The sequence below is a fragment of the Trachurus trachurus genome (assembly GCF_905171665.1).
Source record: "Trachurus trachurus genome assembly, chromosome: 10".
NCBI classification, from domain to species: domain Eukaryota; kingdom Metazoa; phylum Chordata; class Actinopteri; order Carangiformes; family Carangidae; genus Trachurus; species Trachurus trachurus.
Window position 1 is genome coordinate 12,271,255 of NC_139894.1, and position 123,856 is coordinate 12,395,110.

The 123,856-nt window shown below is 40.4% G+C and overlaps 6 protein-coding genes across 6 annotated transcripts; 4 read left to right on the top strand and 2 right to left on the bottom strand.

Annotated features, from left to right (window-relative positions):
• Window positions 1-28,746: 28,746 nt before the first annotated feature.
• Window positions 28,747-31,311, top strand: hs3st1 (heparan sulfate (glucosamine) 3-O-sulfotransferase 1). Its single transcript, XM_083980629.1, has 2 exons — window positions 28,747-28,985; window positions 29,748-31,311. The coding sequence occupies exon 2, from the start codon at window positions 29,887-29,889 to the stop codon at window positions 30,802-30,804; it is 918 nt and encodes a 305-aa protein (XP_083836755.1). The 5' UTR covers window positions 28,747-28,985; window positions 29,748-29,886; the 3' UTR covers window positions 30,805-31,311.
• Window positions 31,312-68,693: 37,382 nt separating this feature from the next.
• On the top strand, window positions 68,694-82,580 carry clnk (cytokine dependent hematopoietic cell linker). Its single transcript, XM_083980608.1, has 17 exons — window positions 68,694-68,823; window positions 72,455-72,495; window positions 76,704-76,857; window positions 78,062-78,114; window positions 78,580-78,628; window positions 80,150-80,200; window positions 80,282-80,316; window positions 80,410-80,420; window positions 80,500-80,583; window positions 80,874-80,898; window positions 81,022-81,046; window positions 81,358-81,439; window positions 81,527-81,543; window positions 81,625-81,719; window positions 81,823-81,900; window positions 82,096-82,251; window positions 82,341-82,580. Exons 2-17 carry the CDS (start codon window positions 72,493-72,495, stop codon window positions 82,491-82,493), a joined length of 1,071 nt encoding a protein of 356 aa, XP_083836734.1. The 5' UTR covers window positions 68,694-68,823; window positions 72,455-72,492; the 3' UTR covers window positions 82,494-82,580.
• A 2,196-nt stretch (window positions 82,581-84,776) lies between these two features.
• On the bottom strand, window positions 84,777-89,438 carry znf518b (zinc finger protein 518B). Its single transcript, XM_083980654.1, has one exon. It carries the CDS (start codon window positions 89,317-89,319, stop codon window positions 87,103-87,105), a length of 2,217 nt encoding a protein of 738 aa, XP_083836780.1. The 5' UTR covers window positions 89,320-89,438; the 3' UTR covers window positions 84,777-87,102.
• A 1,372-nt stretch (window positions 89,439-90,810) lies between these two features.
• Window positions 90,811-100,113, top strand: gsr (glutathione reductase). The gene is made up of 13 exons (XM_083981041.1): window positions 90,811-91,108; window positions 91,594-91,762; window positions 92,716-92,742; window positions 92,854-92,942; window positions 94,488-94,557; window positions 94,715-94,862; window positions 95,006-95,060; window positions 95,146-95,245; window positions 95,346-95,600; window positions 97,457-97,568; window positions 98,283-98,414; window positions 98,570-98,703; window positions 99,250-100,113. The coding sequence occupies exons 1-13, from the start codon at window positions 91,044-91,046 to the stop codon at window positions 99,397-99,399; spliced, it is 1,506 nt and encodes a 501-aa protein (XP_083837167.1). The 5' UTR covers window positions 90,811-91,043; the 3' UTR covers window positions 99,400-100,113.
• Window positions 100,114-101,511: 1,398 nt separating this feature from the next.
• On the top strand, window positions 101,512-112,714 carry slc30a9 (solute carrier family 30 member 9). The gene is made up of 17 exons (XM_083980092.1): window positions 101,512-101,640; window positions 102,526-102,717; window positions 103,233-103,280; window positions 103,652-103,751; window positions 103,995-104,087; window positions 104,233-104,315; window positions 104,999-105,057; window positions 105,547-105,614; window positions 106,771-106,929; window positions 107,906-108,041; window positions 108,482-108,521; window positions 108,618-108,689; window positions 109,074-109,181; window positions 109,434-109,599; window positions 110,261-110,390; window positions 110,873-110,986; window positions 111,097-112,714. The coding sequence occupies exons 1-17, from the start codon at window positions 101,529-101,531 to the stop codon at window positions 111,139-111,141; spliced, it is 1,725 nt and encodes a 574-aa protein (XP_083836218.1). The 5' UTR covers window positions 101,512-101,528; the 3' UTR covers window positions 111,142-112,714.
• A 2,769-nt stretch (window positions 112,715-115,483) lies between these two features.
• Window positions 115,484-121,190, bottom strand: grxcr1a (glutaredoxin and cysteine rich domain containing 1 a; the record flags this gene model as incomplete). Its single annotated transcript, XM_083981068.1, has 4 exons — window positions 115,484-115,663; window positions 119,016-119,081; window positions 119,176-119,415; window positions 120,783-121,190. 4 exons carry the CDS (start codon window positions 121,188-121,190, stop codon window positions 115,484-115,486), a joined length of 894 nt encoding a protein of 297 aa, XP_083837194.1.
• Window positions 121,191-123,856: the final 2,666 nt, after the last annotated feature.

The following is a 123,856-nucleotide window of genomic DNA, read 5'->3' on the forward strand; positions in this document are numbered from 1 at the left end:
CAAATATTTAGTTTTGAATTTGGCAATTGTTTCTATGTTCATCACACAAGCAACTGAAACACAGTCCAAACATAGACCAGACAGAGAAACATTTCAGTCAGTGGTTTGAAACTGAATAATGAGGAAACATGTAAGAGTTGCTAAATTAAACAAGTGCAGGGGATTTTGAGGATTACGTGCAATTTGTAAAGACTGCTTTCCTTTCATCATGATCAGAAGAGTTGTGACTCTTGACAAAGTTGTGACAAACGACAGTCATACCTTTACCAGCATTAGGCAGGAACTTTGACAGCACAGTAAAAATGGAGAGGGACCAGTTTGATAACAGTCAACTAATTGCAATTATTTTGAAAATGTCATAATTAATAAGCGCTATCTGATGCCCTGTGAAATACACAGCATGTCGTTAATTCCTACTTTACTGAAGTTTTCAAATGCTGTGTGATGTCTCTCTGTATTTTTGCTGCAAACAATCACAAATCTTTGAGCCATGACTGTTTTCATTTCACATTTATTGTCTGGCTCAGTTTAGTCTTTAGATCCCTTTGAGAGATGTCATATTCCTAAAAAAAAAAAAAGGTAATATAAAAAAAAATAAAAACAGCCAGCAATTATTCCTGCGCTGTAAAAGTTTATAGCCCAACACGTCCTTAATCACAGACACAAGCGGTGCAGCTCGTAAAAGCACAGTGTGCCCTCCTGTGCATGAAAGGAGGCATTTTTATATCAGCGTAGTGCAGTAAACAGACATAATCGCACTGCCACAATATTTATAAAAGACCTGATTTAAGGCCCCGACTGTTCGTCCGTGACATGCTCCAATGTAAACGCAAACGACGGTCCAGCACAGACATACATCAGCTAATGAAGACACGGGGGCATCAGGGTTATTATTCACAGGGTTACTGCTGCTCTCTCTGCAGCGAGAGCCCGTTCCCACTGAGGAGAAAATGACTCCCTCCTGTTTGTGCAGCCACATAACCGCATCCATCTAAAACACTGCCATATCAAATGATCTATCATCCCTTTATCTTCCGTGTGAGGGAATGGCTACCTCGGCTACAGGGAGCACTGAATTGCTCCGCAGTTACCTGGCTGCTCTTTGGCCCATTTCCACCTCTCATGGGGGCTTTTGTGATGTCATGAGTCGTCGTTGTATACGACAGATGTGATACAGAGGCGGCTCACTCTGTGTATTTATGTTTTTCATCTTGCTCATTCACATAAACAAACTGTAATGATAACTCCTGTAAGATGGTGGATACATTCCCCAGTCCTTGGAATAGAATCAATACATTTGATTAATTGTGTTCACTAAGAATTTTTCCCTCTACAGCCATTAAAGGTCTGTGTCTGTTTCTAGAGCTGGTGAAATGGGCTCGACTATGTACTGTGCACTTCACTAGAACTAATGCAGAGATTGAACTAAAAGTGAACTTTATAACCTTCAAGTTTATTACAGGGCAATAAAGTGCATTTTAATACATTGGATATTTCTTTATACAATAGTGTCAAAAAGTGTCTTTTAAATCATTTAATGATTAACTTTACTGTAGTTAACCATAAAGCATACAGGAATGTCATCATCTTCATCCACTGTTGAAAACTGTGAGACAGGGTTGAAAGCTTTAGCTAAGCTAAGTATTGGTATGCAAAGGTTTGGGCATCCCTGCTCAAAATTTCTGTTAATGTGAACAGTTGAAGGGATAGTTTAACATTTTGGCAAATTGGCCCATTGCCATAATCCCTATAGTTTAAGGAATAGGTTTGTTACTTTTATTTGTTGGTGCAAGCTATTTTTAGAACGGTGGAGCAGAGCCGCAAGCTGCTCAGAGCTACGCTACGGAGGCTAATGGGATTTCTTGGTTTCCTTCATCAAACTCATCAAATACACAATCCAACAACTCCAAAACGCTCTGGTGGACAAGTTGTGACCTGCACATTCACCACGCTATGAGATAATAACAGAACGTTACGAGACAGAGTTGTTTTACAGGTAAATTCATGCTGATGCGCGATCCCGTCTGGGGCAGTTTTTCGGCAAGCAGGCTCTGCATTTACCTAACCGGTGGTCAAAGTTATCTGAGAGCTCAAGTCTCCTGGGTTTCCCATTCTTTTGCAGGCTGCTGATTTGTTTTTTCACTCTAAAATTGTAGAAATCAAAAACAATACTAATATTGCTTAAAATATTGTAAAAGAGTGTTTCATGTTTAACTTTATGCCTTTTGGAGATCATTTCATCCTCCACTTGCTTAACTGTTCACATTAAGAGAAATTTTGAGCAGGGGTGCCCAAACATTTGCATGTAACTGTAAACCTTGAGCTGGAACTATTTTGTCATCATACTTCGGTTATCAAAATAGCTATCAGACGTTTGTTTCTTTTTCAATATATTTGAAACTTGATCTCTTCTGGTTTTGGAGACTTAGTAGATAGAACGAGTACGAGCCGAGGCAGACTAATTGACAATCATATTAAGTGTTAGTTGCAGCTATAGCTGTGACTCTTGGCATTTTGCACTTCTCCAAGTTATAAATCAGCAGCGAACAGCACTATGTCACTATGTGGATCTGACAGGACTGTCTCAGATCTGCTCCTCTCTTTGGTAATAAACACTCCCCACTGTGCAATTATGCTCCATTTCAGCTTGCAGCCTCGGTCTTAAATTAGCACCTAATGTCTTGAAGTTTGCTCTTCACGCTGGGGCTGTGATGGGAGCCAACGTTTTTGTGGTAATTGAAATGGGAGAAAAAGCTAAGACAACAATAGATGGATAATTTGTTAATTGCTGCTCTCTACCCTCAGAGTGCAGCACTAGGCAAGGCCAGATGCCATTTTATCCCAACTGCCAAATATTTTCACCTCTAGTCATCAGCGGCGCTGGTTTGAAAGCTGTAAACAGGCTTCACAGGTGCAGCACATGTTAGAGTTAGAGTAGTGACGGTGGTTGCCCAGACATGCTAAAACTGCTATTTGCACACAACCCAATATTTGGTTGTTTTTTTTGCACGGGAGTGGTGATTAGGAATCTGAAAACACGTTTCTCCGTCCTGTGTCTCTCTGTGCAGTTCAACTCAGAATCAGTCTGTAACACTCTGAAAAAAGAAGACTGTGCACTGATTTGCCAAATGTTTTGGAAAAACGACAGATTGTGTGGTCAAAAGAGGAATAATGATGATGATGATAATAACAGTGAGGGCGATGATGAGAGTAATTACTGAACGTGGCAGCAGATGAGAAGGGAAGCAACTGTTGACAGTTCAGAGTGAGCCGTCAGCAAAATTGAGCAAAGCTGATTTGATGCCCGTGGACGCGACCTCAGCAGGAGGATCTGAACTGAAAGCCCCACGCCGCTGCCTCTTGCGCAGAAAAACGGGAGCGAGAACAAAGGGACAAAAGCTCAGATGAAAAAAAAAAAAGAAAAGTGGATTGAGGAGGAGATCACAAAGACTAAGAGTTTGAAGAAGAAATAAGAAAAACTATGACAAAACCATTGAAAAAAAAGCCACTCAGCCGCACACCACTGTGAGAACCACCGCTTGGCCAAAAATCCTCCCATTTGATCCCATTCCACATTTATCATCTGTCTATGGAACGATGCTCGTCAGATGCCCCCCCCCTTCCTCCCTCCCTCAAGACAACTTTTCCCCAAATCCCTGGATGCTGGGGTGAAGGCTTGCACACCCCCCCTCTGTCTGAGCTCTGATTATTTGGCTGGGGCTCTGCCACATCAAACCTCGGCCTGCCAAAGATTTCCCCGGAGTAGAAAGCAGAGAAAGAGAAAGCGAGCGCTGCGCTACCACCCACCTGTGCAGGGCAAAGATAGGGGGGAAGAAACGAATGGCACCCCACCGGATACAATCTGCTGGTGGACACCCCTCAAAAGACGCCATCACAGGTTTTTGCTTTTTCTTTTTTTTCCCTCAAACTGCAGTGAGTCAACCTCAGACTGAGAAAAGACGGTCCTTTTCTCCAGTCCAATTCTACCTCTGCAGCCTGCTCTAATCTCTGAGACGAGGTGACCGGCCTCACCTTATAGGGGACATACGGGCCGTTTGAAGAAGAGCAGTTGTCGTGCCCTGTGTGCGTCCGGCCTGATGAGGTATGAACAAAGTCCTGCAGGACTGCAAGATCAGGAGTTTTTTAACAGAATCGGCTTAAAAGTGTCGAGTTGCTCTCAGGTTTACCTGCTATCTCTCCTGCTTTTACACTCTCTCTGCACGCTCTCTTCAAGACTTCAAGGTGGTCCGGGGTATAATTGTAGACTGAGAGCCAATGCATTTCACTAAATATTTACTGTCACAAATAAAACTAAATCTATTCGCTGATAAATTATGAATCACTTGAACATTTTTTCATGCAACATATTTGCTTGTTCCAATTATCTTTTTCAGATATGCAGCGTCGACCTGTTAATTAATTATCGTGAAGTTTTGGACTAAAACAAGATGTCACCTTTGGCTCTGGGAAGTTGTATTCTTTTTTTCCCCTGACATTTTAGAGACAAAACAACTTATCAATTAATCCAGGAAATAACTGGCATGCTATTCAAAAACATTTACATTGGTTTACATTGTGACCTTGATGACATGAGGTGAATCCTTTTATCAGCTACACTAAGACTGTACTTTGTTATGAGCTAATACATATAAAAATAAAATATTATTTTCCCTAATGTCTGAAGTTGGAAGTTGGGTGACATTTTATAGTTTTCTTCCCAATGCAGTTTCACCTCATTTAGAACAAGCAACAATGCTCTACGATAATGAGGCACGGTACGCCCGTCTCTGCTGCCACATAAAGTCATATGACTCAAAAAAAAACCTGGAAAAACATTGGGTTTCATGGAGAGTAAAAGTGAAATTAAAGGATCTCACCCTGTCTTCACAGATTTTGTCACTTGTGAACAAAGGTGTTGTTTAAAGGCCGAAATAAGCAGCTTGTTATTTTTAGCAAAATAAAAAATAATAAAAAAGAAGAGGAAACTTGTAAACCATGGGATCAACATGCAACTTGATGAATATCATTATGTGAGAAGCTGTTGGTCTAGACCAAGGGGGCAGTTGTCGGTCTGAGAAGTGAAGCTCACTTCCGCGTTCAAAAAACTGCAATCCCCTCGGCTTCCTCTGGGGGCTGGTGTCAGAAGGGAGCATTCCCCATAGACCCCCATGTTAAAATCGCCGATTTTACATCCTCAATAAACATGTTAAAAGCCTGGTGTCAGAACGTTTTTTTGTCTCAATCGATAGTTTCTACCCCCGCACACAGTCTGAGGGGGGGGGGGATTTTTTTAACTCTACCGTTTTACTGTTATTAGGTTAAAACTCTGGCCAATTAGGGCGCGGAAACGTTGAGTGACAGGTCCAAGCAGCTCCGTGGACAGCTGCTTCGAGGCCAGTGGGCGGGTTCTCGGCCGGCCAATCCAACATGGCGCTGTTCAGGCCGCCATATTTGAGTCACAAAAACGACTCCCCAAAACCAATGGGTGACGTCACGGGTGCTACATCCATTCTTTTTACAGTCTATGGTCTAGACCCGTCATGTCTGAACTGGACTTTTCTTACACCTGCCAGTAGAACAGAACGTTTTTTGGAAAACAGAAAAATAAAAATAAGTCCCACGAGCTGCTGTATCTTTCTATTCAGGCACATCACATAAATATCTATTTTGCTGTGTCTTGACAAATCACAGCATCTCAACAGTGAGATTTTTGTGTTTCTGTGAGTCACTTGGAAACATAAAAATAGATAAATTTTGACATGGGGGGGGGGACCTGACAGCATTTCTAATGGAGCAGCAGCATATTGGCACAAGTGGGTAGTCGTTGATTCAGCCAATGATCACACCGTTATCTCATTCCTGCCAGTCATTCCTAACGTTGTCCAAGGCAATTCACTCTGTGGTAACAGTCTGTGTTTAACCTCGCCGGGTGATCGAACGCTTCTCATTCAGAGCACTTAAAACGGCCCTCTGGTGCAGGGGGGGGATCAATACGGAGAGCATTACATCTAATCAAGCGCTGATTACTTTCTCAACGTTGACTGCAATTGGCTGACATGTCATTTCGTTTTGTAAAGCGTGTTTGGCTTCCATAGATTTAAATGTTCAGCCGACAGAAACTGACCTTTATTTTCTGAAAACTCAATCACTTTCACTCAGACAAATGTCACAGCCCACAGCTACCTCCTTTTGAGGAAATTAGCATGATTAGTTGAGGGCTTTGGTTGGCCGCTTATTGTTCAGATTGTTTGAGGTGTAACAAACACCTGTGTGCTCATGATGCCGAATCTTGCTCACAACTTACTGTTGCGTCATTGTATTTCCACCGGGAACATTTTCTAGGGATTTGCTGCTTTGTGCATAAAGGTGTAACTATCATTCTTTTTTCCTGTGTTGTTTTCTTTTCATTTATTGACTGAGGACAGGAGAGGTGAACAGTGTCTCAGTACATTCCTGTGTGTTGTAGTAATCACACACTCTGACTTTGGAGAGAGATCAATGTGACCTGCTCCGACTTATAGTTACATGACACAACCATTCATCATTTATAAGACGTCACACACACACACATACTCGGGGCCAGTCAGATGTTACTCACACATGTGCGCACATTGACATGACAAACCAACATACATCATGCAGGCGTGTATTATGCGGTGTTACATCATACAGTGTCGGCAAAGAGCAACGAACAACACAGAGATTCTCGCTGTTTCCTCACAACAGCCCTGCTTTCAGCTGGATACGAGACGAAGTTCACAACGGGAAACAAAAACAAACAGTCCTAACATTATCCAAGCTTCTGATTATCTGTGTGGTCTCTGTCTCGTAAAACCTCCCAGACAGCCACTGTGTTGTTTTTGGACTGCCTGAGTTACCTCACCAGTTGAGAATGAGTGGTTCCTCGCTGCCTGCACACTGTTGTATTGACTGCGCTGGGCAAGCCCCGGTTTCTACAGCACATCACATACCAAGAATTAAAGACAGCATACAGTAGTTTATCCTCAGCATTCCTGGTGCCAGATCCACTTTCAAAAGCTAATTGTTACTCTTGTTTATCGCCTCACACTCATCTGCGGAGTTCTCAGAAACTTGATCAAAAGTATTACTACTCTTAAAACCAGTTTAAACATACAAATAATATAAATGTTGCTGGATAAACAAATTAGTAGTAGTTGTTTTTAGTCAATGACAAGAAAATAATCTGTCACAAAACTGACTTAAATGATTAACTTTGCAAAACATTCCCTGGTTTAACTCTTTAGTTGTGGAGATGCAAATTCCCTGTGAGACTGAGCTGCTTCTCTTTGTCATATGTGATAGGTAACTGCACATTTTTAGGTTTTTACCATAAGACGAACTAAACAAGTAACCTTCTGGTGTCATTTTTGTGATTCTTTGACATTTTAGAAAACAGTTGATTCATAATTATAACAGTAAACTGTGTTCCAACAGACTAAGAGTTACAGGCCTTTTAATTTAATTCATTATCTCCTAATGCGTTGCAACATTTGTTGATGGTTGAACTGTAAATTATACTGCAATACAGAAATGACCAAACCCAAGTAAGTGCTTTGGAAAGTTTGGGATTCATTTTGAAAGAAGATCAACAACTCATCAACGCCTCCTCTTCCAGTGTTTGTGCCAAGTGTGGCTAAGCACATCTGGTGACAGTAAATTTCCTTCATTGCCGGAATATGTCTTTCCTTATTAACTGCTGTGCATGTACAAGACAACTTGCGTGTCTCGGCCTCAGCTGTTTGCTCACTTATAACGCCTCGTCGGTGGAAGTAATTTGAGTAAATGACACATTTTTTGACCCGACACCTTCATCTTACAGAGAACGCTCCCTCTAATGCAGTTTTCCACTATATAGCCTACACTTCTTTTTGTAAAGACTGTCTTATAGATACACATTACATAACGTATCACATGATGCTTGTGAGTCTAGATGGCGAGCGAAAAACACAAGACTGGAGAACATAAATGTGAAAGAAAAATGGAGGAAAGGATATAAAAGGGAAAAAATAAGATGTTACAGCTGTGTATTTCATTTTTATCAAAATTAACTTGGCTGTTCTAAGAGAAGTTATTTATTAATCACTTAAGTTTGCTACACCCTGTGCTGCTGTGAATCTTAATTGAATAGCCCTTTTCTAAGGCATTTATACCAATTCATCATGTTCTTTTCAGCTCAAGGTGTAAATTAAACCTCAAGGATTTTGAAAGAAATATGGCGTGGAGGCATAAACAAGCCATTCTGAATTAACCTTGAGAAAATCCAATAAAGCAAACATCGCCATAAAAACTGCAATAACGTGTGAAAAGTTTGCTCTGTGGTCCTCCCTCTCCTGTGTGTGTGTCAACCTTTCACAGTAACCTTTTCATCGCGTTTCCTGCAAATATTTTCTTTCCGACTAAATCCATGCGATAAACCGCTGGTCCCGTGTTGTGAAGTAGTTGTTGGCAGCGGAGAGAGTTTGTTCTCGCTGCATCAGACTGAGACACTGAGGATAATTTAAGGAAACAACTGTTTCCTGGCATGCTCCGACCCCAAATGGGCAGAGGGGTCCACTGATTTATTATAGCGCTGAGTTGACATGGGGAGGAACATGTGGCCTCAATAGGATTAAGTATTTGTCAAAGCCCGTGTTTCCCCAATCATCTTCAACCTGGGTGCGATGAAAAGGCAAGTTTCACTGATATCCTGAATATTTATTCAACACTCGACTAAGGTATTTTGTTTTTTCCGAGCCGAACTGAAACTCAAATCAACTTTCTTCAAAGAAATCAGTTTCCTCAGTGAGTGTTCTTGACTTATGTACTTTCTGTCAAACCTGCAATTAGCATTAAAACATTTAAATGTTATATTTTTCCTGCAGTGATAGTGCCCCGCTGCATCGCTTTTCTCCAGGGGGTGAATTTCTGGCTCTGCAGCGGTGTAATTTCATTGGTGTGTGGGCAGCTGGCTTTAACCTTTGATTTGTTCCATCAGTGATTTGAGCGCTCCCTATGTTTCTCCTCGCCATGATTGGAACCACAGGGTAATGTGTGTGGAGCACTGTGGTTACAGGACCACCAGCGGCTTTGCCTTTTAACAGTCTGGTCACAACACATCTGGAGTCATGCAAAGGACATGTCCTGAAGACACAAAGGACCTAACCCCTGTTTTCTACAGAGACCTGAGACCTTGACGTCATGTCCTGAAGGAAACTTCCTGTTCACTATAGTGTCTGCAAAAATTCACAGCACTGTATGCTCTTACTGTGCGTTCACACCAAAAGCTTCCAAAGCGTCAAAAACGCTGGAAGTCAATTCATTTTCAATGAGAGCCCGGCGACACTGAAGCTGGAAGCTTTTGGTGTGAACCCACAGTTAAAAGTATACTCACTCTCAGTATACCTCAAGACAAATAAAGAAAAGCAGGTGTACTATTAGATGTGAGACGTGATTTTAACAATTTATAATTTATAAAAGAAAGGTAAATTCAAAAAGGATTGCGTTTTGTGAAAGAAACATAGTGTCAATATTGGTAGAGTATGCCAGGAGTTGACAGCACATCTTCAAGTAATGTTATTCCTTAAAATCAGAGGACACCAACTGAGAGGCCTGACTGATATAAAAGGGCAGGAAAAAAACCAAAAAGAAAACTCTTCATAGTACCCTGGATAATAAAAAATATCTGTTATTGTGGTCAGCACAACAGTCCTGAATATTCTATATCTTTATAAATGAGACAATTAATGAATTATAGTTGCAGATTGATTTTCTATGGATCACCCTATAAATTATTCAACAAATTATTTCAATTCTAGGTGAATCTAAGTGATTTCAGTTTAACGGGAAATAATGTCATAAGTATTTATGCTCAACCAGAAGGTGAGATGAAGCTTCAGGCTCTTTTCCTCAGTAAAATCCCCTGATGAGGATTCTACCTTCATCAGCTAAACCCAAAAGCCAGCAGCCATTTCATTTACATCGGTCCTGTTTAGGAGTCAGGCGTGAGCGTGAGTGTAGAGAAGAATGATATCACCGGGCTAGCAGCATGCCTTAATTGAAACCATCGGATCCCCGAGCTATCCCATTACACCAGCCAGGTTGGGGCTGCCAGGTCAGAGTATAAGAAAGCTCCCATGCGTAATTTATGGCACTCTTACCTCAGATAATCCATACATATAAGCTGTGAGGTTATGAAGCCGCAGACCCCCTACCCATCTGCAGCCAATTTGGCCCTTGCACAATCCACCTTAAATCACACAAAGCTCCCAGCCCTTGCTGACTGGACTGTAGAGGAGGCAGAGGAGTCCGTTTTCATTTGAATTCCCTTCACAGACCCCTCCTGGAAGATTTAAAAGGGGAAAAAAAAGAAACCATGGGCATTAACTACCTGAACTAGTGATCCTCCTTAAAAGCCCACACCCTCTGCTTTTCCTCCCGCAGCAGTAAATTGCGAAGGAATGTGGCCCCAGCACCAGATCAATAAAGCTTCTTTGCAATTTAACAAGAACAGATGTTAGCAATCCTACCAGGTATGCCCTGCTACATTTTAAGTAAGCTGACCGTGAATGTTTGCATGTGTGTGTATGTGCAGGTTTCGAGAAAATAAAAAACCGCGGGGCTTCCTCTGCGCCGAGCCCGTTATCTCAGCCATCAAACATGTGATCCCCCTCTTTCTGTGAGATTATAGGAGCTTAATCACTGTGAAGATTAGCCCTATCAGAAATCACATTTCTTCACACCGTTTCAATTATAAGGACAAGCTCGGCGTTGAGGACGGGGAGTGTGAGTCTAGGGTAGCGCTGAAGATAGAAACAGATGATTGGTCTGGGTGAGCCGAGATGCCTGCTAGCTGTTTTCCAGCTGTGTTAACATCTTTATCTGAAAACCATCTTTAAAAGAGAAACACTGCTCAGATTGAGGATTGGGGAACACTTTCATCTCCATGTCTTTGTATTGATTTTGTTGTGCTGCTGATCAAGGTCGTTCATTCTTTAAGAAACACAGTTTTGCACGGTGGTTACCCACGGTGGCTCTTTCCATGCAGCAATTTATGTGTTGATGTTATAACTCTACACTCTAGTTGTGTTTGTTGACACGTATAGGCTTCTGCATTGCTCTGTTACTTTTTGCCCACTGATGCTTGCAGCATTGCCACGCGCATGATAATCAGTACATGTGCACAACAGTTCAGCTGTTGGGCCTGACAAGTCATCCAAAATTAACACAAAAAAAAATACAACACCATCTTCCGATCTGAAGCCACCATCTGATACTAAACTGTTTGGTTTACACACAAAAATGCAAAAAGTCCTATTTTGCTGTGTTTCTGCTAGATTCAATCGGCCGCCTGTCACCAAGAAAAAAATTCTAAAAAGGAAAAGCTGTTTTGGGTTCATATGATTTCTTTCTATGAGACCCCCTCAGGAAGTGTTTTTGAGCAGAAACCTATTGTAAATTTTCCCCACAAGAAAAGATATTCAAAGTGCAAGTACACCATGCAGCAAGGTTCATTCAACGATCAGGTGAAAAACTTTTGGCTACAATAACCATGACAAAATAATCAAAAGTGTTAAAAATATGTCTCAAATACTGTAAATGTAAAGCTCCACCAGTCTTTCCAGTTGAGAAACAGGTTGTGACTGCAGCTTCTTATGGCTGTTGAGCTCTGCCTGCCAGTTTTCCAGTTGCAGGCCGGTCACATCCATCCATCCAACCCAACCTCCGCCGCAACGGCCACAGAGCGCCATTCTACTTCTGCACTGATGGAAAAGTTTTTAATTTGCCATTCGTCATTTTTCTTTGGAAGACCCTCCCTTTACAGCATTCCTGTGATGTCAGTTATTTTATAGCTCTCCAACGAACTGCATATGTTTCTGTTGACAAGACTGTCCCTCAGCTGTAGCTCATGCATGTTAGATAAAAAATACACTCATATGGATAATATTACCCCTCTCACACGGACACAAAGTCTGTCTGTCTGTCTGTCTGTCTGTCTGTCTGTCTCTCTGTCTCTCTCTCGAACAACTGAACCTCATTTACTTTAGTGAAATTTAAATGAGTAAAATAAATAAATAAAATAATGCAAAGTATTTGCATCAGTTCTAGAGTCTTCTATTTTTGTATCAATAAGTAATGCACCTTATTTAAAGAGATCATTTATCAAATAGTTTTGTTTGATAACTTTTAGCAAATGTTTGAAAGGCTTGTTAATAGAATATCTTCATTTAAAGAGTCAAAACTGTTTTTGGTTTTGTTTATAGTATTGATGTCATGATATATGTTAGGTCCTCACTAGTCTTTCTTATCTCCAGGTATGTTATCGGTTATCGGTTTCGGTTTCAAAAAAACGTTATCGTGCATCCCTAATTGCAACAATGACAGCTTTGTATGCACCTCACCTTCCATGAGAGGACTTGTATCATTAAGTGATCTGCTTTGGTCAAGTTTATGTACAAATCCCCAGCTATTTATTAAATCACATGTGATGTTTACTATTAACACCACAGATCTAAAATCACAGGCTGCTTATGTAAAACATGGGGCCAGCTCTGAGATATCTGAAGAGGTTCCAAGTGGTAGACCAGTAATTCAATTAGGCCCAATGAAAAGCACACTGCATCCCTCATAGGGGCTGCTGGACCCCCTCCAGCGATTCTTCTACACTTTATTAGATCCAGTTGCTGTAAATTAGATTTTGAAATTCTTTCTCGGTGGATTTAAAACATCCACACTGGGAATGCTGAAATCTTCTATCGAGGGTCAAGCATGCATCCCTCCACCAATGACCTCACAGATTGGCAGGTTTTTCGGTATACGACATGGATCGGAAAAGGCATGCGAGTACTGCAGAGCACATTTTAAAGTTGGTGTGTAAACATTATCAAGTGAGGTGAGACAGAGGAATGGGCTCTCTAAGCCTTGTCTGACAGCATTATCATGGCCATTGGTAACAGCGGAGGGCACTATGTAAACAGCTTTCTCCCAGATGGCGATAAATCCAGAGCCATTACAGGCAGGACTGAGGTGTCAGCTTGCATTGGAACAGCAGGAGCACACGCACGCCAACACACACACATACACACTTATGTATGCATACACACACGCATGCTCTCATTATAGAAACACATACGCACTCCACACTCTCTCACACACCATATATACATAAACACACACACACACACACACACACACACGTATTGTGTGACAGAACAAACAAAGTGCAGATATCTGCTTCTGTTGCTAGGATACCAGCTCTTCTGGCTCCTAAGTAAATCAGTGTGACTGGTGGCACAGACGGCTGTGAAAAATTAACACAAGCTGTGGTAACAAAGTAAAAGTAACTTTCAACGTAATGAAAAAAGAAACCACATTCAGTTTGGTTCCAGTTTAAAGGATCGGTCCACAGTTTTTCAATGTCGGCCTTAAAACAGTCTGGTGTCCCTCTGAATGTTTTCAAAGCAGGTTCTGCTTGTTGTAACCACTCCTTTACTGGCTATAAGTGACCCCTTCCAGATGGGCACAAGCAATGGAGGACAAAACTTCTCCTTTAGTGTGAATTAGCCTACCATAAATGTCAGAAAATAGTGAAATCTGCCCGGTGCAACTTCTTGCAACCCAATATCCATCTCCAGATATCTTTCCTTCGTCTGACAAACAGTCCAAAGCAGGCGCGTAGGCAGGAGTGGGCCTGGCCGGGCCAGTGCCGCCCACACGAATCACTGGCCCGCCCGTCCACGTTTCATAAGAAGAAAAATTTAATTGATTAAATTAAATTCACTGCAGTTAATCGATCGTTTTCAATGGGATTTGTTCTGTGAAATGTAAACAAACAAAGCCGACAGATGTAGCGGATCTCTGTTTAAAACGTTGGTGCAGCCAGCAAGGGAGAGAGGAGGTGAAAAGAGACATGTTACCTGTTGTATAATACTGGACTCAGCCATGTAGCACGATCGCTAAAACACCGAGACCAGTGAGTAACGAGTCAAAAAGCTGCAGACACAACTGATCACTGCCTGAAGAGTCTGAAAGCAGCCTCTAACTTCATGAACGCAGCTCAAACAGACCCGGTGCTTCAGCACGGTGACGCTTTGATAAATACAGCGGATCCGCGCTGGTTTACAGTATCCTCTCGTATCTATTAGCCGGTCGCTACCGGAGCTTAATTAAAGCAGAAGTGAGTGGTCCGGTCGTTTTCGCTAATGCTGCGTTCCAGGCAGGCTTTTGAAATCGTAAATTACAGCTTCAAGTCACAACTTACGACTTTGTAGCGTTTCAGGCAACCCACTCGTGTTTTTCCGACCTGTTTTACCGGTGAAAGTCACTATAACGGCCACTCGTAACTTCCGACCGGTGAACTCGTACCAGATCGAACTGGTACGACTTCACGGTCGGAAAAATACGAGTTTCCTTGAACGCACCATAACAGTCCTCGTCCCTACGTCACCACATTCACGGCGTTCCTTGGCTGCACACACAGCCCTGCATGCCGTTCTCTCTCCTCATTGGATAAAAACTGTAGGATACGATAAATGTTTTCTCTTCGGCTCAGAGCAGAGCAGAGGGACTGAGAGACCCGTGTTTCAGTCCAAACACTCTATGTAAGTGATTGCTGTCGGAAGATATAACTATTTAAGACTTATATTAACACAAATATATCACTCACTTCTGCTTTAAAAATTAAAAATTAAAATAAAAAGCGCTCCTCGTGGTGGAGCGGAGTTTCCTCTACTGCAGCTGATCAGCTGACATGTGGTCAAGACGTAGCTACAGACCTGTCACTGTCACAGGTGCATTTGGTTTTTATAGGACTTCAACCTCAAAGCTCTCTGTCCTCAGACTGTCCTGACCTGTCCCTGAACATCACACAGGGACAACATGGAGCTGCCTGTGTGATTGGTTACCTACTGAGTTTTATTGTTTACGTAGGTTAAGTACAGTTAAATACAGTTTATCATCGTAGTGGCAGGAAATTCTGCCTACGCCACTGGTCCAAAGCCCAGAAAGATTCAGATTAGGCCTATACTGACATAAGGCAAGTATCAAATCCTCACACTTGAGAAGTTGAAAACTGAGGATCTATTGCTCATTTCACTTGTTGGCCTGGAAAATGACAAACATTGAACTGCCTGCCAGTATAAATGCCAGTTATCTTTCTCTCAATGGTCTAATTGTTGCAGCTCTACATTGGAAATGCATGGCTGGTAATAAACAGAAGGAGGGATTACAGCTAGCAAAGCCTGTCTGAAAATTCAAGTCAGCACACGTCAACTGCCTCAGACAAACATGAAGAACTTGAGGCAGCGACGGCAGCTTTCTGTGGGGGGGTAAAAACTCACACTGCCCTGATACACTGTGAACAAACACATGTCTGCTACAGTATGACCCTGTCCCCTCTATCCACACCTCCATCATCGGACTGTTATTGAGCAATTATGGCCATTGATTTTCTCTGTTCTCAGCAAACCTCGTATGACAGCTGGCCTTTGTAAGTGGCCTCACTGGACTTCTAACTGACACCCTCTGTGGCCATGCTATTTGCTTGAAGATTTGGCCAATTTAGCACACTATTCTTGCCTCATCCCCTCAAGGTGTACAGTAAGACTCATTGAGCAGGCATAACAGGTACGGTACTGCATGAGTTTGTATATCTATTTTATTGAATATTTCCTCTTCTCTTCCTTTTCCTTTATTATTGCATGATGGACTGATTAATTTTGAGGATATTGGTGGTGCTGCATCATTAGCAGTCAATCATTATGGGCCAATTTCAGAAAAAAAAAAGAACATGTGTTTGGTAGCTTACTGGTCACTGATCACCATGTGGTTAACACTATCTGCTGCTGAGGAAGCTCTTTGTGATGTGTAGTGTGTAGTTGCCTCCTAATACTGTATCTTGTTCAATGCAGTAGCGCGCAACAGGCCACCAAAACAACCCATGGCGAACGTATCCAACTTGCACTAAGAATGCGAGACTGATATAACAAAAGCCGTCCGAAATGCACGCCAAAAATGATCAGTCTCTGCCATGGATTGGCCGATCTCACTCAGAAATGATCCAAAAAAAAAACCCATCATCAGGGCATCCCTAGACAACACATGTCGAAACATAAATTATTCAGAGCAGCTTCACCTTCGGCTGTTCACAGGCACCTTCAATCAAAATGCCATACTGACAGATACGTTTGTCGATCCAAGGCTAAAAATTCATCTCAACACAATCTGCAGTTCTGCACAGGAACAGCTTTTTGTTTCATTCAAACCATTTCTTCTGAAACTGACAGCAAGCCAGGGAAGTGGAGTCTTTTCTCACTGCTTCTGCCACTTTATTGTTTTCCAGATGGTTCTCTCGGCATGTTTCACAGCCTGCCCTATATCTCTGCATGCAGATGCATTTTTGCACAAGCTGCACCACCTTGAACTGAACCACCTCTCACCATAGATGTTCCTACAGTAACAAGTGAGCTGGAGAGAAAAATAAACAACAAAAAGCACCTTGCAATTAACTGAGATTCAAACTGTTAGTACAAAGCAGCATTAAACAGCAGGATGCCATTAACATAAAAAGGAGGAGTTTCAACAAAGCAAACCCATAAAACGCTTCTTTCTTACATGTTTGAGTTCTCTTGATCAGTAGAGGGGAGCACTTGATTTAATTTCTTTGTAAGCATCACTTGTTGACTGTGACAACTAAGCCATGACATCGATAATCATTTAATCACCAAGAATGACATAAAAAATAAAAGAACGGATGCAAATGACAAATTAAACATTCAAAATCGACTTGAAGAACTCATCTAAACCCAACAATCCACCCACTATGCAGTGGCAGGCAGAGACATGTCAGCAATCCAGCAGCCTACTATTGAGTCACAAATCTTTTTTCTTTTTCTTTTTTTAATTCACAAAGAAATTCAGTAGCAGGCAATCTTCCCCTGAGAAATGTTATGTAGCTTTGATAAGCATCAAATGACCATCAGCACATGAATATAAACATAAGGCTGGCAGTGAGTGTGTGGCCGACTGTAGCAAAACCACAGAGCAGGAACTCAGCCGTTAAGATGTAATAATGATATGGAGAATAGTACAGCAAGCTGTCACATAAACACTTTAATAGAAATGTTTCTACAATGCTTAACTGAAAATCAACTGTGCAGAGCCAATGAGTATGCTTCTTATGTGTGTCAAAAAGTAAGTTCAACAAACTCAATCTTAATGTTGATTTGAAATAAATATATTTCTGAATATGATTCAGTGTGAGAGCAAATGATGTTGTCAGGTTAGGGGGGGTTTAAAACAATCCAATCATGCAAAAAGTTTTGCGTAAACTCAAAAATTATGACTGCAGAACTTGCCTGCAAATTTCAGGTTTTGCAAGCCCGACAAATATGTAGCTGGCTCACAGAACAATGCAACAGCCAAGACAACATTTGTAACTAAAGAATTCGGATATGACCACTATGCATATCAGAATGCAAACAGCAAATGACCATAACCAGATGAAATGACGGGTAAAAAACAAGGCTAACAACCAGGAGCAGGGAAGCAGACATTAGCACACCACATTAGCATCTAGCAATAACCGGAAGCAGGTGAGTGCCAAAGTAGAGGCCATTAAACAGCGCGACAGGAGCAGTAGAAAAGTTTCCTACCTGTATGAAGTGTGTATTCTTCAGTGATACAGTATCCAGTCGGACAACGAAGAGTCGGCGTGTTTCCAAAACCCAGGCTTATTCCATCCATGAAGGAACAACAACATGCCAGCAGGTGAGTTGCAGATCCTCATTAGGCCATAGCTGCACCTGTAGCAACGACGACGCCATTATGTCTGTGTTTACTTTTCCAACTTGAGGCCTTTAAGTACGAAACAGCAGTTGAGTTTAACGTGTAACTTAATGTTTTAACTCCGGAGTTTCAGTTATCTGACCGTAACCAAGGTAACCATTGTTATGCTACTAGCCTGTAGTAGCAGGTTAACTCCAGAGAACGTATGAAAACGCACGTGTGTAAGTGTGTGTGACGTCGTGTTTTACGTCCTCCCTCTCTACCTACATGGATGGGTTCTGGTATGGGCGGTATAAAAATAAACTTTATAATAATAATATGATACGAATAATACAAATACGTTTTATTTGTATAGCACCTTTCAAAACACAAAGTGCTTTACAGAACAAGTTAAAATAACACAGTCACAACAAAAAAATATTAAAATCAAAGATCTGCTTTACAAAGTGAGATAAAAACAGTCAGATAAAAGCATAATAAACGAGGAACAATTAGTCCTGAAAACAAGGATGATAGAACAAATAGAATAGCATTTATAGTGAAATAAAATCAGATGAAGGGCAATAAAAATGGCAAACAACAGAGTTACTGTAAAAAAAAAAAAAAAAAGAAAAGCCTTCCTATAAAAGTATAGGTAGGCCTATAGGTATAGAAGCATAGGACACAAATGTATGGGATAGGAGATCAAAACAGCATCATAATTTATATGATTCTGATTAAATGGGTTGAATGAATAAGAATATTTCTATTACAGATGATTTTGTTTGAGGCGCGAATTGAGTTTATCACACTAGGTAATGACTATAATAGGTTCATTTTTCATTTTAACTGAACAAATATCCCAATTTCCCATAATTACAAATGAACAGTCAGTTTGACCTCATCAAAAAGTACTAACCATTTCTCTCCTCTTGTCTCCTCTGTACTTTGGCAGGAGCCTGACATTATTTGGACTTTTCTTTTATCTGCAGCACATATTCATAATAATTGGTTAAGCATCAGACCCATCAATCCCTGTAGTTATTTACAGAATATCTTCAGACTGACTTCAGTTCTGCAAATCTTTTCTTCTTTTCTATTCCAGTTAGTTTACATACAGTATCACCTTGGTTGACACTATAGCTGAATAAACCTGCTTTTATTACTGTTTCTTTAGATTATATCTAAATACCTTGTTCATTGCTCTGATGATGTTGGACCCCTACTTGTTAACAGGTTATACAGGACAGCCAATATTTGGCTGAAGCCAGGTGAAGAGAGATGTTGAAGTTCGTCAGATCTTTAGATTAACAGAGAAGGCTTGAAGACGTGTTAAAACTAATTTTAAGATTTGTGACACTTTACTTGTATTTGTTCAATCACAAAAACGGGGGAATTCTGGTTGTGCAGTTTTTAAGACGGACCCAATAAACTGTTGTGTGGATAGGGAATTTGCAGTGAATTCATAATTGTTTTGCTTTTAAAGCAAATGTTCCCTGAAAGTATGTGGGTCTTAAACAAAGGTAAGGCTTGAACTACTGTAGGGTTGTCTCAAGATGTATGTATTTATTGATTATATTTAGTCTTTTTGATCATGGCAAAGTCAATCTTCCTAATACTGCCATGTGTAGGAGATATCTCCCGTCACTTTCATGATGGATACACATAATAACACATTTTTCTAATTTTTGTCTAAATACCATTTTCAGAAAAGACATTTGAGATGGTTCAGATGGTTAAACACAGATGTAAATATTAACCTTGATTAATGATGGTTTGGTTTCAGGGTCCTGTTGTTCTTCATGCTGGTTAACTTTCACGCCACCATGCTCCACTGGGCGCACTTAAACGTTGTAGAAGGGAGCCGTGGTTCATGTTATCACCTGTGTTTTTGTTACATCAAAAAAAGAAGGAGAGAAAAAAGTTTGCAGTGAAAAAACCCGTTCTGTTTTTTTCACATGTTCTCGGATGACCTTCATATTTCTCCTCAGAAGATGTGTTTTTGTGTAGAGGCTGATGGGCATCAGTAAAGTTGTGTCAAATTGTGAGAAAGTGAAGGAGACTAGGCGCTGAGGCCACATATGAAGAGTGTTTGCAGCAGCTTTCCCTGTGTAATGTCTGTTTGCTTCTCCTTTCACAAAGTAAAGAATGGACCTCTATTTCTGTTTACATTGTTTTATTTAAGTTTAAGACAGGTGTTTAAGTTTTATTAAAGAAAAGTTTCCTTTTAGCAAATAGTGAGGAAAAGACTGTAGACATGAAGGTACATTAATACTGATTATTTGAGTTTATTGGCTCTGGGTAAAACTTCCTGCTGCCGACTCCGTCCTCTGTCTCAACAGGAGCTGAACTTCACACCATGTTCCAACCCACTGAACATAAAGTATTACATTTACAGTATTACAAGGGACTTTTCTCTCGATATCAAACAAATCAAGTATATATGAAACTAATATCTGTCCGTGTTCCCTGAATTCTCCCGGTGCCTTTTTCAATTTTAAAGGAAGGTAGTTTGAAATGTTAATCCTCACATCACATGATGTTGTTTATGGATTTGAGAGTGGCTGTGTTGTAACTTTTGATCTTGGTGGAAGTCATTTATATAAATAGTAAAGATTTAAAAGGAGACAATGACATAATGAGATAAAGAAAGAATCCCCTAATCATATAGTGTTGGCTTTTTTCCACAGAGACGGGTTTTTACAACCGACCATCTTCAACCTGAACGTCCTACTTTTGCATCTGCTCTGGTCTCAACCTGACAGGTCAGTTCATGTTTCCAGGTATTTACACTAAAGCAGAAACATCTGTAAACATGTTTCCAGATGTGTATCTACCCTTTACATATCCAAGAGCACCTGCAGTCCCTTTGTGCAGATTGTCACAGTAAGTTCTATAGCAAAACACTTCAGATACTGTATTGTGTTGCCTAAAAACAAAACATATGGTGACAGTGTTTTATTGCAGCAGGTGCAAAACTAAACTTCATCCCAGCACCTTTAATTATGATATTACACTCTTGCAGGTCAGAGACTTTTATTTTTAATGAGCACATAACATGTGTTCAATGAAGATAGCGTGATATAAAATAGAAAATGTTTTCACCGCTTGCAGGGTCACCAAATTGCCACATGCTAGATCTGCTACTTAATTTTCTTTTTTCATGATTGGGGAGAGTTTTAAAATGCGTTCAAGTGGAGTTTCCAAAACATTTTTCACGCCAAATAGCCACTAATCCCTCTTTTCATACGTTTTGAAAACTTACTTTTAAATAGAAAAAGCTGTCTGATTCAGACCTCGTAGTAAACCTTGGCCTGTCTTTGAGCAGAGGGTGGGGAAGCATAAGCACCAGCAAAAAATGAGAGAAGATGAAAAACATTTTTTTTTCTATAAAAGCCACAAACACAAGCACCACTCACATTCACACACATAAACACATCAGAGCATCCCGTTCCCTTTCTGAGCGGGAGATAAAGGTAACGGCTGGTTGCAGTGTGGTAAAATATTTCAACTGCAGCTGTGTCAGAAGTTTTTCCACTAATCTCCTGAGTTGAGGTTCTTTGAGTGGGAAACTAAATATCTGTGTCTGAGGCCTGTCACACAGCGCCGCATCACAGGATGATCAAAACCCCCTTCGGCAAGCTTTTGCATTGTCTGAGAGAAGGGCTTCTTTTTGAGAAACGAGGGATGAGGAGAAAAGGGGGTTGGCTGGTGGCGGCTGTAGAGGAAGAGGAGTGAAGAGAGTTGGAAGCGAGGTTAATCCCACATTGTCATTATCCTCACTTCTTAGCCACAGTCTGCGAGCTTCCCCCGTAATGAAGGCCATTTCTAAGGATTTGCACCTGGTACAGACGCCAAATTCTGCAGTAATTACCGATACAGACAGATTCCTCTTACCTTTAGCCTTTCCTCTGCGTTATAAATAATAATCCCTCGTCTCTCTGCACAACTGTAAACCTGCAGGAATTGCAGCACATACAGCACCTCAGCATCTGACTGATAATGATACTGTCACAGCACGGCCCGTCGCAGTGCATAAATGTCAACAAATAAAGAGGCTTATTTGTTTCAACCCATTTCACAATCTATTTGTTTAATTGGTAATGATTTGCCAGCGGAGATAAAAAAAAAAAAAAACAATAATGCAAATAGTGTATTTTCCAATGAATAAACTTGAATAAAGACATTAAGGTAAACCTGCTCTACCAAAGCATTTATGTCGGCTCCTATTTCGTTTAAAAGCAACACAACGACAGGCGGAGTGAAGAGAGAAAAGCCCTGTTTATACAAAACGCTTGTTAAAGCAGAAGTAAGTGATATATTTGTGTTAATATAAGTCTTAAATAGTTATATCTTCCGACAGCAATCACTTACATAGAGTGTTTGGACCGAAACATGGGTCTCTCAGTCCCTCTGCTCTGCTCTGAGTCGAGGAGAAAACATTTATCGTATCCTACAGTTTTTATCCAATGAGGAGAGAGAACGGCATGCAGGGCTGTGTGTGCAGCCAAGGGACGCCGTGAATGTGGTGACGTAGGGACGAGGACTGTTATGGTGCGTTCAATGAAACTCGTTTTTTTCCGACCTGTGAAGTCGTACCAGTTCGATCTGGTACACTGTACAAAAAGACGTACTGGTACGATTTCACGGGTCGGAAGTTACGAGTGGCCGTTATAGTGACTTTCACCGGTAAAACAGGTCGGAAAAACACGAGTGGGTTGCCTGGAACGCTACAAAGTCGTAAGTTGTGACTTGAAGCTGTAATTTATGATTTCAAAAGCCTGCCTGGAACGCAGCATTAGCGAAAACGACCGGATCACTCACTTCTGCTTTAAGGATAAAAAAAATAAACGTATTGTTATTTTTTAGGTCAATATTATGAAGAAAATCTCCTATATCTACAGTAATCTAAGAAGATTATGATTATGTAACTGTAAAGTTAGCTATTTTAAAACCTAGACCAATTTGTCTTTTTAATCATAGTAACAATCCGTTTCATTTGATCATCTGTCAGTGTTGGAGAAACACAGAATTTTAACAGGAAACGGCTATACTTTGTGTTTATTTCAGATTTAATCATCAGATCTGTTTATTTTTTGAGTGAAGTCGACCTCATCTGATAATTTGGCCCCTGAATGACACTGAGTTACAAAGAAACCCCTGGTGGTAGGAAAATTAAATATCATGCATTTTAACATGATAACAAATCATTATGAAATAGTGTCATTAAGAAAAGCAACTGTGTTACTGAATTAATACATGAATAAGGCAAAACATAAATAATATAAACAAGAATGAGGACGAGAAGAAGGATTTTGTTGTAGCTTCCCAACACTGTCAGTCTGGCCTGGGCTCCTGGTGCCACATCCCCACTTTTCTGCCAGGGCTGGTTGGTCATGCTGCGTCCCACCCCCCCAAACCTAGATCTAACTGTATCCCTAATGCTGAGCCCCTCTTAGCGGTTGTGTCAGACAGTGAGGAACAGCCAGATTGTCCTCACTTTTTCTGAAGTGTACACAAACACACACACAGCAAATATCACTTTGCTGCCTCGTTTCCTACTAGACTCATTGTTCTGTCTTGTAGCTATTTACTGTTTTCTTTTCCCGAAATGTTGTTCTGTCAATGTTTTGTCTTCTGTCTTGCGATAAAATAAAAAAGGAAAATAAGAAAATTCAGCAGAACTTTTGTTTCCTGGAAAAGGCGTAGAAGGAAACTGGAGGTAACAGCACATTAGCTGCACCCTGCAGTCGCTTGCATGCACGGTGTGGGAAACTCGGATGAGTCATTATGAAACACTCCTGCTTCTCATGTAGCACCACTGTTAGTTTCTCATGACTTCAGCGTCACTGAGCACGTCAGGGCACAATGTTCAAGTCCAAACCTCCTCCCACTGCCCCCCTCTTAGCTGGGATTTTACACATGGTGATGCGCAGGCTGATGCATGTTGAGAAAAGCAGGAGAAATTCACCCGAACAATGAGAGACTAACTTTCTTTGTTTTGTAACTCTAGCCAGGTGATGTTATCTGATAATTGCGTAAATATATTTACCATATAAATATTACAGAAGGTGCGCCAGTTCTTCAGTTCGCATGCCTCCGGTTTGGCAGCGTACTGGAAACTGATAATGTGATATTAATTACTTCATCCTGCTCACCTGCCGAACTACTTCTGTGTAAATATTATTCCTGTCAACACCTCCCAACCTGCCAGATATACAGCCAGACTATTTTTCATTCACTTTTGTAAATAGTTCTGTCTCATTCTGCGCAGCTGAGATGAAGCTACATCCATCATTGTCATGTCCTGAGGCAACCTTTACTCATGAGAATTGTATACAGTATATTCAACAAGAAAGTAGCATTTAGTATTTCTCAGCCGAACTATGATGTGCATATTGAATGTATCTGCAAAATATAAATGCCAACGCATTTATAGAGATTCATATTGAACATCATATGAAAATATTAATCGTGAACATTAATGCTCGAAACGTTACCAGTGGATATAAGATGTTACCCAACATCTGCACAAATGAAATGTCCTTCAGCTGAACAACGAGACCAGGACACATACACTTATACTGTACCAATAATTATTTGAAAAATAAGTGTATTATACAATATGTGAACAGTTACTTGAGCCTTGAATCATTCTAGTTTGTTACCAGTTTCCAAACTCCTGCACCTCATTCATGACGTCTAAGACGGTCATACAGAGAACATCTGCTGTGCCCCCCCCCCCTCGTTCGTTTCCTGAATGGGACCTGAATACGTATTGATGACTCCCAAACATCTCCAGCAAACAACAGTGCAGTCACTTGAGTCAAAAGGAAGAAGGCTTTGTGGTAATGTGTCTGTTGAGACAGAAACAATAAATCATCTGTTTTCCAGCCGCCTCCGGTGATGAATTCCTTCAGTTTATTCTCTGCCAGGTTAATTCACAGGTCAAGTCACACGATATGTTTCTGCTGCACGACAGCCAGCACCAGACATTCACAGCTCTGGTCTTGACAGTCAGTTCAAGCATTAATTAACTTAATAAGACAGTCCCTCTTACTTGCTTCTGCAGGTGTCTTCTGTCTCACTGTTTCATGTGGCCAGTTGTCATGGAGATGCATTTGAGGTTCAGGAGCAGTAGTTTGTCTGAACTCCAGGTTCACTTACCAGCCCTTAAGATGCTTTTGGCAGTAGTATATGATTGTCGTCACCAAACTGACTTTGTTAAGTTGTCATGAGCACAAATCTGTGGACATGTAGCTTCAGTACTGACGGAGTTTTAGACAGGAAGTGTAAACAACGCAACCTTGAATTCAGCTTCTTTTCTTAGTAAATCTGCCAATCAGAGAGAGAGAGTACAGTAGGACCTCAAGCTTACAGATGTTCTTCTCAGAAAATCTTTTGACAGATTCCAGTTTATGACAGCTTTCACTGTTTGTTTTTCTAGATCATCTATCTACACTTCTGTCGGTGAAGTACGCCAAACCTGGAGGATTGCACCTGGACGCTGGACCTGACTTGTCAATTTGTCAACACAACACAATCACAACTCTTCATGTAAAAACGGTTGGTCAAACTGGTGAGAAGACCTTTTTAACTGGTTTCTATCATAATAGCTGAAGCTGTGTATCTCAGAAAAAGAGAATTGCTTAATTTGCCAGTGTATTTCTATAGGAGCCAGCAACATGTAATCAGCTTCATTTGCAGTTATTATAATTTTCATTCACCATCGTCTTATATTTCCTCCGTAAACGATTGCAGCAGTGATCCACACAGTGAACCCACTTGAACAAAGTACTGTTTCATTAAATAGCTGAAGCTATAGAACAAGCTCAATGACCTGCAGTGTGCCACGGGTGGGTGGTGTGGCGGGTGATGATTCACAGCGCATATAATTAAACTGTAGCATTAGGTGATAGAAAATAATAGGCTGTTGTTCCTCCTCAGGTGTTTTACAATGACAAAGAACAATGATGTATTGAATAAATTTCCACGTACACAACTGGACTGGCATTACGAGAAATTCTCATTTTGGCTCAATATGAGGAATACTCCTCTGGAGAATAAAAACCAAACAACATTACTGTTTGCCTGAGGGTGTAGCTGGGTGTTGTATCAAAACTAATAATAAGGAAATGGTTTAGTTGGAAATGGAGATGAAAACAATAATATCAAGTGTAAAACAGTTTACGGTTACACTAGTCACAGAGCCTGCAGGTACAGTATCGCTCCACCTGAGTCCATGGAAAAGATGAAGAGAATTGTTTGATCCATGTGTGGCTTTTGCTGCTGTATAATAATGTGTATAATAATACATACCTTTAGATTAATTCTAATGTGACTGCAGTCTTATGTTAATTTAAGGATATGTATTCCTCTTTTTAAGATTTTCTTTTTCTAGGAGCTTGCATGCACACAATAAAGCTGTTTACAGTATCCTCTGAAAAACATATGATGCTGTTGGCATTGTTTTCACCACAGATTGGTATCAGAGCTGAGACACACACACAGAGCATGCATTTCACATGTTTACCCATAATAGTCTGTGTGCCCATTTGGAATCTGTTAAGTCTGCCAGAGCCAGATAAAACAAAACACATGCACACACACACACAAAAAAAAGCTGTGCACAGTTGGCACAAGTGCTAAAAGAGAATGTTTTCAAGCTCGCTGATCCTGAAACGACACGGCAAGATCTGTCTGACTTACATCAGACATGAAAGTGATTAATTTAATTTGTCTTTAACTCTCTTTAAACCTATTTAGGGAGAAATATTTGATAAGAAAGTGGTTTAGTTTAAAGATGAAACATGCAGCAGAAGTGACTCCAGCAAAGCAGAGAGAGATGACTGTTGTTCTTACTTAGATTTTAAGATACTGTATGTGTATACTTGTACTGCATTACATTTAAAGGGGAAATATACTTTTTCTCCAAGTCTTATATCATCTAATAGCTGGGGCCACTAGTAGTTACCTTGAATATTAGGACTTTATATACAAAAATAAGAACAGTTCATTAAAACAAATCATTGTTGTATAGTAAATGACTCAAGAGAATATATAGTTAAAATGTCTCTATGTAACCAGCTGAAAATTTCAAAAAGAACACCTAAGTACCGTAAATAAGTAATATTAATAAATCAAATATATAATGCTTTTAAACTGTGTCTCTTTGCTGCAAATACGTTTGTGTAGTGAAATGTAATCATATATGCACTAATGAAGAATTAATATGGTGTCTTATTGCTACTATAACTGAAGGGTCTCTGTGCATCCTCCACTGCCGTTACGTTGTTATTTCATCCTGTTCCTCTGAGCTGAGGATGAAGGAAGTCACTGAGGTTGCACTGAGTGTATTTATGGTTTCTGAATATGTACCATTGTCACGTTAATGTGGTCGAACGCTTCCGATGATCCTCAAAGCGGGATTATAGAGCATTGTACAAGCCAGCCCCGCGACTTCGCTGAATTCACACTTCTCTGGGAGAGATGAGGGCAGAATCTGAGGATTACCAAACTGCATCTAAAAATCAATGTGGAGGAAAAAGTCTTTGCCGTATCAGCACTTATACTTTTCTACCCTGAATAAATGAAGCACATGTGTGTGCAGTCTCTCTAGAGGAAAAGATGTACTTAAGAAGTGGGGTTGACCCTTTGCTGTGGCATTAAACCTCCCGCTCGTAGCCCTCTGGTATACGTAGAGTGATGCTTTAATGTCCGTAATGGCCTTCCCTTAAATAACCTACACAGCAGAAATTTTCGCAAACAAGGGTAAAATCAGATACATCCATATTCAATTGCAAAACCCTCAAGCTTCCCATGCTTTTGGGGCATAATATCAGCATAGGGAACAGGCAATAGTTTGCTCAGCCATCCAATTACAGCTGACAAAGATTTGATCAAAGACAAGCTGAAATCAAGAGTTTTCTTTAGATGGACTTTATAACATTTGCCCACCATCATATTTGCATGTGAATGAACCTCTGCTGTGTATTCGGGCAGATTTCTCTTCTCTCTGTCTTTCTCATCACTGCGGGGCAAATGTGACACAAACTGGAAAGGTATTTGACATCAGTGATGTGCCACTTACTCATCAGCTCAAACTCTCTCACACACTGACTGTACATGCGAAAGGTGACTCAGAGGGAGATTGTGAAATCCATTGCTTCAGTACCACATCAGTAAATCTTTAGTTTGGATCGGATAAAAGATAAAAGTTTCGGACCCACTGTTGCCGAAATGTTAGGGGAATAATAAAATAAAATAAAATAAAAGAATAAAAACAGAGAGAGAAAATGCAACTCAACAGGTGGTGGGATTGTGAAACTTGGACTTTGGTTGACGACCCGCGGATGCACTGCGGACAAAGGAGGAGAAGAATGTCAGGGATGAATAACCGGTCTGTCTCTTTCACTGATTTCCCCTGAAAGCAAAGAGTGGAGGGAGAACTCCTGGAGGCTCGGCTGAATAGCCTTTTTAAATCCAAATCCTGAGAAGGTCCACGCTCTCTATGGGCGACAAATTTTCTGTACAGAGCAACTCAGACTGCTCGGTTGGAATATTTGGGGGGCTTTTTTTTTTTTTTTGGTATAAATACCCTTTAATCGGGAACAAAGGCATCCTCTGCAAATGTGGAGCAATGTTCTGACACATAATCACATCACAGTGCTGTGTTACAGTATATTCTCCACCTTCGTCCTCTCTCTCTGTGTTTAGACTGATTATTTCTATACCTGCAGCCATGCAGTCCCATACCTGGATCACCTGCTTCAGTTCCCCTTGTCATATCGTACATACACCAGCAACGTTATCTCTGTCAAATACCATAAGTTGCAACAACCTGAGTCACAGAGGGGGAGGGGGGGAAGGGAGTGGGGAGGGGGGGCTGGTCCTGCAAGGCCTGATGGGGGCGTGTCTATCTCACAAACAGCTGACAGTCAAAAACCGGGAGGACGGGCTGGCTGCGGAGCACAGCTCGGAGGAGGCGCTCCGGTGAAGTTGTACGTCGGTCGGTGACGAGTTTTGTTTCTCCGTGTTGAGTCTTGGACGTGCGATCGGTGCGAGACGAGACGAGAAGAGAAGAGAAGAGAGAGCGACGTCGGGGCAGAGCTGGATCCTATCACCTGCCTGCTGGGTTGGAAAGTACCGGTGCTTTGAGGCAGAGTGTCCGGAGCTGCACGAAATGAAATCTGTGTGGAGGAGTGGACGATTGTAGTTTAAAACAGGTAAGACGTCTCACGGCACTTCGTGGGTTTTCCACGGGCAGTGCAAGGTGGTGAAACTGAGAGGCATATTGAGACTGTGACAGGCTGTTAAAAATGTCCGCAACTCATAAACATGGTATTTGTATGTTGAATTTGACTTAGCTGCTTTTTTTGTTTTTTGCCGTATAGCCTATTTACCGCACCTGCCTTGTAATATCCTGTAGCTGGTAAATACCCTGGAGCTTTGAGTCAGTGTCAGTGTTGGCGTTTCCTCTTCAACATGTTTTTTTTTTTTTTTTTTTTATCTTACTATGACACACGTGCAAAGGTATTTATTAATTTTTTTTAATCTTGATTAATTATTAACCAGCAGTCATCCTGATTATAACCAAATAAAATCAAATTTAAATTGATAACATTTTTAATTTTGTGTTTCTGCCATGTTTCTATGTCATAGAGTCTTGTGTATGTTGTGTTGCAACAGTAAAGGAAGGGCACAGTCACAGACACATTTTGTTTTAAAGATAGGCTATGTAAATGGCATGAAGCTATCAGTTACTGATAAAAACAGCAAATAATAAAAAGATAACCTTCCAGCTTAAGATGTGGTTTGTTATCTTGAAAGAGTTTCTGGTGTTACTTCCCTAAAACTAGAAGCTTTTTAAATGATATGACTGTGCTGATTTTAAATGTCAGAGGGTTTGTGTACTAGCAGGTATTTTCTGGAGGCATTTTTTGTTTTGTCAGGTATCGTCTAATCACAGCTCTTTTCTTCCCTTGCAGTTGCGGTTGCTGACAGAGAAGAGGCAGTTCTTTTGCTCTTTCCGTTGGACCGTTGTCCTCAGGCCGTTGCTCTTTCAATGTGGGAGACAGTTTTGGTGCTTTCGCCAGGCTGAAATCCCCCAGGGTCAGGACCTCCCTCATGGCAGCCTTGCTCCTTGGGCTGCTGCTTTTTGCAATACAGTCTCCCCCCATCCCCTCGAGACCGATGGTTGAAGAGGGGCCACCTTCGCCTCCCACTTCATCGCCCACCGACAATGGGACCACCACCCACCCAAATGGGACCCTTCAGCAGCTTCCTCAGATTATAATCATCGGCGTGAGGAAGGGGGGGACGCGGGCGTTGATTGAGATGCTCAGCCTGCACAGCTCGGTGGCAGCGGCTCAGAATGAGGTGCACTTCTTTGACTGGGAGAGTCACTTCATGAAGGGCTTGCCTTGGTATCTCAGCCAGATGCCCTACGCCTATCCCGACCAGCTGACGGTGGAGAAGACGCCGGCCTACTTCACCGCCAGCAAAGTCCCCAAACGCATCCATCAGATGAGCCCTGACATCAAGCTGCTACTCATCCTCAGAGATCCCACTGAACGCGTGCTCTCGGACTACACCCAGGTGTTTTACAACCGCCTCCAGAAGCACAAGCGCTACCAGCCCATCGAGTCCATTCTGGTGAAGGATGGTGAGATCAATCTGGGATACAAGGCTCTCAATCGCAGCCTGTACTATATGCACATGCAGAACTGGCTGCAGTACTTCCCACTGGAAAGCATTCACGTTGTGGACGGGGACGAGTTGATCAGGGACCCGTTCCCTGAGATGAAAAAGGTGGAACGATTCCTTAAACTGGAACCGCAGATAAACGCTTCAAATTTTTACTTCAATAAAACAAAAGGATTCTACTGTTTGAGAGACCATGGGCGAGAAAGGTGTTTACACGACTCAAAGGGCAGGGCTCACCCTCACGTGGCGCCCGCCATCCTCCAGAAACTCTACCAGTTCTTTCATGAACCCAACAAGAAGTTCTTTGAGCTGGTGGGTCGAACATTCAACTGGAAATGAACCTTTTGAGTCTCTGTAGTTTGGTGAAAAGTGGGGATCAATCTCCACAATGTTTTCCTTGCTAACAGTGTAGATGAAGAGACAAAGCTAATGTAAATTTAATCTAAATCTATTTTTGTACTAGTCCCTTTGTTACTGGAGTATGATTGAGCCAAATATCAGGGCAGACTGCAGTTCATGACATGCTCTGTTGTTGCATGTCTTGTTTTTTTTTCTTATGAATTTAACCGTCTGTTTTGTACTGTTAAAAACACACTACTGCTCAGCTCGCCCGATCAAACCAAGCGACTTAATATGACATTGACGATGACATTCAGACTTGAGACTGTGCCGGTCAATGTGTTGCATAAAGATAAGTACAAGGCAGTTTAATATTGTCATACCCTCTCATTTCACGTCATATACTATGACATAATTAACATCTAACTGCATTTACAGCTCTGAAGGACCTTTACCTGCTGCTATGATTTTCTCAGTCACTTTCAGGCACACGCCATATTGAATTTGTATTTGTTACTCAAAATGTTTCTTTATGTAAGACTCAGTTATATAAATGTTCATCATATATTTGCTGATCATGATGATGTGCTGTAAATAGTTGGTTTTTTTTTTCTTTTTGGGGGGGGGAGTGAAGAATTAATACCATAATAAATATGTATTTTATTTTTAGCTTGTCTGATGTTGGGTTGTTTTATTTTCATCTTGGTTCATCTATTTTTATTCATCTATATGTCTGCTGTGCAGTTTGTCTCAGATCCTAACAAGCAAAGAGGATGATTCAAGTCATGACTTCCACTCAGTTAACAGGCGTGTGCATGAGTCTGTGTGCAGGCTGCATCGGCCGCTCTGGATTATTTGATCACACTGTGCTGAATACATCTGCTACGTGTTGTGGGTAGGGGGTTTTGAACATTTGTTGTGTGCTGTTTATTATGTTCACATAAAACCACGTCACATTGTTATATCCGGTTTTTGACTGCAGGGTCCTGTGTGGCCTCGGCCACTCGGTACATAGTACAGGCCACAGTGGATCTATAAACAGTTGAGGTTAAGGTTAACATTTGAGAAGCTGCTGTCTGTGCAGATGAAACCTTCAACTACGAACAGCTGCAATAATTATTAGGACAGCTATTTTTATTTTTTTTATTTAACTCAGTCAATTCTACTATCATCAAATTAGGATTAGTGTAAGAGAATTGAGAGTGGGCAGATAAGTAAACTCAGCTTTAAGCACAATCCAAACCAAGAGAAATCAAAGTTGTTAAGTTGTTTATGCCCAAGGGTGTGATGTTCTTATTGAGTTTTTTTAGAGAGGCACGGGATTATTTATTCAAAGCTTATTGCTACTTTGAAAACATCAGCAGCACCGTCTCAAAGACATTAAGCTCCAAAAACCTACGGTAGCAGCTTCATATTTGAATGTGGCCTAGATTTACTCAGGAGCTTAGTGGGACTCTGCAAACATGATGTCAACCTCATTGCCCCTTCAATACAGACCAAAGCCATATTTTCTTTTTTTGTATCTCAATGATTCCTTTTGCCCTCAGAGTGTTGCCTCATCTACCTACGGTTCACATGTTTTGTTTTTTTATGCTGATAGTTGAGTAAGACTGTATCACTCGCTATCAGCAGAACCGGCTTGGCTGCAGGCGTAGGGGGGGGGGGGGGGGAGCAGAAGAAGAAAGGGTAAACAGAAAAGAGTATGTGGAGGTGAGGTGCAAGGTGGAGGCTGATCCCTGCTGTAAGATTATCAGACAGCTGCTTGCGTCATTTGGCATGTGTAGTGCCAACACTGAACTGGCGTGTTCTGCTTTTAGTGTTGCTTTGAAGGTGTCAAGCCTCCAGATGGTCATAGAGCAGCGAAGTCTGGAGGAACTTGCAGGAATGCTGGTTTTCTTTACATAAAAACCAAAATTCAGCAGCAACAGTGTCAATGTCATGTTTCTCTGGGTCGAAAGAGGACTGATGCAATATCCAGATAAACCTTTTTTTTTTTTTTTTACCATAGACTGCAAAAACACAGAGCAGCAGGGGAAACAACACAACTGGAATTAATGTAAAGTTTCATCTCTGGTGGTGACAGTAACCTACAGTAGTACATCTCATCAAGTACTCTTTGATACATTTCTGAGGTAGTTAGCGCTTCTGCTTCAAAGTTCATCTTGCACTTTACTCAAAAGTCAAATCACAAGCATATAAGCTGGTCCACATCAGCTTGTTTTCAGCTTACTTGTAAAAAGAAAATGCAGATGTGGTTGGAGCCACTCGTCATGTTTCAGATGTCAGCGGTCTTGTTCGTGCCTGGTATTAACATGCGATGCGTCTTGGGTGATTCCAGCGCACACCTAATATTAGGGCTCATGACTGGATTTCACTTCCCCGTTGTGTATGCAAATGAACATGCACATCATTTTCCTTTGCAAGGACCAAATGCGTTGTTGTTCTTCACTGGTGTGAAGCAGTAATGCATGTCCATGCCTAGACGGCTGGAAATTACAGTAAAGGAATAAATTACAACAATATGGACTGGGTCTATTCTGTTGCATGTTATACATCTGTATGGGCTTTTCAAAATTGTCAACAGCACGTAGAAAGCCAGCTTACACGATTTGAGATCAACTGAATGTGTACAAATGAGAGCACATCAGGAGAGTTTGTGGTCTGTCGGTTTGCCCCGGGACACATTCATGTTCATACTCCTAAAGGAATGTGACCACATGTGGCCCAGACAACCTTCAAATGTGATCGGAGCTAATTGACCTTAATGCATTCACAATGCATTCACACCTGTGCTTAGAGCTCTCCACTTGTGAAAAACATCACCCAGGACGCACATTAATGCCTGGTATAAATAGTGTGAGCCAGTGAACTGTTAGCCGTCAGTTAGCAATTCAATTTCCCTTTATATGGTTTAAGTTAGATAACTGGCCCAAAGAAGTAAAACAAACAGCAAAGTCTCTATCTAAAAGTCTAAAAATAATTACAGTTTTGCACAGTACAATTTATTTAATCATTATTATTATTCTGCTCCCCTGCATCAAACATCTCAAAATCTGTTTATTTTTGTGACCATTTACAAGGGTCCAAATCCAATTTGTCAACAGCTGGATTGAACTACCAAAGTACAAAACAAGCCCCACTGTGATCAATAGTAGAATTGCTGCATCAGTACGAACAATCTGATGTGTGACAATGTGTCAAAGACAGTTTTTTTTTTCATACAAAGTGGGTACTAATAAGAACATCTTGCCTATAATATCTCTGCTCTTGAATGGAGTATCTTCATTAACTACAGTAACGTATTGGTGCTTTTAGTGATGAATATTGACTGCTATACTTTTTTGTGTATTATGGTAAAACTCCCTGCTACAGCTGCAAACAACACAAATGAACATGAACCAAACACCAAAGCTGCAGCCCATAAACAATGAACTGGAAAATATTAAAAAGCTCCACAGAGCTCCCACATTACACATACTGTACTGATGTAATCCATTATTAATTGAAAAAGAAAAAAAAAAAACATAGATGGCAGCAGTTTTAAGAACCGAGGGGGAAAAAGATGTGCTTGGAAATAGTCTAAAGCTTGAGATGAAGATGATGTTGGTGCAGGTGCTCCTAGAGGAAGCCTTCTGAATCCTCTCTGGTGAAATTACTTTTTGCAAGGACACATCTTCACTCTGCTTTCACTGTTTTCTGGGTGTCTCTCTCGCTCTCTGCTCTGCTTACACACTACTCAACATCAGAGTAGCATCTATTAAGAGTTCATGAACGCCCCATTAGTCTAGTCAGCTGTGCAGCCCTCTAAAGTTTTACAGTCACAGATTTCCCTTAACATCACCTAATTAATCTCAGCCACATAATTAATTTGCCTCCTCGCCCCACATGCAGTAAGAGCGGTAAACTGGGGCTGCAACGAGGATTAATGGCCTTGCCCTCCTCCTGGCGCCTCCCACCACCACCACCGCCGCCACCTCCACCACCTCCGCTGCAACACTATTTGCTGTCGAATTTTCTGGACTAACTTGGAGCCAGTCTGCCACCTACCCCCCTCCCCTTTCCCTGCTGCCAGCCCACACTAGTTGTTCCTGAAGGGGCCTGTTTCCTCCAAATCACAATCAGCTATTCTAGGGTGTTTGAAAGGATGATGTGATCCGATGGAGCACAGCCCCTTCTGCAGTCACCGGGGCTGCCGCTCGCTTTAATTGGAATAGATTGTTTGTCCACTCAATGTGTGAAACCTTGCAGAAGTAAAGCATGCACCCACTCTTTCTCTCTTTCTTTTTTAGCCAAAGCCTTGCATGTCTAACCTTTACATTTGAGTCACAGCGCTGTATCTGAATTTCCCAATGATCCCTGGCAATCTTGGGACCACTTTCAGATAGGACACAATTGATAAATGGTTAACGAATCTTTTACTGATGCTTTATAGATCAGTTAGTAGAAGAGCTTTTGGGTTGTCAGATCATTCATTAAGCATCAATGAATAAAACAGTGATACTGCCTTACTTTTTAAACCTGACATTTGAGAGGATGTTTAGCATCATTAAATCATCAAGGATTCTACTGGATAAAAGAATAAATGGATCACAAAAAAGATTTTTCACCTGCTTCATAAGTATCAATTTCCACACACAGTTCAAAGGATTCAATAATCTCTTTGTTCAATTGGTAAATTACTTAGATTTTAGTATTTTACTATCACAATGTTTCTCTCCAGTATTGTAATGTTGTCATACAAAATATTTACAAAATTGGATAAAGTTACAACCTGGTTAATCATCTAGAAATCATTTTGTTAGCAGGCACAATGTGTTGTCCTTGAGGAGTTTGAAATATTTTCAGATCAACACTAAATGTTGTGAAATAAGCCTCAAGGTATTGTATTTACTTTCTAGGATAATACTTGGCTCTGAGACTCAAATGTAGCCTAATGGTAATACATGGGTTGGGAGAAACAGGCTATATTTTGATTTTTGAATGCTTTCATGTAGTGTATAATCACCTTTTCATGAGGCTGTAAAAAAACTTGTCCTCCAGTGTTTTCAGGTATGTGACTGCTTCTTGCTGCATGTTGCTTGGTTTATTACAGGACTGCTCCCCGTGTATTGACTGCCAGTCCAGGTGTCATCCACAGCTATAAAAGACGAAACGCTGAAAATAATAGATCACACTGTTGTACTGCATTTGTTGGAAGCTTTTATTCAGTGTTGACATCTACTCAAACGTGAGATAATGCTGCTTCTTTACGATGCAGGTAACCTTGAAGCCATGATGTACCAAGTACTGTACATGAAAAGATTCTCAGAAACCCGTAGTCCACATTTTATCTGCAGCGCAGCCTTGACAGGCATCTTTGATTAAACCACGGCACAGACAACAGTGAACTGAATGAATGTATCATTTAATCAGAGCAACAGCATGCTGTGTTCTGTCAATTTAAATCAGCATTAGATGGAAAACTGAGCATGTTTGAATTGAACGCAGCCGTTTGGTCGTAGCTGCTGTTCACCATTAGCAGGTGAATTCAGGAGAAGATCTAAAGCCTTTTGACTCTGAATAAAGGCGCCTCTCTGATGAAGAGCAGTGGTCCATGCATTACCATTTCAACAGAAAAATGAAATTGAAGAGTGACCCAAGGTGGCATCATTTTCCACATAGACTTATACAGAAGTTACCTGTACGTTTATCTGAGCACCCAACTGAACCAAAGGGTTCAGTCTGTTGATACACTGGCAGATTTACTGCCTGAAATTAAAGTTATTTCTTAAGCAAAAGGTCCTTGACTTCAGAGAGAGGTGGACAGAGGTAAGATTTTCCTTTTCTAGTCAGCAACCGTTGTTCAGCCGAAGTTGGCCAGCTTACATTAGCTCCATGTACTGGTTGAAAAATGTTTTCATCAGACTTCAGTTGTGATGAAAGCCTTGACATGTAAGAAGAGTAAAACAAAGACTTCCTGCACATGATCCATCACTTGTACTTAATTTATCAATAACATCTCAGTCCTGGAAAAATTCACAGATAAAAGCTCAAGAAACTTAAGTACATCTAGTGTGAACTCGTATGAAGACAATTGACTTATTGACAGAGATGGACAGAGTACTCAACCCCAGTACTTGAGTAAGAGTACAAATACTACTGGTCAAAATTTACTCCGTTACAAGTAAAAGTAGCTCAGTCGACATGTTACTCGAGTAAGAGTAAAAAAGTACTTGCTTTTAAAGGTACTTAAGTATCCAAAAGTACAGGGCGGCTGTGGCTCAGGTGGTAGAGCAGGTCGTTCACTAACCGGAAGGTCAGGTTCAATTCCCGGCTCCCCCTGTCTGCATGTCGAAGTGTCCTTGGGCAAGACACTGAACCCACACCCGCCCTTATCTTCCAAAGCCTGTCTGCGAACAGTGCTGTATGAATGTGTGTGAAAGGGTGAATGCGACCATTACAGTGTAAAGCGCTTTGAGTGGTCCGAGTGACTAGAAAAGCGCTATATAAGAGCAAGTCCATTTACCATTTACATGCTTTTAAATTTACTTTAAGTAGTAGTAAGAGTACATTTCTTATTTTTCACATCAATGAATTACTATAATTTTTTCTGAATGAATTTAAGGACCTTTTAACTCTTGTTTCTGAGAATTAACTCTTTGAAACCACCTGCACTGATGTGCTTGCTTTTAGAACCACAATGTTATATAAAGCCTGCAGAAACACCTATAAAAACAAGAAGTAAGAAATTAACTTGAGTAAAAGTAAAAATATTTCTCTTGGAAATGTATTCAAGTAAGTGTAATAAGTACCAAAGAAATCTAATACTCAAGTAAAGTACGAATCCTCTGGATATGTACTTAAGTACAGTACTCATGTAAATTTACTCCGTTACTGTCCACCACTGCTTATTGACTAGTGTTCAGATATACACTGAGGTGTGAGTGTCATATCAGAAATGTTGGAGCTTGTGGGTAATGTAGGAAATGTAATGAAGGGCCTGATAATAAAACAAAAATGGATGGTAAACGTGGGAGCCTTTTCCTTCGACCATCTCTTACGGCACACTGTTTCTTTGTTTCGTTGTTATAGCTTTTCATTGTCACATTACATTACACATACAGTTTACAGCGATAATGAGGCAGGATCAGTCTTCTTTCTTCCAGACTGGTGTTTTTTGCCGTAAGCTAAAGTGACAGTTTTAACTGCCTAAGAAAACAAATGTTAGCTCTGTGAGTCATTACCAACAGCAAACAATGTGCAATCCTGAACTTGTGTTATTTGAACTTAAGCCGGTTTGGATTTTGGATTATTAATGCTAAAAGCTTTAAGGATGAGGACAAAACAGCGTTTGGCAAACATATAACTGTCATGGGAAATGTTAGCTAGTGTTGTTTGGCCATAAATATCCCCAGATACAGTTTTACCAGCTTTCACACTGAAGAAACACTACATTGTGGATGTACTAGTTATGAACCAGGCCTTTTTTTCTCTGCTTTTTTTTTACTCATAACCTCCAAAAACAATGTAGTTTGGCATGTTGTGCCTCTTGTCCTTGGTTGATTAGATAGAAAAGATAGAGGTTAGATCAGATAAACATTCCTCACATTTCTGTTCTCTTCACATTGTTGCTTTAGTGTTGTTTTGTATTGAATTCTGTAATACTTCACATTTCCTCAAACCATATTTCACCAGTTGAATCTGAGATGTGTGTCCTCTTGTGGATTTGAATTATTTATCCAAATCCTTACTCCATCCTGTTGCTCCTGAGACGTTCTGGAGAATTATTCCTTTAATTTGCCTGTTGGGCATTTCCATTGAGAAAGGAAAACTCCTAGCCTTAAAAAACCGTAGTCCTTCAGCTGTCAGGAAGTATGAAGTATTTCAAGACCCTTCCCATTTCCCTCTGCAGAGAGTGATTTTGGCAGTAGATGACGATATTACAGTGAATAAATTGATTTACCTAAATTAAATACCACAGTGTATGACTCAAAGTTATGAGTCTCTCTCAAGCGATCACACAAACCATCAATTTCCCTGCATGCTTATGAGCATTTTCATTTTGCAGCTTGACATTGCTACAAATAACATTTCAAATATTAGATCAGAAAAATGTGGTTTTACCTCTGAGTGAGCTGCTTCCTCAATCCTGTTTCTTGGCTAATGCAATATAAATAGACATGTTATTAGCAGAAAAGACTGAAAGAGGGGGAGAGGGCTTGTGCTGTACTGTTTGATGTATGTGTACATATTCCCATCATTCCTTCATCCCAGCCAGGGTCTCCATGTGCTGCTGCTGTGCGAGCCAGTCATTGCTGCGCTCTGTTATCAGTCATTTCCTGGCATGGTCTCCACTGGTGGAGGAATAAGCCTCCATGGCCAATGATAACTCCTACTGCTAACAGATACCTCTTCATGGGTGAGGCATGACTGGACCCACAGATACCCCTCACTCCCTCCATGTGTGTGTCCGTGAAAGCACACACACACACACAAACACACACACACACACACACACACTTGTACTAACATGTTTTTCTGTGTACATGTGAATTTGTGTGCCAGTGAAAGGAAATCTGTATGTGTAGGATTATATGTGTCCATCCATAGGGAGCAGTGAGCCATATGGATTTTGATACTCAGCGTGGTTTCAAAACACTGGACTCCAGCCCCTTGAGTACGTGGAAATGGGTTCTGTTTCTGTGAATAGTTTTTCTCTCATATTTTTTTTTTTCATTAATTTGCCCATGACTTCCACCGCTAAGGATGCTTCCGACCCTCAGGTTTTATTGCAGTGTTACTTTGCTTGTAAGAAAGCATCGTCTCACTTCTCCACAAGACGTCATAGCACTGTTATTCCTCAATATGCAACATGTCCTGTGTGTGTACATAGTGCATATGGTTCGAATCAAACCTACGCAACACGCAAGACCACTCAAGTATCACATAACACAAATGTTTTTTTCCCGTGTGCACGTGCGTTCGTGTGTGTGCTGTCTTGATTGCATTGAGTAAAGCTGCTGCGTACTGAAACCATGTGTTGGTTTGTCCCCTGGTAGTAGTGTCATGCCGCTGAACACACTCCTGTTCCAGGTCAGTGGAAAACTAAATACATATTAATAATATTGTAACCAAAACAAGGGTCCATCTTAAGGGTTGCAAACAGAGGCCGGCCAGAAAGGTAACAGAGTAAAACATAGCTGGCCTGTTATGATCAGAACAACTGTATGACATTACGGATCACAATCTTTCTTGTTGGGAAGTCTGTTTGAGATGGTAAACAACTACAAAATGAAACAACAAGACCACAGAATGAGGCACAAGTGGAACAAAGCACATAAAGATACACAACTACAGTGAGTAATGCTCTGTTATTTGCTGCCTAGCACCACAGCTTTAAATATGACTCCCATCACATTGGTCGAAATACAAAAGCACAGTTGAATGCATCGAGTAGAAGTTGTTTCACACTCGAAGGGTGATTTAATCTGACATTTGACATACTTTAAATACCTCTGCTAATACCCCCTTCCTTCAACACTCCAGCAGCACTTATCATAGAAACTACTGTACAACCAAGTCAAACAATATTTTTTTTCAATACTTTCTGCAGTTGTTTTTTTTCTCCCCTCCCTCTCTTTTGAAGCATTTCATAAATGTAACTCATATCCCCAAATGTCAACCCAAGAAAATAGAAAACAGGTGGTAAATGTGCTCGCTGCGTTAAGACAAAATTACATTCAATCAGCGTACCCAGGGAGAGAAATTTCCCCCTGCATTGTGCCAAGTTCTACAAATAAAGAGAAGAAAATCAATTGGCTGTTTCATGAGAGACCAAATCCCTTCACCCGCGAGTCTTGAAATCCAATGACCTGCACAACTGATATATTGCTTCTCATCTGGAGAACCGTGATGCAATCTTTTCACTAATTGAAACTAGTCCCTTTTCATTCTGTGTTGCACAGTCTTAGGGTTTTGTTGTCTTCTTTGCCGTGAACATTTGAGAAGTTTTTGAGAATGAATTAATCTGTTGAAGGCATGTTGAGTAGATCTGTTCCTTCCTGTACATCTTCAGCTGATTCTGCTCAGCACAGTCAAGGCAATACTGAATCTGTGACCTCTTGAACTTTTTTCTTTCTTTCTTACAAACAAATGTTCTGGCACAGCAAAGCCTCTGAGCCACACTACTGGCGGTATGAATGGCTAATGTGAAACATCCCAACAGCTACTGGATGGATTGCCTTAGGAATTTTGACACTTTTTTTTTTTTTATCCGGAGGGGAGGAAACTTTCACAACAACTAGTGCACTGATTGCCAATGAAATCAGGTGCAGAGCATTCAATTGATTTATACAGTAAGATGAATGGGATTTCCATTTCCTTTGTGTGTAGTGCTAATTAGTAAATATTTGCATGCTAATATGCAAATTAGGCCATAGAAGATTATTAAAACGCACAAAAATACCTCCATTTACAGACTAAAATGCTAACATTTTATCCTTCTGCCTAAGTTTTCACTTCTTTGCGCATCCAACACTTATTGTACCTGCTATACATCAAAGTTTTGACCTGCCACACTTGTCCTTCTACAATTCAGAATCACTTATCAACCAGAGCGATTTAATCAGATATTTGCAACTGCTGACCTTGGTCACAGAACATTAAGGCACCACGTCGACCACATGAATACAAAACGTGTCTAAGGGGGGAGCGAGAGGAGCATAAGCAGCATCTGTGCGGGAGCTTCCTCCATCACAGGAATTTCTCTATTTCTCACATTCCCTCTGAAGTCACAGGAGGAACGTACTGTAGAGCAGCAGTTGAAACCTCGCCTCGTCGTCCTTCAATCCCGCAGATCAAACGCACTCACCAACAATCCAGAGGAGCCTCGCAGAACACTTTCTCACACATCTGTCAACGTTTTTCAGGTGCTCCGCCGCTCTCTCCGTTCCCTCAACAAAAAACAAGTTTGAGCATTAAAAGTCCCCCAGAGAGAAGTGAAAGGAGAAAAGAGGGAGAGAGGACATTGATCTTGGTTGTGTAACACTGTGCAGTTTGCCATAGGTCAATGAAATTCCATCAGCTTTCCCCCTCTTTGGTCAATATCCATCTGAAGAGTCTCCGCAGACATTGTCTTCCCTTAGCCCTCAGCCGCTTGTATTCATGCTCAGCCGGCCGCTTTTAGTGAAGACAGGATCAGATTGCAACAGGAAAGGTTAAGGACGGAAGGAACACTTGATGAGCTTGTTGTGCTCCAGAGAAATGAATCAGCAGACAGCGTTTTGAATGTTTTTTCTTTGTTGTTTTCTGATGTACTTCTCTGGCTTATAAACTAATTTAGTGCAGAGCCTCCCAGTCTAATATCTGGCAGGGTTATTCAATTGAATGTTTAAAGTTTTACTCTGAAATAACATCACAATCAGTTTGATAACTGAAAGATTGAGCACGGCCCTTTCCCCCCTCCTGTGTTGAGCTATAAACTGCAGACAGGGGCTGGTATATAAATCCTACCACATCCTCACTGCTTTGCATTTGTTTATTGTTGCTCCCTCTAGTGGTTTCTCGAGTCCCCATGGACTTAGAGGTGAAACTACAGCATGTCCTCACATCCTTCTGTTGTAAAATCATTCAGTATTTCAGAGGAATCAAAAGTAATGTACTTATTATGTAGGTGAATCCTCCATATTCACTGATCTATATGCTAAGACAGACATGTTCAGTTCAAATAGGTCTTGATGTTAATTTTAATATCTATACATTTGATAATATGTCTGGTTGTATTTGACCACTTTAAGCAATATTGCAGATCATCAGGACAGTTTCATTGTAAACATAGAGTTAAATATTTTACAGCAGTGTGATTGATAATCCATGTTGCTTGTTTATTTAACTGAAATAGCCAAAACGAAAAAAAAAAAAAAAAAAACCTGACACTCATCCACTTCATTAATGGCTTATTTATCTTAACTTTGGAAACATTCAGTACATTTATATGTGTACATACATATCTTTATATCCATTTTTTTTCATCACCACCATCATCATCATAATGTTTAAATGTGTAGGAAATGTTTTAATTGTCAAAGTGAAGCTTAGTATACTGTAACTGGCAGATTTCCTAAAATGCAGCATTTAAAATGTACAACTATAGAACTAAATGATTTGGAAATATTCAATGTCATCCTTAGATAAAATACTTGAATACTTACAACACCAGAAAATAAGTTCCTTGTCAGATTGTCGGTTTACAATACTGCTTTGTTTTATTATCCAAAGAGACTGAGCTGAGTATATTTCCCGTCAGCAGGATTCAGTTCAACTCTCCAGTCTCCATTTTGAAGGTGGTTCTCATAGTTCAGCTCAGAGTCAATGAGACTGTTTTGCATATTACCTTGGCAACTGCCTTTTTTTATCATTAGGACACTGTTCAGAATTTCCTTAATAGTAGTTTCATTCAAACCACACATTTCGTATGGAAATGTGACTCCTCCCTGCTTTGACAAAATGAGGCTCTCAGCAGGAAGGATTTTGTTTCTAACTCAAAAACAAGACCCGCATTAACATATCAAGGAGCTGGAAAAAGGAACGATTGGGAGATATTCTAAACATCTTCCCAGTGGACATCTGACAATAGATGTCTGGATTTATTGGAGTATTGCTTTGAAATGTCTCTGCTTCCTCGAGATGTCTTTTTAAGGTGTCAGAAATTCAGCTTCTTATTTGAATGGCGCAAACTGTAACTGTTTGTTCTCACAATTTACATATATAAAAGAAAAAACACCCGACATCCAAAACCTCATCTTGCAAAACACAGATTGGAGCACTCTGCCATGTGAAGGTGTTTACACTGCAGGTTGAATTAAACAGCCGTAAACAGATGTTCACACAACTCGTCTCAGTGTCGTATTTACATTAATGCTATCAAAGGAGGTCAGCATAGCTTTTTTGTGTCTTGTGGCATTTTTGGGAGGAGGAGGGGGGGTTACAGGCGACAAGAAGTGGAGCTGTGGTGCTGCTGGTGTGTGATAGCAGTGTGTGGGGCCTCTGGGGGGTGGGAGGGTGGGGAGGGGGGGTGTGCATTAGCCGCTGTCTGGTGTCTGAGAGGGTGAAGGGAAGTGGGAGAGAGGCTTAATGTCTGTCTACTTCTATTTCCCTCTTAATTTCACACACTGTTGAGTCAGCCTATTGACTGACTGCTTATGGTGATGCTGGCGGTCCACCAACACTGCAGAGGAGGCAGTGCATATAACTCTTCCTCGCTGCTCCATTTCACCATGTAGGACCTCCACTTATTTAATAAGCTGATGCAAGGCCTATTCTCGCCCATCCGTGCGTATGTGCAACCTGCCTCCTACATGGGAGTTTGAGGCACTTATCGGGTTGTAGCTGTGGGCATCCCCGCAAGACTGTGTGCACGCCACATCTTTGTGTGAGAGACGAGAGAAAGAGTGAGAAGAGTGATTCTACATGCACTCTGAAGGCTCTTAGCACCTTTTTGTGTCCCATGTGTACTCAGCCTGCAAATCAATAACCCTTTACTCTTTTTTCCCCGAAGTTCCCCCTCAAAAATGTTTTTTGATTAAGCCTCCTGTGTAGAGAAACCTAAAGTTTTTCCAACTGAGTACAGAACACAGAAATAACATTATTTCTACCCTCAAGAAAGTCTCCTAATCTAAAGATAATAAGATTCAATATTTCCAAGAACTAAGCACGGTACTTGGATTATACTGTAGGTTGAGCATTAAAGGCTGCAAAGAGAAATTCCAATATAATCATTTTAAACCTTACTTTAATATTTGTGACTTTTCTGAAATGGGTCATGCTAACTTTGACTTATTAAATATAGTTTAAAATCTCAACCTCCCAAAAAAGTGTACCAGTAAGTGCACCATTGCACATTTGTGTTTAATCAGGACTATCATGCAGCACTTGGCACACCTATCAAACTCACCTTTCAACACCATGGATGCCATTGAATGCAGCATTTTTGTTGCCAGGCACCTTATTTGCAAATGGACGTATGTATGCTGTCATGGCCAGACACCATTTGGATGATGTTTTTTCATAGTCAGCTTGTTCTAGCTGTTGTCTGCATGTTGTATAAATGCACAGTAGATCATCATCAACATATTCCACACACCGGATCCTATGGCCGAAATGTAAAACCTCCTATCTGCAAAACTTCCGAATTGTGGATTTCACTTAAAATGATGAGAACAGGGAAGGATCCTCCTATTTAGTCTGTTTGCAAGATAACCCTGCCCTTAATTGTGACAGAAAAGTCACCTAACCAAAACCTCCTATCAGGTTTGCTGGGAAAATTTTGAAGTGCAAAACCTATGGGGCAGGGCTTCATTTGAATCAGTAGCCTACCTATTCACCTGATTGGATGCAAAATTAATTTAATTTAGCATCCAATCATTATTATGTGAACAAGTGGAAAATATTCACATTCTTGACAAAAAAACTATGCATCACTTTGGACCCCTCTATACATAATTACATCAAAATGACCCACAATTATATAAAGTAGACTTAGACTTTTTATTACGAAAGGAGGCTGGTTGAGCCTTACACCGCTGACCAGCAGGACAGATTAGTCCTGTGGCTTTCAGCCTTTTTTCAGCCATCAGGTATTGTTCCCTCTACATTAAATACAGTGCAGTGAAAAAGTATTTCCCTCTTCCAAATTTCTTACTTTCTTGCAGATTTGTCACACTTAAATGTTTTATTTTATTTTATTTATTTTTTATAGTATTATGGCAGGATTTTGGGGGATTAAAGTTAAAGTTATGGATGTGTGTGCAAAAGACGCTATATCTGACCCCCCACATTACATTACCTAAACTGGCCCACTTTTTTTACCTGAACACAAACTTAGTTTCATTTTTAAGTAACTTTTCATAATTAACCTAATTTAGAGCATTGTTTTGTAGAACCTCTTCCAACCTGCACCAAGTGCAAAAGCTCCTATCTGCAAAATGATCCAGGAAAAGTAGGGAAAAACCTCCTATCTGCACTTTGTAAGGCACCAATACTGGTCGGTATTGTTAATATAATAATAGTAATATAGTCCAAAAACAGTGTATCATGCATTGGATACCATTGACAAATAGCATTCTGCAAGAAAATAATACATTTTTTTTAGTTTTCTCAAAAAAGTAATTTTTGCAGATAGGAGGTTTTGCATTTCAGCCATCAATATAGCCTACTGTATGTGATGACGCACTCTCTCAATGACTGAGTATCTGCATGGAGCTGAAAGGTGACAGTGCCAACCACTGCAGCATGATGCCGCTCTTGCCTAACTCCAAAATCATAGTTTGTTTCATCATTTCAGCTGGTAAAATCTGTAGTTTCATATATCCAGCCATTTGTTTTCCACTCATCCAAAGTCTGGTTGCAAAGTGAAAGTCCTTCTCTACAGCAACATTTTTCCAGCTCTTCCTGGGGGAATCTGAGGTGTTCCTATGGCAGATGAGATGTATAATGTCTCCATGTTTTGGGTCTACCTTGAGGCCTCCTGCTATGTGAACATGCCGAGAAAACATTTTGGCCAGATGCCTGAACCACCTTAAGTGGCTTCGGTTGATGTGAGGGATCAGCAGCTTAGGTTAGACCTCCCTATCAGAGCTTCTTACTATAAACAGTACATGGATGAATTGTTATGGATGGATGGTTAAAACCAATAGTTGCCATCTGCAAATCAGATGCTGCCCTTTTTTTAAGGAGCCAATGTTTCTGAAATCTCAAAGAATTTTCTGTGGAAACTTGGAATATGTGAAAGTGGTTGGTGACAAGATAAGGAAAAGGTGGAAGGTATAATGAGGAGAAGTGAATTATTTGGTTTGATAATCTTGTTTTTCTGACTCAAATACAATACAATACAATACAAATCCCAATCAGTGCATCCAAATAAACAGACAAATGAAAATTCCTACAGAATTGGTTTCAGTACAATAGCCCATTCAGAACTGTGCATGTGCTTGAATAAGGCAATGATTCATGTCAAACTGAGGTTTGAAATAGAAAGCTTTGGTAGGCTTAAATTGCTCCTGTTGAATTGTTATTTTGCCCAAGTGGCATTTCCCAGAAAAAAAAGGCACAATTATTAGAGTAAGAAAACATGCAATAATAAAACCTGGGCTGAAAAATACCACAGTTTCCTTTCAGGTAAACATAGTTTCCCTGGATGTCAACAAAACAGAAATTAAATGCAATCCAGGTCAGCCCAGGACCCGTAATGTTTGAAAAATTGTTTTTCCACGAATCCTGTGAATCTTCCCTTCTTCAATCTGCAAGCCAATCTTTTCTCAAATCACAGGAAAGTTGCTTGAACAATTCTGGGGACGAAGATTCAATAAAACACCACAGACAGTAAATCAAGTCTGTCTGCAGTGGAACAGCATAGTATACTGAAATTGGCCTTCCTTTCTAGGTCACAGGAATGAATAAGGTAAATCACCAACTTGTAATCTGGTTGCTGTCACCTTGCTCCACAACTAAAGGCCCTTATCAGCCGCGACAGTGCCGGAACCATTTTGTTCGCAGGGTGTAAATAACGTTACATTGGTCATGAAGCAAGATAAGGTGTTTCATGAAATGTGAGCTGCCTTAATAGATTTTGACAGGTGGCTGATATTCCATGGGGCTGATTTGCTTCGAGGAGGAAATGAGGTACAGCAATATGTGTAGAAGCTGAGAGATATCAGTGCAACTATGCGTCTTTCCACGATGATGCTGGCGGCGTTCTCAATATCATGGTGGATGCATGCAAAGAGCAAGACTAGACTATTTATTGATCTATAGCTTCATCTACCTGTTCTCCTGTAATATGTGTAATTTTCTAAGACTATTGTCGCCAAAGAAATGGAGGAAGAAGAGTGAAGAGAGTAGGTTTCATACATTTGGAGGGACAGCTCTCAGTGGCTGCACATTCCCTGTTTGTCCACTCCCCTCTCTTCATAATAAACCCCTGGTGTTACAGGCCCTGTGGGGGAAAGCTTCTAGCAATGGGCTTCTTTAACAGCAGAGAGAGCCACGTCTGCTCCACCATGATTTGTTATTCACTGAACCGCATCTCTGGAGAAATGGATTTACTGGCGTGCCCTCTGCAGAGGAATGAAGGTCGGCCTCTACCTTGGAGATGTCATTTGCAGCGCGATGCAATTGTTAATATGCAGCTTTGAGGAAAGCGTGCAGAAAAACATTCATACCCATTTTGAATTCTGGTGATGGAGGGAGATGAAAAGAGAGGGGTGGATGGATTAGGAAGGCAGAGGCAGAGGAGAGAGTCGGCCTCATGGTTTCTTTCTTTCTGAGCAGCGCTCCACAGTCTCTTTACACTCGTGTCTACAACCTTCTACAGTTTGGGGGGAAGAATATCACGACTGTGGCCGCTGTCGGTCTGAACACATGTTTGCTCACATAGTTTGGAGGAAAATTTCACCTTTGGCCTTGTGAATGTGTGAGGCCTCACAGTGAGAGCGAAGGCACGACACGTTTGGTTTTACACCTGGCAGCGCTTCATGAATGCACACGCTACAGCACATACAGTCAGCTGCATGCTGTTGTTGCTGAGGGAGTGAAGTAATAGTTAGTTTTCTTTTTGGTTGAACACTTAAGCCTATTTGCTATATGGGAAGGTCAATACAATTTCCCACTGTAACACAGAAGCTCTTACCTTAGCTTATCTTAGCTCATCTCAACATAAAGAATGGAAATAACAAAGAACAGAGCTTTAGTCTAACTTAAGATGATTTCAACAATTTTAAGGCTCAAATATTAATACAGTGAAAATACATTGGTAACACTTTACAATAAGGTACACAAAATTACAGTAGTTACTGAGGAACTACGTAAGGTACACAAAAGTAGAGTAGTTACTGAGGAACTACTGATTAATTAACTATTAGTTAATGGTCAGTTCTTCAGGAACCCCTGATCAAATTTCAGACGAGTAGTTACTGAGGAACTAATGAGGAACTATTAATGATCAGTTCTTCATTAACTTGTGATCAAATTTCATAGATAGTTAATCACAACTTGATGATTAGTGAACTAGTTACTTCATCAGTACAGAATCATTACTCAATAACATGTCCAGTAGTTAACCTTTATGACCTAAAGTGACACATAATGAGTGGTTTTTCATTTCTTCATCTTCATCTTTACATTAGTAGCCTAGTTCCTTAAAAAAATCACAGACAGCAGGATTCTTGAGAAGATTTTATTCATTAATTTCAGACCACATACACATCAATATGACCATCCATGTTGCCTTTGAAATAAATATGATGTTTGTCACATGTTTGGTAGGCTAAATGAATGTATCATGCATGGGGCTGTGTGTAAAGTAGGCTACTCTATACTGATCACACCGTGGTTCACAGTAAAGTTGTTTGAGGTGCACAAAATTTAGAGTAGTTATTTACTATGAAACAAATTTGGAATGAATGAGGAACTCAATATTAGTTAATGGTGAGTTCTTCAGTAACTCCTAATCAAATTACTGAGGAACTAACTATTACTTAATCATTAGTTACCCTTTTTGTGTACCTTAAGGTAAACATCAAAATGAGTATGTAATGTGTACTGAATCATTACTTAATCATTAGTTACCCTTAGTTATATTTTTCTTGTGTTCAGACAATGAAATCAAGGGTGATGTTACCTGCTTGACAGTTTCGACTGTGACTCCAGTCTTCCTCAGAAGCGTCATCCGACGTGCTGCTGACGTATCAGCTGGCCGATAAATAGCTGATAAATAGCTGATAAATGACACGTCAGCAGCACGTTAAGTTAAGTATTAAGTAATGATTCAGTACTCATTACCTACTCATTTTGATGTCTCACACTTTACCTTAAGGTACACAAAAAGGGTAACTAATGATTAAGTAATAGTTAGTTCCTCAGTAATTTGATTAGGAGTTACTGAAGAACTCGCCATTAACTAATATTGAGTTCCTCATTCATTCCAAATTTGTTTCATAGTAAATAACTACTCTAAATTTTGTGCACCTCAAACAACTTTACTGTGAACCACAGTGTGATCAGTATACAGTAGCCTACTTTACACACAGCCCCATGATACATTCATTTAGCCTACCAAACATGTGACAAACATCATATTTATTTCGAAGGCAACATGGATGGTCATATTGATGTGTATGTGGTCTGAAATTAATGAATAAAATCTTCTCAAGAATCCTGCTGTCTGTGGTTTTTTTTAAGGAACTAGGCTACTAATGTAAAGATGAAGATGAAGAAATGAAAAACCACTCATTATGTGTCACTTTAGGTCATAAAGGTTAACTACTGGACATGTTATTGAGTAATGATTCTGTACTGATGAAGTAACTAGTTCACTAATCATCAAGTTGTGATTAACTATCTATGAAATTTGATCACAAGTTAATGAAGAACTGATCATTAATAGTTCCTCATTAGTTCCTCAGTAACTACTCATCTGAAATTTGATCAGGGGTTCCTGAAGAACTGACCATTAACTAATAGTTAGTTAATCATTAGTTCCTCAGTAACTACTCTAATTTTGTGTACCTCAGTTCCCTAACTAATTACTCATTAGTTCCTCAGTAACTACTCCTCTGAAATTTGATCAGGGGTTCCTGAAGAACTGACCATTAACTAATAGTTAGTTCCTCAGTAACTACTCTAATGCTGTGTACCTTAGTTCCTCAGTAACTACTGTAATTTTGTGTACCTCAATTCCTCACTAACTACTCATTAGTTCCTCATTAACTACTCTAATTTTGTGTACCATATTGTAAAGTGTTACCAATACATTAGTACCAGTAAGAACAGCATGGCATATATCATGCACATCCACAGCTTGTCATTTGGGTCCTCCCTCCTGACAAGGCTTCATTCTAATTTATGGTTTTATTGATGGTTAATTCTTTACAGTCATGAGTAGTTTATAATAACATATTGCTCCCCAAGCATGACACTTTGTTAGCACTTGAGTATGCATGGAGACCCTTTTATGCAATTATGAATATAAGTTATTATTAAAAGTCAATGGGTTTCTCAATCTAAGCCAGAAAGAAAAAATATAAAGATACAAAAAAAAGATTCAACAATAACCAATCAAGTTTACTGTTGTGAACATTGGTATCCGTTTAGAAATGAATTTTGGTAAAGACGTCCTGCAGCCATTTTCCAGATGATAGTGAAACGACAATAGAAAATATTGAAAAAACGGAGTGTCTTCCTGAGAGATTTTCCATGGCCTATATCAACCCGAATGTTGTTCTTATAAATTGTTTAGAATTGATTTAAAAATCATTGGTAGATAGGTCAGAGAATATTTTGTAGAACAGCTTATTAAACCTTAAATATTGCCTCATTAAAAAGTGGCAACAAAATAAGATTATATGATTTGAAAACTGCAGAAATTAAAACAAGAATTGAAGAACAACCACCAAATGAATCCTGCATAAATCAGCCCATAACAAATTACAACCAGGTGTTAAAGTTACACTACAGTCTCTGGTCTTGACGAGAAAAAGTGGAGATGCCATAGGCTACCTCCCGTCTCACAAGTTATATCACTGACTTTATTGTCTGTGCTTCCACCTGTTCTGTTTAAGTTCCCCTGTTTGTTTCTGTGGAGTTTGCATGTTCTCAGCGCCACTGACCAAAGGCACTGGCTCATAATCTGGAGTTGATCCCTGTGGCTGCCCACTGCTCCTCAGGGATGGGTTAAATGCAGAGAAAGAATTTCAGCTATGTGACAAATAAAGTACCTTAACAAACACACACCCAGTGTTTGTGAAAGGTCATGTAATACATATTTTCAGATACGGGGCAGATCATGAGAGGCTTTTCCTAGAGCTTCATAGATTTAATATCTTAACATAAAGATCACGAAGATTAGCCACATTAGGCTATACACAACATCAGCCAAAGAAAATGAGGCTAAAAACAGGCCAAATAAATTGCTGGTTGGACAAAGCTATAGCTGCTGTAGCTGTTTTCCTGCATGCGTTTCTTCACCTTTGCCTTTATACTGAGCTAAACTAACCCATTTCTTGCTGTAGCTTCATGTTAAATGTACAGACGTGACAGTGTCTTTCTCATCCAACTAACTGCAAGAAGGCTAAATAAGCATGTTTCTCAAAAATGTTGAGCTGTTCCTTTAAGTAAAGTTCCTTCCCTCATATACGAGCAGAAATAAGAAGAAGAGCATACTGATGTCTCAGTTTGATGTAATAATTTCATCGCCTTGCTCAGAGCAGTTTCGAATATGTAGGACAGGGTTTTGCATGGAAAACTTCACTATGCAGACATCTTAAAAAAAAAAAAAAAGCCTTTTCTTCTTGTCATGTGCAGATGAAGCCACTGTAGCACTGAAAATGTTTTTATGTGATTGCTGCACTGTTGGTGCACTTTTCCTTCAGTCCCAAGGGGAACAGTTAGGAAATTCATAAAGTATTAAACAGGAGGGATATACTGTATAGGAACCTAAACGTTTCTGAAATTATATGACAATGTTATATTCAGACATGAAAAGAAAGAAAAGAAAGAAAGAGAATAAGCATATCAATGTAAATTGACACAAAACAAAACAAAAAAAAACAATTGTGGTTTTGTTACCAGGTGCATAGTTTTGTATCTCTTCTCCCTACTTTTGTCTTCAGATCTAATCCCCACACCTCCTTCGCTCCTCTCTTCACTGAAGTGTTTCCTGCAGGGTAAGAGGTGGCTTAAAGCTCTATCCTGAAATGTATTGTTTGTTACCCTCAAGGCGATACCTGTCTTCAGTGAGACAAAGTTGTGTTCAGCCTGTGCTGTATGTGACAAAAATAGCTTTGAGACGTATATTACTCAAGTAAAGTCTCTACATGTCCTGGCTGCTACAAATCCAAATGCCCCTCAGTGTCTGGGTGTTATTTTTTTTTTTTATAAATGTATTTAATTCTAACGATATCACAATAAATGAATCATTTACTACTTTACTACTGCTTTACTAGCTTACTGAGTCATACCCTTTTTTTATGCCAAAATTTGCAGATACAAGCAGGTTCCACTAAAAGGGCATTTGACTCATTTTACACACCCATAACTGCGGGGAGCAAAGTAATCACATGCAGCTACAGAGCGCACACACAGGTGCAGGGGAGACAGAGTGTGATGCTACAGTAGCTGTCATGCAGACTGGTAAAAAAAAAAGAGTTATCCCTCACATCATCCACCCGGGTTGGTGCTCTTGTCAGTGTTGGAGCGTCTGTGTGAGCTGCCTCAGTCAGTGGTTGTATGTTTTTATAACTTTTTTCAGGGCTGCAGCTCACTCTTTTATCCCTGAGCGCAGCGTAGCCACAGTGGTTTAACAGTGTGACGCTGTGGACAGGTGACAGGTCTGTTTACAGTGTTTGTGCTCTGAAAGATGTCACAGTAGAAGGGGCAAACGTTGGTGGGTTCATCCAGGTGTTGTGTTTTCATCAGAACCCTTTCCATTGTTGACCAAAGCCCAATGTTAGCAGGTCTTGTTATTTTTTTAACCAGTGGAAAAGGGGCTTTAGGTGAGAAGATTGATTTCAACATCCAGTAGATGGTTAGTTTAATTTATCATAAAGACTAAAAGTAGGGAAGCAGTTAGCCTAGCTCGAGAAAATCCTCATACCAACGAAGTGTTGTTATCTTACACCTCGGTGTTATATATACATATAAAAAAAGGAGAGTATCTGAACACTTGGATCAGATGCAAGTTTCAGTATCTCTAATAGACCAAGCTTTCGGTCAGGAAAATAAAGACTTTAATAAGAAGTGGTGCTCCATGGATCTGATGCTCTTCATTATTGAAGAGGCCTCCAAACAGACTGAAAACTTGGTCTATTAAAGATACTGAAACTTGCATCTGATCCAAGTGTGCAGATACTCTCCTTTTTTGTGCACGTATGTGTGCACCTTGGCACACGCTGGTCGTGAGTGCAGTGATTTACTACACTTTGGTGTTATGCATTAATCAATGAGCTTTAGAGATGAAGTAAAATCATTTGTAGCCAATTTAGGACAGAGCCAAGCTTGCTGTATGTGGTCCTGCTGCTGTTGTATTAAAAAAAAAACTGTACCACACAGATCTGAGAGTGATTCACTGTTCTCATTTAAATCAAACTGGCATACCTTGAAGTACTTGTTAAATAGTAGTATTTGTTAAATTTTCTTTTCTTTTGTCCCTTTCACTTTTCTTTCACCACACACTCTCCTTGCTCTCAAAACTGTCAAAACAGTTGGAGGCATTTCCTTGAGATGCTGCTCTGTGTTGTCATAATTGGATCACATCATTTCTGCAGATTTGTCAGCTGCACATTCTGGCTGCCAATCTCCTGCTCTACCACATCCCAGAGGTGTTCGGTTTGGATTCATATCTGGTGACTGACTGGGGAAGTCAACGAAGTACACTGAACTTACTGTTACATTCATGAAACGACTTTTGCTTTTTGACATGGGGCATTATCGTGCTGGAATCGGCCGTTAGAAGATGGTAAATCGTGGCCATAAAGGGATGCACATGGTTGGCAACAATATTCAGAAAGGCAATGTGGCGTTCAAATGATTATTGAATTGTATTAAGGGTCCACACTGTGCCCAGAAAACATTGCTCTAATCATTACAGCACCACCACCACTAGCCTGGATTGGCTGGATTCATGGATTCATGCTGTCCATGCCAAATTCTGATCCTGCCATCTGCGTGCATCAGCGGACACCCAGATTCAGACCACGCTGTGTTTTCCAAGTCTTCAACTGTTCAGCTGAGACTCTCCTGTGAAAACTTGGGCCCATAAGTTGTTTATGCAGCAGGTCATTATGAGCAGTGCGAGAATATGTAATATAAAAAGAAGGTAGAAGTGGATGGATGGGAAACTTTGCCATGGAAGATTGAGGTTTGATTCGCACATTGAACTGTCCGTTAAGTTTGTTTGATCCATGAGCCTTTAAAGGGGAACTACGCAAGTCCAGTCGCTTTTTCGCTGTTTTGATTATTAAGATATTTGTATTGATTGATTCACATTATACATTCACAGTAGAACTGAATACCCCAGACAAGAGGGAAAGCATGGTGATACGATACAAATGGTTGCCAGACTTTATAATATCTATGGGTAGTGCCCGGGGCAGTGTATTTAAGTTGTTCAAGCTTGAGACATCATGTCCTCCACCCAACGCCTATGAGAGGGGGGCGTGACCTTAAGGAGTATCAGACGTCAAGCTAGCAGAGTGGAGAATGCTATAGCCTAACTAATAACTACGTCTTTACATGGCGCTGCCCATACTGGAAGTCCTTTTTCACTGTTTTCATAACCCCCTAACCCTCCCTCCCCCCCTTGGCCATGTGCAGTTGTTTTCAAAGAAGCCGTCGATAAGGCAGTCGGTGCGGTGGATAGCGTTAACTTATATCATATGGATTTTACGATCTGTATATTTGTGTAGTCTTATCTGTTTCTTATCTGTACTGTTCAGATTACATGTCCTGGTGCCGCCGAGACGAGTTCTGGGACACCTGGGTTGGCGGCGCTGATCTTGCAAGGTTGGTTTTCAGCCATGAGACGATAGACGGACGGCAGAGAGCCTCCATTCTCCCTGTAACAAGATATTTATTTATTTATTTATTTATTTTATAAGTATATTTTTTGGCTTTTTGCCTTTATTTGATAGCACATACAGTAGTATAGATAGACAGGAAAGGGGGAGGCAGAGAGAGGGGGAATAACATGCAGGAAAGGGCTGCCCGACGCAGGATTCGAACCGGGGCCACCTGCGGTGAGGACTGTAGCCTCTACATGGGGCGGCCGCTTTACCCACTACGCCACACACTGACCCTTAACCAAGCTGTTTAATAAAATAATAATTTAAACCTAACAAATGTAAAAATCTTGCTTAGTTACTCTTTAACAAAGTTAACCATATAATTAGTCAAGTAGGCTAATCATGAGTCATGACAACAGTGATCATCAAATGTTGAGGAAGGACCATAAATCATGATTCATTCAAAACTCATCAAGACCTGTGTTTATTTTGGTGACGATCAAGACAGAGGTCCGGTCAGTATGTGTATATGTGTATATGTGTATATGTGTATATGTGTATATGCGTTGAGTTTGTGAACTTGTTGGTCCACTGCAGCCTCAGATTTCTGTTCTTGACTGACATGAGAGAAACCTGATATGATCTTGTGCTGTTGTAGCCCATCAACCTCCAGGTTCAATGTGTTGCTCATTCTCAAATGCTTTTCTCACCACAGTTGTAAAGGGTGCAATACGATACAATAAATAACTGCATGTTATGAGAATAAGAAGAGTACAGGTGCTCTTATAGAGTGTCTTTCACAGTACACTCAGGAAAGCCATATACATATTACTCATAAGGTTGAAAAATGTCATAGCTAAAATTAAAATCATCCTGTGACACTGTTTCCAAGAAACTGAAGAAGTTTTGTTTCCAGGTAGACCTATTACAAGGAAAGACATAGTCAAAGACAAAGTCATAGTAAAATGCTCTCGGAGACTCTTTGAATTAAAAGTTGTGGTCAGTGACCTGATAATAAAATTAGACAGGTCAGGTCAGTTGGTTTTTCCATGCTCAGCTCAGAGTGGTTAAATTGCAGCATGAGGGGCTTCAGTGAACAAAATAACTGCAACACTGAGACCTTTCCAATTTAGAGGCACTAGACCTGAAATATAGTACCAGCTTCAGAGTTGACAAATTCTCTTTGTGTCTTTGAGGCCAGCCATCATTCTCTCTCTCTGTGTGTGTGTGTGTGTGTGTGTGTGTGTGTGTGTGTGTGTGTGTGTGTGTGTGTGTGTGTGTGTGTGTGTGTGTGTGTGTGTGTGTGTGTGTGTGTGTGTGTGTGTGTGTGTGTGTGTGTGTGTGTGTGTGTGTGTGTGTGTGTGTTTCTATCCAATAGTGGACCTCCCTGTCTCTACACACTATATGAGCCAATAGGGGAGATTCTGGAGGTCCATGATCCCAGGCCTCCTCTTAAACCTCTCAAAGACTTCTTGAAGTGTTCGGAGAGGAGAGTTTGTTTGTGGTGGTGCAGTATGACATATTTTTGTTACCTGGAACATCAAAATCATCCTGATGCGGCGGAGCCTGAGCTCTCCACGCAGACAGAAGCAGCCATGACTTCATCTAGTTTTGTGTTCCCCCTTCCTCCTGCATCTCCAGCCCAGCTCTGTCTGTTTCTGTGTCTATTGTTTGTACTTTTTGGCCACTAGTGCTAATGAAGTGCAACACTACACTAACAACATTAGTTTTATACGCACTACAGTGCTAATTGACTGCAACACCGCATGGTTGTTTTCAGACTAATACTTCAAGATGTTTAAGACATTAGGCTTAAGGATTGCAACTAAAGTTTTTTAAAAGAAAATTACAAAATAAAACACTTTTGCATTAAAAGCGTAAAAATGCAAATTCTTAAAATGTTCACTATAAGTTTCAAGGAAACGCTCATCAGGTCACAGCAGAAGAGTTCAAAGACGATCTCTGTAGGGAAGCTTTCTCACAGTTGGTTTATGACTAAAACTGATCTTGTAAAATGCATATAGTGAATCAACTTGGATCATCATCATTTCATATCAAGAAATGCCTCAATGTCTCTTCCAACTGCCTGTAGACTTTACAGCTCTTCAGAGAGAGAACATCCATCCCACTTTTAACAGTGATGAAGTGTTGCTGAATATGTTTACTGAGGAAACCAGGGGAGTGATAGATGTGATTATTGGCACCACCAAGTGGTGACTACAAAAAAGAAAACAACAAAGAGGAGAGTCGATGGCTTTGACTTTCACCTGTGCCGATGTCACTGTGACGAATACTGGTCAAGTGTAAAATCACATGGAGGTTCACATCCACTGGAGTCAACTGTATCGATCAATATACCGATCACTAATTCAAGTGTTCGCACATTCAGTTGTCATAGTACAGACTCATGCCAGAGATCTTCAATGAGGACGGTTTCATACTTCCTCTGTCGAGACTTCCTCTGTAAACTACCCACAATCTTATCACATACTGTGAAATGAAGAAATGTATATAAACAAGCATGAGCACAGTATTAACCTCCACCACATGTTACACGAGGAAACCACAGCTCAGATAATTTCTTACAGCGCCTTTCATACGGTTGCTTGCAGTGCAACAAAAATTCTTGTGTATTTGAACTAAATAAAGCTGAAGCTGAGCTGAATATAACAAACGATACAGGAAAAGGAAGTTGTTTGCAGTTTCTCAGAAAAGTATCTGGATGTAAATCATTTATTCTTCCTCAAGTGTAGATGTTTTTTGTAACACATCCCATGGAAAGACAAAAATACAACAACATCAAATTGATCCCACTTTTTTAAATTAATTCTTCCACAGAGCTCAGGAACTATTAAAATCACATTAGTGAGTCACATTGTTGCACTGGCAGACAGGTTTCCTCATAACAATGAACATGGGCAATTGGTCAATTCATAACCGCTGCCCTGCTGCTGAAAATAGTCCCCAACAAAATTGCAGTTTCCTACTGTGTGCAACCACTGTGTGAGTAACACTTGCTGAGTCCCGCCGTTTACGGCAATCACTGGACATTGTTCATATAGTTTGAATTTGTGACTCAAAGGTTATTTTTTACCTTCAGTAGGAGTAAATGGGAGTGGAGTAGAGGTGTTAGCAATCAGAAAGGAGCGTTCTCAACCTGATTGGCTATAATTATAGTTCTTCATACATTTGCGATAACGATTTTAATAAAACACATCATCTCCTCCATGAACATGTAACACCTCCTAAACTGAACTGCTGCTGCTCACGTGTGTGAACAAAACGTTTGCATGGTTTTCAATTATAGCTATTGGAAAGACAATTGGAATCTGGAAGTCAGACTTTTCAAAATATTGGTCATTCAAGAAATTTTTTTTTTTCTCTTTTTCTGCTTTTCAAACCTTTAATCAGTGTATCAATGTAAACAGGAAAATTGAATGTCACTGATGTCATTTTCAAGTTTTCACACTATCGAGAGATTGTCAATGCATTGATTGATGATTTTTTAAAAAAACTCCCCCTATAATTATAGAAATAAATAAAGTGAGAATGGAAAATAATAGAATCAAAAGATTACTACATTATATTATACAAATATAATAAAGGATAATGGTAATTTTGTGTGAAGTGTTATTCTATAAAATCAAAATAATCCTAGTAATTTTCTGCCAAGATCAGATCCACATTTTTTATTCATTTTTTACACTTTATATTCTCAGTATTAACATTGTATTTCCCCATGATGTTGAAATTTTATTTTTTTTTTCAACCTTTTTTACTCGTTAAATCACTGTATGTTGTTAAGCCCTTTAAATACATTTTTAGCTTTGGACCATAAAGTAAAATTGACTTTACTTGGCTTCAAGTCAAATTGGATGTTGTCGTTCATTTAGGGTTAATAAGTCATGTGACCTGACATCATCAAACGTAATAAACAGTATGAAAAAGCTTAAAGAAATAACTGTTTACCATAGCTGTTTACCGTTTTGTCACATTTTATTCTCTCCCCATATAATCACCATCATTAATACACAAACAATTGTTACTGAAGCATCCTGAGTTTATTATTGTATCTCATTTGCATAGGTGACACGTTTCCTGTTAGCAGCAGAGTTAATTGCAGCTGTGGACTTGACACTTTACCGAGCATCACATGATGGTCTTCACACTCTGGTCGGGATCAAATCATTACAGTGATCGCACAGCCAATTAACTTCCATTCTCTGCCCCGACGTGTCCTTTAAACCACTTGAACCTCTCGAGCAGGGCACGCCGCACCGAGATCTGCGGATTATATGAATGGAGTGGCTGTCGGACTCAGTAGCACTGTAGGCAATGAGAATGAAATAGAGGCTCCTCCTGCTCGAAGTTAATGGGGATGGATTGTGTCCAGGGTGATGTAGAGCCACATTTACTGGAGGCCGCAGCAGCCGGGGCGAGGACCTGAACTGTGAACCCAGTGATCTGCAGCCGCTCAGGGAGACTGATGCCTGCCCTCCCAACAGGCTGCACACGTGACCAGACCAGAGGTGGCCAGGGGGAAGTACGGACCAGGATTCAATGGTCCAGAGGTTGCATTAATTAGACTTGACCATGCTGCTGCTCATCCATTATTCCTGGTCCCACTGTTGCTCATTTGGAACTGCTAGCTAGAGCAGTGTGTGTGTGTGTGTGTGTGTGTGTGTGTGTGTGTGTGTGTGTGTGTGTGTGTGTGTGTGTGTGTGTGTGTGTGTGTGTGTGTGTGTGTGTGTGTGTATCTTCATGCATATAATATTTCAGTAGCTCTTGTTAAAAGTCAAGATAAGTCAAGTCCTTTTTTTTTTCTAACTAGTGTAATTTGAGCAGAGGGTGAAAGTAACATGGCCGCTCCCCTCTCGGCAAAGTTTTGACTCATCTCGAATTCTACAATTTCTTAGTTTCTTTGTCTCCCCCCAATCACCCAGAAACTCTAAGGCTGGTATTATTAATTAATTGATAAGAGAACAGACAGAATAAAAAAGTGCAACATGTCACATTTATGTTTTTGACAGCTGCTCATATACAACAGGAAATTATAATAAATAAACTGCAGCTTCAGAGTATTGATGGACCTTTCTCACTGTGCTTTGACATTTCTTACACTGAACAAGAAAATCGATTAATGATAGAGAAAACAATCGGCGGATTTATTGATAATGAAAACAGCTGTTGGTTGTTTGCCAGTACTGCTCTGCTCTGTGATGGATTAATATAACCTTTCTTGTCTGACAATCAATTGACACAAAGAAAGTCAACAGTGAAACAATCTGATAAAAACTTAATGGCAACTCATCCAGGCTAAAGAGGCTCAAATACAAATAATTCAAGTTTTAAAACCTATAATTTCACCTAATTTTAATGCCCTGATGTGATTTATAATTCATCCACCCATCGCACTCACATACGCGCACACGCAGAGAGCAACAACAGGGAGGAGTGGAGGATCAAACCACCGGTGAATGATCTACTCTGCTACACAGCCATGTTTTCACCTCACTCCTTTTCACATTTTGTTATATTGAACATCATTTAAACATCATACCTGTGGTCCCTAAACTGGAGGTGGCATCAAAGTATTTTTTCATCATGAGTTTTAAATAGGAATGAGTTTTTAAATAGGCATATTGTTGCCTCACGAGTATGCAGCTTAATTATTAACCATCAGTGGTACAGCCGAATAAATTATTTAATATGACAAACCTAACACAATTTATTAAAAATATTTTTACTTTTATGTTCTCCACCATCCCACAGGAGATCTTTCTGAAACTTTCTCACATTCTCAATCAGTCACTTTATTGTTGCAGATTATTTATTCAGACAAATCTGCATTTTTATGCCTTATGTGTTATTGTTACATTTTTCTAAATGCAGCCTCTTAAACACTGTCAGAGACGATGCTCTGCCTTGAAGACATCAAATTTTAAATTTATGAAGAGTCAGAATACTTGAATTAATCTATAAAACACTGACGATGTATTTGTTATTCAGATGCTAGACCAACACGTTCTCACTCCCAATGCGTCGACAGTCTGACTATTGGTCCCTTAGCGCCACATGCGGACTCATTAGGCAGCCGTTTTTCGTCATTTTTCAACTGTTGACACATTGGGAGTGAAAACGTGTTGGCTAGACTGTAACTCCAACTAGATTGCTCGGACATTAAGGACGTGACCTCTGTGTCCCGCAGCCCTGTGAAGTGTTGAGTTTTCAAATGTTGTTATTTGTAATTGTGGATAATCATTGTTCATTAGAGAGAAACAGGGAGGAATGGCAGCTGACAACTTACCAGCACTGATCCTAGACTTTAAAAAGAAAAACAGAGGAAGCAGAATGGGAAAAAACTGAAGAAAGCAAAGTGAGAACCAGACAAACATCTTGTTTAATGGCTCCTAAACACCACTCAGAATCGCAGAGATACTTTATAATTTTGAAAAACACAGTATTTACTTGTTTTAGTTTAACAGAACGTGCATGCTGATGGTATCAGTGTTTCTCACCACAGGCAGACGGAGCCCTGATGAGAAGTGTATGCGGCTGTTTGCCAGGTGCACCACATCAATATAGGAAGTGAACACATCAGCTACGATTCCTGGAAAAACAGCAGGTTTCTTTTTTCTTCTTTTTTTGGCGTTGGATTTTTTGTAGCACAGATGCATGTTTAACATTAAATGTTCAAGAGACAATATCAAGATGTTCTTTGTGAACTTGAATCTTTTTCAGATGGTAAATCTGAACAACAAAATCCCAAACTCCCTGCTGCAACAACTGCTGTTGATTCCCACACACCATGCCACCAACTATATGTAATATGCTTCATCCTATGAGTCTATAAATTACAAGAAATGTTGAAATAATCATAAATAACAATCATAACATCTCCTGCAAAGAATCATATAATTCGGTATTAAAGCAGAAGTAAGCGATCCGGTCGTTTTGGCTAATGCTGCGTTCGAGGCAGGCTTTTGAAACCGTAAATTACAGCTTCAAGTCACAACTTACGACTTTGTAGCGTTCCAGGCAACCCACTCGTGTTTTTCCGACCTGTTTTACCGGTGAAAGTCACTATAACGGCCACTCGTAACTTCCGACCTGTGAACTCGTACCAGATCGAACTGGTACGACTTCACAGGTCGGAAAAACACGAGTTACGAGTTGCCTTGAACGCACCATAACAGTCCTCGTCGCTACGTCACCACATTCACGGCGTCCCTTGGCTGCACACACAGCCCTGCATGCCGTTCTCTGGATAAAAACTGTAGGATACGATAAATGTTTTCTCCTCGGCTCAGAGTAGAGCAGAGGGACTGACAGACCCGTGTTTCGGTCCAAACACTCTATGTAAGTGATTGCTGTCGGAAGATATAACTATTTAAGACTTATATTAACACAAATATATCACTTACTTCTGCTTTAATTATAGGTCAAATAAAAAGTAATCCGTTAAATACTAAACTAGTTCAACAGAGGATAGCAGGTGAGCTCCAAATGTGCGTTCAAACAAACCAGACAATTCAGTATAAATGAAAAAGAAGGTTTTCAGTAAGAAATAAATGAGGGTTAGGGTTAGTAGCTTGTATTTACAAATTTACTAGACTTCCACATCAAAAATCCTTGGTTCCATCAAAATTCCAAAAAAGAAGAAAAATAAAACATTTGATGAAATACACTTTACTTCACAGTGGAGTCCTCTAGGGTTAGTCATACATTTTTCATTGTTTATGGCTGTGCTCCAGCATTTTAGAGAAACAAAGTATGTTTACATCTATGTTTGGCCAACCATATACAGTATGGTGTAACACTGGGGTCATGACTTTAAAAAACCTGGGAGAGTTTTAACACATAGCTGGCTGGCTTTAGTAATTGTGAGAATCAACATGTTGATGTTATCGGGTGATTTTGGCGACTTGCATCACCCCAAGGTTGATATTTGTGATTTTAGGTGAAGTGTTTTGACAGTTATTGGATATAATGTCATGAAACTCAGTACCCATCATTCCCATCAGCCTCGGCTGTAGTTTCTTGCATATTAGCATGTTGACATTAGATGTAAATGGCAGCCATTCAATACATACTCACTACACTGCAAGTAAAACACATGTTTGCTACTTGTACCTTGAATCATCTCCAGAGTGTGAATCCTCATTGGATGCACAGTGGGTGTTTTATATCAACATAAACAAGGCAGTAAACACCTCCACATTAGCATTATGAACTTGCATTACCACCTCGCATGGGCCTGAATGAGACGCAGGGCTGCTGATGAGCTGAATGTGCCGTCCGCGTTGGGTGAGACACGGCTCCCAGCCTGCTAACTATCAGCAGGCCAGCTCTCAGCTCATTAGCCCGAGCTCCTCTCACTCAGACTCACATCTTTCCAGAGATCCACACCACAGTGGGGGGAATGACTGGGATAAATAAGGAATAATCAAGGAATCGTTCCTGGCTGCGAGTTGACCTGAATAGAGGGCTCCTTGCCGTCATGGAGGCTCTGCCGACACACTGCTACCATTATAATGAATGGAGCAGTGTGTGGAGAGAGGGGCAGAGAGAGACCTTCACTACAATCATGCTCGGGGAGGAGAAAGACGTTCTTTTGTGGTTGGTTGGGGTTCATGCAGAGGCTTGTTTCAGTACAACTTTTGCACGCTGTGAAGCCGCCTGCCCACGTTCTATATTTGGAACAGCATCATTTGCAAGACAAACACTGAATTTTAATTTTTTTTACCTATTAATAACAATCAGTGAGTAGGAAGTTGTAGAACATTGCGGAGGCAGGACTCTCCAAAATAACACATCCTCCTCCAAACCTTCATTGAGCTGAGTTAGTGTCGATGCAGCGAACATGAAAGACGCCTGGTTCCGACAAGACAAACAATGACGATGTAGGTGGGGGGAGAAGAACAGACCAGCAGCACAAACACAGACCAGACAATGACAACAAATACTTAACACCTTCAAAGTAAAAAAAAAAAAATCTTATAATAAATGATTCAGTGAAATGGCAAATGAGTCATTTTGGAAATTCTTGACTATCTGAAAGTGTTCAGCTGTGGTTGAATATCAATTATATGCTAATACAATAAAACGATACGTTTTCTCTTTCTTAGTTTCTACCTCTGTCTGGTCACAAACTGCTTCTCAAACTGACGTGCGGGCCACGGCTCGTCACAAAGTTCACAAAGCCGCGACACGTTGCTGCAGTATCAGATCAGGTATCTTCCTCCGTGAGGATAATATTTCATGTTCAGGACATTCGTTTTCTAGTCAACTTCAGCAGTGAGCCACCGCCGGTCTCTGTCCATCCATCATCTCCTGACCTTCAGCTCGGTGCCCTGACGGCTGCCTGGGGCACGGGGAGAGTGACTAATGTCGTCTCACACGCCACCTCCCTGCACCAAAGGCCCCTTATATCCGTCCAGCATTATCCGAGCCCGGCGTCTACAGATTCCTATCAGTGCTCCCAGCTTTAATTATTCACGCTGCTGAATCACACTCTCATTGTAGAGATAGCCAGACTGGCCAGACCACCTGCCCTCTCCCTCTCTCAGATCTTATCTCCCTGGCTGCATGACGCTATCTCATCCCTCTCTTATATACTGGAGATGAACTACTACTGAACTACTGCATTCGCCTAAATATACAATAAGCAAAACAAGCTTTCTGTAACTAAATCAAGACAGGAATGACTGGAGTCTCATCTGAAGTTTGGTATCAGAAGTCTGGTTTGCTTTATGGCAAAAGCAGAGAAAGCTGATAATATGTGGAGGCTATATTTACTCTCCTTATTATGTTTTCTATAACAATGATGGTATAGTCTAACAAAGGAGTTTGAAAAGTTTTGTATGCTTCAACTGAAGTGCTCATCAGATGATCTAACAGCATCTGAAACTCCCTCACATGTATTTTTACTCAGGCTTGACAGATTTGTGACAAGTTTCTATCCAAGTGTCAAGTGCAATATAAGTCCAACTTGTTCTGGATGGATGGATGGATGGTAGGTATACGGTAGGTTAGTTATTATAGTTATGTTTCTGTCTGTGGTTATGTATGTATGTCTGTAACATCTGGATTTTCACTTCTTACGTGCTACTTATTGAAAGCCACTTGCAGTTTTGAGCATTATACTGATAATCATCTTCACCAAAAAGGAAACAAAGCTTTCTGCAGCAGGGTAGCAAGCCAATAGTTGACATCAGCTTACTGACATTGAGCACGTTCATCAACTTAGTTTAGCATGGTAGCACAGTTGCTAATTAGCCCTTAATACAAGGTATGGCTGTGGTTGATGTGAATGTCATAAGATCTGCAGGTATTTGGTTGTATTTGATAAATGAAAGCACTGGGGCAGATACAAGTTTGGCCTGAGTGATACTGGATGAAATAAGTGCAAGTGGAGTCAATGGGTGTATGAACAAAACTTTGTGCCAGTCAGTTCAACGGTCAGTCTGGACGGGAACGATGACCTACATAAGATCATTTGTGAAACTTAGGGCAGGCCTGTTTTACTGTACTGTAGCTCTGCGGTTGTTCTGTTTGCGCAGGCGCTTTTTTCTTTTTCTTTTTTGTCACTGCCATTGCAGCTGTTCATAATCTTCTACTGGATGTGGTTTATGATGCACAGATCACATGCAACCTTCCTGCAACACCATCTCTTAAACTTCAGTGAAATGACCACAAGTGTATGAAGAACTTGGGTGATCATAACCTATGAAAGTCCTGAACATTTTTGTCACACACACTCCTACGTGCACACATCTCACCCATATCCAACCTCCATGCCCCCCCACCCCCCACCCCCTCGGGCTGGGACTCTGGATCTTATTTCTTAGTGACAGGTCCAGGACACAGAAGGGGAGGATGGCTCAATTTTTTGGCTGCGAGGAGGAAGACGGAGGGGGGAGAAGGGTTGGGGTTGAGGACACAGGATGAGCTGCCAGATTGACAGGCCGATGGCGCTGTCGCTGGGGGCCAAGGTGTAGAGATATTCGGGAGAGTTGGCGTTTGTGGCTCAAAAGATAAGCATCAGTGAGAATATGAGAGGCTAGATGGTAATCTCTCACAGGAAGTCAGGCTATACCATTGCAGAAGAAACCACAGGAGAGAGGCTGACCTTGTGGGCCTGTGCTCAGCTGCATTGCTTTTTTGGAAGAGGCCTGGCCCCCCAACCCACTGCAGACAGGAAGACAGTCCGTCATAGCCGCGCTGCTCTATTTTAAAACAAAGGCAAGTCAACCCCAAGTGTTGCTGTGCCAATCACGGAGAAATCGTCCTTCACTTTACAATGCTCATCAGTTTTGCATCACAGCGCTCTGGCAGGATAAATAACCAAAATTCAGAATCAATATGTCGTTGTGAGAAGGAACTGCTGTGCAACATTTACCTCAGACAGGATTGCAGATGATAGTTTCAGCTTCAGACACTTGAATGTCTGACTTTTAAGGTGTGTCCAAAACAGAATGCAAACCAAACACTTTCGCTTTGCATTTACACTGGACTGTTTGTGTTTAAGCAAGCGATCAATGCACTAACTATTCTACGCAACAACTGTGTGTTTACTCCCAGTTGTTCTGCCTCCTCCTCTCCTCTCTGCACATTTATAAAGCAGATTCACTCGGCCTCAGAATAACCGACTTTTTCCCCCTCCCTGTGCATCTTCACCACAGTTCATGCCACCCACAGTGAGTTCACATCTAACGACAACTACTGTCATTTTTACTGACTTTATATACTGTCTCTCCATGTCTACAATGTATTAGTTATTCTGACCCAGAACAATATAGCCTATGCAGGAAAGCTTAAGTTTATTTTAAATATTGTTATTCTGTAGCTTTGGCCATCTGTTTATCTGGTATACTCAGTAGTACAACGGACAATGCAAAGTGATTTTTCAGATCTTGGAAAAACACTATTATCACCAAATAATAATTTATGTTGAACAGGTTGAGGAACATGGGCAGTCAGCTGATAGTCAGTCAAACGTATTCGAAGAGAAGCAAATGCACACGGTTTTAACATTCAGCACAGTTTCAACCAACTTCCTGGTTCAACAGTGGCACGCAGGACTGGCCGCAGTCGTGCTCACTCAAGGTTTTCCTGTGCAGTGAGGGGTTATTGCAGGTGTTCGGTCCAATACAATTTTCCTTTAACTGGATGATATTTGACCCAGGGGACCCCCCCAAAAAAGTCATCCCTGTCATTCAAGGTTAAAGGAAATAACACTGAAACAGAGGTCACAGTTCCTAGGAATAGGAATATCCTGGACAGGCTGCAAAGGTTTTTAAGTATGTAAGTGAGTAATGCCCACCTCTTCATCCCTAACTACTGTCAGTGCCTTCTTCCCGGACCAATAAAAACCCAGTTTCATGGCCAATTTTGCAAATATTCTGAGCATGATTCAGCAGATTGTTCAGCCTCATTTGAGCTGTTACATAACCACTAATAGACAGAGTCCAATGCCTCTCATTGTCTCAATTTTAGTTTATGTGTGTCTAAGGCAGCACAGCACACAACCATTATTCTGATATTAACAAACCATGTTGTAACTTGGAAATTTATTCACCTGAGGGCTGAAATTATAACCATAAATTTAGATTTTTTTTTCCCCCATTAACTTAATTGGCTGTGTGCTCTTTCAAGTGTTAATACCATAAAATAAAAATATTACACTAAAGGGAAATATTACTTTCAAAGGTTAAGCTTGGATGAAATTGTAATTTGGTTTCACTTTCTTGGTTGATATATAAAAGTTAAATCCAGATGATGATGTAATGAAAGGAGAAAATGTCAGCCTGCTTCCTTTAACACCTGACAGAGCAGATGTTGCAGATGTTGAAATACCTGTAGCATCAGTAGATTCATTTCACCCTGAGTTCCTGAACACTTATCTGTGCCTGACTTTCAGACTCTTCAGATTTTATTTTTGATTTGTACATTTTTGCACATTCGTTGCATAACACAGACACACACACACACACACACACACACACACACACACACACACACACGCTACGTGACAGAGGCTAATACAGGAAACACAGAGGGTATGGCTCTTGATCACCCCCCCAAAGGGCTTTTATGTCAAGAGGTTGATGCTGAAATTAGCTCTACAGAAATCTTGTACACAAGCGATTCATCAAAAAATACTTCATACGCTGCGCTGACAACGACTGAAGCAGCTGTGAAATCACAGGTGCAGAAGAGGAAGCCCTCCGCAAGCAAACAAATATACAAACAAACCTGTTTCTGTTTGTGTCTGAAGACCTCAGGTTATAGGCCAGTTATTCACCACACAGGAAGTCATTTCAGGTTACTGCAGTGGGCTGCTTAACTCCACCAGCAGTCAGAGTTAAAATAAGACCACGCGATCTTGTATGTGAATGGGAGACAAAGAAAAACTAAAGTCTCTAAAACTTAAGTTTCTGGACAGCCACTGACGCAGACGTGCTGACTGTACACGTCTTCTGAAACGGTAGGTAACTTTTAACTGCTGTATTTGTGACTGGGTAAAAGCAAAGACGGAGGCGCAGAAGCAGGTCTGGTTGCAGAGAATAGATGAAAATGTATTTAAAAAATCTTGGGAATATAAAAAAGAGACAGCCTTGAAGCACAGGATTATCTGATAGAGATGAGAATCAAGCATTTATTAAAGTTTAAGAACAAGCCTCTGGTTGTTTTTCAACTCTAGACTTAATGTGATATACTATATATAAGATGCAACGTTGAGTCATCTCATCATGTGTGTGAATTATTGAGGGCGTATCTTTAGTCAAAATATGCTATAAATCAGTCAAAGGTTAGTTTTCCTTACAAAAACTTTATCCAGTGAAGGTGAAATACGGCATACTGCATAACAACAATGACAAGCACTTATTGTAGATCCATGTTTCACACAATGTGCCGCAGATATTAGAAGTGAAAAAGAGAGCAGAGCACATTAATAAAAGATCTGATGCTGGATTTCAAAAGAGGCATAAATGCATGTTTGTTGCCACAAAACAAACTGGCAAAGGATTTTTGATTTGATACATAAATATCTACTCAAACGTCAAACAACAACATTGTCGACAATAATAAATTACGTCTTATGAAAAACAATCCTAATATTGACCACGGCTCTTCCTAATTTGAGCCCTGTTGACATAATTTCTCTCCTCAGCCTCAGCTCGCTCTCACTCTGCACTTGATACTTTTCTTGATACCCGTAGCAAAGTCAGGTCACAAATCCTTAAGCAGTCTAGTGGTTTGAGTTGCCACAAATCCTCTGCACCCAATTTCCATGGGGCAGAAGTTTATTTTCCAGACTAACTGCTCAACCTCAGACGTGCGCTCCATGTATCTAATCTCTTTCCTCTTTATACATCTCATCCAACACCACTTCCCATGGCCCAGTAAGCTCTGTAAAGTAGACAGACAGCTCCGCTGAGTGTCGGACCACGGTGCCAAATCCAATACTGAGTTTGAGTCTCCATTTTGGGACCGTCACTTGGTAGCCTGTAATGTCTGCTGGCATTTCCACAATCACTAGGCCTCTCTAAAATGTCCTTACTTCTATTTCGGGAAGGTTTCCTTCCTGCTTCCTGCTTCCTGTATTGTTTTTCTTCACAGCCAAAAAGGATTTAAAGATGAAAACCTGTCAATCCAAGAGCGATTGATTGACACTGTTGCTGTGTTTCTCTTTCTTTTTGAGCCTCCTTCTCTGAAAACATTATTTTCTAACTTGATACCAAAGCGTGTGTTGCAGAAACGTTGACATAAATCTATAGCAATCATCTTTGATCCTTTATTTGTTTTAGATTGTTGTTGTTTTTTTATCTGGAGCATTTACAAAGCATCAGTTAAACAAAAGTTACTCCCAATACTTTCTAAGTCAGAAATTAATTCAATATTCCCATGCCCCTTGAAATAATTTGGATCTGCATTCGATTAATGAAAGTTTTGCAAAAATGTGTTGGTTTTATTTTCTTGCAAGATGTCACTGACTACTTGTAATTGGTAACTGGTGGATTTACGTATTAATATCATAACGAGAAACTGGTAATTTCTAGTCACACACAGTGGTTATGGGGTTAAAATGAGTACCATGTGTCATATTCTTTGGTTGACTCCTGTTTATGTCTGATGTAAAACTCCTTCACTATATGAAATTAATTTGCAATTGTGTCGTACTACTTAACTGCTTTCCAATTATGTTGCTGACAAAGACTCACCAAGAAGTGTGTGGAGTGACAGCAGGTGAACAAAGCACACAGCTGCCACATCAGAGACCAGGCTTTTAATCTGGATTCCCACTATTCCCACCTATTGTTATGTTTAGGCAACAAAAGTGAAAGGGGAAAATCTAAGTATTTGTGTCTTCAGTCCAGCTTTTTCTTCATTAAACCAGACCACAATCTTTTCTTGACCTTAACCAAGTGCTGCGAATACCTAAATATAACAATAAGAGAGCTAAGATCTGTCAAGTTGCAACATATTTCAGACTGGAGTGCAATATGTAAATCATTAACATCCTCATGTACACTTAACCCCATTGCAGTTATATTTCCTTCAAAATGTATTCGCTCTTTCAAATGAGTTGTGTACAACTTTTACCAAAACATGTATCACATTTGGTAGGTCAGCATCTTTGTTGCGACATTATGCTGATGACACCAAGCTTTACATCTCAGCAGGACAAAATACATACAGCTGTTATTATTATGTATTTGTCATAAATGATATTCAGTGGGGTGCCTCAATGGCTCACCACATACCACTTAATCAGGTTCGATATTGCCACAATGACCTGAGTTTGATTCCGACTTAGTGTAACGGATGTGCACTCACTCCACCCATAAAAAAAAAAGACGTGCTAACCAACCCGCCAAGTGGTTGTCAACCTCTTGGCGAAGAGGTTAGCATCGTCGCCTCCGGTGCGGGAGGTCGTGGGATCGAACCCCACCTAGGGCAGGTCGTGAGAAACACAACGCAGAGGGCCAGATCGACATCGGCTACATTAGGTCATTTGCTGCATGTCATCCCCACCAATGTCTCTGCTATAATAAAACTGAAAATGTACAAATGTATAAATCCTCCTCTGCAGCAGCCACTGTGATGGAATGTGGTAATAATGGGACAGTGGTAGATGTTAAACGGAGTCAGCATAAGAGTCATTAAGTTGGTGAACTGACTTGTTTACAGTATGTCCGTTATACTATAATATCTCTATCGGGTAATGTTAACGATAAAGTTTGCACCATAAAGTTCTGATCATTCTTGACCGAGAAAGTTTGTCAATGTAAAATCCTGCTTTATGTATTGACTTAAACAATGATGTGAAACAAACTTTTAATTTAAAAAATCTTAATGGGTCTGTAAATTCCAGTTTATTTTCTAATCTAGATGATCTCCTGATCTCCAGGAAAGAACCGTATAATTTCGTAATAGTTATAGGAAGTTGATACATTTTCAGTTATTCAAATGCAATGATAACACCATGAGCAAATTATTTCATCATCATAATAAATTCAATAATTAACTGAAAATGTACCAATATTTCCTGTTTCCAGGAAACCTTTTAGATATGATAAGGAAATAGTCGCCTAGCCGTAATAGAAAACACTTATGCCACTATGCAGTTAAAGTATTATAAGCCAATAGTAGTGTTGAACTAAATCCTGGTTTTACTGAGAATTAATGTTTCATTTAAATACATGACAGACTAATCCCAGAGGCTCAGAGGGGCGTCGTAGATTAAGCAAAGATTAACCAAATATTTGAGAGTTTTATGTTTAAGATGTTAAAGCAACAGCTCATCTGTTACTCTGTCTGACGCAGCTGGATCTTTCCACTGAGGCGCTTGTGTCACGTAGAATATACCAAATAGGTTGATATTTCAAAAGAATAGTTTCACAGTAAATTCATTGTACAGATATACTTAATTTCACTGAATGTTCAAAATGTAAAAACACACAGCTGTGCATGTGGTTGTATATAGGCTACAGATTCACCTCGTATGCTTGCGTACTGTAGCTGTTCAAGGACAAACTGTGTTGAAAGGCCGCAGTCTTTAACGTAACACCCAACTAATGATGTTTTTCATTTTTGTTTCACCCCCTCGTTAGCTGCAGGGAGAGGGACCAGCCATGAGTCTGCTGTGATAATGGTGAGTTATGGCGGCCGTATCCACAGCGTTTCCCTGCTGGTTCCACATGAACGTTCCCTGGGGAAACTTAGGGAGTTTGCAGCCCACTGATAATTACCTTTTGCACAGAAATAAGTAAGGAGTGAGTTTCTGCTCTGTCATTGTTAGTGCTCGACGCAGCACAGACCAAGATACAAATGCGGTTTTTGCTTGCATTAATATTCCTTTTAAAGTTTAACTATCAAATTATAATTATGTGCTTTGTTCTATCGATACTGTTCTTATAAATGTATACAACACACACCGTAAAGAATAATATTTTACTCCATGTCACTGTCACAGACCTGACAGATACTAGTTCTTTTTATTTTTATGAGCTGTGCTACATCTGTCGAAGGTGAAACTGCACAAAAATGTGTCATTGTGGTTGTGAATACCATGTGCATATAGTTCACTGCTACACTGTTAAAAAAAAAGAGCTGATCCAATGTAAAATCTTTCAGTAACTAATTCCCTAGCTATTGTTAATTTACTCAATTTCTCTGTTCAAGTAATTCTCTCAATTAAAAAATCTTAGTTGGCTCAATTTGATTGGTTTGCTTGCCCAACCATCAGAAAAATTCACTCAATTAAAGTTTATCCATTATCCCAACCATTAAATAATTCACTCAATTAAAGTTTATCCATTATCTTATCATGCTTTCAATTAGAAATTCTTCATTGGACATCCCAATGAAAAATAGCTAGGGAATTAGTTTCTATACAATTGTTCATTAAAGCAATCAACATAAAATTCTTAATTGGATGTAAAACTAGAAATAATGAATCAACAGAATGAAAGCAGCAATGTTTTTTCAACACAACTTTATTAAAAATGCAAATAGTGCAACTTTGCAGGAACTGGCACCAACTCAAGGATGTCGACCTTAACTCCGTCAGTCGCAGTCTCCACATCAGCTGTCTAAATTGAAGTACATACAAGACTCGTTAAAATCTTTCAAGATATTTATAGCAGTTATTTCCCCCTGATGCCTGAAATGTTGATTTACCTGACATGTCTTCATGATAGTGTAGGTTCTTTGAAAAAGTACTGCAGGCCTTGGATTGCAACCGATCTTCGATGCATGGTAATGTTGTGTTCTGTATAGAAAGAACAATTAGGAAATTGCATCACACAATGTTCAACACTGCATTATTACTTGCACCAATATGCCACATGTGGGAGATAGTATTTACTAACATTAAAATTGTTTCACATTAATAAATCATAAAACAATATACAGTGGGTCCTGCATATATCATATGAAAAAAAATATCGCTTACAGCAGGCGAAAACAGTGAAAACACAAGCGCGTCACAAAGAATTTCCCTATGTTGTATTTTGATTAGATTAAATTTAATGTAGACCAATCAGTTAGGCTAATTGTGAAACATGAATTTATTGATATGAATGTGGTGATTTCTGTACAACCAGAGCCCCGGGGCAGCGCTGCTCTTCTGACCTGGAACCTCACTTTTCATTTAACAAACCATTCAATGAGATCATGAATTAACCAGCTGCTGACTCCTTGACGACCCTCTACTCTCTGTGGCTGCTCCCCAGGTGGAGCTTCACTTCTCCAAAAATGTAGGAGCAAATTTCCAAACAGGCGTCATTTGGATTAACTGTCCGCAGATTGGGACTCTAAACGATTTCTTTCTCGCATGAAAAAATATTAAAACTAAGCGTTAGTTTAGCTGATCTATAAACAGAATGGCCGGGGCTATCCTCCGCTAGTCAGTCTGTCAGCTAGCTAATGTTAGCTAACTAGCTAGCATATCAAAGCCAAAGAAATATTAAGACGGTTATTTAACTTGTTCGCTAGGAACATGTCGACCATGATGAGTTAAGATACAACTACCAACAAAGTAGAGTTTATTATTTAGCAACTTGATGTGAATCAACTCACCGTGTCTGGTCTCTGAAGATGCTGCTCCTCGAATGGCACATTTGCACTGGCCTTGTGGACAAGTTTCGACTTCATTCACTTAATGAATCATTTGTCATTGATTGAACGAGTCACTCATATGAAATGTCACATGACAGCCAGCATCTCTTTGACTGGATTTATGTCTTTTAATTGAGCCAACAGCTAACTGTGTTCACTGTATTTGAATATGTTAGTTCTTTCAACAATTTCCAAAGAATGATCGTTCCAACATAGATTAACAGGTTCAGTCAATTGATACCACACCAAGAAATTGATTCAGCAATATATTTTTGGTTAGCTCAAAATGTCATTAATTGGGTTTTTTATATTGGCTCTGATGATGAAATATTTGACCATAACAAAGCATAACCTGCACAGACACTGTTAACTGTCTTTTTGATATAAATCTTTGAAAATATGAAGACCTTTTCATAAATGCAGTAATGACACTAGGTGGAGTGTTTTCTCTGATCATGCAATAAACATTTAAAATGCAGTGATGCTACTTCCATACCAATGTTGGCGTCCATACCAATGTTGTGAACTAGCCTATATCTGCATGTTGGATACCGATGAAAACCTTCCTTTCCAATTGATGGACTGCATCTGAAGAGAGAGGATATGAGCGCTTCATCTGCAGTCTCTAAATTTAGATATGACACATGTATTTATAAGCGCTTACAAGAATTTGATCCGGTGTGGGGATAAGGCCAAGCAATGTTGTTAATTGCGTTGCTAATTGATACTAACGTGTGTTGATACACTGAAATTATGGCACTTGCTGACGAGTTGTGAGAGCCTGCTGATGAAATTAAAGAGGAAAAGAAATGAACTCAAATCAAAGCCTATTTAAGAGCTCCAGTACATTATGAGACATTTTACAGATATTTAGTTCTACATCATGAAAAAGACAAAGATATCAACCTATGTAACTGCGAAGGCCAAGCTTTTTATTGTAAGAGTTTTGGTCTCTTACATTAAAGCAGATATCAGTGGAATGTTTTTGTTAATATAAGTCCTAAATAGTCCTATTTTCCGTCAGCAATCACTTACATGAAGTATTTCAGCCTAAACACGAGTCTCTCCGTCACTCTGCTCTGCTGTAACCCGAGGAGAAAATTTTCCTTGTGGGATACAAGTGTTATCCAATGAGGAGAGAGAACGGCATGAAGGGCTGTGTGTGCAGCCAAGGGATGCGCGTGAATGTGGTGACGTAGCACGAGGACCAATTGATGCCTGACAAGGGCGGGGGCTGCTAACTCATGGTGCGTTCAAAGAAACTCGTACTTTGTGTTTTTCCTTCCTGTGAAGTCATACCAGTTCGATCTGGTACGAGTTCACGGGTCGGAAGTTACGAGTGGCCGTTATAGGGAACTTTCACAGACAACAGGATGGTAAAAACACGAGCTACGGGTTACCTGGAACGCTACCAAGTCGTAGTTGTGACTTGAAGCTGTAACTTACGGTTTCAAAAGCCTGCCTTGAACGCAGCATTAGCCGAAACGGCCGTGAAGCTGATATCTGCTTTAAAGTCTTATGGGTGCATCATTAATTTACATGTGGGCAACATTCAAGCTGGGAACCCAAAAAGGAACATTTCCTACTAGTGGTGAAACGTTGTCACCATGAGGCACGCATGGTTGTTGCATACATGCACCTGTCAGACAAAATCCTTCATTATCACCTTGGTTTAAATTAAATGAGGTTGTATTGATAATGACTGATGCATCCCACTGTTAGCGTTGTCATCCTAATCTCACTTTTGTTTTGATTTTAGCCTCATCACAGGTGCCCAGAAACACCAAACACAGTCACGCTGATTTGCAGAAATAGAGAAAGATTGTTATATAAAACGTCAACGCAGTGTCACAGACTATCACTTTTTTCTATAGCTGACTGTAAATGTGTTGTTGTGACTGTGAAGAGTGAAGCTTTAAAAAGGAAATGCCTGAGAGACAAGCAGCGGGTTATGTTGCAACACCTCCTTGTAGCTTCCTGTGCTTATCAGAGTTATAAGATGATTTAGTATAAGATATAGAGGATCTAACACAGTCTACCTATGTATATAAGGTAATGTAAAGAGTAGGACTTGCAGGTTTATTTGCTGATTTCCTTCCTTCCTCCCTTGTTTAAGTACAATTTATCCAACAAGTGAAAGACTATGTGAGTATGAGGCTCCAAGCACTAATGTGCAGTTTTGAAGGTCGTCCATTGTGCACTTTGCATTTCCAGTCTGAAGAAGCTGTTGTCTTTCAACAGGATCGCACCAGAATAGACAGAAGCAGGAATCAAAGATGTGGTAACTACAACAACGCCGAGGAGCCTGAGTACGATGTGGTGGATGACCAAGAGGAAGTGCTGAATGTGCGCATACTTCCTGCGAGGCCCATAAATGAAGAAAGAGAATATGCAGGTAGAAAGGGAAACACCTACGCCTGATGTTTTTCATGAGCTCATCTAGACTCTCAGTGTCCTTTAATGTGATAAGTTTCATTTTAGCCTTATTTAAGTTTAGTTTTACTTTTGTTTTTCTAACTTTAATATGAATTTACATTGACTTTGAAAAGAGGAATTTAAAAAAGACATGAGTTTATATATTATTATCTATGTGCCTTGCATAAGTCCATTAAGATTCAGTGTATTTTTCCTCATCATTATAACAGACCTAGTGCTTGATGTTTTTATATTTTCAGACTGTAACACTGTTGTACAAAATGTATCTCATAAGCTTGTTGACAGCAAAGATGAGTGAACAACAGTAAACCACAACTCTGGTTTCTCAGTGGACTGAGAGAAAATCCTCTCAGTTTGCAGGAGAGAGTCTGACCTTTGATGTGTGACACTTCCCCGGCTGAACCCTCATCACTTCCTCTCAACTTCAACGTGTAATAATAGACACATGAAACTCAAAAATAGTTCACAAGGAGACTATAGTAACCTATAAGAATTAAATGTGCCACAAACTTGTCTAAACTTGGAGTTAAAAAAGTGTTTACACTCCAGTTGACACAATGAGGGTGAGTGTGTTTCACGTCTCTACTCAGAAAAGCTCTGGAGAGCATAATTAAAATGAGGCTGAATGAAGTGTAGGAGAAAGAAAAAAAAAACAACAGAGCTCCACTGCAGACTGATGAGAAAGAAAGCGGGGCGGATCTGAGAGAGAGTGCTCGTGCTGAGTGAGCATGATCTGCCAGTGGGTCTCTAGAGCCATCTGTTGGCTGAGTCAGACTGCGGGAGATCACAATTATCCAGGAGCCAGAGGGGAAGAAAGAGGGAAGCATGGAGTGTGAATAGACTCCCTTTACTCCCCCTGCATGGATGTGGCCCACAGCCAGGAGCCTCACAGCTGCACGTCTACAACTTTACACTGAATGTGGCTTTTAAACGTGTTCACACTTGGAGTGCTCTCCCTCTGTAATCAATACAGTCCGCTGCTGCTGCTGCTGCTGCTGCTGCTGCTGCTGCTGCAGTAGTGTGCTGCTGCTGGGACCAGCAACAACCAACTTACAAGAAAGATACAAACACTGAAGGTGTTAAACTGTTGACTAACACTGAGGCTACTATCATTACTGCCTCTAATGACTGCGTGCTGATCACAGTTTCTTTTCCCTCTCAAGACAGGAATCTTCCGCGGTCGTTATCAGCTCAGAGCCTTTCCTCATTCGCCACTGTAAGATTACTTTTCTCTTCTTAAAATGAATGCACAAATGTTTCCCTGCCTTTGCCACCACCCTTATGCCCCAAGAAAAATAGGATTTAAAAAGTTCTAATTTAAGTTATCTCCCTAATATACTGTATGTGCACTCCCTTTATTGCATCTCAGTAGGAGAGTCTTAACTGTGTTTTGCTGTGACGGTGGTGGCTCTCTTAGCCCTTTGCTACAAATGAAGAGAGGAGCAGGCCCACCTTAAATCACATTTTACCCAAGGACCTATCATGACAAAGTTTAAAAAAGCAAAAAAAAAAAAAAAAAAAACTTAAGTCTTTTATATAAGCTTATTCAACTATTTTGAGTATGTATGCAAATAGGTCTTAAATTAATATGTAACATGCTATTTTTTAAATCACATTTTAATATCTGGTTTTGTTATGTGATATATGACTTAACTTTGTTATTTGTTATCTTTTTTATCAGGGGAACATGTTACCTAGATGTCCACCCAGAGAAATCCCACATATACTCGGTAAAGTGGCAAAACCTTTTTTTCTGTTGTTTTTGTGGTATAGAAAGAATTGAGAAAGAAGTGCTCATAACCATGCTTGGTAATTTGAAGAGTTAAATATGTAAACAACACAACACACAGCTCCTTAATTCAATATACTCTGGGGTTTTGCTGGGGGTGGTTGATATTAGTTAAAGCAGATATCAGCTTCACGGCCGTTTCGGCTAATGCTGCGTTCAAGGCAGGCTTTTGAAACCGTAAGTTACAGCTTCAAGTCACAACTACGACTTGGTAGCGTTCCAGGTAACCCGTAGCTCGTGTTTTTACCATCCTGTTGTCTGTGAAAGTTCCCTATAACGGCCACTCGTAACTTCCGACCCGTGAACTCGTACCAGATCGAACTGGTATGACTTCACAGGAAGGAAAAACACAAAGTACGAGTTTCTTTGAACGCACCATGAGTTAGCAGCCCCCGCCCTTGTCAGGCATCAATTGGTCCTCGTGCTACGTCACCACATTCACGCGCATCCCTTGGCTGCACACACAGCCCTTCATGCCGTTCTCTCTCCTCATTGGATAACACTTGTATCCCACAAGGAAAATTTTCTCCTCGGGTTACAGCAGAGCAGAGTGACGGAGAGACTCGTGTTTAGGCTGAAATACTTCATGTAAGTGATTGCTGACGGAAAATAGGACTATTTAGGACTTATATTAACAAAAACATTCCACTGATATCTGCTTTAAGCAAACCTTAAAAAGACACATATTAGACTTTTCTCCAATCGGCCACAGGCTGCTGCTCAACAAAAGTTACCTTTAAAACTGCACTATTCAAGGTTTAACTGTGTAGAATGGAGAGTAATCTTATACGTCTGCAGAGCTTTTTAACATCCTTTAGTTTATTGTGTAACAGCACATTTACTGCATGGTTCAGTCTATTCAACCTTGGTAGTTGGAGATGGAACAGAGCATTAAGTTAGTGCACACTGTCAAGTCTCACTCAACGTCAACCTAAGACTGAGACACTTGTCTCACTTGATCCTGAAGGGGGGAAACTACAGCTTTGAGTCTGTCTGATGTGAAAGCAGCCAGCTGTTTGCCAACAGATTAGCCAAAACTATTTGTAAGCACCGATATGGTGGGTTTGTATGTACTTTATAGGGTCCAAAACTTGATTAATGCTGTTATAAGAACAAGAAGTAATACCACAATGAAGCAAGTGAACCTTATAATAGGTTTAAACTATGAATATAAATCAGTGTCTGTAATGAAAATCACCAAAATGGAAAATCAAAGTTTTTTCTTTTACCAACAGTGATGCAGCATCTGACCTTGGTAGAGTTAGAGCAGCACATAAAACTTCAACAAGTCAGTTTTAAGAATATCTAATGTCTGAAATGTGTCCATGAATACAAGCAAATAATAGAAATATATATCATTTCCCTCTGAGGGTGAGTACTAGATCCTTAAAATTTAATATCACACTTCAGTAAATGGACACAATAGATATTTACTTGTCTGCACTCTGCTTTTAAATCACAGGACCTGCTGTGAATAGAGATCTGAAGCCTGGCAGGAGAAGGACCAGATTCGGTAAACAAAAACGAACAAAAGTGACTCAAAGTAGTGTACCTCTTGTGTAGCACCCAGTATATTAATATGTAACTTTTACAGATCAGAGGCCAACACCTGTGCATCCAGGAGACCAGGTAATCAACTGTTTTGACTGTTTTTAACCTGTATAAACTGTGTTGAATTGCAGCTCATTACAAAGCCAATCGCTTCTCTCTCTTCCCCTCCAGCGCTTACGCAGGTAACTCATCCAGCTGCTATTCACATTATTCACTGGAGGCTTGTGAGTGGACTTACAGCTGGAGTCTGTGTTCTTCCAGACGCACTCCATCTCCTCCGCCTCCTCCCCTGGAGCTGGTGAATCATTTGCCCGGATTGAGTCTGGACAGGCCCTGCAGGAGAGAGTAAGAGCTGCTTCATTCTCCCATTCAGGCTCATTTATAGAAAAGTATCCAGACTATGACTTATACCAATGAGCATCTACACTGTGGGTGTTTTAGTTTTATGTAGCCGTATGTGGCCATTTCCTCAGTGTGAATGACAGTCAGGCAGTGAAGGCCCTAAATATACATATTACACACTGTACAGTGTAGCTTTACTGCCATCTAGTGGTTATAAAAGTCATCACAGAGACTGGAGGCACATGCTCCTCTTATTTTGACAAAACATGTTGTGATTTTCTTTTTCATTTCAGTGGACTACAGAAAGGAACCAAAAAAGTAAGTTTGACATTTATCCATGTCCTTATTGTTGTTGTTTTTTGTAGCCTATTGTGTGAAATGATGTAGTCACTCCATATTATCATTTTACTCAACAATTAATAGTCCTGCTACTTTCATCAGGCAGAATTCAGGTCACATGCCACAGGTAAGAGAACTGCATTAATTGTTAAAGGGATAGTTCAACATTTTGACAAATTGGCTCATTGCCATAATCCCTATAGTTTTAGGAGTAGGTTCATTAATTAATTAGAGTTTGGTGAAGGAAACCAAGAAATCCCATTAGCCTCCGTAGCGTATCTCTGAGCAGCTCCGACAATTAAAGGTAATGAACCTACTCCTAAAACTATAGGGATTATGGGAATGGGCTAATTTGCCAAAATGTTGAACTATCCCTTTAATCTAACATTTGGTTGAAAACGATCTTCACATCTGTAACAAGGCAGATGTTGATTTCAGGTCTCCAGAGGGCTGAGAGTGTTTCAGTTCCCAACACCACCCAGAGACATTCTTTAGATCTGGAAACTCAAATGGAAATCAGGTGAGACTTTTATTTCTCAGGCTTCTCAGTACAGGTTTGTCATGTTAGGCTGTGTTTGATTCACATGTGCTCTTCTGTTGTTTATAGGTCACAGAAAAATCTAGGTAAGTAATGTTTACAGGCAGCCCATCAGCATCATTATACAGCCACTGATTTAACAAGTCAACATTAACTTCTGCTTAAAGAAAGGGTGCCATCAAAACGTCATCACCATGAGTGGCCTCAAACAAAAGAAGACATTGACCAAAACGACTTTGTTCCAAAGGAAAAGCCTCAACAGGTAAACGTCCTGCCACTTGATGAAAAATATTCTGTCAAATAGAGAACAAGGCTTTGAGTTTAGCAGAAAAATCATTGATCACTGAACTATTGATCTCTGACAGACTTACTGTGAAGAAGACTGGTATGTTGGGGCATGTACTCGAGCTGATGCTGAGCACGCCCTACACCTAGTGAACAAGGTATCTCCGTATGAAATTAATTATAAATGAACCCAAATATATGTCTACCTTAAAACTATGGTGGCCCTTAGAGCTCAAAACACTGCTACTTAAGAAAACATGTGCAAAGACACAAACAACCTGTAAAAACTCACAACAAAACTAACAAGTGTCAAACAAACCATTAAACCTAGTCCTCTTAATTCCTGATATTAGGATGGAGCATTTTTGGTACGTGACTGCTCCAACACCACGAACAGCGAGCCCTTGGTATTGGCTGTTTATCACGAGAAGAAGGTTTACAATGTCAAAATTCGGTTCATGGAGAGCACCAGCAAGTACGCCCTGGGAACTGGACAACGATCGAAGGATGTGAGCGGACACCATCATGACGCTAAATACAACATACTAATTCTCTAATTCACTTTGATTACTATCACTAACATCTCATTTCTCCTCAGATGTTTGACACTGTGGGAGACATCATCAAGTTTCACACCATATTCCCAATAACACTCGTCAGTGGCAGAAATATACCAGGAAGTAAATACCCAGAAAACTGTGTATTGACATGCCCAGTGACAAGGAGTGACGTTGACCTGCTCCTACAATAACACAGGCACTATTGATAAAAGATCATCAAGTCAAGTCATGAATGTGTGTTAGAGGAAAACTGTCCGTGGAGGCAAGGTGTGAAAGTGTTTGCTTGTTTCAATAAAAATACATCTCATGTTCAAGTAATGTTTTCTTTTCTTTTTTTCTTGTCATGCATAGTTGGTGTTAGACCCAAGTAAAACCAAGTGTAGACAACAGTGGTGCCAGGTCAGAGAAACACCCAATGGGCTTCATGTAGCATATTCCTTTGCCTTTCCCTGCACATTTAATTTTGGAGGACTCTCAGCTGCTTGCTGTTGTGAAAACATAAAATACCGCTAGGGCTGGACACTCCCACATCTTTGTTTACTCTAATATAAGAGACAGGAGTATTCTCATTTCAGAGCTGTCCATCAGGACCTCTGACAGGTGTGAGTTTTTATCTTTTCTGTTTCTTTCTTTCTTTCTTTTTTTGTTTCAGCAACAGTGAGTTCCTCAGGTCCCTATAGCTGACATGTAGATATAACAGATAAAACAGATATAAGCTCCCATAGGGAAACTAAGTCATGCTCTCAATTATAAATCTGATACATCCTAAACCTTGTGTTGTTTTTAAATAGTTTGTTTTCCCACCTTTTTTGTTTTGATATAATGCAGTGATTTTTTTTTGGTTATGCATGGGATGTTATTTTAGGCTACCGTAAACACATAAACCAGACTGAGCTTCTGGCCTATGTCTTTATATTCTGTTTCTCTCATATCCAATAATTTGTCCAAAAATAAGAGTGTAAACTTTCCTTGATGCAAACCTTGACCAGCTGGGGGTTTCCTTTAGTTTTAACTGTCTCACTGTGTGATCTAAAAATTAATCTAAAAGTCAGTTTTGATATATAGCTAGACCAATGTTCTAGTAAATTTGGCACACTCATACTCTACTTGGCATACACCCATCCACCGTACCTGGTACCTACTGCACCAGTACTTTTTCAACAACACGGTGTAACCTCATAAATCACCATGAAAACAAACCATTCTTCTGTTGCCTATATTGATTGTTAACTGATATAGTTGTAGCAGTGTGTTGCGTTTTGTGTTTTTCGAAATTTTAACAACAATATGCAATAATATACTTGTTCCTTGTCAGTGTTGAAATGTGTAACTTAAAGAGGAACCGAGGGGGTGGTGGGGCGAGGGTGGGGGCACTAGTTCATGTTTGTGTGAACCAGGGAGTCTGATAATCACAGTCCTTCCTTTTGTTGTTACTTTTCCCATTCGAGTCAAAGACCAACGTCTTGGTCTTGGTTAGAGAATTGAGATTTCGGTTCTTCTCTCCAATTTTCCAAAGGCAACCCTGCCTTGTGTCCATTTAGCTGATGGTTTAGCCTCTAATACATCCCTCTGATGTGCTAAAAACTGGTCTGTTTGTTAAAGGATGAATCTTTGTCTCTGTTTCTCTATCAATTTGATTGTTTGATAGTGGAAAAAGTAAGACAGGATGTAACAATTTCAGGTCAATACCTCAGCATGTCCTCACTGTGAACTACTTCGATGGCTTATGCCTGCTGCCAGGACATGGATGTCCACTAAAGAACCTATAGAAAGTGTAGTAGCCTACCTACTTGTGCAACAGTAGTGTACTAATTTTAGTTTTATAACCAATACTCAAAACTTATCCACACCTACAGAGGCAGACAGGTGCGTAGGAGAGGACCAGAACGGCCAAGGAAGTGCAAGAGAGGAAAACACCCGCACAGTTAACATGAAGGACCCAGTGACTCTTATTAAATACCATGCAAGTTAAGACAGTGTGCGAGAGTTTTCCTCTGTTGCAGTTTAATAATCCCATTCATTCATTTGCTGTACTTTAGTTATACTTTTTTTTTTTTACTCCATTATGATAACTTTGGTTACTGGTTATTATGGAGATTCAGATCATTAATCCAAAATATTATGACAATTATTATGATTATTGATTAAGATACCTGTCAGGAGATAATGAAATGTAGCCTCACCCTTACCTGCTGCAATGTTTATGTAATGCAACAATCAATAACTTCCAACAAACAATATTCTTTCTTGGATGTAATGTATTAATTAGCTGGATCTTCCCCTTACAAATATAATATGCCTTTTCTGAGATTCTTTTGATGTGTTCAATCTGTCCCTGCAGGATTTATGTAATAGGACCATGAACACTTCATGTGATGTAGTTATGTTGAACAAAACAGATAAAGCCATATAAATCATGATCATATTTACTTTTTTTTTTAAATGAAAAAGGTATTACACAATAGTTTATTTTTTTATAAAAGCATGTGGACATATAATGATAAACACTGTGGATGTATTAAAACCAAAAACACTTGACAGAACAGCAACATGATTCATCTCACACTAATGAGTGAAAGAAAGGCAATGTATAGTATATAAAAAAAAAAGTCAAACACCTTTTAAATGATTAGGCTACCGGTATATATATATATGTAACAAAGACTGCGCAGCAGCTTCAAACACTGCAATGTAAGAAAAGAAAAGCACAACATAAGTGTCGCTGCAGAAGAGGCCGTGGAATGTTTACCATTCCCTACTGATTAGAAACACGAATCATCACATTTTGTTTTAATAGGTAAATATACAATAAAATTTGTGGGTGACCAAAAAGTATATACACAATAAAAACTGTGGGCAACTAAAACCTACAATTTAATCATAGGTCTAGCACCTCATACATTATGATTACAGTATAAACAAGAACACATAGGTGTCATAATGCTGCCGTTCAGAAGAGAAACAGATCTGCAAAGTATCAGGACGGAAGGTTTAAAATTATACATCAGTGTTAAAACAGGGTTAAAAGCCCTAAAAAGTCACAGGGTATCTCTAAGTAGCCGGTTCAGGTTTATTTTAAGGGTCCTCATTTTTTTCTGAATTATGGCAACAATGAAAATTGCACGACACAAAGACAAACAATGGTATAGGAGGATTTATGGAATAAACACTTGTTATAAGGGCAGTAGCTCAAATAGCATCTGTGATAATTCAGATCATTCAGAAAAATTGAAAACACATCTAATATGGTAAAAAAAAACAGAAAGGTATTCAGCAATCATCAACTTTAGGTTAACATGAGAACGAACAATATAAAAATTCACAATGTTTCTTTGAGACTACTTTTGCCCTTTCAGCCCTCGGGCAGAACTTAAAACAGATGAATAGTCTATAACAACCTCACCATTCTCATTCATTTGTACTAGGGACTATTAGACTCTAGCCTCACAGAAACCTTAAGCAACAGTGCATTCAGGCACTCCTGTTCATCAACATAAAGTTTACTGATCAATTTACTGCTTGGAAAGTGAGGCCCATTCCATAATACCCAAGTTTACAGTACAACACCCAAACAAATGCTAGTGTTACGCCTTGCTTCCATTATTTACAACTCCATCCACCAACCATCCACATGATTAGCTATGCTGCATGACTTTGTACTATGGAAGAAGCTAAGAGTACCTGGAGAAACCCATGCAGGCACAGGGAAACATGCAAACTCCATATGAAGTGTGAAGTATATACTTGCTGTGGTTTTTTCAATGGTCAAATTAATTTAATGGATTTAGCAGTGACTGACTGGTGACCATCTGAAAAATATGACAAGGTCATGTAATACTTCAAAAATATACGCGCTTGCAAAAGTGCCTGAATGCACCACAAAACAAGTGACTCACCGGGCATCTCTGTAAAGATATGAAGTGCTGCACATAAAACACTGACTGTGATCTCAAAGGAAACCACGCGTCTCAGGCCAAACTCAGAGATCCTTCAATAGTTACAAATTAATTACCAGTTGTTGACCAGTTACAAGCTTATTAGCATTTAAATGTATATTTTTTTTAATGCAACTCTTGAACTGCCAGGCAAGTCTACACTAAACTAGCTGATTACATGACAAAGAGGCAAACATTTCTACTCCTGCAGGCTGTCTCTGTGTACTATATTATGCAGATACATGATGACTGTAAAGGGCCTTTTTGTTTTCCTTGTGTTGGACGATTCCGTTAATATTTAAAAACAGAAAAACTGTTATTAATTAATACTTCAAAGTATATTTTTGTGTAACTTTGCCAAACAGATATTATATAAATAATAAACATTTTTGAAATTAAATGACACCCACTAACATAATTAAAAATGATTAAATCTGTAGTGTTGTTTATACCATAATGGCAATGTTTTTATGCCTCTGACAAACTCAGCTGTGCTGCATATATTGCAGCCACTTGAACATCCTTTTTTTTTTTTTTAAGGGACTGGATAAATTCTAAAATGTAAGTGATGCAAATAAAATATAAATAAAAGACACAGTTTTAAATAAACAGCATGCGTAAATGCCTAAACTCTGACAGATCTACTAGTTTCTCAAACTTTTTCAACAGTTCTTTACATCTGTGTATCACCAACGACAATCTACTACAGCAGATGGTCTAAAAGCAGTCAAAGCTGCATTGCACTTGAATAATCCATATCCCATGTCGATATAGACAAACATGTAACATAGTCATCATCTTCCGATCGTAATACTAGTCATTTCCACATATTTCCACATGTTCACTGATAAGTGCTCCCGTAAATTCACGGAAAGACTCCGACAGTGCAGCCCATCACTTCGTATTTCTGTCCCATCACTTTGCTCAGCCTCATTTTTAAGATTTGGCACTTTGGAACCACATCGGAGGCTCCTGAGTCTGCGACAGTGTCTGCTCCCGGTTCCTGTATGGGCACCCGCGGCTTCGGGTGATTTAGTACCACAACAGGCTGGTTGGGGCCTGGTCGTTTCACCAGCTGGTCCACCTTCAACGGCATCGGGTAAATAACTGCACAATCAGTTACGCTGCCCATGGGTAAATGTGTCTTACATTTCGATATTCTAAGTTTCAGTCCTTTCTTGCTTTTTTTCCACACACCAACTTGGACCCTTCTCAGAGAGACAGTGAGGAACTTTGATGAAATGTCGCACTCATTTTTTGCCATTTTCTGGAGACCATCTCCGGACGCAGATGTATCCGAGTGCACGGGGATTTTAGAAACGGGCTTCTGATCCGTTGAAGACTTGGAAACAAGAGTCTGACAACATTTATCGTTGTCTTCAGGCGTAGTTGTATTTGTTTCCTTCTTGACATCAATACGATTGTCAGTCAGTCCAGGAAGTGGTGGGATCCCCTCATCGCACTCCTCTTTTTTTACAGAGTCAGTGGTCTGCTTTTTCAACACAGGGTCACAGGTTAAGGATCCATCTTTTGTGTCCACTGGAGCACAGTACCCGGATGTTGACGTCTCCCTCACCTGCTCTGTTTTGTTTGTAACCTTGATGTGATCTTGAGGTATACCACCAGAACGGTGGCTTTTATCCATCACTATGCCGCGCAGAGCCATTACAAGTGGCTGAATAGAGCCCTGGGCCTCCTCTGGTTGTTGACTTAATGAAAACACTGAAGAAATCACGGGAAACCCCTCAGGCTCTGGCACATCTATTTCTCGAACTCTCTCTCTGGTCCTGACCTCCTGGCTCCAGGCTGAGATCTTTGAATTCGTATAGTTAGAAAGCACAGGGGCCTTGACAGGCGAGTGCCCATTTAGAGTCCTGTGTGTTGGAAAAGATTGATTTGCAACGTTGTCCTTACACGCTAAAATCACTGCCGGTTTCACTTGAACAGCTGCAGCCGAGGCAACGCTCAAGGAGAGAGGTATAGGTTTCAGACTTTGCTGTTTCAAGCTCATCCCCTCCGTTGTTATTTTTGAAGCCGCGTTGTTCCTGTGGTGGATCTCCCCAGGTTCCAGCTTCACAGCCATTGACACATCTCGAGAAATGTTTTTTGTGTCGCTAGCTCTCCGGGCTAGGACACTCTGGGAATGCTCTGGGATTAAGTTCTTCCTTTCCTCCGCTGCTCTCTGAGACACATTCATTGCCATATTGTCCGGATGCAGGATGCTAGATAACCTGTTGGCAACCCTGCTGGTGATAACAGTGGGAGGAGCTGCGCTAAGATTCACAGCTTCTCTCTGTGCCATTCTCATCCCACTATTTCCATCCCTTACAGGATTGGGCATACTTTTAGAAAGCTTGGTTGGAATGACTGTGTTGCGCTCTAAATTGATTATTTCTTGTGACAGTCTTTTGAAGCCGCTCTTTTCTTTGTTTGCTTGATTTGGGAGAGTTTTGGAAATACTGATCGGAGCAACAGCTGGACGCTCCATGTTCACTGTGTTTGTTTCATACTGTTTCCTGTTTACTGTGCACATCCCCATGCTCAGAGACTTCACTGTGTTGGGATGATTTAATGTGGATGATAATGTCTTTTCCAGTGCAATGTTTTGAGAAACTGTGGTCCGTGTGTCTTTTATCACAGACTCGTTTTCTTGTTGAGTGACGATCCTCAGTTTAAGCTCCTTTGTCCCATTAACAGTTTTCACCTCAACAAGTTCAACCAAGCAGCCAGCAGGGATCGTAACTTCCTCTGGAAGAGAAACAGTGAGGGCCCGGTTGTGCTGTATGAGTCCATTCAAAGGAGACAAAAGTTCTGTATTTCCATTAGTGCCGTTTGATACATTTATGTCCAGTGTCTTTCCTCTGTGTTCCTCTTTACCCGGCCTGACTGCAGGTGCACTCGGCGGGGGTATTGTCACCCGAACAGCTGGTCGAGTTGAGGACGGATCAAAGGTGGCCATGCTTGATAAGGCACTGGACACAGGCAGAGGAGACATTTTGGTCATGCCAGGCTTAGCAGGTCCTTGGCTGTTGCTTTTACCATGCAAACGCTCAATATGCTTTACAAGGCACAGCCTCCTCATATAGCCCTGTCCACAGTGAGGACATTTAAATTGATATTTTGAAGTGCCGGTATGTTGCTTCAGGTGCGCGCTTAACTCTGCCTCACTGAGGGAGACGTTGTTGCAATAAAAACAGTAAAACCTTGTTCCCATGTGCTCGATCATGTGCTTTTTGAACACTGCAGCGTCCGGCGAAGCAAATCCACACTTCTCACAGTACATCACATTGGAGGTGCTTAACACACGATCCAGGGGCATGCTATGATGTCCACCGTTCACAGACGGTGGCATGCTTGGATAGCCCACGGGTTTCATGTTGAGCATTGATGAGGTCTACTGGTCATCTGGCAGCAGCAGCAGCAGCAGGGGGCCACAAAATTCAAAAGCTGCGGCTGCTACACAGAGAAAAAAGGATCCATTGCTAGTGGGGGTGGGGGGTGGGGGGAGCCAAAGCTGATGAAAACGTCAACTTCAAACCTGTGAAATGCAAATGAGAGAGAGAGAGAGGGTTACAAAATCAAAGTATGTAATTGAACCTTACAGAGCAAAGTGCTGACATGAAGACGAGGCCCTAAACCCCTCCCCCCTCATCCACAGCTCATGCAGCATTGTCTACGCCTGTAGCTGCTTTTTTTTTTTTTTCCTCAACTTGCACAACAACACACAAACACACACACATGCATAACATTCACCGGATTTATTTGCACTCATCCCTACACGAGTTGCCTTTGAAGACAAGCAGAAGGCCCCGCTACCTGACCACAACTGAGGAGGAGGAGGGGGGGTTCACAAAGACGACGCCCCGCATAGCAAGTGTTTATGTTGGCAACAGAGTCAAATACTACGAACATACCTGCTCAGATGGTTGTGTACGAGCGTTTTTATGGTCCGATAAATATATTTGAAGTGTGTAAAATGTTCAGAAATCCCCTTCTCTGGATGTGATACTGACGCTTGTCAACACAGCCAACCGAGTCGCTTTGAGGTTAGCTCGCCATTTAGCCATCAGTGGCTAGCGCAAACACAATTCCGGAAAATGCCTGTTTCTGCCTTCAAAATAAGAGCATGTATTAAAATTTAAACTACCCCAGTCTGTTTTATACTATAAATCTGTGAGCCGAATTGTATTTTAATTCGTTTTATTTCTTCCAATTGTGTTTTATACTGCCAAAAAATGCTTTATATATCTTATTATGGAAGTGACGTTTTTAGTTTGAAAGTTGTAGCCGGAAGTTAAAGTTTAATTCGTTTCTCTTGACAACCGACGAAGTGGCAAGCTGGGCGCAGCGTAACGTCTATTCTTGAACAGGCACAACGCAAAGCTCTCGTGAGTTCCCTTGATGTGTTTACGTTGAATTGTAAATCTGCTACAGAAACCACGTAGATCTATGATTGGTCCTCGACGTTGTTATGCCCGCCCCTTAGAAACATGACAACTTCCACCATTACAATGATAATTTTAAAATCCTCAGTGCATTTCCTTCACATTAGATCAACATAGACAGCGTTTATATTTAGGTTAGAGATAAAACAAGGAAAGCGGGGGCATCGCAGCAGTTTGGTATAAATGTGTCTAAATCACTTTGTGCTCACCCAGTGACACAGGAAGTGGATTAAAGCTTTTGTATTTGATGTGACACAAAAGTCAGAGTCCACACGCTGAGGGGAGAGTGGCCAGAGGAGGCAGATAAACAACGGCACGTTGTGGATTCAACTCATTAAAATGCCCTAAAACATTTATCAAGATGCTGTTTTTTATAAGAGTCTGCAGACTGCGACCTGCTGCGTCAGTGTCCCTCGCATTACCAAGGTGAGTGTGTTTGTGTACGACTGAAGAAAGCTCGTTATTTAAAAACAATTGTTACCATATGCTTCCTCGATTGTAGCCTAGTTTATTTATTATTTAAAACCTAATCTAAAAGCCTGTTTGCCCACGTGCTTTTACATTTAGCGCGATATATCTTTTAAATCAAATTCTTGTTGCAAAATGTTGCTGTTATTGTAGCCACTCCACTCTGTAGCTCATGTGAGGATCATCACGACTATTGTGAAAACTGTTTCTGGGATTTACACACCTATTGTTGCAATTCATAATGACACAGCAGTGGCATTCACTTGACCCTCCCATTCCCTACTCGCCCGACACATTATGCCGGCGAGCTTCCTGGTTATGGCAGTTTTAATCCAGCCAACCCGGACGCAACCTGTGCACTAGGTTTGTCCTCAGAAAGCAACTTTGTCTTTTGTCGTGTTTTTTGTTTGTTCGTTCGTTTGTTCGTTTGTTTGACAACACAGAGTGATCCGCCGCAGCATGGCCTCAGACCCGGCTTCAGCAGCAGAACCGATCCGCTTCGACTTCCTGGTGATCGGCGGTGGGTCTGGAGGTCTGGCCGGGGCTCGCAGGGCGTCGGAGCTCGGAGCGGCCACCGCGGTGCTGGAGAGTCACAAACTCGGAGGTACCTGCGTGAGTAAAAAAAAACAAAACAACAAAAACTAAACACCCGATTGCTGTCACTTTACTGTCGCCTCTGCAGCTTTCACACACACACACACACACACACATATAGTTGCCAGGTTGACTGCGAAGCCTCCGGACTCCTTTTGTGGAAGTTTTTTGTGTCCTACAACAAACAGAAACACTGCGGGTCTGTTAGAAGTTTGAAGCGTCCCAGCAGATAAGCAGCAGTCTACAAAACACTAGGCTACAGATCATAAAAGAAAAAGTGTGGAGATTTATCATAGCTTTGATATTACTATTGCATTGTAGCCTATATTTTAAGTGTTTATACTTTTGCATCCACCCACCACATCCACTTCCCAGTTGGTTATGGTTACTGTAGTTGTTAAAGAGATAGCTGCAGATGTGTGTTAAAGGTGGTTATTGCGCAAAACTGTGTTGGATGCAGTTGCAAACATAAGGAAATGGTCTAATTGAGAATATATTGTACATGTTAACCATACAAAATTGATTCAGCAATGCTTTAACCCCATTTCTGCACCCTCTTTACTTGCAGAATAAGTTATTCGTATTATTATAGAATAATTATTGTTATACAAACAGCAAACTGAAAAAACCTCTCATGTCCAGTTTGATGATTTCAACTCTAAGCAAATGATAAAATTAGTAATCAAATATTTTTTTAACAAATATGAAAAATGACTAGCTGTATACATTTAAAATATTTTGGTATGTGGATGTGGAAAAAAAATCCTAGTATAAATGACAAATATTCATGTTGGTTTTAAGAATAATGAGGACTATAGGCCTACTTAACTTTTTTCATTTAACACTGCAACACAATGAGCTTGTGCAAATTAAAGTTCAGCCCATTCCTTTCTTTTCACTTTAACATGTGCTTGGACGCTATTTGACTGATGTTACTCTGAACTCATTTGCTGTGTTTCAATGCTTTTCAGGTCAATGTTGGCTGTGTCCCCAAGAAGGTAAAGTCTTCCCATGCTTGTTGTAACAAGTTAAACTCAGAGACATAGTCATTTGTTTATATATTCACTAGACTAGACGTTAAATCGAGTACCTTTGCCCTCTCCTTACAGGTGATGTGGAATGCAGCAGTTCATGCTGAGTATCTCCACGATCACAATGACTACGGCTTTGACGTTGGAAGCGTTCGTTTCAGCTGGGAGTAAGTTGCACTATCTGTTGGTGCCTGTTTCATTTCACTTTTTTCCCCTTTATTTGCCACCACAATGCACTCTTTTGAAAACAGTTGGGGAGGAACTTCCTGGTACAAAGCAGTATCTATTTCACAGCGTAACTTCTCAGTCTACCATGTCTTGTCTTGCCTCACTTCAACCTAGTTCTCTATCTTGTGTCAACATGACGGTTCGGTGAAGGTGACTGCTTAAGATAACCCTGGGATAGGAGTGGCTGCCCACATGGGACACACTGGTCAGGGAGTCACAACGCACAACAGGAATGGACACTCTAAGGTTTAAGGTGTCACTGTGAGGATCATCAGACTAGACAGAAAAAATATATCAAATTCTAAAGGAAAGTGAAAGCAGTATCACTGAACACTAACAGCACAAATATAACCTGTTTAAAGTTTCAGTTGATTAACCTGAAGACTGTAGTTTGTAAAAAAGATGGGGTGTGGTGAGTGCTTTAAAGGCCAAAGGAAAAAAAGTGAAAAAAATATAGTTTGTGTTGTGGTGTTAGATTTACATTATATTGTCATGTGTTCCTGTTATTTAGTCCATCCTCTGTTTTTTTGTAGCAGGACCTACACTACATTGTGAATAGACTGCTTCGTAATAAATTGAAAAATACAGTCCTATAAAAAACATTGTTCTGTTAAAAGGAAACCTTCAGATCCAGTGAGTGTAAACAGTAAATGTACTGTTATTAGAATATTGGACATCTACATTTAGAAAATATCTCACCTTTAATACTAAGCAGTGTGTTCACAACAGAAGTATAACGACACCAGTGTTTATGATGGCTGCTGGATGTTGTTTACCGATGCAGGAAATACTTTTACTTCCTGAATAACTTTATTCCAACGGACCATTGCGAACTTGTGATCGGGCCGTTGCAGAGTTTTAATCTTTGGAGCAGGCAGGAAATTCAGGTTATGAAAAGCTGATGATAAATTATAGTACTATTATACAGGTGCCCTGCACATACCCTAGATATAATCCCATCATGCTCCGTTGCAAGTATAAACATGCTAAACAGACCCAGATGATTCATTCATTTATCCGGGTGGAAAGAGGAAAAGATCGAAGTGATTTTTGAAAGAGGGTTCATTGTTTGGTCAGTGACTGGTCCACTGGCTGCAGTTTCAATAGGGACGGTGACTAACATGATCTATGTAAAAGGGTTGGACATAGTCGTCAACAGCGCACAGTTGATGACTGTGAAACTAGCGCATTATTGTGATATGTAAGGAAAAAACAGACAAGTGACTAATGCGGCGATGTTACAGATGGTCTGCGGTACAGAAATGCCTCATTGGAAAGAGTCCATACTTAACTAAGACATGTTGTGTTTTTTTCCCCCTTTAATCAGTCACCTGTCTGTTTGTGCAGACAGTGCACCAGTGAAGGTCAGATGTTTGCTTGTTTGCTAGAAAAAACGTTACAAAGGTACTGCTGGGATGAAGCCTTGAATAAATACAGGTGGGAAATAAAATCTTATCTTTCCTGTGTCTTATTTGTGTTTGCAGAACTCTAAAGGCCAAAAGGGATGCTTATGTCAGTCACCTAAATCGCATTTATCGCAACAATCTGGACAAGGTAACCTTTTTTTTTTTTACAACTCATATTATCTCTGTTATTTCAGGGCTACAGTTTAATTACATGTCTGTCAATGTCTATTCTCAGCATCCTCAATTCACTGACACATGTTTATTATTGAAGGAGGTAATTAATGACATCTGCTCCTTTTTTACAGGCTAAAATACAAACAATCCATGGTCATGCAAGGTTCACAAATGACCCTGAGCCGACTGTGGAGGTCGGTGGGAAGAAGTACACAGCGCCTCACATCCTCATCGCCACTGGAGGGCAGCCTTCTGTTTTGAGTGAGACTGAAGTTCCAGGTAAGACAGACTGTAGTTAGGTTTTATTTGGAAACAGTAATCACCTTTGTGTTCAGCACTGCTGTTGTTGTTGTTGTTGCTTTGCAAATGGGCTTGATGAACTTTGATGCAATTATAAAGTTATTTAATACTGTGTGTTACAGGGGCGAATCTGGGCATTACCAGTGATGGCTTTTTTGAACTTGAAACTCTGCCAAAGTAAGATGATTATATAATCTCTGTATTCAGGATACCAGGAAAAAATTGTGTCCATGATTGAAGTGTTGTGTTGTTTTCCCAACAGGCGCAGTGTGATTGTGGGTGCTGGCTACATTGCAGTGGAAATGGCAGGCATCCTTTCCACCCTGGGGTCCCAAACATCCCTCATTATTCGACAGTCAGGGGTAAGAAACCCTCATGATCACTGCACAAAGTAAAATACTAACATGAACATGAATGATGTGCGGCCAATGCATTTGTGCTACTCTCATATTCTGTCTGCAGGTTTTGAGGAACTTCGACAGCTTCGTCAGCGCAAACTGCACCAAAGAGCTGCAAAACTCTGGGATCGATCTGTGGAAAAACACTCAGGTGAAGTCTGTGAGTAAAACAGACAGAGGTCTGGACGTGACGCTCGTCACCAAAGACCCGGAGAAGAAGAACGATGAGGAGAAGATCAGCACCATCCAGGAGGTGGACTGTCTCCTCTGGGCCATCGGGAGGCAGCCAAACACCTGTGGACTCAACATCGGCGAGATGGTAACAGTCGCTGCTCATGAAGCTCCTTTTGTTTTCTGTTCATTTTAAACTGGATGGAGGGGCGTTGTTTGGCTCAGTTGGTAGAGCAGACGCCCCATATGCAGAGTCTGTAGTCCTCCCTGCAGCCGGCCCCATATCGAATCCCGATTTGGGCGGCCCTTTGCTGCATGTCATTCCCCCTCTCTCTGCCTCCCCATTTCTTGTCTCTCTTGACTACACTATTAGTCTACTTGCCAGCCCATAGGGCCCCATTGTGAACCCGGAAATGTTGAGTACCCCAAAGTTTTATGTTAGAAATATATAGTATGGGTCCCCAGTATTCAGAAACTGCCGGATGCTAACTTATATACATTGGGCAATTAGCATAACATACATAATTAGCATAAATTAGCATAATTGCCTATGGGCAATATTTCAACAAAATTGACTTGGCTGATCTGGGCAATATTGGAGTGGTTTTAGGGGTTATTGATGATGCTGAATCCATTTCTGACATTTTCAAAATTCAAAATGGCTGTCTAAACCGGAAGTGACCAGATTTTAACCGCCAGTGGGCCGATTTTGATGGACCAAAATCTGGTCACTTCCGGTTTAGACAGACATTTTGAATTTTGAAAATGTCAGAAATGGATTCAGCATCATCAATAACCCCTAAAACCACTCCAATATTGCCCAGATCAGCCAAGTCAATTTTGTTGAAATATTGCCCATATAGGCAATTATGCTAATTTATGCTAATTATGTCAATTATGCTAATTGCCCAATATATATATAAGTTAGCATCCGGCAGTTTCTGAATACTGGGGACCCATACTATATATTTCTAACATAAAACTTTGGGGTACTCAACATTTCCGGGTACTCATTGTTGGCAAGTAGACTATATCAGTTAAAGCCCCAAACTGGATGGTGGTAACAACATGGAGTTGAGAGGTTCCTACGTGGATAAAAATGATTTAAACATCAATAAAGTAGATACAGACAGATACGTTTGTCTTATCACTTTATCAGGGAATTAATTAGTTTTTGGCTCCGTTCATATTTCCTGTGTCTACCTCGTCCTGGCTGCTTAATTGTCCCCATAGATTAGAGCGGCACATTATTTAATCTTTCACACAGTGTGAAAGCTTCATTAAGGTTTCCATTATTTAACACCTTTGTATAAAAGGAGCTCAAAATAAACCAGGCATGAGTTCATGTTAAATCAATGATTAGTGATAATCTGGAGACAAGATTAGACAGCTGTCACATAACAGTCTTTGTTATGCTGTTTGTCAGTCGGCACATGTAAAATGCTCGTTAGCTCAGGGTCAACAGGCAAATTAATAATGGATTAAAGGGGCAGTTAAGTCTGGGTTAAGTCAAAGTCTTCCCTCTATTTATGGTGCGTCAGCTGAAGGCAGCAGACAGAATTGGGCGTAGTCAGACTGACTATTCAGAGGAAGTGATCTTTAATGTTTCTGTTCTTATTCTGACTTCTCATTTTATTGTCTAATATGTAGCTAATATGAAGGAGTGAAAGTGACTTTTCTTACATTTTTTGGAATTGCAAAGAAAAAGTTTTAAAACCATTTGGATCACCAGCACCTCCTTGTTGTCTTAGTGGTATTTAGACCCTGTTTGAGGTTGGTCATTGTTGACACATTACCACAAAACTTTGTTTTCTCCTCTCTGTGCATCACATTACAGCCTTAGCACCTCCACAGTCAGCATGACTCACTGTTGTCTCTAGCTGTAGACAGAAAACAAAACTTTCCTGTTCCTTTGTTTGTCTATTACAAGACCCTCAGTGCTAAAATGTGATGTCTTTGCTGATTTTCGAATACATACATAACAGCTTTTCTCTCCGTTTGCAGGGATTGAATACAGACGAAAGAGGCCATATCATCGTGGATGAGTTTCAGAACACCAGTCGACCAGGGATCTACGCTGTGGGAGATGTCTGTGGCAAAGCTCTTCTCACACCAGGTAGAAAGTCACTGTATTACCTAATAATAAGTGAAAATTATAATTTTTTCTTATCAATTAATTACTTTTTATTATGAAACTATAGTAATGTGTAGAGTATTATCAATATGAGGATTGTAAGATTAATTCTGAAAATATTTTAGACTGAAATCCTAGGTCAGTTCAATATTCATTTATTCATATAAATGTTTTTGTTACTGTTGTTGTTGTTGAATATTTATATTTATCTTTGACAGTTCTAATTTCTGTCATTGGAGCCATGCTATGTTTTGGTTTGTAGGACACACTAATGTAGCTTAATGTGACTTTATTTCAAAGGATAGCCCCTTGAGATGTGCCATCTCATTTTCGAGGGGGTCCTTAAATAAAATATGTTAAAATAAATGTTAATGTTAACATTTTAAGTTAATTTATTTTAACAGAAAGGGACTCTTATGTCTTCATTTAGTGTTTATTGGAGGAAAAAACTGCTACTTTCCTGTGCAGGTCTGGTGCAGGTGCAGCTCACGTGTAGAGACAGCCATCTATTATACATATTGTCCATAGTTACTGTTTACTACAGCCAGATCAGATTAGAGCAGAACATCCATCACTGTCTTTGTCTTGGTTTTTCTGGTTTGAGGTGGACAATGGACATCCACCTCCCTTTTCTTAGGGAAATTAAATGTTTACTTAGGGTGTTAGATTCTGATATGTTGTTGTGTGCTGTGGCAGTTGCCATTGCTGCAGGCAGAAAGCTGGCACACAGACTGTTTGAGGGCAAAAGGGACTCCAAGCTGGACTACTCCTGCATTCCCACAGTGGTGTTCAGCCACCCACCCATCGGTACTGTCGGCCTCACAGAAGGTGAGTTTCAGTCACAACTTCACTTTCCAGATATACATTTTCTCCCATGTAATATTCTGTGAGCATGACTATTAACATTTACACGACAGTACATTACAGCTTTATTGAGTAAGACAAAAATCCATATTCTTAATTTGTTCATGTTCATGTCACAGAGGAGGCCATTAAATCCAGAGGGAAGGAGAATATAAAGATTTACAAGACTTCTTTCACTCCAATGTATCACGCCATCACCAGCAGGAAGAGTCAGTGCATCATGAAGCTGGTGTGTGTGGGCAAGGAGGAGAAGGTAGGAGTCATGTGACCTCCAGGCGTTGGCTTTACAAATCAGAAACAGTATATTTTTTTTAAATATAGAAGGAAGAATCGTCTCTAAACTCTTTTTAAACTGTTGAAAAAAATGAATACATGATTATAAACAGCTGTTACGGGGTTAGATAGATAGATAGATAGATAGATAGATAGATAGATAGATAGATAGATAGATAGATAGATAGATAGATAGATAGATAGATCAACTTTATTGTCTGTCATCTTTGACAGGCTGAATTTTGGGGACATTTTTTTTGCTATTTAGTGGAGCCAGAAATAAACCAGACGAGTCTGACATAAGACATCATCAGTAAATGTCAGCATTTTACAATGGCTTTTGTTTAGACTCACTGTTCATCACCAGCACTGTAATCAGCTCTTATGCAAAAATAAATCCATCTCCCGAACAGTAGAAGGAGGTGCCAGAGTGCAGTTCATCCACAAACCGGACTAAATGAACAAAACCTCTTTGAGTTTGACATTTTCCTTTTTTCTGACCCTCAATCTGTGTCTTTTCTCTCAGGTGGTGGGCCTGCACATGCAGGGCCTGGGCTGTGATGAGATGCTGCAGGGCTTCTCTGTGGCCATCAAAATGGGTGCTACCAAAGCAGACTTTGACAAGACTATTGCCATTCACCCCACCTCATCTGAGGAGTTTGTCACGATGCGTTAATGCGACGACAAACAACCTCCACCCACCTACCATTCTTTGCTTCCCTATACGACCGGCATACCAGGACAGAGTCTCCACTACATAATACTCTCACAGCAGCTTGACGACTTTGCTTTCTAAAACTATCTTCATACTTCTATTTTCTCTCATATAAGTGACCTTATTTGTGCGCAGTGTTTCTTTCTTTTCTAATTTCTGCCTAAATGGACCAAGACTTAGTTATGACCTTCTTAAACTGTACTGGAATCCATTTTATTGATTGTGAAATGGAAGTGATGGATCCACAGGTACTATTGTTGTCAAGTGATTGGCTGGGAAGTCAAAAAGACCTGTCTCCTAGTGTATGTGTTTGATTTGTCAGTCATTTGTCAGATTAATTCTCCAAACGCTGCTGCTTCATTAAGGCACCTATTTACTACCAATGCAAGGTCATAACATATTTACTGTACTGTTTTAAAGAATCAATAAACCTAGCAGGTGTTTTTTCGTAAGTGTTGTGATTCTTTTCTCTTTATTCTGTGACTAAAGCATGTGGCATGTGACTGACTGTTGTTTTAATCCAGTGGCATGTTGTAGTACTGTAACTTCCACCCAGTGCCTTAACCTGTCTTTACAATTGAAATGGGTTGGGCAATGAACAAAGTATTGTACTGTTGTTCTCAGGTTTGGCAGAGGGAGTTGTGTTCCTACTTGTAACTATGAGAAACTCCCCTCTCGTGCCAGCATACAGTAGTATCCAGATGTACCAGTGTGATGTATTTAGTAGCACATGAGACTGGTGAATAAATGTATTCAGACATCTTTAGCGTACTGGAGGTATGTGTTAAAATTCTGTACTTATTTACAATTTGTGGTATTTGTATCTGAGCATTTACATTTTATCTTTCAGGAATACAATCCAGGTGATTGACAGCTAGTTGACAGCTATAGTAGGAGTATTACTGTACTATAGTCTGTAAATATTCTTTGTATGTCATCACACATTGTCAAGAAAGATGTACACATATTTTTTATTATTATCCTATATATTGATGTAGTCACACAGTCTATAAATCTATTGGCTATCTGTAATACTATATACCAGGCATCTATAGGTAAACCGCACAAGGGCCGTATACGCCCTTTTTAATCCGGCCTATCAATAAAGTATTGATACAAAATTGTCCAAATTAAAGCAGAGACTGCAAACTTTGATGCATTTGCAAAAAAAGGGTGACCAACTCTGCTCCCACTGAAGCTGAATGTAACTTGAATGTAAGTTTCCTTTTATTTTTAGGTAGGACCTAATGGCTTTTACATGTAATTTAGTTCACACAAACAATCTCCATCCATCTGATACTGGCCCGGCCCGTACATCAAATTTTAAAACTCATTGTGGCCCAGTTTGCTCACCCCACCCCTGGTGACCTTTCTACATCGCTTTATACTGTACTGTTCATGATATCGCGATCCGAGCTGGCAAAACACGGATTCCAATGATACTCTCGCGAGAACAGCGTCAACCCAACGTCAGTGCGGCGTCACAAGTCACGTGTGTGTGTGTTGTAGCAGTTAACTGTGTCCGTTGGTTGACATCAGCTTGGTCATAGATTCTTAAAATGGACACATATTATGCGGAACAAACATCACCATAGAAAGGTATTGGCTTTTTTCCCAATGATGTGTTGTAAACTTATCAACTAGTCAGTCGCGGTTGTTTCTCGGTGAGCTGATATGCTAAAAAAAAAGAAAAAAAAGGAAAGGAAAAAAGACACTTGTTAACGGTGTTAGCATCCGGGGCTAAGGTAGCTTTAGCAGCGTTAGCCGCCGGTAGAGGCATTAGTTGACCAGTCGATTGATTATCAATGACAACCATTGGTAGTTTATTAGGGCAGGTGTCAGCGTCTGAGTCCGTTTGTAGCCATGTTAAGCTTGCTATTTGACGGGACTACTGTCATATGTGGGGAGGCGAAGTGTCGTTATTAATCTGTTTGTGTGGAGTGGGTTAAAGTGACAGGCAGGCTGCTACTGTAACACCACCGCTACGTTAACGTTACCGCTGACCGGCGGCTGCTCTGTGTGTGTGTGTGTCTGTGTTTAGAGAGAGAGAGAGGTCCTGCTCTTCAGTGCCGAGCTCCGCTACAGCGAGGATGTTCCCCAGCCTGGCCCACAGACCATGGCATGTCTTCTGCAGGATCTCCTTCTTGCAGCACAGGGCGTCTCTGTCTCAGCGGACCCCGAGGTTTCCCCAGCAGTGCTACGGTGAGGAGGAGGAGGAGAAGGAGGCTGCTGGTCTGGATGTTAGCTACGGTCACATCTGTTCTCACTTCTCCTCACACTTTCTGATGATAAATTGATTAATTACAGTGATATGCAAAGGTTTGGGGCACCCCTGGTCAAAATTTCTGTTAATTTTGAGCAAGTGGAAGATGAAATGATCTCCAAAAGGGCATACAATTACAGATGACACCTCCCTATAAACATTTTAAACTGTATATGTATTATTATTTTCATCTTTTACATTTCCAAAATGACAGAAAGGGCCCGCAGCAAAGGTTTGGGCACCCTGCATAGTTGGTAGCACAGCATGTAAATAGTAAATATCTTGTCTGATACCTTGGTCAAAGTTATCCGAGAGCTCAAGTCTCCTGGGTTGCCCATTCTTTTGTAGGGTGCTGCTTAGTTTCCCCTTTTCTCTCTAAAATTGTAGAAAACAAAAATAATACACTGCAAAAGAGTGTTCATGTTTAACTTTTTGCCATTTGGAGATCATTTCATCTTCCACTCGCTTAACTGTTCACATTAAGAGACATTATGACCAAACGTTTGCATGCCACACTGTACCACTTTGCATATACATTTTTTGATGTTTGAAGAAGAAGCGCCTGGGCCTTTCTGTGTTCTTTTCATTGTGAACTGAATATCTCTGTTGGTCAAAACAGTCACAGCCATTAGTATGCCATGTCATAGTCAGCTCTGAGAACTTGTGATAGGCATTTTCACTGTTTTACAGGGTAAAGCGATTCATCATATTAACAGACGCACGTTATATCTGCTTTGCTTTCTCTGGAACCTTGGTGTTGTTTTTCTAAGTTGTAGAGCTGAAGAAAGAAAAGGCCTAACATCATTGTACATTGTGCTGCACAGGTTGGCAAAATGGAGGCATACACACCCTATGGTTTAGCCTCCCCGACTGCCGAGTCGCTTCTCTAGGACTGGGAAAGATTCAGTATTATTCTACCTCTGGCAACAGTAAAGATGGCCCCCCAAAGTCACCACCAGATGAAGCTGCATCAGCAGAGAAGCCCGGTGCTGCAAAAGCTCCCCCATCTCCATCAGGTGATTACCTAAGGTTTCTCTGTGCTCTGCTGCATCTTGATGTGTTTGTCTGTTTGTCTGTCCTCAGCAATTTTGTGTGGCACCGGCTTGACTGTTTGCTCTCTTAGAAGTGTTGTCTCTTCACAGCCTGTGTCAACACAAACCCCCCAGAAAACCGTTAAGGAAAGTGGAGATGAGATGTTAAAGGAAACAAGCGGAGAAAACCTCCCAGAATTTGCCATAGCGAGATTGAAATGATACATAACAGACGTAATCTGCAATGTGACAGAAAAGTCTGAACTCAGAGGAAACTCATTGTATAAAGTGAAGGCGACTGGCAGGAATGACCTCCTGTAGCTGTCTGTGTCACAGCAGAATTTAAGAAGTTTTGTAATGAAAGTAATCAGCTGTTTGACCAGCAGGTCATTGGTCTCCATGACGTTCATCAATTTGTACCTTATCCTCACAAATAACTCTTAAGAGCTCCAGAGAAGTTGTTGGTGTCATCCTTGATTCATTTACTTCTCTCTGTCTAGGTTTCACGGCTCAGGGTCTGACTAAAGCTGAGACAATTCATGTGAAAGGTAATAATAACTTTTGGTAACACTTTATAATAAGTACACACTATTAAGCATTAAATACTGAATTCATCATTTATAACACATGAATACTCATTAGTATGTAGTTTATAAACACATTAAACTACATACTACTGAGCATTCATGCGTTAATAATGAAGAATTCAGTATTTATTAATGCTTAATAGTGTTACCTAATTTTTTTAAATCATCACATGAAACAGATGTGCAATAATGCGCATTGCCTTTACTTTGTTATTTTAGTATGTTTCTTAAAATGTGGATATGATTTGATGGATTACTGAACAAGAAAAGATTGTTGAGTGCAGGAAAAAGAAAATCCTGCATCATTCACTTCCCCTTGTTGTCATTTGTAGTTCGGGCAGTCCTGAAGAAAAGGGAATATGGAGCCAAGTACACCCAGAACAACTTCATCACTGCAGTCAGAGCCATGAATGAGTTTTGCCTCAAACCAAGGTAACTCCAGTTCCCCAAAGTAACTGTGCTATGGCGTAGCTGAATGATATAAAATACTCCTGCATCTGTACAGCTCTGGCTGAGACGCAGCCACGCAGGGCAGGCAGACCACGACCACAGCACGAATTCCTCCGAGTTAATCAGTAAACATGCTTTTGTGATTAGCTAATGCGAAGCTGCCTAATGTGGTTTAACACAGGTCTTCCTACATCTTTCTCTCCCCCCCGCCTCATGTGTTCACAGCGATCTGGAGCAACTTCGGAAGATCAGAAGACGCAGTCCCCACGATGACACAGAGGCTTTCACCGTCTTCCTGCGCTCAGACGTCGAGGCAAAGTTAGTTCTGCGCCCTCCTGCTATAAATCAGAAGAACTATTAAGAACACACTTTATTTTCCAAGAAATTATTGCTCACACTTCCAGGTTCATCACTGTGCTCTCTAACGTTTGTCATTTCCCTTGGTTCTTTCTTTTAATATTAGAGCACTTGACGTGTGGGGAAGCCATGAAGCTCTGGCCCGAGAGATAAACGTCAGGAAAGAGGTGGAGAGAGAGTACCAAGAGAGTAGGTTTTTATTGATTCAGGCTCCAAGTGGCTCGTTATAAATATTCAATCATGATGAAGATTTAGTTCTGAAGCGAAAAGTTGAGCAAATTGAGAAATTCACTTACTTAGTTTCTGACAATGAGTCAGATGAGAAGATCGATTAATTAGATGTTCTCATCTGATTTGGTCTCTTATGCTAAAGTAAGCTAGAAAATGAACAAGTGTAGGACTCCAACTAATGATATATATATATTTTTTTATTATCGATTGATCTTGCAATTATTTTCATTATTATTGTTTGGTCAAATAAAATACAGTAAGATATTTTTTTTTTAAACAAGGTGACATCGCTAAATGTAATGTTTTGTGAGACCAACAGTCAAAAACATTTAATTCACTGTCATGTATAATTCTTCCATTTGAAAACATAATTATCACAGCTTTGGTTAAACAATTAATCCGTTTTTAAAATAATTGCTGAGTCATTCTCTCTTTTGCACAACAAATCAATACATAGACTAATCTTTGTAGCCATAAATAACTGTGTTTCCCTAAATGTGGACTCGTTTGAACTGAGCTCAGTTCATATATTTGTTTAACTTATTTATATAACCTTAACTTGTTTCCTCAGTTGCAATTGATTTTCATTTTGGTTTGTTGTCACATTGTTTCATTGATATGTTTTATTCACTGTTTTCCAGATATTTTCCGAAATCAACAGCTGCTGAAAGAATACAAGGACTTCTGGGGAAACACCAAGGTGAGCACTTTGACGCTTGGCTGTCGTTGACTTTGATAAAACGGTCCAAGTCCTCTAAGTCACGTTTCAGCCACGAAACAGAAAGTAACGTGGACAGTCCTATCACCAGGTTGTCTTGACAACAGCAGGTGGTGTTTGTGTGACCCTTGTCCCTGCTACAGAGGTCTCTGCATTTATATGACGGTATCATCAACCATCATTCATACAGTGCTCCTCTGATGCTTATGTTATTTCAATGACTGTTCTGTCCTGGTGTGATATTATATTATATACTCTGCTCCCCACAGTAAACTGCATCAGATTACATCAACTGTATAAACTGCATATTGACTATCAGACAAGAAATGATCAAACTGATGAATATTAATACATATTATATATTATAATTACATTATATTATATTATACAGCCTTGTTTCTTTGTTGTTGTTTTTTTACTTAACAATAAACAGAATTTCATGTAGCTTTTTGTTGTTTTTGTTTCACAAAGCCTCGATCAGGCAAGAGGGGAACATTTCTACAAGGACCAGGAAAGGTGGTCATGGTCGCTATTTGCATGTAAGTTTTCATATTTTCCTTCACCCTGAGTTTCCCCTGAGCGTTGTTTGGTTTTGCTGTGAGACGTGTCTGTACTCAGTGACTTCACTGAGCTGCACAGTGGGAGGCACTGGATTAGAGAGGGAAACTACAAGTCTTGTTCTCCATGGGGTTACTACATACGCTGTGTCGGATAAGTCTCAGAGCGCAGCGTTGGAGAAGCTGAACAAAAAATCTTTGTTGTAGACATGAACTGAAGACGTACAGTCACTGGTTTTAAAGAAAGTTTTGAAGTTCACCAGTAAAGATGAGGAATATGTAGATCTCTGTGTTGGGACGTCGTCTCACATGAGGTCCTGCAGCCTATTGGATTAGGATGATTGTGTTAGTGGACATGTGCAGTCACATGAGCAGCAGGCCGTTTCTTTCATTGAATGTGCACAAAGACTCACAGGACTCAATTAGTTAAGTGGTTGTTACAGCAGAAGTCCAGGCTCAGTGTGTAAGCTGTAGTAGTTTTAGTAGTAGTTTTATTTCGTCCATTCAACAGAACATAATATACGTACATACATAGTTGGACCGAAAACGCGTAGGCTGAAGCAGCGGCTTATTTTACCTACCGTATTTAAAAGAAAGAAAGTTGCATAACGGAGCAAGATAACGAGATAACACAATGTAAACATTGATTTTTTAAAACTAAACTGAGAAGAATAAATAAGATTATCTAAGCAAGAGTCTTACAATTTATCAAGTATATATACCTTATACATATGTGTTAATATCTGTGAATCAGTTTTTACCAACTTTGCACCAAAAGGTATTACATAATGTAAATAAAGTTTGTTAGGCTACATTCAAATGACCACTTTGCAAATGTGGCGCTGAATCTGATTCATATCTGATCTTTGCCAATGTGATCACAGACAGGACTGTGTATGGCAGCATAGCTATGTCATCATTTGTTTGTGATTTGACTGCGGCTGCTGTTTGTCCACACTCTCACAGCCACATCATTAGGTAGTGAATCATGTTTTGTCGTCCTGCACAGGTCAACAGATAAATCTGAACGCCACAGACCTTAGTCATAGCTACTGTTCACCATTCAAATGTGTTTAAGATGGGAAACTTGTGTCATCACTGTGTGGCTGCTTCATCAGCTTGTTTTCTTTCCCCTCAGCAATGGGTTGAATTTCTTCTTCAAACTCCTGGCATGGGTCTACACCGGATCAGCCAGCATGTTCTCTGAGGCCATCCACTCTTTGGCCGACACCTGCAACCAGGGTCTGCTCGCCCTGGGAATCAGCCAGTCTGTCCGCAACCCGGACGCCGGGCACCCGTAAGCACCGCACCTTACATTACAACTGAAAGGAAGATAACAGGGAGTTGAGCAGCCCCCATTGAAGCAGCACAGCAGCAAAGAGTAGAAGTAATGTAGAGACATTAATGTAGCTTTAACTAAGCTAAAACAGTGTTTCTACGTAGCGACCAGTACATTTGCTGCCACAACCACAACTTCAAATCCAGTGAATTAAAGGGATAATTCAACATTTTGGCAAATTGGCCCATTGCTATAATCCCTATAGTTTTAGGAGTAGGTTTGTTACCTTTAATTGTCGGTGCAAGCTATTTTTAGAACGGTGGAGCAGAGCCGCAAGCTGCTCAGAGCTACGCTACGGAGGCTAATCTTGGTTTCCCTCATCAAACTCATCAAATACACAATCCAACAACTCCAAAACGCTCTGGTGGACAAGTTGTGACCTGCACATTCACCACGCTATGAGATAATAACGGAACGTTATGAGACAGAGTTGTTTTTCGAGGTAAATTCATGCAAAACCGCTGCGCATTCCCAAGCAGTCTCAGTCAATTTGCCTCGAAAACAACTCTGTCTCGTAACGTTCTGTTATTATCTCATAGCGTGGTGAATGTGCAGGTCACAACTTGTCCACAAGAGCGTTTTGGAGTTGTTGGATTGTGTATTTGACGAGATTGATGAGGGAAATGCGAAGGTACCATGCCCCATGTTGCATTAGCTGAGCAGCTCACGGCTCTGCTCTGCCGTTCTAAAAATACCTTGCACCGACAATTAAAGGTAAGGAACCTACCCCTAAGACTATAGGGATCATGGCAATGGACCAATTTGCCAAAAGTTTGAACTATCCCTTTAAGTTAGTACATCAGCATTTTGTTACACAATACCCAGTGAAATCGACCCAACAACTTTACAGATGTAGCTTTCAATCCTTTTCAATTATCAACATCATCATCGTTATCAAGTGTGAGTTGTGATGAAACCCTTCTGTGTTTTTCAGGTATGGATTCTCTAACATGCGCTACATCGCCTCACTCATCAGTGGAGTGGGTATTTTTATGATGGGCGCAGGCCTCTCTTGGTACCATGGTATCATGGGATTGCTGCACCCAGAGCCCATTGAATCATTGTTGTGGGTGAGTGTTTGGTATCAGCTCCTGCTGGTCATACAATTTTATTTTTATTTTTTATTTTTTTATTTGGAGAGGACAGTGCACATTAATTAACATTTCTGTAAAAGTGCCAGTGTTAGACAGAGGCTAGTTTTCAACTGCAGTCCTCCGGTAAGATGTTAAAAAGCCATTAAAATATACAACAGGAACACAAGGATCATAATACATAAAAACAGGGACACAGGAGACATGGAAATTAGCGCAAGAATAGAACATATCCAAACAGAAACCAGCAGACAATGACACTAAATAAGAGACAATTAATATGATACTACTAAAAACCAAAAGAACAAATAGACAGTAATACACAACAAAAAAACAGGATGTATAGTGCAATTAAATACATTTGGGCGAGATGTATAAAGATTAATAATGATCCAACATGTTGTGTCTCTGTGTTCCAGGCTTACTGTATTTTGGCGGGCTCTCTGGTGTCTGAAGGAGGTGGGTTATAAAAAATGAACTAATAGATTTTTTTTAAATAATGTTTTGACTTGGATTGTTTAGTTTTAACATCTCTTTCTATTTTTGTTTTCTCAGCTACATTACTAGTGGCCGTCAATGAGATAAAGAAGAGTGCCCTCAAGCACGGACTGTCATTTTATGAATATGGTATGTACACCTAAAAAAACATTGTGTTGTTAAATGCATCGTATGTCGTTTACACCTGGCGTTTCTGGTCATAATCAGATATCAGGTTAGTTAACTGCTTATCCACATAAAACAACAGAATTAGCTAGCTATGTTTTTCAGTAGAAGGTCAGACTCACCTGTAGAGTAAAATGAAACCAGGTGTTTTCTGTCATGGTGTCATGGAGGTCAAGTTGATTTCAATGTAGAGAAGGAAAGTAGGAAATCCGATAGCTGTCTAGTTGCAGAGGACACATTTCTGACATCAAATGTAAATGTAAGTAAATCCCAAACCAGTGTAATGCTTGTGTATATTCAGGTGTAAATGTGGCCTTGTGTTGTTTGTGTGTGTGTGTGTGTGTGCAGTAATGCAGAGTCGAGACCCCAGTACTAACGTGGTTCTGCTGGAGGACGCAGCTGCTGTGATAGGAGTCATCATGGCTGCAAGCTGCATGGGGCTCACGTCGCTCACTGGTAAACAACAAGACATGGACGTATTGTTCACACTGCTTAGTCTGCATTGAGTTATACAATGCAAAGTTCACATTTCATTATTTGCTTAAATAATATTTCCTTGATCTGTATTCTGATGTGGTTGGTTTATAAATTACCCTCAGGATAATTTTTCTCTCTTGTGAATTTGGACTTTGGTCTTTGTACTTTTCAGTGTTGTTTCTCACATAGATCTCAAACTTTCGCTGATTTTCTCCGTCCGTGTTGTCTCAGGTAACCCGTACTATGACAGTCTGGGCTCTCTTGGCGTGGGCACACTGCTGGGCGCCGTCTCAGCCTTCCTTATCTACACTAACACCGAGGCCCTGCTGGGACGCTCCATACAGGCTGAACGTGTACAGAAGCTGACAGAGTTCCTAGAGAATGACCCCGCTGTAAGGTCAGTAGCTCTGGTGAACACAGACACAGCTGTAACACATCAACCAGTTGTTGTCGATGTCAGGTCTAAAGTCATTCATAGGAATACAAATAAATCCACCACCCACTGAGTGAGCCATCCACTTGGACTAACAGTGGCCCACAACAAAGTTAATGGACAGCGTTCATGCTTAAAATAGACCATGTGGTATGTACTGCTCTTCATATGTGAATAACTCTAGCTCCATACAGAGCAGTGTCCCTGGTTAATGCCACTGTTACAACATGAAAGTGTGACTATACTTATATACTCAAATAACGTCTTCCCAGCTGCACGTAACATTAATTCCTGATAATATTATTAATTCATCACTCAACATCACCAGGGTCAGTTTCAGAAAATGAACAGATTTACTCAAAAACTCAAATCAAACATTTTATAACTCACAAAAAAAGATGTAAGACTTTTTAAACACAATTTAAGACTCAGCTATTGTCAAATTTCTTTCAAAATAATATCAAATAACCTTTCAAGATCTGTAAATATCTTGCTTTATTGAACATCTCACTCCAACATTTCACTTTACAGGAGCTTTTCAAGTTAAATTTTTAATAATTCTTTGTTCAAATTCACTGATATCCACTAGAGCTGATTTGTTTTGTTGTTGTGTTGTTGTGAGCAGGGCCATCCACGACGTGAAGGCCACCGATATGGGACTGAGTAAAGTGAGGTTCAAGGCTGAAGTTGACTTTGATGGCCGAGTAGTGACACGGTCGTATCTGGAAAAACAAGACATTGACCAAATCCTTAATGTAAGTTATTTTTGTTTGTTCAATGTTCATTCACATTTCTAAACTGGTGCTCTTTTCAATTCAAAACAAGGATAATTATGTTTGTTTACGCCACCATGACAGTACGTTAGGGAAGAAGAACAATCATAATTGACTGATAAAGTTACCTATAGAGTTAACACAGTGTATTTTAATTATTCAGATGGTGTTTTTGGTACAACAGTTGCTTTGATTACAGCGAACTGCTGCAATGTTTTGTTGAGGTTAAATTGTCGTGTATGTGAGTGTGACCAGATTCTGCAGTGGTCTCCACTTGCACAGAAAACTCTCTATGGGTGTTACTGCGAAGTGTACAGAGGTGTAGGAGTTTAATCTGTTACCTCATTTGACGTGGTGTAATTCAAACATGTTGGGTGGTACATGAGAGGTACATGTATTTGGACAAGTGTAACAATGATCTCTATTGTTGCTGGGGGTTTTTTTCTCTCTCTCTCTTTCTGCAGGAAATTCAGCAGGTGAAGACCCCCGAGGAGCTGGAGAACTTCATGCTGAAACACGGGGAGAACATCATCGACACCCTGGGAGCTGAGGTGGACCGCCTGGAGAAAGAGCTCAAGGTGCTGACACATTAATCCTGTCTTCATTGTAGTCCTGCTGAAGCTACAATATACTATATATATAGAAATTAGATAAGATTGGTATCTAATTGTGTTTGGTTCCTCCATAGCAACGTAACCCAGAGGTTCGTCACGTGGACTTGGAGATCCTATAATACTTCCTGGTCTCTGCTGAGGGAACATCCTGCTGCATCAAGAAGAAAAAAGGCGAAAGGAGGATCCCAGTCCACCTCCACAATCTGCCTCCCATCCTGACCACCGCATAACAAACATCCGTCTCTGCACAAGTCTTACTGTAGAATAGTCCAGAACAGCACGCAGGGACGTCGTCTGAGCAACGGTCGACTTTGTCTCTGTGCTGCTTAAAAACTTCATGTAGCGATAGCAAGAGTTCAAGCTGCCAGAGATGCACGTGTTTCTGGCTAAAGACCAAGGACTGTCAGTAGACTCCTTGAATTTTAAGAATATTTAAAATCTGATGGTTTAGTCCTTTTGGTTGTTTGCTTGAACTCACATTCCTCCATGAATGTGTCTGGATATAGTTGAAAACATTTCTGCTTCAAAAAACAAACTCACAAGAAAAGGACCAGTATCACTTACTCTACTTGTACTTTACATTATTGTTATGCTTGAACCACAGTGATAGTGTTAACTTCAATAGGACAAAAGAAACCTGGGAGCTACATATTTAAACTAGACTTATTTAAATTCTAGTTGATATTAGATTTTTTTTTTCTTTTAATGTAAAAACGGAGGAGCTGAGGATGGCGATGTGCTGCTGCAGCCTCTCTAATACAGACAGAATCTGTGATGAATAGATTTTATTGCAATTGCAGAAAAATATGCAAAGTAAAAGGTGTTGTAATGACTTTCCATTTGATTTGTATGATAGTGCTGAGGAGTGAACTGATGTTTAATACAGTAGCACTTAATGAGCATCAGCTTGTGCAAAAAAATAAAAAAGCAAAAAAACCCTATTAGAAAACAGGTTGTTGTATTCCTGTGATATAATGAAGATAAATTGAAGGTCAAACTAACAAATCTGATAAATAACCATTTATTGGACATCAAAAAAGAAGTTTAAGCATCCTTCTACGCCATGAAACAATGTTATAGGCGGTGGCATCTAAACTCTACCTTCTCTCTTTTCTGGCTCCACACTCCGAACTTCCATGTTTTCCAAATTTGAGGTGTAGTTACTTTGTCTCGTGAGGTTGGCAGCTGATCAGCAGATGATTGTTTCAATAACACTGGAGGACACTCAGTGTAAATAAGTGGCCGATTTAAAAGGAAAAAGGCACCAAACAAACAGAGCAGTCAAACAGGTTTTAATCACGTGTCAACATTTAGAAAGGCTTTGTTTTAACCATTCAGGATGTCACCCCTGTACAGTCCGCGTACCAAAAATACCAAAGTGAATAATCTCATGTTCTGTGGTTGTTTTTGCTGAATAATCAGTGTGCAGATACGGTAAACGCTGGCTGTGCTTGATGTTTTTGTTCTGAACCTACGGCCGGTGGCCTCACAGTCCACAGCTGCAGCACGACACACACACACACACCTGCCTGCTGAAAACAGGAGGTGGGCTGGAGTCATTTCAAACATTATCGGGTGGATATATATTTTTGAAGGTGTTAATAATGTAATATTTACCTTTTGGTTATAACGATATTGCCACTGCTGAAGGAGTTGGAATAAATTTGAAATAATTTATTAAAATATTTTGCTTCCTTCTCTGTCATGTACCTGGATTTCTTCTTTTTCCTTTCTTTTGTCTTCTGCATTTAACATCATGACCTTGTGCTTTTTTTTTTTCTTTCTTTTTTTTTTGGTGTGTGATTATATTATTACTGAAAGGCAACACTGCCAGTCTCATCCATCTCTCCAGATGTTGCAAGGAGGTCTAGCAGGAGCTCTTGGACTGTGAAGTCCTTTACACATGTGGATCAGCCTCTGTGTTTTGGATGTGAGCGAGGCTTGTTTCCTGTTTAAATCTCAGCTGGTTGACTGGAATGTAAACCTGAGTCCATTAGATGGTGCAGTTGTAGGGATGAGAGAGGAGAAGAGGAGGAGGAGGGAGAAAGAGAAGGAGAAATAGAAAGGTGGGGGTGGGGAGGGGGGACTATAGCCTGTACGCTGACGTCAATAAAAACAGTCATTTCCAACCAGTCTGCGCATTGACCGACCGTTCAAAACATTACGCACAGCACCGCGGCCGGACCACGCTAGACTACTCGACTGAAATAATTTTTCTCGCCGAGCCCCGGAGAGCGGAAGACACTGCGGACAAAACTCCACTGCAGGTTTTTCTGACCATTCAATGTTGTCTTCACATTATGGGTGTTGCGCGCATATCAGTGTCATGTCTCGTCATTACCATCCCCAAGTCAGTCAGTTGTGCCAGTGCCACTGCCCATCTCGTTTCCTTTCATGATGCACTTAGAGGAGGAAGAGGAGGAGGAGAGGTTTCGTTTGTGCACGTTGATTTTTAAAAAACAAAAACTACAACAATGACACACCAGCAGATCCTTTTGGCTCATTTTGGCTTCATTATTATAAAAAAGAATAGAAACATGCGTCGAGACGCGCCTGTCACGTCTGGAGATCACCAACCACATCTCCGCTCCTTCCTCAGCCTCCTGCACATCACGTCGCTGCTTCCACCCTCATCAGCTGCCACATATTGTCAGACATTTTTCATTATTATTATTATTATTATTATGAATGTAGCTTCTTATGATATTTTTTCGATGCATCCTGTTTTCTCCCTCCTCGGTATCTTTCACCTCCAGCAGCCTACAGATGGGGGCGCAGTCAACCTGCACAGTTGGGGTCTCAGATTTTTTTTTCTCTTCTTTTTCTTTCATGCAACCCCCCCAACCCCCTCCATCAGCACACCCCTGTGGTTGCAAATCCTCCAATCTCCCTTTCTTCTTCTTTTTCTCCTTCTTCTCCATTGCTTCTCTCTCCACATTTTCCTTCGGTGCGGGATTGAATGAAAGGAACGAGTTTTCGTGCAGCAGTGTATAATCACCTCCCATTGCCCATGCGAGAAAACCTGAACTCATTAACCTTTATAATTGCTTTAGGCACCGTGCCCGCGTGCATGCATGCATGCGTGCGTGCATGTGCGCGCGTGCGTGTCTTCCACCTCACTAAATGATCGATTGCTGTTTCAGTCACAGGTTCAGGAGGATGGAGCACAATCCGGCTGGTGTGTGTGTGTGTGATGGCGGATCAGCACCATCATCATCACCATCACCCTGCTCTTCGCTTTTAGCCTCTTTACAGTGCTGCCTTGTTTTATCATGTTCAAGCAGCATTGTACAGGGCTATGACAGCGTAGAGAGCTGAGCTGCGTCCCCCCCCCCCCCCCCCCCTGGATGGCTGCCAACAAATGACATCATCCGTTTAAAAAGCACAAAACTGAGCGGACAGCAATGATGTGACCCGCAGGGATTGTTGGCAATGGAGTGACTGTGTCTTCTAATTCTCACACAGGCACAGTCACACACTCTGAAATGTCTCTGCTTTTTCATTGTAAGAGAAGAAAATAATAACAACAACAACAGCAGCAGGAAAAAAAAGGAGCACAATAAGTTCTCCTTGGGTTGAATGAGTCACTGCAAACCTACATCCTGGAGCAGCCGATACATTATTGAGCCAATTAGTTACACTGCATTGTGCTGCTTCTGGATCAGCCTCGGTTTGTGCACCCTATGTATTAGTATTAAACGTTTTAGTCACAGAGGTGCAACACTGGCCGCATATAGCAGTTTTTGTTATTCACATAATCAGATGTATAGATTTGTGACTGTGTCCAAGCACAAACTGGGCCATTGATTGTGATTGGGTGTATGTAAATTGAAAGACCAATGTATAAAGTCAAATAAAACATTTGAAATGAATTTGATTCCCTTGATTTTTGTGAATTTACACACGTGCATGTATCTGACTTCCTCATAAATGTAAAAGAAAACAATCAGTAGTGTTTGAATGAGGTTTTGTTCTCTGACGTCAACAAACAAAGGTCCAATTTCAGGCTTTCAACTGACTGCAAGCTGAGCCCTTGACTTTCACTCTCTGTCCTCACTGTCCGTTCTCCTTAACTCTGTCTGATATGGGATTAGTGATGCCAGCATTGTCAATGAAGGAGCCTCCTCGCTAATTAGCTAACAAGCTTAAGTTTACCACAGGTGTACAGGTGTAACTAGTTCATGTACACAACACGTGTTACAAACTAAAACAATCTGATGAGGGAGACTTGATTAGCTTAAATCCTAAATAATTAACATTCAGCTCATGAATTAAACTGAGATTCAACATATTCACAGCAATGATACCAAATTCACAGATTTTATTTATTACAAATTATTTTTTTTTATTTTTTCCTAAACTAACAATGGCCATAAAAGTTTAATTTCACTGCCTGTGTTTCAGTCCAGTTCAGGGTCCTCGAGGCGGGAGTAAAGATATTGGGTCAGGCACATTACATCCTCACTGGCTGCAGCTCACACAGGCCTGCAGGCCGTTCTCGTTGCAGGAAGTGCACTTGAGGGCTTTGAAGGAATCCGTGAAGCAGTTGCGAAACACGGACATCTTGCTGCCATGGCACGTCGGGCATGGGATGAAGGCGAAGCCCCCACAGGTCTGGCACAGTTGGGGATGTTGTACCCTCTGGGGGAAGGAATAGATAACATTTATACTTCATATTAGATATCCCACGTTGAAATATGTTCATATATAGTGCAAATTAGTGTTCATTTATTTCTGTTCCTAAACCAAAATGGTTTTAATTCAGGGTTAAAATTGGTCTGTGCATATAGTTTCTCTCACTTTTCTAATAATAGCATAGCATAGTGACTGGGAAAAGCAAGCACCTGTATCCAAAAGGTATTTAAAAAATTGGTCTATTACCATGATATCTAATTATTTAATCAGGAATTACTGGCCTTGCATCTACTGGTAGGTTACCAGGAAACTGACAGACCTGAGAAGGTCACCACAGGATTTATGTTGTGGCCAAGTTAAATCATTTAGGTCATCATTGGGAGCAATTATAAGTCAGAAGAGCTGTTCATCTCAGAAACTGGAGTAATTTTGAATCTGCAGATTTCTGGTAGTGTTTGTCTCAAACTGGTTAGATGTATGCGACAGAAGGAGACAAGTCGGCTTTTAAATGCCAATGAAAATGTCGCAAAAAATACTAAACTAATAGTATTTTGCCCTGACGATCCTCCGACCACCAGCGCCTACAGGAGGTGATCACCTGCTGCAGAGTACTGAGCATAAATTGAGGGTTGTATCAGTACCAATATGTCCTGTTTTTGGTGTGAACCACAGAAATGGTAAACAGTCAGTCTTCTGAATGCCATTTTACAAGTAAATGAATACATTAAACCAGTAAATCAGCTAATATAAGATATTTAAATCATGTGAGTTCAGTTAATTAGCAGGAGGGCTGCTCCCACTAGGGTGACCAGATCCCAAGAACAAGACATTTTTTATATGGGACAACCAATACCAATAAGAGGTAGTCTAACATGTTGATATGATCTAAAAGTGTTTAAGAATAAACACACAGACAGCAGGTTTTAATTATACTACTGGTGCTTCCATCCTCCACATGTAAGACTGCATTGCAAAGCAGAAAGTTTCCTTGCAGAGAATTTGACAGCGCCATGGGGGGTGGGGTGGGGTGGGATGTGATCCCTGTCAACATGGGAATCCAACTCACAACCCTAACATCAGGAGTCACACATTGTACAGACAGAGCTAATCAGACAGACACATGATTGTCTCTCTCTCTCCGGACACTGACATGAAGGAGCTGTCAACCTGTCTGTGTGCATTTGTGTGAGTGTGTGTGGAGAGTCAGAGGAGTCCCTGAACAACACAAGCAGCTGGATAGGTCAGTGTGTATTGCCTTTTCACTTTAGGATCGGGAGGCTGACGGTTCGAATCACAGTCACAGCTACTATATCGCCCAGGTCAACAAGATCTGTAGAAGAAGAGCTTGCTTTTTGATATGCTTTATGAATTGTGTTTTGTGTCGCTCATTCCTAAGTATTATCAGGAAGTGTAATGAAAGATAATCATATGGTAAATGGTCTGTATTTATATAGCGCTTTTACTATAGGCCTACCTGAAATCAGGAATTACTGGCCTTGCATCTACTGGTAGGTTACCAGGAAACTGACAGACCTGAGAAGGTCACCACAGGATTTATGTTGCGGCCAAGTTAAATCGTTTAGGTCATCACTGGGAGCAATTAAGTCAGAAGAGCTGTTCATGTCAGAAACTTGAGTAATTTTGAATCTGCAGATTTCTGGTAGTGTCGTCTCAAACTGGTTAGATGTATGCGACAGAAGGAGAAAAGTTGGCTTTTAAATGCCAATGAAAATGTCGCAAAAAATACTATACTAACTAACTAATAGTATTTTGCCCTGACGATCCTCCTGCTGCAGAGTGCTGAGCATAAACTAAGGGTTATATCAGTACCGATATGTCCTTTACAGTACATCACATTCACCCATTCACACACACATCCCTGGTGGACCTTAGGGTTCAACATATCCAGCTGGATAACTCAGTGGTTAATGGCACTGACTTTGGAGTGGGAGTTTGGGGTTTACATCCCAGTTGGGACAGCTATGTTACCTGAATCAACACAAGATCTGCAAACGATGGTCTTGTTTTCTTGTAATGAATATATGTGAAAAGTATTTACTGTGATCACAATAAATTTAGCTTTGTGTCATCATTAGTAAGCATTATCAGGAAGTGAAGGAAACTTTTATTTAATGCGGCCAGAGACAGTGTGGCCTTGGGCTCGGCCATACACATGGCCTTTGCCGGCCCCAATGATTATAAGGAACATTGAGTCAGTACAGGGCTTAGCGTGATGCTGATCCTGAGAAAAGGGCTGCATATTTGCCAAGCCAAGCTGAGTCAGGCCAAAATAAACTAAATTAAAATCAGAATCTGGTATATTGCCATGTAAGTTTTCACACATAAGGGATTTGCCCTGGTGTATGATGCAAAACCGTGAACAACATAGTTGGAAGACAAAATATGAGCAAAAATAAAAACAAGTGCTGTACTGGGACAAATACTAAACTAAGCCAAGGTAAGCTAAACTAAGCGTCTCCTGGCTGTAGCTTCATACAGCAGACAAGTCAGTGACGTTAATCTTCTCCTCTGACTCTTGGCAAGAAAAGTGTTTTCCAAAATGTCAAACTATTATTTCCCTCTACAAATTGGGATAGTGTTTGGGTAAATAATGCTGTGTTTGGGTTTATATGCTGTAAACCCAAATTAAAGTCATGTTGCTGGCTAGTTCTAGACTGATTAGTGAATGCATGACCTTTCAGAGCTGCATACTTTTTTTTTTAACAGCCTGCAGTGAGTGGGATGCATTACGTAAATGTCATCACACTGCTCTCAGTTATGAAGACTTTTGTTGAGTCTAAACTCCAAATCGTAGCCACCGTCTGAGAAAAGGCCAGCGCTTGTGTGAGTGACGTTCTAGCAGCTCACAGTGAAACGTAAAAAAAAAATAGTTCACACAATCTCAGTTTGTACCGCAGAGCGATGTGCTCAGCGTTGGTGTGTTTGAACAAATGTGTTGGAGGCAGAATCAATAACAAGCCCTCCATTATTGATGGTCACTTATTGATGTGCATGCATCTTTAACATTGCAGCTCGCTCATGTTTTATTGACGACATGACTAGCGAGTGGAAATGACTGCTCCTGTTTGCACTGTGTTCATCTTAATGGCTCTGGACACACACAAAGCATCAATTTATTATGACTGTATACTCACCGCTTATAATCATCACTTTAAAATTACTGGTGCTACAAAGCATATAACATCATTTAGTAAATCTAATGGGAATTTTGTGTAAATAATTCAACAACATATGCCAAATCAAATATTTGACTCAACCTGGTTCACAGGAAAAACATATTTAGCCACTTTTAATTATTAATAGTGTGATTTCCAAGGCAAACACAGTTAAAACCAACCTCAATTTTCGTCAGAAGATCTTGAAGTTCTCCTGATTCGTTCATGCTAAGTATTTTCTCTGCACCCTGCAAAATAAGGCAAACACTCAAAGTCAATATTCAGTGAACTCAGTGTAGGATATGCAAGATATTGATCCCACAAGGAGTGATAATAACTGACCCCGAGGTAGTGTCCGTCAATGAACACGACTGGTAATGAAGGAGGCTCTTCCACACGTTTGCACCGCTCCTCCAACTCTTTCCCATATTCGCTGTTAAGGGCGATGTTCTTCTCCACAAACTTCATCCTGTGGTTCTGGAAAATCTTCCTGACCAGCTCGCAGCGTTCAAAGGTTGTCCTCACCACACGGAAACTGGTTGTATAGATCACAACCCGCCCAAACTCCAGAGATATATCCACCTACACGAGGGAGAAAACATGAGATTTCCCTCACTTGTCTATTCACTTTTATCCTGAAGGTTCAGATGATGACATGAAATCCTACTACATGCTTTAGATGTTATTGAGAAATACCAGAACAAATTGTCACAATGTTACGTAGGGGTATCACGAGTAGTATCAGTTGCTGTTCTTCAATCAAGGTAACTATGACTTTAGTCTTTTCCAAGTTTACAATCTGAGTCAGCATTAGTCAAAACAATGGAGGACAACATTGTTGAGAAACAAGTTCACCTAAATGTTCAAGGTAAATTCATAGTCCTCTTACAAAAGAGCTTTTCACTCATACTGTATAATTGTGGGGCCAACAATGACGCAGTTTGACCAGTTGTAGTTCGGATTCAACCAAATAACATCCCCAATGCGTTAACTAAACCCTTCCCAGGCCTATTTTTGGGTGTCTGTGTGTTGTTATTATTAGGTTATAAACCCTTCAAAGTAGTAACACATGTTTTAACCCTTGTTATGTATTCCATCTATAAGTTTCAAGAACTTGCCAATGCATAGCCTACCATAGATAGATAAATATACTTTAAATGTGTTCACCCTTCCGTATTGGCAGCTGCCTTTGGTTTCTATTTTGGTTTTGAAATCAATTTACACAGGAAAAACTCGACATACTGAATGTGGTACATTCAAATTGTGAGATTCATCAAAGTTATGTATTTTTGATTGGCATTTCAGAGTGTGGATCAAACAAACAAACAACAACTATATATGTATCTATATAGATATACATATATCTCTAATGAGAGAAAAACTAATGTAATAGAATAGAACCACCCAAAATTTCCTTTGGGACGAGACTGTGCTGCATCACCTTGATACGCATTTAAACTTCACCCCCAACAGAAAGATAATCTCATTTAATCATGGTGAGATTGAGAAGCTTTATCTAGTCTGCAGTGACGCTGCCTCCACCTAATACCACTCAGCAGAGAAATAGTTTCTTCAATATGACCTTTTAGGCTACATCACCTTTGCATCAGCATAGAGGCCAAGACTGACATCAGAATAACAAACAGTTCTTTGTGCACGGATACTAGAAAGCAAAGTGCCGAGAATTCATTAACCTGATTAGTTTCTCTTGAAACACTTAACGAAATGCATCATTAAACTTTAATTGCTCTGTGACCTTGTCCCCTATTGTGAGCTTTTATCCCATTCATACACCTGTATGTAGCTGCTACCTGTAACTAGACTTGAGGACAGGAAGTTTCACTGATGGGAACTGCAGCTGGACGCTTTTAAGAGAAAATGTGACTTTATGAAGAGGTTGTGTTAAAGAGTTAGATAAGACGCAGCCCAGTTGGATGTAGGCTACTTACACCGTTGGAACTGGGAAAGTTTTCAAACAGCGTCTGTCCTGCGATGACTTTGTTCTTGACCCCCCTCACAGTCCCATTTTTACTGAGTATGTTGACCCTCTTGGTGGTGAGCATCCAGTCCTTGGTGGATCCTGCTGCGTACATGAGCAGGTCATCGGGCTCAGTCTCACTGTCGTCCAGCTCCGAGCCCAGGTATCCAAACAGGTGTCCTTGTGCTTCCCCACTTGTGGAGGGCGTACTGGCCCGGTCGGCATCCGAGCTGCTGGTGCAGTCTGAATCCAGGGAGTCTGAAGGCCCCTCATCTTTGAACATCTCCTTCAGCACCCGTCCGCTGTTCCCCGAAGCCACGCGGAACCTCACCCTCTTCTGTGGCTTCTCCTGGTCGGCCGTCAGCATCGTCCCCTCCATTGCCAACCCTGTGCTACATTACATGGTCCACAGCGCTGCAGTGTAGCTCCCTGCTGCTCACTCGGAGGTAAGCATGCAGCTCAGACGCACTATTTTCCTTCCCATGGATTACTACCACGTTTAATCCTCCTCACCGTTTGAACAGATCTAAAAATGACTGAGAGCCTGTAACTGCCTTACGGTTAGACTCACTCTGCCAGTAAATAATACATGCATCCCCTACCATGGCAACGTAGCACGCTAAGCTCAAGTAAAATGATAGTTGTCTTTGAATTATTCATCAGTTTACACAGTTTTCACCAAAGCTTTGACAGAGGACTTTTAATGGCCTGACTTCATATGCTTTAATCAAACGAGCAAACATTTATCTGCCCTGTGACAAGATGACAGCACACACCATGAGGCAAAAACAGATTCTGCATCAGCCACGTTTCCAGATTTATTACAATCATATTGTTCATGTAGCCTAGCCTTTTTTTTTTTTTTTAAATCAAAAACAAGTATAACTGAATGAATGATTAAAATGTCAGACTGGCAACACCCCAAGGCTAGTTCCTAACAAACACATAGCACAAACAAAAACCTACATCATAACCTTACATCGTGTTTAACCACAGTTGTGGCAATGTCAATCCAACAGAATGAAATATCTCAACAGCTCTTTATAGTTGTCATCAGGCCTGTTGCATTGGGGAGAGGCCTACAGCCCAGTAGGGCCCTCAAAACCTGCAGTTGTCTAATCCTTCTGTGACTAAATTAGTCTACTGTACATTTATTACACAGCTCTATTAAAAGCTGTATTCTGATTGGTCAATCACAGCATTCAAAGGTCTGTTATTTCTGTGTAACAGACCATTGCTATAGGGTTAGGCAACTGCTTCAGAAAAGTAAAATGACTGTGTGGCCTTGGGCTCGGCCACGCACATTTGTTATTAAACAGACAAAACACAGTAATTACACAGTGATAGCCTAAAACAGGATGAATAAACTGATGATAATAATACAGGAATAATCCCTTATTGAAATATAAAATGCACTATCCCTTAGTGAATCAACACAGGACGCTCATCCTACTCTCATAATTTCACATGTCATGTATGACATAAGAAAAATGAAAAGTTTCATGAGACATAGAGAAGTATTAAATCAGAATGACAGGCATGTTGTCTGTTACTGTAGCTCACTGTCATTATTGAAATAAATGAATAAAAAAATGATAAACAATAGTCACAAAAAAGTGGCGATAAAAAGTCAGGTGGCCCACTTCAGCCCCGGTTGTCATGACGTGTTATAAACTCCGTCACGGTTCCCACAGGACGAAGCCTCCTAATGTCAGTAAAGCCCCTGACCTCTCCGCTATAGCACCACCAGCAGGTCAGTCTTCACCTGCTCTGTGCAATATCTCCACATCTTCTACAAGCACGCCAGTTTTAATATGACAGACTGTATGTTTACTCTGAATGATTTATGGCTGCAGTTACTCTGACGTGTATTGTGACATCTTCCATGTACGTGGGTGAATGATGTTAAGTGTGTTTTCCCTCAGTGCTTACTGTGTTACACCCAAAGTGGGAGTGCAGGTGTTCACTGGGCATCGTCATAGAGCAGATGAGGGGGCCAGAGCATATAATATGTCACAGTGACACAGTGTAGCAGCTATAACGGTGTGTCCGCAGACAGAGACGCCTCGGCTGTGTTTTTTTTTTTGTGTGTGGGTGTGTGTATGTCACAGGTGATGAAGCGGCTCCCTGGAGATGTGACACGTCACCTCATAGCAATGACAGCACCACTCTGTTTGAGTGCTGCCGTTTGGCTCCTGAGGTAAGAGCTACACACACACACACACTCACAGGGCATGCCCTTACCTGCTCATGTCACATCCTGCTGATCATTAGAGAATATCCATCTGGGGAAGTCTAATGTGTCAAACTAAGATTTAGTGACATCCCCAGGCTGTAGTACTATTATGAGTCTGGCTGGAGCTCCAGGTCTTATTGATCCATAGTGACCCTAACTCTCCTTTAAACCGTTTTTTATTAGAAGGACAGCAGGTATTATAATACAGCCTATAAAGGCCTATTGTATATTACTGCTCACGATAGCCAATATCTGATATGGTTAGAGTATCTAGACTGTAATATTACTTGATTTTAGTTGTTTTTCTTATTCATCTATTGATTCATCTTGCACTGTCCTTGAATTCTGTCTTTTAAGATCCAAAAAACAGTTTCTTAATTTGAGCCAATTTTTGCCAAAGTTTTGGTTGTTTGTAATGGGAGATTTTTGTCTGTGGCTTATTGTGACCTCCTTCACTGCACCAATCAAGATTTAGCATCACCTGGATCTAAACTCAGGACAGTTGTTTGGCCTTTTTGCATGTTGTTTGCCTGCTTTGTAATCCGGTCACTGTCAGTTGAAAGCGCCCTGAAGGGTTTTCTTGTAAACAAAGTTTCTGTTTGTTTCAGCGTTACTCATCAAAATGTATTGTGTGTATCCTTGAGGTGTGACAAACAATTACTTCCTCATAAAACATTTACAAAGCTGACCTTTAAAAAAAAAAAAAAAGAAAATTCACACCTGCATTGTTTGCATCTGTGTTTGCTTGCTAACAGGTTTCTCCAGTGGTTTGGTGGTTAAATTGCTGCATTTCGTGGTGTATTACCTCC

What these genes read in the sequence shown, in the direction of transcription:
- slc30a9 (XM_083980092.1), top strand. Translation starts at nt 101,529, where the DNA reads ATGTTCCCCAGCCTGGCCCACAGACCATGGCATGTCTTCTGCAGGATC. An exon ending in CGCTCAGACGTCGAGGCAAA is followed by an intron (nt 104,088 to 104,232) that starts GTTAGTTCTGCG and finishes TTTTAATATTAG; the next exon opens with AGCACTTGACGTGTGGGGAA. An exon ending in GGAGAGAGAGTACCAAGAGA is followed by an intron (nt 104,316 to 104,998) that starts GTAGGTTTTTAT and finishes ACTGTTTTCCAG; the next exon opens with ATATTTTCCGAAATCAACAG.
- hs3st1 (XM_083980629.1), top strand. Translation starts at nt 29,887, where the DNA reads ATGGCAGCCTTGCTCCTTGGGCTGCTGCTTTTTGCAATACAGTCTCCC.
- znf518b (XM_083980654.1), bottom strand. Translation starts at nt 89,319, where the DNA reads ATGAGGAGGCTGTGCCTTGTAAAGCATATTGAGCGTTTGCATGGTAAA.
- gsr (XM_083981041.1), top strand. Translation starts at nt 91,044, where the DNA reads ATGCTGTTTTTTATAAGAGTCTGCAGACTGCGACCTGCTGCGTCAGTG. An exon ending in GAACTTGAAACTCTGCCAAA is followed by an intron (nt 95,061 to 95,145) that starts GTAAGATGATTA and finishes TTTTCCCAACAG; the next exon opens with GCGCAGTGTGATTGTGGGTG. An exon ending in TACTGTCGGCCTCACAGAAG is followed by an intron (nt 98,415 to 98,569) that starts GTGAGTTTCAGT and finishes TTCATGTCACAG; the next exon opens with AGGAGGCCATTAAATCCAGA.
- clnk (XM_083980608.1), top strand. An exon ending in GCCTTTCCTCATTCGCCACT is followed by an intron (nt 78,115 to 78,579) that starts GTAAGATTACTT and finishes CTTTTTTATCAG; the next exon opens with GGGAACATGTTACCTAGATG. An exon ending in CAGGAGAAGGACCAGATTCG is followed by an intron (nt 80,201 to 80,281) that starts GTAAACAAAAAC and finishes TAACTTTTACAG; the next exon opens with ATCAGAGGCCAACACCTGTG.